At 34.1% G+C, this 110,888-nt stretch overlaps 6 protein-coding genes, 2 long non-coding RNA genes and 2 pseudogenes across 10 annotated transcripts; 3 read left to right on the top strand and 7 right to left on the bottom strand.

The window, feature by feature from the left end:
* Window positions 1–7,387: 7,387 nt before the first annotated feature.
* LOC125496426 (uncharacterized) lies at window positions 7,388–8,358 on the top strand. The gene is made up of 3 exons (XR_007273081.2): window positions 7,388–7,919; window positions 8,011–8,124; window positions 8,336–8,358. It is a non-coding gene; the product is annotated as an uncharacterized LOC125496426 (long non-coding RNA).
* Window positions 8,359–28,732: 20,374 nt separating this feature from the next.
* LOC104885033 (zinc finger CCCH domain-containing protein 46) lies at window positions 28,733–33,076 on the top strand. Of its 3 annotated transcripts, XM_010669742.4 has the most exons (9): window positions 28,749–30,136; window positions 30,272–30,442; window positions 30,566–30,745; window positions 30,835–30,926; window positions 31,054–31,302; window positions 31,394–31,532; window positions 31,714–31,932; window positions 32,022–32,100; window positions 32,608–33,076. In XM_010669742.4, the coding sequence occupies exons 1-8, from the start codon at window positions 29,079–29,081 to the stop codon at window positions 32,053–32,055; spliced, it is 2,142 nt and encodes a 713-aa protein (XP_010668044.1). In that variant the 5' UTR covers window positions 28,749–29,078; the 3' UTR covers window positions 32,056–32,100; window positions 32,608–33,076. The 3 variants fall into 3 exon arrangements, with proteins under 3 accessions (XP_010668045.1, XP_057250529.1, XP_010668044.1); XM_057394546.1 differs by lacking the exon at window positions 32,022–32,100 and having other exon boundaries at window positions 28,746–30,136; XM_010669743.4 differs by lacking the exons at window positions 31,714–31,932; window positions 32,022–32,100 and having other exon boundaries at window positions 28,733–30,136.
* Window positions 33,077–52,172: 19,096 nt separating this feature from the next.
* LOC104890033 (uncharacterized) lies at window positions 52,173–55,604 on the top strand. The gene is made up of 3 exons (XR_789631.4): window positions 52,173–52,408; window positions 55,120–55,173; window positions 55,264–55,604. It is a non-coding gene; the product is annotated as an uncharacterized LOC104890033 (long non-coding RNA).
* A 1,818-nt stretch (window positions 55,605–57,422) lies between these two features.
* LOC104890034 (glucan endo-1,3-beta-glucosidase) lies at window positions 57,423–59,332 on the bottom strand. Its single transcript, XM_010675388.3, has 2 exons — window positions 59,181–59,332; window positions 57,423–58,543 (listed from the first exon to the last, which is right to left on the bottom strand). The coding sequence occupies exons 1-2, from the start codon at window positions 59,272–59,274 to the stop codon at window positions 57,591–57,593; spliced, it is 1,047 nt and encodes a 348-aa protein (XP_010673690.1). The 5' UTR covers window positions 59,275–59,332; the 3' UTR covers window positions 57,423–57,590.
* A 4,215-nt stretch (window positions 59,333–63,547) lies between these two features.
* LOC104890035 (glucan endo-1,3-beta-glucosidase) lies at window positions 63,548–65,303 on the bottom strand. The gene is made up of 2 exons (XM_010675389.3): window positions 65,232–65,303; window positions 63,548–64,801 (listed from the first exon to the last, which is right to left on the bottom strand). The coding sequence occupies exons 1-2, from the start codon at window positions 65,290–65,292 to the stop codon at window positions 63,723–63,725; spliced, it is 1,140 nt and encodes a 379-aa protein (XP_010673691.1). The 5' UTR covers window positions 65,293–65,303; the 3' UTR covers window positions 63,548–63,722.
* Window positions 65,304–71,157: 5,854 nt separating this feature from the next.
* On the bottom strand, window positions 71,158–72,496 carry LOC104890036 (glucan endo-1,3-beta-glucosidase-like). Its single transcript, NM_001320012.1, is given in 2 exon segments — window positions 71,158–72,277; window positions 72,387–72,496. Coding segments are annotated over 2 exon segments (1,011 nt in total). The 5' UTR covers window positions 72,466–72,496; the 3' UTR covers window positions 71,158–71,345.
* A 5,124-nt stretch (window positions 72,497–77,620) lies between these two features.
* LOC104890268 (glucan endo-1,3-beta-glucosidase-like) lies at window positions 77,621–83,316 on the bottom strand. Its single transcript, XM_057394545.1, has 3 exons — window positions 82,354–83,316; window positions 81,755–81,917; window positions 77,621–78,603 (listed from the first exon to the last, which is right to left on the bottom strand). The coding sequence occupies exons 1-3, from the start codon at window positions 82,439–82,441 to the stop codon at window positions 77,811–77,813; spliced, it is 1,044 nt and encodes a 347-aa protein (XP_057250528.1). The 5' UTR covers window positions 82,442–83,316; the 3' UTR covers window positions 77,621–77,810.
* Window positions 83,317–85,252: 1,936 nt separating this feature from the next.
* On the bottom strand, window positions 85,253–87,561 carry LOC125497106 (glucan endo-1,3-beta-glucosidase-like; annotated as a pseudogene).
* Window positions 87,562–97,719: 10,158 nt separating this feature from the next.
* Window positions 97,720–99,338, bottom strand: LOC125497105 (glucan endo-1,3-beta-glucosidase-like; annotated as a pseudogene).
* Window positions 99,339–108,840: 9,502 nt separating this feature from the next.
* Window positions 108,841–110,804, bottom strand: LOC125496800 (glucan endo-1,3-beta-glucosidase-like). The gene is made up of 2 exons (XM_057394544.1): window positions 110,723–110,804; window positions 108,841–110,052 (listed from the first exon to the last, which is right to left on the bottom strand). Exons 1-2 carry the CDS (start codon window positions 110,787–110,789, stop codon window positions 108,968–108,970), a joined length of 1,152 nt encoding a protein of 383 aa, XP_057250527.1. The 5' UTR covers window positions 110,790–110,804; the 3' UTR covers window positions 108,841–108,967.
* Between the last annotated feature and the right edge of the window lie 84 nt (window positions 110,805–110,888).

Genomic DNA, 110,888 nt, shown 5'->3' with positions numbered 1-110,888 from the left:
GCGTTATAGTTTGTGGTCTTGAGGCCAATTTTTGCCTTTTAAAGTATGTATTCATATTAAATACTTATTGAAACGAGTCTAATAAGACTCCAAATGATAATACTAATACATATTGAAACAAATTTTGGTGAAAATTTTGGTCATAATATGGCTCTATTATTGAGTATTATACTCCATGTACATTCAATAATTGTTGTGTTCTATCATATACTCTTTTGATGAGTTTTGTGGAGTGTATATTTGTCATTTGTTTCTATTAGCTAGAGGAGGGAGGGATGTTTCTTTTCTTTGTCAGTTCTACAAAAATGATAACCAGTTAACCACCAATTCACTAGATCCCTACCCTACTTAAGGACTAAGGTGAGGCTTGTGATTTGTTCATGGATACATGCTAAGTAGTAACTATCCAAGCAGATGATAATGCACAACTGCACATGACTACATCAGTACAATGGCAACTATTAATTCTAAACTAGTTTTTAGGCTCGGGCTATGCACCGGGTAGTTATATCTTTTATTTATTAATATTTTACTTTGAAATAATACCATCAAGTATCACTTGGTTTAGTGGTTACCACATTAGTATATATGCTTGTGATCTCGGGATCGAATCTTACATAATGCATTTTCTGTTTTTTATTGTATGTCGATTACAGAGCATAAAATACTCCAAGCGAAGGCGCCACGTGGCATCGTTCCTTGCTTAGGAACGCCTTTTAATATATTACTCCCTCCGTCCCATAATATAAGTCCTGATTATGTTTTTACACGGGAATTAAGGTAAACTAAAATCTTGTTTTATTTAAATAAAAAGATACATTTTTATTGGGAAACACTTACATTGTTTTTTTCTTTTTAACAAAAAAATAAAAACTTAACATTAATATTGCATAGTTTAATGTGTAGAAGAGTTTAATGGGTTATGAGATTCTACTTTATCATTAATAATGGTGCATTGGAAGCTGAAATTATGAGGACTTTTTGGGAGTTAAATTATTTTCATGAGGGTATAGTATAGATGTCTCAACCTAAGTTAATGCTCCTTAGCAAACCCTCCCTACCCCAAAAGAAGAAGCTATAATCAATTTATTAATTCCCCTCAAAAAAAAAATCAATTTATTAATTGCAAATTATATGAAATCTGCAATGAAAGTCGAAATCTAACAAATACTTCTATGTAACTATCATAATCAAATAAAATCCTTCGCTAACAAAACCAAGATCATTGTAGATAAGATATGATATTTTTACGAGTCTGTATCATATTATTATTACTTCTCTATATAACCTTACATGATGGGAGGCCATCAGTCTCTTATAGTTTAATTTGATTGTTAGTAAGTTTAACAAATCGTTAATGAAGAGCACTTCGGTTGGTATTTCTATAATTCAAGTAGGACAAATCTATACAAATATATTAAAAGGCGTATGTGATAATATATACACGCTACGTGGCACATCTGTTATTCCACTAAAATTCTCCAATGTGTACACAAGTCATGTCAATTAACAAAAGTAAAATTAGCTTGCAACAAGATTTGAATCCATGACATTTTGCTATTATACATGACACAATTACTATCTAAACCAACTTTTAATCATGCTTTAAGTGCCCTCATTATTATATTTGTACCGTTTAAATGTTGAGTTTTCCTTAATATATCTTAATAGAAATGGAAAAAATGCATACCAAGTTCGGAAAACAGTAGCAATCCGGAGCAACGCCTGGGCCCAAATACTAGTTAAATATAAAATTAAGTTCATATATAACGACCGACATTTACTGTATCGAATTCTACCAATGAACTACTTCCTCCGTTTAGAAATAGTTGCATCATTTCATGTTCTCACGCTTGCCAATGTATGTTGTCAACCATTAATATCTTTGATTATCAATAAGTAAAATTATAAAAAGTTGATATTAAAAAAGTATATATTGAGACGCATTTAACAAGATTCCACGTGACCATATTTTTTCTACAATATAAATCACTAAAGACAATCAAAGTATAACATGTGAATAGTATATACTATGCAAACAATGCAACTATTTCTAAACGGATAAAGTATTTAGTATCAGACTAGCAAGAAGAGCAACTGATACAAATAATGTGATAATGTGAAGGATTGAGAGACATTGCCAAGGAAAAGAGACAGAAATGCCATGTATTATCAGTTGAAGATGTAAATGAAGCAAGTTGATATGGTTTTTGAAGCCCAGAAATGTGGGCCATGAATTGGACGTTTATGTTTTCCATTAACCCTGTTGTTTGGGCTTTTTTGTAGGCCCTTGAAATCATATTCTATCAGATTGTGGGCCCACTCGTGATAAAGGTTTACACAGAGGTAGTTCGTAATTCTGTGGTCACATTGCCTTTATTTACTGACAATTTCCTTTCTTCCCGTAATTCTGCAACATCCCTCCACCCACGTCCTACAAAAAAGTAAAGATTTAATCAAGATTGGTTTTGTTGCTTGGAGGATATTCTTCCGTTATTTTTGTGATAAGGGTTCGATTTATACTCCTTATAAAGTGCGATCCTTAATTTTCTAACTACTTATGCAAAAGACATTCATCTTACTTTTTTTTTTTTTTGAGGGGAAAAGCATGCGACTGTTACTCCACTCTAGGGTAGTGGTTCTCCCAAACTTGTTCGACCCCGAAAGGGATGAACTTTGCAAGATATTCATCTTACTTTAAATAAATAAATAAACTTCATTTCTTCCGTATCCGAAACGTTATGACGTACTCCCTTCGTTTTTTTAGTTGCTATATTTTTATTTTTATTTTTTTGAAAGAGAAATTTCATTAATTGAAGGCCAAACGGCATCTACAATAGGTATTAAAGTAAAACAAGATATAATTATACAAGACTAAATCAAATTCATCTTCGAAGAAACTACAATGAACCAAATCGAACAATACAGCTATTTTCTTTAACACACAAACCAAGAAAACGTGTAGGGATCATTGAAAAATAGAGCAATAAAGCATAAAGTAATTGTCTTTTTGTGTAATGAAAACAAAAATAAGAGTACAAAAGTAAATATTATGTGGATATCATATATTAAAAGTAAAAATATTTGACATATGTAGCAAATAAAAAGAATTGTGTTCAAATGGTAAAATGTAGCGGCTAAAAAAAGATGGAGGTAGTACATCACTAACATCAAGTTGTGAAAAAAATTTAGTTCCAAGGGGTAAAAAAATTTAATGTTTTAACAATTTTTGTGAAAGACGCCCTCCTTATCCTTTCAGATAGTATATCATCGATGTGAATACTGTATATAGTTTAATGTACTCATTTGACAGTTGACAGTATGATCACATGATTTCATATTTTCATTTCATTCTATTGCACTTTGTGATTATTCTTATATGAAGTAGTTTAAGGTGAGGAGAGTGATATAGAAAATAAAAAAAAGGATGCATTATGTGATGAGAAGAGCGATTGAGAGAGTCTATTCAAAACAAAGAGTTAAGCATATATTAAGGGACTAAAGTTTGTATTTTTTCACCTTTAAGGGACTATTTTTTTTTCTTCACCTTTTAGGACCTGAGCTAAACTTTCTGAGTAAAATATAACTAGGGTTAATATGTGGGGCCCATGTAACTATTTTCCTGCTCCCAAATACCAAAATGACGACGCTTTAATTTTTTTTTCCTTCTCCTTGATTTCATTCCCGCGTTCCAATCTACCTATTTCCTATTCCTCTGTTATACTTAGTGGTGTCAGAAACAGATCTGACCGCTGGGTCAACCTGATTCTGACTTGACTTGAACCTGGTTCGACCTGTGAGGGTCAGTCCCCAGACCTGACCGAAACCTGACCTGTGATTATCCAGACCTGACCGGCACCTGGCAAGATTATATCCTGACCTGTTCAGACAGACCTGCATCAAAACTCAAACCCGACCGTACTTAAATAGATATTACTAAAATTTAATTATTTTTTTATATCTATAAAATCATTTAAATTTATAAATTTATAAATTTTCTTATATTTAATAATTAATTAAATAAAAAAATAAATTTAATTTAATTTAAGAGTTAAACTTGAAATATCCATTTACTTGTTTATATTTTCTATAATTATATAATGTCCCCATTCTCAAATAATATTAAAAAATATCTTATTAAATCTTATACTCCAAATTTATTATCCCAATTTAATATTCTACTTAATTTTCCTCATTTTTTCTACAAAATTATCCAATTTTAATATTCTACCAAATAATACCTCAAATGCTCATAACACTATACTAAACAACAACATATGATGCTATAATAAATCTGCAATTATAATAAATTATACAAAAAAACCAAAATTTAGTGAAATTACATAAAAATCACACAAAAAGAATAAATGTGAAATTATATAAATATGAAATTATATGAAATTACACAAAAGTCAATAAATCTGGGGACAATATTGAACGATATTACACAAAAACAAAATTAATCAACACAAAAGTTAACAAATTAAACTAAAAAATGGAAAAAAAAAAATTCTTGAACAAACTAGATTTGGCCGGACCGAGCGAAGACCGACGACGACGACAGGCAACGACGACGACCGGCGACGACGAGCGAAGAAAGGCGACGACGAGCGAAGACGACGACGAGCGACGAGCGAAGACAGGCGAAGATGACGACGAGCGACGGCGACGAGCGAAGACAGGGACGCCGAGCGAAGACAGGGACGCCGAGCGAAGACAGGGACGCCGAGCGAAGACCGGCGATGACGAACGAAGACCGGCGACGAGGAGCGAAGACCGGCGACGAGGAGTGGGAGGAGGTAGTGCCGTGGGGTGGTTGAGAGGGTGGCAGGTTGAGGAGAGAGAATGACAGAAGGAATAAAGGGTGGTTGGATGAGAGAGGGATGGGGATTAGGGTTTTAGAAAGGAGAGATGAAAAAGAAAAGGGAAATCAGAGATGGGAGTTGAGTTTGAGTGTTGGAGAGATTGATGGTTAGATTTGATACTTTCCAAAATCAAGGGTTATAATTTATGATCCATGACATTAATCTTTGGCTAATAGGAAAAGAGAATGATCTAGCACATGGATTGATGACTTGTCACAATCTTATATTTTTTATATTCTTACTAATTCTTGTCTTGGTTTAGTAACTTCAAACTTTAATAATTAGTCAATTATTTTATTAATTTGAAATTTTGGTTATTTTTATTGAAATTATTATTTTTAGTGTTTAATTATTTTTATTGAAATTATTATGATTAGGGTTTAATTATTATTTAATTATAAGTTATAATCTTTCTAATTATTGTCTTGGTTTAGTAACTTATTAACTTTAATTTGAAATTTTGGTTATTTTTATTGAAATTATTATGATTAGTATTTAAGCTATAACTATCATTTATTAATTAGCATATTATTATTATTATTATTATTATTATTATTATTTAATTAGAATTGTGAATTGAGTTTCTAAATTTAACATGAAGACTAATATCTAAAATAGTATAGTACTACTAAAATGATTAAACATATTGATTCAATAGTTTGTTTATAGTCACTCAGGCCTCATATGAACCATCGTTGTAAACATATGGATGTATGATCGTCATTTGTTATAGTATTATAACATATTAAGAGTTGTTAGACTAGTTTATAATCAATAGCACAATCAGTCATCATGTAAACATACTCTACCTATGAAAATCATAATGCTTATAATAGTTATTTTCAAACTTAAATATCAATCATAATGCTTATAATAATAAATCATTTATATAAAGTTTGGAATTAATCGTCTACTCGTTATTATTGTCTTTGGTTATAATATATAATATTAAAATATATGAAGAGTCGTTCTACTCCTTCACTCATTAGAGTGGTTTTATGGAGTTGATTATTCGAAATAAGAGTTGACTAAGAGTCTAAGAGAATACACTAAACATCATGATAATCAATATAGTGTTTAGCTTTTATATGGGGTAATGATATGGGATATAATTTACTATTATTAGTCTTGTGCAACATATGAACCCGCGTTATAATCACGTAGGCGGTAGACCTCATATAGTCATATGAACCGTCGTTGTAAATCTATGAATGTATGATTATCATTTGTTATACTATTTATTGTTATTGTTATTGTTATTGTTATTATTCCTCTTCGTATTTGTATTACTATAATAATAAATCCTTTATATGAAATTTGGAACTGATCTTGTACTCGTTATTATTGTCGTTGGTTATGAATTGTGATATATAATATTAAAACATATGAATAGTCGCCTCTACTCCTTTACTCATTATGGTGGTTTTACGCAGTTGATTAGTCGAAATAAGAGTTGACTAAGAGAATACACTAACATCACGATAATCAATATAGTGTTTTTATTGGTTTTTCGTTATTATCCACATATTAATCGCACACACACATATGTATGTATATGTTGATCTTAATACCTTTATTAATACGATTCATTTACTTATATATACAAAGTTAAGAGAAGACCACAAATATTATACTAGTATTAAACTATAGTATAACATAAAAACAATTAACTTAAATAATATTATAGCTTATAAAGACAAGGGAGTGTCATTGTTGTTAATCTTATACTAGTATTAAACTATATTTTACTTGTTTATATAAAGTTTGGAATTGATCGTATACTCGTTATTATTGTCGTTGGTTATAATATATAATATTAAAACATACGAATAGTCGTTCTACTCCTTTACTCATTAGAGTCGTTTTACGCAGTTGATAAATAAGAGTTGACTAAAAGACTACATTAAACATCACGGTAATCAATATGGTGTTTTTATTGATTTTTCGTTGTCATCCTTATATTTATCGCACACACACATATGTGTATATATATATATATATATATATATATATATATATATATATATATATATATATATATATATATATATATATCGATCTTAATACTTTTATTAATATGATTCATTTACAATATACATAACAAAATCAAGATGACCCGATCAGGAGTTACCCGTAGTTGAATTGGCGTTCAACAGCGAATGGACCCGATGTTTCAAAATAATCGAACTAAGATGAGTAAGATTATTACTAATTCAACCCGAGTACATTTCACTTAACTCAACCGCACATGGACCTAAATACGATATTCGCAAACCTGGCTAAAAAAATGTCAAAGGGCAATTATACTCGAGAATGGATCGACTTGTAAACGGAACGTTCAGACCTGTCCGGCACCCGGGAATCCATATGATTCAAATGTGTTCGACCCAGTTGAACAAAACCTGACCAGTCATGACCTGGGGCACTGACAATCAGAATCCTGACCTGTCCGGGTATGACCTGGTTCGCCGTGGGTATACCCAGAACCTGTTTACTAACCTGTTTTGACACCACTAGTTATACTCTAAACTTTCAAGCGACATTGTCAGAGCAAGCTAACTGTCAAAGCTTAAAAGCTTCATCAATGCTTCGATTTTTTTTTGCATCTAATTAAGGTATGGTTTTGTTTCATCCTTAAGTTGTTATTTTTTCATGAAATTCAATTGATTTCTTCTATGGGTACAATCATCTTACCCACCAATTGAAGAACCTTCATTGAAGAAAATCCACAATAGACCCACTGTAAAGAGAAAGCCATCTCTAGGGGTGGTTGATGGTTGTAAGCTGTCAAGGAAAGGTCAAATAAACAAATGCAGCAATTGTGGGGAGGTGGGGCACAACAAAAGAAAATGTGTTGCCCCGGTAAAGCAACCAGGTTGCATAAAATTTCTCAAGAAACCTATAACAACACCCAGGAAGAAAAAGAAGCAACAGAATTGTGTCTCAACAACACTAGTGAAGCCTTCAACACAACAAACCCAATGCTCAATTGCTCCACACAACAAAGGTGTTGGAGTGTACACTTATCCAAGTGGTTTTCAGAGGCAAGCAGAGGTTATATTTCATTAAGAAAATGTTCACTTAATTGTTTAATTTCAAATCATTAGTAATACAAGCTTTTCAACGTGATTTTTCTACTGCACAGTTCATCAATACCGTTGGGAGTCAATCAACCAAAGCATCAAACTCAACACAATTGGATCAAATGGGTTAATTATACAAGAGACCAACACAATTGTTCTACCTTGACTAAGACAAGGTAAGTAAGTATAATCCTAGCATAATTAGTAATATTCTAATTACTTGAACATGAAAACAAAAATTGATATTAGAATTACTATGATAAGATAAATATGCATTTCTTCAACTTATGCTTTAATTCATGCTTCAACTCCTCCACTTCATGTTTTAATACTTGTTGGTTATCATGGTGTGCAACTTAACCACATTTTTTTATTTAAATTAAACAGGATGGAAGATAGAAGATGGAAGAAGAAGATAATTTGAAATAAGAAGAGCTTGAGTAGAAGAACTTTTTGTTGAAAGAGAGATGTTATAAACTCTGTTTATTAAAGAGCTTTTATAATGACCTTACATCAAGCTCTCTGCTTCAAACTGTTGTTTTTGACTTGCAATTTATTTATTTATTTTTTTTTTACTTTACTTCAAATGCTCAGGTGGGTTATACAGTAGTTAAGTTGCCGGAAAACTAATCACAAGTCCTAAAAGGTGAAGAAAAAAAGAATAGTCCCTTAAAGGTGAAAAAAAGCAAACTTTAGTCCCTTAATATATGCTTAACTCTCAAAACAAAGGTTTAATGTTACAATTACATTGAAAAATCACTAAAAAAAATATAAAATGTTGCAACTAAAAGATGATGGGTGAGTCGCATATTGCTGTTTTGTCCATATCTTATACTTTATTGTTGTATTTTCCTCTATTTGTATCATATACTTCCTCAGTTTTAAATTACTTGAAACATTTTTCTTGGCATGTTTGTTGATGTGTAACGTTAATCTTTTATATACCTTTAATTTCCTGTAAGTAAAAATTATAAAAGTTTGATATTTCGAAACTAGATGTCAACATAAATCTAACAAGATCTTATCTAATTATATTTTTCATGTGTAGAATTACAAAAGACGGTTGTAAATAGTATAAAAGTCAAAATGTTTCAAATAATATGAAACGGGAAAAATAGTATGTGCTTATAATTGTGTATTGAACATGGTTCGAGTTATATAAGGTACAACGTTCAATGTACTTGTCATCAACCAAGACAATGAGTCATAACTCATAGGCGTGATAAACTAACAATGCTATGTTTATCCAATGGGTAATCCGTTCAATAATATTCGACATCTTTTTATTAAATAGAAATTGCCTTTGAATTTGATCTCATTAAGGATTTGTATATTATCTATTGTGTACAGAAAGAGTGCTTTTCATTGAAAACCAGCCAAAGTCGAAATTGTGTCTGTGGTTCACGAATAATAATGAAGAGTTGCTCAAACATTATCAGATTCAAAAATTATTAAAAGAGACGGTCTAATTTTAATATAAAAGTAGACCTAGTCACTAAATGGATTAAACTAGTGACCAAAAGAAATTAACCTAGTTACTATTGGGCTTATTCTATTTTTAATATTGGGCTTACAGTTGCCTAATTTTAATTTAAAAGTAGGCGGTCTCTTACAAGACGAACTCTACACATTGCAATTCTACAATTGACGTAAATAAGCGATAAAATTGACCTCAATCTCCCAGTTAGCCATTGATTAAAAGTCAAACATTTGCTGCGGGTAGGGGTGAAAGTTCGGTGTGCGGTTTGGATTAGGGCATAATCCAATCCGATCCGAATAAAGTTTGGATTTTAATTTTTCAATCCGAATCCAAACCAATTAGGGTTTGAATCCGATCCAATCCAATCCGAAATTTCATATTTTAGATTGGATCCAATCCGAAAATCTGATTTTTTTAAAACTTTAATTTTTCGATGAAACAAATTAAGCACAACAGCAGCCTAGTAGATTTAGAAAATGAGGAATTAAGTGCAGTTAGTGTTTTAGGAGAAGGATTGAAGTGTTATGTGTATTGGACCATGGACTAGGTTTTTTTATAATAAAAAATCAATTAAGCACTTAAGCTCAACTACAACATAATCAAGGCATATTACTATTCGGTTATATTGGATTTTTGGATCCAATTACCCTCAATCCAATCCGATCCGGAAATCCAATTTTTCAAAAATTCTCAATCCGAATCTAATCCGAACACAGTTCGAATCCGATCCGAATTACTAATTTGGATTGGATTGGATTGGATTTTGGATTTGATCCGAATAACTTTCACCCCTAGCTGCGGGTGACATGAACTGCAAGCTCAATCGCAAACCTATCACAAATTGCATGTTGCAACTGAAGTTCAATTATTAGTTGATTTTTCAGTTGAAGAATGTTTGCTGTCTTTAAAGTGGTTGAAACCAATGATTGATCAAATTAGACAAATGATTCAGAGTGTATAAATATAAGTCGTGCAACTAACAACTAATAATAGGTGCTTGCACTCTATCAGTAGATAAGAGTGGCAACTTTTTTGTTTTTACAGCGGGGGAAGTTCATTAGAGTTTGATGCAGTTTATCAAACATCTAGCTAACATTATCATTATGCAACGTATACAACTCAAGGGCGAAGTCAGGCTTGGTTGTGAAGGGGGTCCAATTTAACAGAGAATTCTAAACGTGATTGTTGAAGGAGGTCAATTTACTTATAAAATAAGATATAACCATTGATTACCTTCAAAGCTATGTTGGGGCTACAGGGGCCATGGCGCTCTTAGGCCCAACATAGCTTCGCCCTTGATACAATTAACATTATCATTACGTAACATATACGATGAATAATTTTTCAGGGATAAGGAGAAACTTTGATAAGTTAAGAAATAAAGGATATTCCAACTTCTTTTCTCTTTTGACAATGAGAAAACTTGTATTAATTAAAGAACGAAGTACAGTCTAATGCTACTATAATCAAACATAAAACAAAGTAAAATCTAAAGAGCTTTATTAGCTCTTACATGTCATAAAAAACAAAAACAAGTAAAATCGATAAAGAGTCGCATGTTAAGGAGGACGTCACTGGTCAATGATGATACTGGTGGTCGGTGGAGTCAAACCTCATATGGCTGATGGAAGTGGTAAGAGAAGTGAATGTCGTTCACGATTGGACAACGAACAACAAATGGCGAGCTTTGTGTCTTGCCACATGAGCAATCCCAACGATCTTTTATCGGTTGGGATTCTTGACTCATGATCAATTGATAATGATAGAGTATAAATCTATTCCTGGAGCCTCAACCATCAGCTTAAGCTTTTTGTTGAGTTCGTCCTTTGACATGGTATCAAGAGCTAGCGTGACAAAAAGGTCACGGGTTCGAATCTCATCCACCCCTCCTTTCTCAGTGGAATATTTAGCACCAGGTAAGAGGGATGCCTGTCCTGCATCCACACTTCAAGCCCAAAGGGCTCTTGCGTGAGGGGGCGTGATAGAGTATAAATCTATTCCTGGGGCCTCAACCATCAGTTTAAACTTTTGGTTGAGTTGGTCATTTGAGAGATAAGTTAGGAAATAAAGAGTACCCAACTTACTAAGAGTGAAAAGATCCAAAAATCTTTTGAAATTGAAAAAGATGTTTTAACCACTGAGATATTTGTCACTCTCGTATATAGCAATATTAATCTAAAAATTTATTGATGTTTTTTTTAAAGTTTTCCTAAAAGCGAGTTCATACTATCACAAATATCATTCGTGTTATAATAATGCTTAAAAGAAATTGAAGAACCAAAACTCAGTGTGTAATGTCAAATGTGTATGCTAAACATTATGGATAAGTAAGCTAATTTAGTAATAATACCTCGAATATTAAAAAACAATAAAACTTCTCTTGATTAGAAGGGTACTTTGACCCACTAATTTCCTCCAAAAATTAATATTAGTGGGGGAATTTCAATGTCCCCTCTGACCCTCGTGCTTATTTGTCACTACTTCCATCTTTTTGTTTTTCAATAGTGCTTAATTATCTGCCGTTAGATTCTATATTCAAATTATTCTTACGGTATAGATTGGAGAGGTCCATGATAAATAAGGCTATGTTTAGTTGACCTGAAATTTTCTGATCTGATATGAACTTATTTTTTCTGATCTGATCTAATCTGATCTGAACTAATCTGATCTGATTACAAGATCTTATCTTTTAGATTTTTCTCAATATATAAAAAAATATAATCATGTGGGGTCTTATTTGATTCGTTATTATGTGGGATCAGATTTTTCTGATCTGATCTGATCTGAACTTATTTTTTCTGATCTGATCTAATCTGATCTGAACTAATCTAATCTGATCTGATTACAAGATCTTATCTTTTAGATTTTTCTCAATATATAAAAAAATATAATCATGTGGGGTCTTATTTGATTCGTTATTAATATTCAATTATTATAATTTTTACTAATATGTAATGAAAGATATTTAATAGTAAAATGATTTTAAAATATAAGCATGATCTGATCTGAACCGAACTTATTTTTTCCGATCTGATTTGATATGATTAGATCGGAAATAAGCAAAAATAAGGTGAACTGAACCTAGCCTAAATTGGTAGTAACAACACCAAAAATATAAGCAATTTATTATTGTTTTGTCCGTTTTACCTCGAATTTCAGTGCATTGTATAGGATTCGAATACTCACCCTAACAATATATTTTAGCATTTTACCCAACTTATGAGTTGGGGTGCCTGATACGCTAATAGTCTAATAAAGGTTGGTATTTGAACCAATTATCTTTGTTGGTAAGATATTTTTCGATGGAGGGCAAGTTTGTCAAATAATATTTGGACGATCTTGGGACGTATATTATGAGCATTGTTCTATGCAAAAATTATATTTGCAGGTTTAAAAAGTGATGTCCACACGTGACGATATATCGCGTGTTCATCAGTTCCCTAATTTAGAATTTTTTGCACCACTTGACTACTAAATTACATTAGATTTTTTAGCATAAAAATAAATATTCAATTAGATTTGAAGCCTTTTATATCAAACATAATGTTTTAATATGCAACAAGTATAAGAAAGGATTTTTTGTTCATAACTGCCTTTATTTGGGACTTTTTTGTGAAAAACTGCCTTATGAAATTTTTTTTGCACACAACTGCCACTAAAGAGACTTCCGGTTGTTGACTGCTGTCAAATAAAGTTTTCAGGCGTTGACTTATAATTTCTGGCAACTTAAAATCAAGTGCTTGGCACGTGTTTCATTTTTTACGTTTTTTGGAGGATTTTTTCAAGCTCTTCACTCTTTCTCTCTCTTCTCTCACTCTCTCTCTCTTCTCTCTCCTCCAAGTTGGGCAGCAAAATTGAAACCTCCCAACTTCTCCCAACAGTGAATTCCATTCTCTCTGTCAATTTTACAATCAATTCGTGGTCAGTAGCATCAGTAAATTGAATTAATTTACTTCTCAGCAACATTCAAAATGATGGGGTAAGATTTCACCAACAATTTACCACTTTTTTTTTTTGCTTCTACTTCCTTCTCTCTTACTTCTCTCTTGCTATGTGATAAGTCATATTTATATATAGTTTTTAGGTGCATTTAGGTTGCATTTTAGAGCATTTAGTTTCATATTTAAGTTCATTATTGCATTATATTCTTAAGTTATGAATTTCTACTCCTATTCGGTATGTTTTCTTGTTTTTGATGAATTTCAGGCATTGATAACGTATTTGGAGTATGAGTAGCTAAGCTTGAGGATTAGGAGCACTTGGAGGGAAGCTACAATGCATAAGGATCGTCATAGATATTTTATAGTACGAATTCGAGCGTAAACGAAGCGGAAAATCATTAGAAGAAATGTGAAAAAAGAGTCACGTCTACTCTTCTGATCATAACTTCTGATGTGCTTATTAGAATCGAGTAATTCCAGCATATTTGAAACTAGACTTGAAGAGCTTTCCAACGATAGGTGGCACGCCCCGAGGAGACTTTTATTCAAGGAGTTATGCCTTTCGGAAGATTGCACTGTTTCTGCTGGAATCTGCTACGCGTACGCGCGGATCACTAATCCGCCTATTAATGATTTAATTAAGACTTTCCTTATCTTGTAAATTATTTTCCTAGTCATATTAGGTTAAAAGATATTATTTAGATGAGTTTTTATTCTTTTTTCTCTCTCCTCCCCTTTCAGATTATTTTCATCTTCTAGGTTTAGTTTAGTTCTCCTCTTTTTCTCTCATTATTTGTAGTAAACCCTAGTTTTTCATCTCTTCTTAATTCATGATTTTTTTAGTTTCTTTCTTTGATTTTTTGATTATGCTTTTCCTTGTAGATTTTATTTGCATTTATTTCATGATAGAGTAGTTTTTATTTCTAGGGTTTGGAATCCATTTTATATGCTATGATTTTGATTGATATTTATTCATGGTTTGATTAATTATTGATTTCTCTAATTGATTAGTGTTTTATTGTTAATCTTGCAACCTGATCAATTGTTTGATTAAATATTGTTAATATTGAGTCATAGATCGAGAGATAGTATATTTAGAGGCTTACCTACAATTAGCAAATCTGATTATGTTGAGCGACCGTATAGCATATGTTGATTTGAGAGTGTTAATGCCTGACCAAGGATATCACGTGCTCTAGATATCTGATTGATTGAACTATTGATGATATTTTGTATATTATAGTTATAAACATGGTGAACCATTACCCTAGATCCTTTTTAGTTTGATTTTTCTTTATATAAGTTTAGAACCTTAATTCACATATTTTGATCTTGTTTAGTTTCCACATATATTAGAAGTTAGATTAAAACGACCATCTCTCTGTGGATTCGACCCTACTTACCCTACTACATTGTTAGAAGGTTTTGCAGGAATTATTTTTGACGGGTGTACGACAGCCTATCAATTTTGGCGCCGTTGCCGGGGAGACGGTATTGTTTTATTTAGTTTTTATTGTTGGTGAAACTAAATTGTATATATATATATATTTTTTTTTTTCCTTTTTGTGAATATTTTTATTTTTTTTATCTTTTTTTTGTATCATGGAGTCATGCTATTTTGATGATGGGGATAATAATTTTGCTAGGCAACATAGTAATAATTCTTGGAATTCTCATGTTTACAATTTTGATGCATCATATCAAAATCATCGCAATTTTTACAGGAGTTCCCCTGAATTGCCTCATATGTTATATGAACCCCATGTGCATGGTAGTAATTCTAGAGCAATTTTTTCTTTTCCTCAGTATGAGAATGAAGTGTTTTGGAAGTACTATCATAGGCTTGGTGATTTTATTGGTCCTAATCATGGAATTGAACTGTGGGATATGTGTCTAGTGATTTATGAGGGGTTTAATGGAGAAACTAGAATGATGGTAGAATCTATGTGTAATGGACGATTTCTATTCCAATCACCTGATTATTGTTGGGATTTAATTATGTGGTTGGCTAGGGATACTTATGAGTGGGAGATGTCTTCATTTGCTCTTCTACCCCAAACTTACATGACACCACCTTTATTAGATGGTTTTGACCCCTATTTCCAATTTGAATGTCAATCTGCTCAAAATTCTAACCCCAACCATTTATATATGATGATAAGAGGGGTGGATATTTAATGAGAGCTATTTGGATGATGATAAGATTGATAGAAGTGCTAATGTGATGGATGTTTTGCAGGAAGAAGAATCATGGTTGAAATTTCTCTTCGGAGGAAAGTCAAGTTGAGAGTGAGGTGATTTATGAGTCTTTATCGACCCGATATTGTTTTTGAGTCTCATGTCCCTTTTCACAACCACTTGACCTTATTCCTTCTTCTCCTATATTATATTCTCCATCGTTCTTTCTTTCTCCCCCTTTGAATGACTCACTTGATAACGTAAATAATGTACATTTAGTTTCTTTTTCTTCTTTTGAGTCATGTAAAAAGACTAACGATTTTTCTTTTTCTCCTCTTGTAAATATAATTTTTCCTTTGATTTTTCTTTTTGTAGTTTTAATAATTCTTTAGTATTAACTTTTTTTCATTTTTCCTTTTACTCTTATATAATCTGCTCTGAGATGTCTGCAGGAACATATGATAAGCTTCTTAGAGCATTGAACTATTATGAGTGATCTACTAGTCTTCAACGGTCATGCAATAACTTAAATTTGTGCTTCGGGAGAACCCGAGCATTTTTCACTTTTTATTATTATGATTTTTTTTTTTTTTTTTTTTTTTTTTTGTCTTTGTTTCTTCTTTTTGAGTGAGTTTACTCACTTTGGTGTATTTTTTGTGTATTTGTTGTAGGTGGACCGCAATTAAAAAAAAAAAAAAAATCTGCCCTGCCCAGCCCGCTGGCCCATCCATGGCCCTGCTCTCCTCCCACGCGAACCCCACCCCCGCCATCACCTGTTCATCTACTCTCGCCGGAATCCCGCCAAACAACAGCATTACTATCTTTGTATCCCCCGCGCCTCCTCACAACCACTCACCACCAACGCCCAGTCGCCCACCGTCATCCGCCCTCGCATCACCGCCGGACACCGGTCTCCGCCTCACCCAGCAGCGCACTGACGCAACACCACTGACCCCCGCGCACCAGCTTCTCTGACCACCATCCCCACCATCGAACACCGTCTCCATCCACCTTCCCCCGCGCCTCCTCACAACCACTGCTCCTTCGAACCCCCCATTCTGTCCACCACACCTACGCTACATCACCATCAATCAGCTTCGCCTCTTACGGCTTCTTGCCGCTGCTCCGCACCACTATCAAACCACAGTCGCACCTCTCCCTTTCTTTTCTTTCGTTTCTTTCTTCTCTCTTTTCCTGTTATTTTTTATTTTTCTGATTTTCTTTTCCTTTTCTATTTCTTTTCCTTTTTTTTGTGTTTATTTTCTTTTGTTAGTATATTTGTTTTTCCAATGGATTTCTAATTTTTTTTTATTAATGGTTTTTATAGGGTTCTCTCAAATAGGCCAAATGTCCAAGTTCGCCTTCGTGAAGCATTATGACATATTTTTGAGCATTTTGATCTTCTCCCCAATTAATTGGGTAGTAAGCATCTTTTCTCACTTAATTGTTGTTAATGTTCATCTCAGATTTTTGCTTGGATTTTGTTTTGATGCCATCTTGTTGAGAATCTTATACATTGATTGAATTATTAGTTCGTCGGATTGTCGGGATTTGTGTGTGGTTTTTGTGGTGTTGTGGCTTTTGGTGGGCGACTTTGGTGATTTGGTGATCCAGGGGTTGGTTTTCGTTCTTTTTCTAAACTAGTTTATGCAGTGAGGACACTGCAAATTCTAGCTTGGGGGAGGAATATTCTATCTTTTATTGCTTTTTGTGTAGATTTCATTGCTTTCGTAGGATGTTGCACGGTTTGTACTGCTTATTAGGAGTGGGAGTTTACGTGTAACCAAAAAAATTGTACTGCTTTCTTAGTTGCATTAGCATATTTCATCTCATATTAATTCATCTCATTTAGTTCATCTCATTTTAGTTGCATCTATGGGACTACTGCTAAACTTTTTGAGAACCTTGTTGATATTTTACTACATTTGTTAAGTGTCACTCATCTTGTTCATGATACTTCATAGCAGATTGTTTCGCAACTGATTGTTTGTGGTAAGATTGATTGATCTCTTCTGGCTCGATTTAACATTACTATGCAGACACCTTAACCTAAGTGAGCTTTTGTGCCTATAAACTGACGTATCTTGTCAGTTCTATTCTTTCATGTGTGATTAGTTCCTCGTTGTTGCATTGATCTTGACTTTGACTTGGTACTCCTTGATATTTGATAGTGCATACATTTTGATATGATTGAGGCGTTTCATTTGATGATCTTAGCTCCAGAGTTATTCTTGTTTTCATATTATCCTTCCTCTAGCCCGCTGAGCCTTTTCTGACTTTGTTTGATTAATACCTACATTACAAGCCATTGGCCTCATTTGATTCTTGTCCCAAGCCTAGCTTGGGGGAGCGAGTATTAGTTTTGGTTTGGTTTGTATTGAATTGAAGTGCTCTATTTGTGGTTAGAAGAATGAAAATATGTTTAGTGAGCTTGGAAATTGAAATGAAAGTTTGTAAAAAAAAGAAAAAAAAAGTGAAAAATGAAATGAAAAAGAAGTGAAAAAGAGTTGTGAATAAAGTGAAATAAAAAGGGTTATGATTGAATTTCTTGAGTGAAAAAGGTTGTTGATTATATTTGGAGATTGTTGGTTGTTGCATGGAGTTGTTTGACCTTTTATGGTATGTTTTCAGTTATATGATGCTCCCCCTTCTTGGTTTTTCCACCACAATTCCCAAATTATTTCCATACCTTTAACCTCAGCCCCATTACAACCCTTAAAAGTCCTCTTGATCATTATGTATTGTATTGTTGAGTATTAAGTGAGTCAAAAAGTCAAAGTTAAAGAGTATTTGCTTCATCTGAGTCGACTGATTTAGGTTGAGAGTCATTATTTATCCCTTAAACACATGAGAGATTTGAGTGCACATAACTATAGTGAGGTCTGTCAGGTTTGGTTAAATCCAGTTTGGGAGAGATGGTTTGTGGTATGATTGGAGAGTCGATTGCGATACATGAATGCTATGCGGCTTTGTTCGAGTTGTTTCGATGCTTGGTTATGTAGTGATTATATCTCTTGTGTTTTCAATTGAGTGTTTAGCCCTGTTGTAGTCCTATATTGTAGGTTGTCTAACTTTTCCGTGTCTATGTCTTATTGCTTGAGGACAAGCAATGGTTTAGCTTGGGGGAGTTTGATAAGTCATATTTATATATAGTTTTTAGGTGCATTTAGGTTGCATTTTAGAGCATTTAGTTTCATATTTAGGTTCATTATTGCATTATATTCTTAAGTTATGATTTCTACTCCTATTCGGTATGTTTTCTTGTTTTCGATGAATTTCAGGTATTGATAACGTATTTGGAGTATGATTAGCTAAGATTGAGGATTAGGAGCACTTGGAAGGAAGCTACAATGCATAAGGACGTCATGATATTTATAGTACGGATTTGAGCAAAACGAAGCGGAAAATCATTAGAAGAAATGTGAAAAAGAGTCAGTCTACTCTTCTGATCATAACTTCTGATGTGCTTATTAGAATCGAGTAATTCCAGCATATTTGGAAACTAGACTTGAAGAGCTTTCCAACGATAGGTGGCACGCCCCGAGGAGACTTTTATTCAAGGAGTTATGCCTTTCGGAAGATTGCACTGTTTCTGCTGGAATCTGCTACGCGTACGCGCGGATCACTAATCCGCCTATTAATGATTTAATTAAGACTTTCCTTATCTTGTAAATTATTTTCCTAGTCATATTAGGTTAAAAGATATTATTTAGATGAGTTTTTATTCTTTTTTCTCTCTCCTCCCCTTTCAGATTATTTTCATCTTCTAGGTTTAGTTTAGTTCTCCTCTTTTTCTCTCTAGTTTTTTGTAGTAAACCCTAGTTTTCATCTCCTTCATTAATTCATGATTTCTTTTAGTTTCTTTCTTTGATTTATTTGATTATGCTTTTCCTGTAGATTTATATTTCGCTATTTATTTCATGATAGAGTAGTTTTTATTTCTAGGGTTTGGGAATCCATGTTTATATGCTATGATTATTGATTGATATTTATTCATGGTTTGATTAATTATTGATTTCTCTAATTGATTAGTGTTTTATTGTTAATCTTGCAACCTGATCAATTGTTTGATTAAATATTGTTAATATTGAGTCATAGATCGAGAGATAGTACTCTTTAGAGGCTTACCTACAATTAGCAAATCTGATTATGTTGAGCGACCGTACTAGCATATGTTGATTTGAGAGTGTTAATGCCTGACCAAGGATTAATCCGTGCTCTAGATATCTGATTGATTGAACTATTGATGATATTTTGATATATTATAGTTATAAACATGGTGAACCATTACCCTAGATCCTTTTTAGTTTGATTTTCTTTATTTATAAGTTTAGAACCTTAATTCACATATTTCTGATCTTGTTTAGTTTCTCCATATATTAGAAGTTAGATTAAAACGACCATCTCTCTGTGGATTCGACCCTACTTACCCTACTACATTGTTAGAAGGTTTTGCAGGAATTATTTTTGACGGGTGTACGACAGCCTATCACTATGTTGCTCTGTTAATTTCGTACACAAAATCAGGGAACAATTGACCAAAACAACTAAAAAATTAACCACCAAAATAGATGGAATTATTCAAAACAACTAAAAAATAAAAATCCCACAAAATGGATGAGTAAACAAGGTACAGGCACCTAAGATCGAAAGATTATAAGAGGAATTAAAGGAGAATTCGCTGTTGGGAGGCCTCAATTCTGCTGCCCAAATCGGAGGAGAGAGAAGAGAGAGGGTCAGAGAAGAGAGAGAAGAGAGAGAAAGAGTGAAGAGCTTGAAAAAATCCTCCAAAAAACGTAAAAAATGAAACACGTGCCAAGCACGTGATTTTAAGTTGCCAGAAATCACAAGTCAACGCCTGAAAACTTTATTTGGCCGCAGTCAACAACCGAAAGTCTCTTTAGTGGCAGTTGTGTGCAAAAAAAATTCATAAGGCAGTTTTTCACAAAAAAGTCCCAAATAAAGGCAGTTATGGACAAAAAAACCTATAAGAAATTCAACTATAAAATAGATTCACATATCATGCAATCAACTAATAAAAACGTGAAAATAATAGGTTAATAATAAGAACATCTAAACAACATTTTTTTTAACGGTGTTATCCTTCTAAATGAACTTTCTTCAAAAAGGTTTGTGTTTCTATATTTTTCATCATAATCTAGACTATATGGAAATAAAAGAATGCCCAATTTTTTAAAAAAAAACTTATGCACTCTTAACCAAATGCAATATTTGATCCTTTTGAGGACAAGTTGGTGGATTAAAGGATGGGAAGAGCCCTTCCATTATAGTTTTGAAGACATTCATAAAAATCCAGTTTGTCTTAACTGGTCTTCTTCCCCTGGCTCGCGACTACAAACTCCTCACACTCAGAGTTCGATTGAATGGTCTCCACCTCCAATGGGGTTTGTAAAATGGAATGTGGATGCATCTTTGGACCCTTTACGCCCAAAATCCGCTATTGGAAGGGTATTGCGAGACCAATTTGTCGTGTTCTATCCCAATAAACATGGAGATTAATTGGGGGGAGTTTTTTGCAATCCATTATGCTGTAAAAAATCACTTGAGCAACCTCCGAACTAAGAGCTTGAAATTTTACTTGGAATTCGACGATGCAAATGCAGCTAAATGGTGTAATGAGCACACTAGAGAGCCTTGGAATCTCAATTTTAGCGGGATCAAATTGTCAATTGATCAGGATAATTTCAAAAAATCGAAATTTATAAAGAGATTTTTGCAATTTTACCAATTCAAGTGTGGTCAAGCGGCATCACTTGTTCTTAAGTGGATCCGCCACTATTAGCATGCATGTGCGTTGAAAAAAAAATGCATAAATGTGCCCGATCCCACAAGATTTTCCAAACAACGGTAGTAGCATCCAATCATCGACGAAATACACAAAAGACAATCGTGCATACTTTGGCATGAAAGTGCCGAACTTATCGTTAATTGGTCTTCAATATCTTCTCCATTTTCCCTTATCTTACAAACTTCGCACTAAATCACTACATATAACCTCTTTCAAACTTCTCCAAAACATTCTATAATCCTAATATTAGATAGTTTAGGTGAAGAATACCATGGACAAACGTTATCTTCACCTATACCTATCACCTAGTGTACCAAGCTTCCTAGTTACCAAGGGAGGAACACCGATTTCTCGCACATATATATAAGTAAATAGAGTTAAATTTAATATCGTACTAAAAGCATTCTTTATTTTCTTTTATAGATCGCAATTATTGATTATTCATTGTAGGTCCCATATTTACCCATCAAATGTAAAGGTATGGTTGGGTAAGAAGTTAAATTACATGTTTACTAAAAATAATAAAAAAAAATAAAATAGAAAAGCCTATCATAGAAATAAAAACATATAAACATAAATTAACTACAAAATATTTTTTTTTTTTTTTTTAAAGAAAGAAAAGAGATTTCATTAATATTTCGCCAAACGGCACTTACAAGTCATTTCTGAAAAACATAAAATTCTAATAGAAATACATATCATCCTAGGAATGTAAACATCGCAGATTTGACTTAATTTTGCCTTAATAAAAATCTTCATCTGAAGCAATGCAATCTGTGAGTTCGCTCTGGTTCGGCATACGATATGCAGATGCAGAAATTTTGGGATGAACGTACTCCAATAGTCTTCCATAATTTTACAGAAGTTGTGAAACCCTAATTCTTCAGGTTGAATCTCGAACTTCAACCAATGAGAATAATTTCTCATACCTAAAAACAAAAGAACTATACTCACAACTCCCATAGGGGAGAAGGAGATTTCCAAAACAGAAACTAAAAACCCCATAAAACGGTTTGAGAAAATCTCATAAAGAGATACTAATTTACTGAACAAAACAAGAAAATGAACTAAAAACTGAAAATAAAAGGGAAAAAGGGGCTTACCATGGATGAAAACATCCATGGCAGCCCCCTAATTGATGAAGAAGGGGTAAGGGAGGCTAGGGTTTTAACTACAGAATATTTAACGAAAGCTAAAGTGAATTAAAAAATGGGGAGTACGATGGATATAATTTGGAGATACCACCTAGTTGAGACATGAAGGCTTTTGCATACATATAAGTCAGGTTTATAAATTACATTCTTTTAGCAATGATAATGGAGTATAGCAGACACTACAAAAAAAAAGTCCATTTAGAGACGGACAAAATCCGTCCCTAAATAGGTCAAATCGGTCGCTATATGGGCTTAGAGACGGATTTAGAGACGGATAGTGTCCCTCTCTAAAACCCTTGTCGAAATCCGTCTCTAAATTCGCTGAAAATATAAAAAATATATAAACGAAATTAACAACACGATAGTTCCTAATATTATCATGATTATATTTAATCACCTATTATTACCTACCTAGTTCTAGTTGATCTCATTACCATTTAGGAATATCCCTTAAGTAAACCCGGTTCAGATCTACAAGGGAAAGGATAAGAAGACTCCACAGTCGCAAGAATCACTGTTCGTAGGAGTCGAACTTGTAAGTTCAAAGAAACGAGAAGAAGCTCCAACCAACTACACCAAATACAACTTGTATACTTCTCTACATAATATTGGTAATATGTAGAAGAAATATTAGAGACGGATTCAAAAATCCGTCCCTAATTTAGAGACGGATTTTCAAATCCGTCCCTAATTAGAGACGGATTTTAAAATCCGTCTCTAAATTAGAGACGGATTTTAAAAATCCGTCCCTAAATTAAAGAAGCACAATAAAATATTCATATTTCAATATAGAGACGGATTTTTAGAATCCGTCTCTAAATTTAGAGACGGATTCTAAAAATCCGTCCCTAAATTAGAGACGGATTTTGAAAATCCGTCTCTAAATTAAATACGTGTAATAAAATATTAATATGTAAATTTAGAGACGGATTTTTTGAATCCGTCTCTAACTTTAGAGACGGATTTTTAAATCCGTCTCTAACTTTAGGGACGGATTATCAATATCCGTCCCTAAGTTAGAGACAAATCCGTCTCTAAATTTATTTAGGGACGGATTTTTAAAATCCGTCGCTAAAGTTTGAGACGGATATTAAAATCCGTCTCTAATTTAGAGACGGATTTAAAAAATCCGTCTCTAAATAAATTTAGAGACGGATTATCAATATTCCGTCTCTAAATTAGAAACGGATATATATCCGTCTCCAAAAATCCGTCGCTATATAAGCTTTTTTTTGTAGTGAGAATGGGTGTCTATTTATAAAGAATGAAAAATTATGATTTTTTTTTTTTTTGTAAAGTTAATATTGTCAAAGCTAACTAGATGGCGATAAGTGGCATGTTGTCATTACACCACTTCAGATTCTTGACACGTGTCAAAGAGAGAAATAGCCCATGCTATGATGTCGAGTTGGTTCAAACTTTAATTTGCAAAACTTCGTCCTCTACCCTTGATAACACAATGCAACATTTTTCTAAAATTTGTTGAATTTTTTTAAAACTAGCGACATCTGACAACGTTTTTCTTCAACCACTAACTGTTTGTTTTTTCGTATGCTCATTCATCAATTTGCATACATATAAGTCAAGTTTATAAGTTACATTCTTTTAGCAATGAGAATGGGGTATAGCAGTATGGGTGTCTATTTATAAAGAATGAAAAATTATGAATTTTGTTACTTTTTTTGTAACATTAATATGCCAAAACTAACTAGATGGCGATAAGTGGCATGTTGTCATTGCACCACTCCAGATTATGACGCGTGTCAAAAAGAGAAATAGCCCATGCTTTTCTGATGTCGAGTTGGTTCAAACTGTAATTTGCAAAACTTCGTTCTGTACAGTTGATAACACAATGCAACATTTTTCTAAAATTTGTTGATTTTTTTAAAAACTAGCGACATGTGACAACTTTTTTCTTCAACCACTAACGGTTTGTTTTTTCGAATGCTCATTCATCAATTTGCATACATATAAGTCAGGTTTATAGGTTACATTTTTTTAGCAATGAGAATTGGGGTATAGCATAATGGGTGTCTATTTATAAAGAATGAAAAATTATGAATTTTGTTCCTTTCTTTGTAACATTAATATTGCCAAAACTAACTAGATGGCGATAAGTGGCATGTTGTTATCGCACCACTTCAGATTATGACAACCCATGCTTTTCTGATGTCGAGTTGGTTCAAACTCTAATATGCAAAACTTCGTCCTCTAAACTTGATAACACAATGCAACATTTTTCTAAAATTTGTTGAATTTTTTTAAAACTAGCGATATGTGACAACTTTTTTCTTCAACCACTAACGGTTTGTTTTTTCGAATGCTCATTCATCAATTTATGCACAAATCATTTTTGGGTTCATGATTAAAAAAAAAATGGTTGAAGGCCATAAATCATTTTTGGTTCATCATTAAGACTTTTTTGACATGCATCATTAAGACTTAAGAGTGCTCTAATAATGAATTGGTCGCTCAATACATTGCGTACAATTTGAATAATATGAATATAATAGATCTTAAAAATTATGTGCATATTGGATAAGAAGTTAAATTACATGTTTACTAAAAGAAAAAGTTTGAACAGCCTATAATACCAAAAAGAAACGTATAAATTTAAGTTAACCGCAAAATATTTAAGAAAAGCCGGAGTGAATTAAAAACTGAAAAGTAAGACGGATAAATTTGCATATACTACCTAGTTGAGGCATAAAGGCTTTTGCATACAAATTTATAAGTGTTTTTTTTCACGAGATACCCCGAGTTTTCAAAAATTTACCAGACACCCCATGTTTTTTAAATTCACTAGGTACCCTCGAGTTTTATAATAATACCTCAAAATACCCTTAATGACTAACCGCCGTTAGTATTAACCCTAATAAAATCATAACTAGTCCTAATTAACCTATTTAAATCTAACTTCTAACCTCAAATCCTAAACCCTAAGCATAATCATAACCACAACCCTAACCATAACCCTAACCTTCCCACCACCCCCAGCAGCCCCAACCCCTGCCCCACGACAACAGTGCCCCCACCCCTCCCCCCGCCCTCACTTCCCGCAGCACCCTCCTTTATCATGTTGCATGTTGTCTTACTCTTACCCAATCTCTCCTGCCGCACCACCGCAACACCCCTCCCTTACCCCGTCTCTCCTGTCACCTGCTGCCGCAAACCGCCCCTACCCCATGTCGACTTTCCTCTAGTGCGAAAAATGTCGCCGTTTCAATCGATTCAAAAAATGATTCGGTGATTTAGGGTTACAGGTTGATGTTGTGGCGAAAAAGCTTCATAAGAGAGAAACTATGGATGTGACACTGATAGAAAAATTGAAGAGAGAAATCGAAGTGGGGGAGGGGGTTGCGGGGGTAGGGGAATGGCAGTGGCGGGTAGGATTTTTAAGATGGTGTGTCACCCGTAATTAATAATCATGGGTAATGGTCAATTTTTAAAATTCTTTGTTGTAAAGTTCATTCCAAAAATGATACTAATCCAACCAATGAACTAAAACTAAACAGTAATACTAATCAATTCACAATTTCTAATAATTTCATAGACAAAAACAGGGTCTAACCAAATAATCAAGATATTTGAATTATCGTTTAAAACAAAAGAAAAAATAAGTTTGAAAGAAATTCGTCATCTCAGATCATTAATCCACAATTATTCACTACTAAAACAAACTTTAAGATCGAATCTAAAAGTCATAGTTTATAGTCCCAAGCCCAAATAACAAATTGTTGCCATAAAACCTAATTTGAATCTAGGAAGAACAACAAATTTTCAACAATCAACTGGAATTAAGATTAAACCATAACAGTTTAATATCAAATTAAAGAAACTATTGTTTTAAAATTGCAACTTAGGTTAGTTTGAAAGGCTAAAAATTGAAATAGAGACTTTGAGTAGTTTAAATTGGGCACCACAAATTCGTGAGTAGTCGAGCATCAGTTGGGACGATTCGACGCCCGTGCAGAACCTAATAAAGAGTCATTAACAAAGTATGGATGGATAAGAGAGATTATGCTCAAGGATGGGAAATGACTAGATGATGAGAGGAACGAGGATGAGAAACAAAGAGACTATGGAGGAAAAGTAAAGTCAAGGTTCAGAGATTTGGTGAGATTGACTTTTTTTTTTTTTGGAGTGGTGGTGCACGTGACCCAGGGTGTCACATACTACATCCGCCACTAGGGAATGGGGGAATTTGACGGGGTGGTGGGGAACGAGTGGGGGATGCAGGTGTTGGGTTGGTGGTGCTCTCGTCGCTGGGTAGGGCTGTAAGGGTGAGGGAAGAGGAGGTGGTAGGGGTTGGGGTGGTTAGGGCTTTAGAGTAGGATGGGGTCGGGTGGTTAGGTTAGGATGAGGGAATTAGAGTTAGGGGCTAAGGGTTAATAGGTTAATTAGAAATTTTTTTTTTAAATTAAGCTTAATGACGGTTAACGACGCTAGTCATTAAGGGCTTTTTGAGGTGTTATTATAAAACTTGGGGTAATTTTCCCCAGGCCCTATACCGAAGCCCATGATGCACATGCTTATGGTCGGGCTTAGGAATGGCAATGAGTCATGGACCCGACCCAGATCCGCAAGGACCCGACCCATTTATAAGGGTCTGGGTCCAAAAATTTCAGACCCAGTGGGTCCGGGTCGGGTCTGGGTCCCGATGAACATGGCCTGAGTTTGGGTTTGGGTCCGGGTCCACATATGCTAGACCCAAACCCGCCCCGCGGACCCATTTTCATGTTAGATTTTTTTTTATATACCTAAACTCTAACGTTTTGTGAGTTGTGATTTTGTGAATTCGTTAGTGTTTTAACTCCATTAAGAATTAATTCTTAAAATTTTGTTTAGAGAATGCTTTAACCATGGATACGAGAACCTATATACTCCCTCTGTTTTTTTTATATCATTCCTATTTTTCTGTGCGCGTCTTCCAATGCACGTTTTAAAACTTAAATATCTTTCATTATATTTCCTCCGTTTCTAAATAAGTGCAACATTTCTTGTTTTCACGTTTGCCAATGCATTATTTTAACCATTAATATATTCAATTATCAACAAGTAAAAATTATAAAAAGTTGATATTAAAAAAATTCACATTCAAACGAATCTAACAAGATCCAACATGACTATGTTTTTCCTGAAATGTAAATCACCAAAGCTAATTAAAGTTTAAACTGTGAATAGTAAACACTATGCAAATGTTGCAATTATTTAGAAACGAAGGAAGTATATTAGTAAAAATTATAACGATTGAATATTAATAAAGTACTAATTGAGACGAATCAATTAAGACCCCACATGACTATGTTTTTTCTTATAAATTGAGAACATTTGAGAAGATTCTCTCTATGCATGAATAGTGTCAAGATTCCAAGTGAGAAAGATAAAAAAAAAACAGAGGGAGTATATATTAGGGCGAAATTTTTTAATTATATATATTAAAAAATGTGATGAAAATTTAAAATTAAGAAGGATCCATTTAGGATCCAGTAAGGACCCATGGATCCACTAGACCAAACGGATATGGGTCTGGGCCTGAAAAATCTAGACCCAGCGGATCTGGGACGGGTCTGGGTCTGTGAAAAATAAACGGGTCTGGGTCCAGGTGGACCCGCCCCATTGCCATCCCTAATCGGGCTTATTATGATTGGGTATACTCGACCCAAACAAATCTTTACAATAAATTCACAATCATATTCTAAATCACTAAATCTATTTCAAACACCAAAACAAGATAACAATTTATAAAAAAAAATCTCTTCAATTGAATTAATCAAAAGATAACCATCCAAAACAAGTCCACTTATTTAACCACAAAAGTAGTATACATACATTAAAAACAACAAGATAACAATACAAAAACCAATTCTTAAATCTCAAATCTCAAATCTCATGGTGCACACGTCTAGCACAAAAATGTGTTACTATAAAGTTGTTTTAAGAGTCCGAAAAAGGATGCAAAAGAAGAGAACAACACACCACAACACAAAACAACACAAAAGAAAAAGAAAAGATCAGTACTATACTCCTATGGAGTATTATTAACATTTAACAAGAGTATATTATTTTTACTCTCCCAAGGCTGTGCAGCAGCAGGTAGCACTGCTGCCAAAAGTTGTGGTTCTAAGTTTTTAATACACCTCTCCCCTAAAAGACATCATCACCAAACCTTCCCAAATCTCACCACACCAAAAAAACTCCCTACTTCTTTTTTTTTTTTTTTTTTTTAATTTCCTCGAATTTTTTTAATTAAAAAAATCTTTTTTTTTTTTTTTTTTGAGGGGATCTTGCATTTTAGTTACATTGACTATTTCAATTTTTTTTTTTTAAAAAAACTTACCCTTATCATTATTACTACCTTTTTTATCTAACAAACTTGCTCAAATTTCCATTTCATTTTTGCTCTTCCTCCATAAATTTGAAACCATCTCTTTCATTTCATCTCCCCCTAAATTCTTCTTCTTCTTCTCTTCTCTCTACAAAACACTTCTTTTCTTTTACTTTTGTTTACTCAAAAACTATAGTATAGTATAGTATAGAACTTATAGAGTTACATAGTATAGTATCAATGGAGTCATATGAAGCAACAAGAGCAGTATTTTCTAGAGTACAAACCATAGATCCAGAAAACGCTTCAAAAATCATGGGTTACATACTTCTACACCATGGAGAGAAAGACATGATACGTTTTGCATATGGTCCTGAAACTCTTATCATTTCCATTGTTAACCGAGCCAAAACTGACTTAGGACTTTTATCGAACACTTCATCTGCACAACTTGTTACACACCCTATTACCATATCTAGACCTAACCCACTTTCACTTTCTCTCTCATCTCCAAGATTACCCAACAATGGCTTCAACCCATCTTCTCCTTCTTCTCCTTCACTATGGTCTTTAAGCCCTACTACTAATAATGCTTCTTCACACTCTTTATCTTATGCTGCGGTTGTTAATGGAACTTGCAACAACAACAACAATAGTACTACTACTAATGGGTCTTTCTCTTCTTCTACAATTGGGTCTCCCCAAATTGTTAATTCTAGAGATAATAACCTAAATTTTATGGATGATTTTCATCATTTGCAACAACAACAAGAACAACATCAAAATCTCTCTTTTTTGAATGACCCATTAAGTTTACCCTCGAAAAATGTTGATTTTTTTGATCAATCTATGGATTTAGCAATGAGTCCTGGTTGTAGGAGTGATTCTATGGTTTACCCATATTGGGAAAATTCGAGTAGTAGTGAAAATAATCATAATAATAACGCTCATTTTCATCGTAGAAGTGCTTCTTTTAATGATATGTACTATGGAACTGATGATTCTACTTCTGGGTTTGGGTTTAAACCTTGTCTTTATTATGCAAGAGGGTTTTGCAAAAATGGCACAACTTGTAAGTTTGTTCATGGTGGTGGTAGTGCTACTTTTTCTGATTCTGCTGATAATTCTTCTGCCATTGTTGGTTCACCTTGCAAATACGACGTCGCTTTTGAGCAGTGTCAAGAAGAGATTTTTAGGTCTAAATTTGCTCATCAACAAAGATTGGCTGCTCAGTTGATGTCTACTGGAATGAATTTACCTTACAATAAGTTGAATTTTCTGCAAAGTGAAGCACAAAGGTAACTTTTTTTTAGTGAATTTTGGTGTTAAATTGTGTTTTTATGATGTGGGTTTGTTTTTTTTTTCAAAATTTTTTGTGGGTGTGAATTTTTTTTTTTTGGGTTTTAATGAGTGTGTTTTTATTGACATTGTAGATCTGCAGCAGCTGCATTGATGATGGGTGAAGAGTTTCATAAACTTAACCGTGTTAGAATGGCAAGAAATGAGTTCTCTGGGATGGATTCGAACCCGGGTTCTAGGCAGATTTACTTGACATTTCCTGCTGACAGCACTTTCAAAGAAGAAGATGTCTCAAATTATTTCAAGTAACAATTTCAACTCATACATATGATTACAATATTTTGTGTCAATTTTTAGACTATAGTTTATATACTTAGTACTAAAATTTCATGTAAAAATTGTTGCTTTTTTTGTGTGTGTTTTTGAAGTCTTTATGGACCAGTTCAAGATGTGAGAATTCCATATCAACAGAAGAGAATGTTTGGTTTTGTTACATTTGTGTATTCTGAAACTGTGAAGCTGATTTTAGCCAAAGGAAATCCTCATTTTGTCTGTGATTCTCGTGTTCTTGTTAAACCTTACAAAGAGAAGAGCAAACTTCCAGACAAGTAAATAATTCTCTCTCCTAAAAAACTGCACTGTTTCTTGGATTCCATATTTGGGCATTTTAGTAATTTCATCTGTTTTGTTTATTCAGGAAGCAACATCAACAAATGGAAAGGGGAGATTTTGCTTCATGTTCTAGCCCTTCTGGGCATGATTGTAGAGATCCTTATGATTATCAGCTTGGTTAGTTGGTTATTTAAGTTGTTAATATCATTTTAATGGCAATGTAGTTAGTTTATGATAATATAGCACGTATATGCACGCGATGCGTGCGTCGACCAGATATACTAAGTTTCATTTGTATTTATAGGTGGGAGAATGTTATACAGTACTCAAGAGATTTTGCTGAGGAAAAAGTTGGAGGAACAAGCTGATTTACATCAAGCTCTTGAACTTCAAGCTCAAGGAAGAAGGCTTATGAATCTGCAACTTATGGACTTGAAGAATCACAATGCATCTGTTGGATCTTCTAGTCTTTCTCTTAATCTTCCTCAGGAGTCCTCGAATCAAACCTCGCCACCGCCCTCGTCGAATGGGATCAATCAAGATTTTTCAGAAGGTTTAATTTCTTAGAAACAAGTAACTTTGTGGTTTTAGCAATAATGTGTGTTGTTTCTATGTTTTTTAATGTGTGTTGTGAAATGATGCAGAAAATAATGCAAGTTCAACTTTTGCTGCATATGATCAGCAAGTAGCTGAGGGAGTCAATGAAGTTCTGAGTGATTGCAATGGCACTGTCCAAAGTAAGGAGGATTTACCCAAAACTGAAGAAAGTGAGCTGGTTGAAAGGTATATAATAAAATTCTAATGATAATTTATCTAAAAAGTCCATAATGTTTCCTATATTTAGCCAATAACACACTCGTGCAAATTTTATTCTTGGATTTTCATCATCATGATTCATGCATACATGGTTGTTATAATTACTATTACTAAACCTTTTAGCATATTCTCATGCAATGCAATGCAGTGGCTTAGAGCACATCCTTCCTGACAACCTCTTTGCTTCTCCGAAGAAATCGGCTGTCTCCGAGCAGCGATCATCATCGCTTTTCCTCCCGGAACTCGATAATGGTTCTGCGAATGCAATGCCTGGTTCTTCTTCCGCTCCTAACACTGACTCATCCTTGCCTGCCTCATCTCCCCTTAGCTTGGCTCCTCACAAATCTTGTTTCTTTGAAATGCCTAGGTAAATATTGATCATCTTTGATGATCACTACCAAAGTACGCTTGACCTCTTCACATTTTTGTGTTAATTTTTTGGTTAACTTTTTTCAGGCTTTCGACCGGGCAAGGGGCTTTAGGAATGTAGTTGTAGGTTCAATCATGGACAGCGACTTGGGGATTTACCTTGCTGGTATGGTTCTACAATATTTACTAGATATTGTTTGAGTTATATGGGGCCTAAATAGACATGTTTTAAGCGGAGTTGGGATCCTCTTCATTTACCCTCGTCCATTTCTTAGATCAACGGTTGAAAATGCATGAAACAAGAAAAACACGAAGGTCATTTGGAAATCTTTTTGCTTCCCTAAGTGTCATAATCCGACATAGGAAATGGAAGAAAAGGAACGGAGATGATCCTAACACGTTTAAGCGATAAATAATCAATGACTAATCCATGCAACTAAATGTTGTTAAGTGTTAAGTGATGAATTTACAAAAATACCCTCGCGACTCAATTGTTTTCTCTACTCCCAACCCCATGGATGGATTTGTAATTTCCAAATTTGTTTCCATTTGAGGGGGTAATAAACTTAGTTGGGTACATCATGTTAACATCATAGATTTCATTTTCTAGGCTGAATTTTCACATCAATTCTGTATTGTCTCTAAATTTTGGCCTTATTTCTTTTCCATGCAGAAAAGTTTGACAATCAATATGCAAGATAGAAAGGAAAGGAGAGAAATCCCCAAAGCTGTACAGCCAAAAACCCAACCCATACCCAACATCAAAGATTAAAAAGATCAAGTAGGAAGGTCATCTCAGAGATCACTATCATCTTTATCATCATCATCATCATCATTATGATCATCAAATACATAATAATAGTTTTTTTTTTATTTTTTTTATTTTTCTTATTTTGTTACAAGAATAGATAAATGCATACTTAGAGGTACAGATAGACTGATTTTATGAGAGTGGGGGTCTTTCATGACTTTTGTACCCTCTCTGTAGGTGTGTACTGGTACTGGACCACACAAAGGATAAAAAAAAAAAGAGCTAGTTATTTTACTACTAGTATATGATCTAAAAGAAAAGGGCTAAGTTTTTAGTGGTAACTTTTTTATCATAGTTTTTATATATAATAGAAATTCTACCTTTTCTTGCTTGGTCTTGTGCTTTTTAATTTTTAATTAGTCCATATAATTGTTTAATAGTTTCTAACTTTATAAGGGTGAAAATGTCGTAGTACCCTTAATACGTTCTCCGTTTTGTTTTAAACGCAACAAATGAATACTTTACATCTCACAAATAAGACTCTTTTGTTGCATTTAAAACGAAACAGAGGAAGTACATGTCTTCAATGATAATTTTTTTAAGTATATTTTGCACTCATTTGCTTGACTTAATAGAGGCTCAAGTATAGGCTCCGATCTTTCAGTAATGAGGTTGGTGGTTCAATTCTCATTATCATCGAAGTTCGGTGATTTATTGGTTTGTTATCGGTCTAAATGTTCGGGTTGAAATTCCTTTATTGCCCTCGACTTATTAGTAAAGTTGAGATTCCTTTTATCGCTCTCACCCTATGAAAGTTTGTGTCTTTTATGAGTAGTAAATTTTCAAAGCAAATATTTTTAGTAATATTGTTCTTGACTCTTTCTTATGTGAATATGTGATAGTACTATATGGTGAAAAACATCTTGTTGTAGATAGTGGAATAGTCTTATCTTGTATGCAGGAAGTATCAGAAGCTGAACCAACTCTTTTTAAGTAGAAGTATAACTACTATACTGATAGTCTGATATATATACCTTTAAAAGGTAAAGGTGTGACTCAAGTGGAGGAAAAAAGCTGTTTCTCTCAGTTACCTTTTTTTCAAAAAAAAAACTTTTGTTTTTCTTTATTTCTAATTGCTCTTTTTGTAATACATTTATTTTTTCGGTTTCATAGAGGTGCTACACTTCTTTTTTGTACAATAAACTCTCTCTATTGTTCTCATCTCACAGGAGTCCCTTTTTTTTTACTCTCTACTTCTTTCTTTTCCAAAAATTTCCTAAAAGTCCGTGAATTGAGAAGTGTAGCAAATAATATGGAACGAAAGAAATATATATAATAAATTATTATTTTTTATGTAGTGTCACCCACTTAGGTTTGGGAATGAAGATGAGTTTTTTATTTATATATATTTTTTCAAATAAAGAAAGAAAAAGTTAGATTTTAAAAATAGGAAGTAATACTAAAAAAAAATGGAAAATATTTCCCTACTTTTTTGAAATTCCTTTGGGAGAAGAGGGGATAAAGAAAAAGGTGAGTTCTTTTTATGTGATTTTTTATAAAAGGCAAAAACTTTAGGGAGAAGAAGAGGAGAAGAGAGAAGAGGGAGGAGTGGGGTCTCTTTTGTCTCATTTTGTGGTTTCTTTTAGGTGGACATGAAAGGATGTGGGTCCTACAATGTCACATGGGTGCTGACACATTATTATGAATGGTGCTCTTGCACTGCAGAGATGTGAGAGAGAAAGAAGAGAGTGCTCATATAACTCCTTTCACTTTCAAAAGTTTTTACCTCATTAGCCTAAAGAAACATACAAATTATTATTGTCTTTGTTTAACCAAGTTTTTTCTTTTAACAATTTAAATGTTCACTAAAAATGTGAGTATATATATATTTTTTCCGTTCTGTTTTAGATGAAATGTAAGGGGTTGATATGAGGATTTAGGATTAAAGAGATAGAGAAAAAGAAAAAGAGAGATTTATGTGATAAAGTAAATATTCAAGTAAAGTAATGTTCGATCTATTAAAAACGGATGAGTATAATGTTTCACTTTCAAAAGTTTTTACTATCGTTTTTTTTTGTTGCATGTCTATTTCTTCGAGTCTTTCTTTTTTTACCCTTTTTTGCGCCAAGGAAAATGTTTACCCGTGGGTAATCTACCCACTACTCATAGAAGCATTAAAATATTATTAATCATGTAAGTTGGATTTTATCGTCACTTACCATTACTCTCTATTAGTAGTGGGTATATTAATCGGTGGGTAGATTAATTATTTTTCGAGATGGGAGGATAAGAATGAAAATAGTAATAAAAAAGAGAGGGGGTAAATTGGTAAATGGGCAACTATTAAGGTGTTTTGTCCTTGTTTTTTTGTTCTATGGATAATAGTGCCCTAATCCCTTGTGTCAAGGTGTTGTGTTTTTATAGGTGTAATTTATTTAATCACTGATGAATAATGCTCTATGCAATGTCTTCTCTGTTCTTATTTTAACTGCAAACTGTAAAAAAGAGCTCTTGAACTTTGGGGAGGACTGAGTCAGAGACTTTTTATTTACCTAGGTGTGTGAATTTATTGATTTAAGTCACTCTTAAATGGTGTTTTATCTGCCCCAAAAACAAAGCTTTCTTAGTTTCTGTTTTGCTTTCGTGCTCTCCTTTCTAGGGCATTTATTAGTATAATGAGTCATTTGGGATTTTTTTGGGATATAGTTCACCCTCTCTTTAGGTAAATTTTATATGAGTAGTGGGTAATCTACTCAATATTAATAATTAAGGGTCTGTTTTTCCCAATTTATTTTCAGTTCAATTCAATTCAATTCAGTTTAGTTCAGTTTAGCTCTGGACAATACTTTTACTCTTACATATCACCATTTATTTCAGCTCAGTTCAATTTAGTTCAGTTCAATTCAATTCAGTTCAGTTCAATTCAGTTGTTTTATGCCGAAAAGAACAGGCCCTAAGGGCCTGTTCTCCCCAGCTTATTTTCAGTTCAGTTCAGTTCAGTTCAGCTCTAATAAGTTCAGTTCAGTTCAGTTCAGCTCCAATAAGTTCAGTTCAGTTCAGTTCAGCTCCAATAAGTTCAGTTCAGTTCAGTTCAGTTCAGTTCAGATCAGTTCAGTTCAGTTCAGCTCTATTCTTTTATAACCATTTTGTTAAATATTATTATTATTATGTTGGTATAATTTATTTTACTAATTACTATTATTATTATTATTATTATTTAAATATATATCATTACTATTAAGTATTATTATTATTATTATTATTATTATTATTGTTGTTGTTTCTATATATTTTTTTTATTGTAGCTTTACTAATTATTATTACTATTATTATTAGGAGGAACATGGTTTAGGTCAAAGCACAAATAAACCCACTTTTTTTAGCCCATAAACCAATCAAATCGCGTCAAGACGGTTTATTGTTAATTTTTCGCGGTCCAACCCAATCATTATTTTTATTTAAATATTTTTAAGTTATTAAATATAATTATTAAAATAGTAATATTAATTTACTTCTTAGATATTATTGTTATTATATATCATCGTCAAGTATTAATATATTAATACAAATAATATAAAATAATTATTTTTAATTATCATTACTATCATTAATTATTATTATTATTATTAATTTATGATTATTAATATTATTTATTTATAACTATCATTTAAAAATATTCAAAATACTACTATTATTATTATTCATTATTATTACTTATCATTATAATTATTATTTAATATTCATATTATTATTGTTTAAAATATTATTTATATATTTATTACATTCAATTTATTTCAATGTAATATAATTCAATTCAATTCAATTCAATTCAATTCAGTTCAGTTCAGTTCAGTTCAGTTCAGTTCAGTTCAGTTCAGTTCAGTTCAGTTCTGATAAGTTCAGTTCAGTTCAGTTCAGCTCCGATAAGTTCAGTTCAGTTCAGTTCAGCTTTGATAAGTTCAGTTCAGTTCAGTTCAGTTCAGTTCAGCTGTTTTATGCCGAAGAGAACAGGCCCTAAGTACTACTCACTCTATTCTGTTTTAAATCAAACATTCGGTGAAACAACATTATTCATTGATCAATTTTGACTCTAATTTATCACCATTATATAAAGAAAATTATACTTATGTAGGATCTTGTTAGATTCGTCTCGATGCATATTATCAAATTATAACTTTTTTTTTTTTTACATCTGCATATTTAAAGATACTAATGATTAAAAAAGTGCATTACGTTGCGTGAAAAAACAAATATTTCATTTGAAATAGAATGAATAAAATATTAGAATTTAGAAGTGGTAATTTGTTCAATGGATAAATGTAGTTATGACCCTAAGTTATATAATTTGAAGTTTCCTAGCATAGTTGAAATCATCCTTGCTGATAAATGAGAGTCTCATCTAATCTGCAAGTTAATCTTAAATAGAACATTTAGATTTGAAAAATGTTTGACAAGGGAGAGTAAAGGAGTCAAATCACAAGCTAGTTTGAAATGTGATAAATTAATGGCCAAAGAGAGTGAGGGTTGTTGAGAAGAGGGTCAATGTATCATTGTTTTGTCTTATTTATTTTCCTTGTACACTGGAGAATGGACATGGTTAATGAATTAATGATGTTTGCAATCTACTTGTACCTTCTTGGTATACTATACTATACTAAAACAAAGCTAAAATTTGAAAAACAATTACGAAAATAATCCCTTATAACCCTAGTGATATCTATTTGCTGTTGTTTTTGACATCGAGAAATTTTACAAGCGAACAAACTAACAATTATAACAAAAATAAATTAAGTGGCATTCATCTTGTTTATTCTACACTAACGTGCTAGGTTATGAATCGTTTCTACCTGATGACGATAACCTTTTGCACCCGACACGACAAAAACTCCTTGGCTAGAGTATGAATGTGGTCGAGGTCCACTTAAAGGTGCTATCTATTTGTTGTTAAGTAGAGTTATTTTGGAAAACTTTGTGACAATTAATAATTTCCTATATTTTTATATAATTTTTAAAATATTTAGAGAACAGTATATCAAAATCTAACATAACCTGTTTATCGAAATTATTAGCTTTACAAATACACAAAAATTACAAGTGATAAGTGAGGAGGCCAGTAAGTGATAATCTAGTAATACTTACATCGCCTATGATCCAAAGGATCCTAGATCAAATCTCACCTCTTTTACTAGTGATTTCAACTAAAGTATCCGAAAAAAATTAATTAGTGATAAGTTTGAAATTATTGTCATATTATAAATGAGCTATTATAGATATGGTAAACATGATAAAAGAGTTGAAGAGGGTGTTGTTATAATAGGGAGTTCCTCGGATCCCTTCTGAAAGTGATGGATCTCAAATCACTTTCAAATCTACTTTTATGATTCTATTCTAAATGTTAAATAGAAATTCTAACTTTAGGACCCAATTTTTATTTTTTTTTGGTTAACAAAAGATAATTTTTGGTTGAAAGAAAAAGGCTACTATATGACTTTGTTTTACCTCGTGTACAAGTTTCTTCCAAACACCATTTTCATTATAGGGTACGGAATATAGTCTTTCTGCAATCATAGATTCATAGTAGTAAAAAAGCTGCGTGTTATCTTAGATTCCTACCTTACGCTCTTTTTTTTTTCACTACTTAAGTGAATGCCTCGTGCGAAGTATGAAGCAATGGAGGATTGGGGGTGTTGTAAAAGGCAATTATCTTTATTTATTTTGAGTATATTAATCTATAGACTTTTTTCTCATTTTGATCAAGCACATGTAGAGATGGCTAATAGTACGGATTAATCCAGTTCATTCAGCCTAGTTCGCCTCTTAGGAAGTGTGGGTTGAGCCCGCAAAAAATCCGGTCTAACCCAGCTCGAACCGTGAAATTGGTCGTGTGTTGATCGTGGGTCAGATTTTTTGAGCGCAGTCCATGAAATCCCGCTACTAAAATCGCTCAGTCCGGTCCACGAAAGTGGTCCAGTCCAGCCCAAGTAATTATTCAACCAAATTGTGTATATTTTAATCAAATTGCATATATTATAATTGAATCAAATTCAGAAATAATAAAATTATTCATTAATATTAAAAATTGTATATATTTTAATTGATATTAAAGGTTTTATGTAACAATAATAATGATTATATAACTTTGAAAAAAAAAATTCTCATGTCAGTCGGCTAGCCCGCTAGTCCGCTAGGCCCATGGACTGCCAGAACCGTTTTTCGAACCACGAAAATAGGTAACAGATCGGTGTGAGTTAAGATTTTTCAACCCGTTGACCATCCCACCCAAACGTGAATTTCACGGTCCGATCTTGGACCGTAAAATCTCAACCCGGCCCCCTAGGGTCCACGGACCAACCCGCACCAGTTGTCATCTCTAGTCACATGCTTTATAAGAGCATCAAAATTTTATATACCTTTGATTTTAATCACCCATTAATTGACGGATTTCACAAGTGCATGTTTGCGATTTTGATTTTTAGTTAGAGATATCAGGTCAACACAATTATTCTCCGTACTTGTACATGGTATCAGAGCCTAGGTTTATCTAAAAAAAAAATCTATGATTCATTCGACTGCTTCTCTTGGTCTCTCTTACGCCATGGACGGAAATTCTTCTGCGTTCCTCCCGCCAACATCTGCTGCCTATTCTTGTACAAGGGAATAAGTAGACTGTGAAAAATTTAGAGTTTAATTGTCTAAAAGAATGTCTTCTAATCGAAAAAGTTTTTCCAACTAAAATTTCTAAATAAAGGTAGGTTGATTAACTCTTGTGTCTAGGTAATTATGTGAGTGATATTGGTGTAATTGTTGGTTCTTAATCAAAAGGTAAAACCCAATAAAACTCTCTTTAGACATATCAAATCAATATCAATTTAATTCTAAAGGAAAAATCAACATCGACTTTTAATGATTAGGTAAAGGATTAGATGAATGATCATAGCTTATTTCGACAGTACTTATTCCTTAATCATCTTTCTTAATCCATTCTATAAATTGTCGGTGATTTATTTATTTCGATTAAGTGTACAATGTTTAGAATAGACCACTCAAAACACTCTAATCCTTATTTCAAACTCAAAATTTAAAGAAGGGTAAAAACTTGAATTACTGCAGTACATACTCCACACCAAACAGTACTAATAACTGTAATAAGTACTAACCATATCCCAAAAGCCAAAGATTATGGTAAAAATCAGCAGAGAAGCAGGATTGGTTACGTTTGTAGTGCTTGGGGTAGATAAGACAAGGTGAAAAATGAAGCCAAAGTCCCTGATTTTCAGCTGGTCAATGGCGTACTAATTGCTATAAAACCATTGGTACTAGTAAATCAAAGTTTTTACTGCCATAAAAATTACAGTACTACATTGATTTGGTGTATAGAAATAATAAGTATATTCCAGTTTCAAAATCTCTGTTGTAGTAAAAAAAACGCGGTCCCCAAAGAGAGTGTGGTTCTTTGTGTGATTTATTAGGTTGCACTTTGATTGTGTTGTTGTCAGTGATTTTAAAAAGACGTATATCGACGTACCGGGAAATTTGGTGTTCCTGTAGTTATACATTTTAATTTCTTTTTGCTATTACATGTAGTTATACTTCATAGTTCATAATGGACAACTCGTTCAACCTTTTTTCTTTTCTCTCAAGTACCTTATTCTCAAACTTTTGTTATTGTAATGTAGAGGTGGCTATTAATCGGACTCGGTCCTGAACCGGCCCATAAAAAGACCGATTCAGTTTGGAGTGGCAGATGACTATGCCTGAATCGATATGAAATCGGATAACCAAACGGGTTCTCATGGTCCAAAGTGGTAATAAGTGAGGGAATCGGTTGGGTCCTAGCCTTGAACCGGATCATAAACCATACACAATTCTGAATCGGCCAATCAAACTTGTCGAGAAAATGTATAAAATAAAATACTTCACCCTTGGCCCATTTATAGAATAAACTAGTTTATATGGACTGTATTGAAAATTTGTAAATTTTAATGCATATACAATTAAAATTTAAAAATCAAAATGCATTTTCATTTACACAGTAAAGAAAACACCGAACAGGCGGACCAGTCATGAAATTGACAACCCCCCCCCCCGAGCCTTGAACCGGCCTGAATTGGGGCCAAACCGGTTTAGGATTGAGAAACCCAACCCTAAACCCAAACCGAACCGGACAGGTTAGTCGACCGGTCCAATTGAGGTTCACGCCGAGTTGAATCGGCCTAACCCGGACCGTGGTTATGTATATTCTAATGTAGGCGTAATTTTGACTATTAATATAATTGTATAGTTCTATATTACGACTAGCAGGTGTTAAGATATTGATAAATTGTTGTAAAATGATTATTTTCAATAAGTTTCAAACAATGAAAAACAGATAATATATGAATTAATATTGAAATAGTGTTTATGTATGACATCAAAATATTGACTTTTTCTAAAAATTTATAAATGAAAGCCAAACTTGTACTACATCTTAAAGATAAAAAGGTTAAAAGAGTTCAATTTATTTATATAGGAGTACATGAGATAGTATATTATTCCCTCCGTCCCATAATATAGTGCCTACTTCATTTTTGGTAGGTCAAATTTTAAAATCTTTGACCGAATATTTTCATTTGTGTGTATAAAAAACATATTCATGTGAGATCTTGTTAGATTCGTCTCAATATGTAGTTTCATAATATCAACTTTTATATTTTTTATTAATACGGAATTGAAGATATTAAAGGTCAAAGTTACGTCTTGGAGACCATATAAAAAAGGAACAAGCACTATATTATGAGACGAAGCCACGGACGGATTAGTAAATTGAAAGAGTACTACATTCTTCATTTTCAAAGGTCAAGCAGAGTATTCCTATCAAAAAAAGGTCAAGAGAGTATTAATTAAATGATAGTGCATACTTTTCACTTGAACTTAATGTATTATACTTAATTATCTCTAAAACTATTTATTTTTACACATAATTGGATCTAGCTAGTTAGCTTGATTGAAGTATTGAACGAAACATCTGTTAAACTTATTCCTTTCAAGGAAAGGACAAGCTTAGCTTACTTGGCTAATATCCAAACACAAACACTAGCTTCTTTTGCAAGTTGCTATTAATTTAGAGGTATGCTAACCCAACCTTAAAAATGTTCAAAAGTGTGTATTATTTAAAAGTTTGACTGTGAATTTCGAAATCGATCATATATATCCTTTAATTAGCAATTACGGGTTTTTTTTTTAACTTTTTCGATCCCAACAATGTTTTTTTTTGCTCAAGAGCTTTTCGAGGGCTCGAGATGCATTGAGATAATTCTCAACCCTCTATATTGCCTTAAAACTCTTACATCTTGTCTTGCATATATCAAGTTCAAACCTGAAATACTTTTAAATGCCATTATATATTACATCCAATGAGCTATGTTGCACTTGTCCTTAGTTCGATAAAAAATGTTCTTCTCAAACTATGTCAGAATGATAGACTTTCTTATCAATAGCTGCTTGATTTAACAAATACAAGGGGCTGTGCTATATTACTTGATCTGATTCATTGTAATTTCTTTGAAAACGAATTCAATTTAACCTTGTTTTTTATTATATCTTGTTTTTCTTTAATATCTATTATAAATGCTGTTTCTGCTAAGAAATTGAGGGTCATCACAAGTGTTGATGTGTCCTGAGAAACTTGATATGGGCCCCAAGAAGGTACGCCTGAGCTCCGTTATCCGTACATCGGAATCCTGCAAAAGGTACGGTTAGCCTACCCCGGGGGTGGTCTCGGGATCGCCCCTCCGACGCTCAAGTCAGTAAATGATTGAGGTAGAGAGAGAAAGGGATCAATGTACAGAGAGATGCTCTGGGTTTGGCAGCTTAGAATCGCTTACCTTTGCCTGGTGAGACAACCCCTATTTGTAGATGAGAGGAGCCCCCAATAAATGAGGGTATTTTGGTCACCTCCAGCTGGTGGGGTGATGGCTTCCCTAAATGTAGGGGCATTTTAGTAACTTTGCCATAAGTGGGCTGGTCCAAGAAATGAGCCCAAACAAATGCCATTTGATCTCCAAGTTTCTCTTTATAAAGCCATACAACTAATTAATCTTCTTTTATCAGGAGACAACTAATAATCTGTCACAAGGGGAGTACTTGACGGACCCTTTACCATTATCAACCAGAAACAAGTAAAAACAAGAAGGAGAAAAAGAAAAAGATGCTACTATAAAAATTAAAAAGCACTTGCAACTTGCAAGTATGAATACAATCCGCCGAATGCCGATATAGTGAAATACCGAAATACCGATGTTCTTTTTTTTATCGCACGAGTTACATGTTTGACATATCACTCCACGTTACAAAAAAGCTAATCTTATTTTTTTCTTTATAGGAAAGATAACTAGTATGAAGAGTAATAATCTAAAGAACACACCAGCTCATAGACAGGGTATAAGGATAAAGAGTTTAAATGTAAATATCCCAATATATTGTTGGAACGAGAATTTAAAACCTATATAATGTCATGTAATTTGAGATAGTACTACACTGAGCTACCAGCTCTCCTTCAATAAAGGTAATTATAGATGGCCATCAGTGCGGGCCAATCTAGCCATCCAGTCCAATCCACCTCTTGGGCCGTGTAGGTTGAGCCTGAGAAAAGCCTGGTCCAGCCCAGCTCAACCGTGAAATTGGTGGGTAGATCGTGAGCCATATTTTTTGAGCCCAACCCACGAAAGCCTGCTACTAAATCCGCTCATCTAGGTCCACGAAAGCAGTCCAGCCCAACCCATAAACCGAACACCCAGCTCAAGTAATTATTCAACCAATTTGTGTATTTTTTAATCAAATTGTATATATTTGAATCAAATTGCATATATTATAATTCAACCAAATTCAAAAATAATGAAATTATTCATTAGTATAAATAATTGTATATATTTTGATTAATATTAAAGGTTTTATGTAACAATAACAAATGATTATATAACTTTGAAAAAAAAATCTCATGCCGGCCCGCTAGACTCACGAATCGTCAGAACCGCAACATGAACAGCGAAAACCGGTAAAAATCCGGTGTGGGCTAAGATTTTTCAGCCCGTGGACTAGCCCATCCAAACTGTGAATTTCATGGTCCGGTCTTGGACTGTGAAATCTCAGCTCGGCCCATTAGGACCCACAAACCAGCCCACCCAACCCGCATCATTGTCCATCTCTGAAATCTTATTAATCCTATAGAATTCAAAAATAGAAAGTATATAATATAGGGTAATGTTATATGTAGCCTTAAGGGCTACATATAAGTATTAAATAGATTTCTTTAAATGGAAACAGTTTAAAAATTCAACATACATTTTCACATTAACTGAGGTAATAAATGCTTGATTCAATAGTTTATTTCCATTTTAAACACCTTATACATAGCCCTAAGGGCTATGTATATCATTTTCCTATAATATAATGCTTGAGTTCTCCCTCTTACTGTTGTAATTCTTCTATGTGATTGTATGAGTCAAAAGTTCTCGCTCCTAGCTGGCATTCATAAGTTTTACAAGCGTGGAATGAAATAATAGCAAACACCACTTGTAAAAGGACCATCTTCAGATCAAAGGGTAAAAAAAAAATACATAATGATGCTTGAGAAAAGATGATGTTAGATGATATGATACTATGATAGTATGATCAATAATAATGAACCAACCATTGCTTAGGCTTTCTTTATCATGTTATGATTTCCACCCTGGTTATATTATTATAATAGGTCCCACTTACAATAAGTTTATTTAGCTAATCAATAAGAGCACAAATGTGGTAATGAACTTTAAGATTCATGTGATTAGCATTAGTAAATGACTATTAGTAAAGAAATCATATTGGATTTAAAGGAAATAAACTCCCTTGACAAAATTTTAATTTCAAATAGTAATTTTCTACACAAATGTAACTTTCACTTAATAGAAGGCATAATAGATGCCTCAAATTTTTAAAAAAGTCATAATAGATAATAATGAAAATTTAAAGAATTTTACAAGTTAAAAATAATAAATATTATCATGAATATCGACATGAGATTTTTCATACAAATTTACATATCAACATACCGTTCTGTTTTAAATGAAACATTGGATGAAATGACATTATTCATTGATCAATTTTGACTCCAATTTATCGCCTTTATATAAAGAAAATCATAATCAAGTGAGATCTTGTTAGAGTCTTCATGCATACTATCAAATTATAACTTTTTATATTTTTTACGGGGACACAACTAAAAATATTAACGATTAAAGAAGCTCGTTGGAGTTGCGTGAAAAAACAAACGTGTCATATAAAACAAAATGGATGAAATATCTATATAAATATATTAAAAGGCGTGCGAAAATAAGAAACTGTGTCACGTGGTGCTTTCCCTAGGGAATTTGAGTTCATGTAATCAATGTACAATAAAAAAATTAAGAAATTGCATAGTATAGGATTTGATCATGAGATCTCAAGTACATATACTAAAGTTTAACCACTAGGCTAAGTTGTATTTAATGTTATTATCATAAAGTATTATATTATAATAAATGAAAATTTGTCTTACCCGATGCATAACCTAGACCTATAACTAGTATATGCTAGCCTTCATATGCACGCGATGCGTGCGTTAGTTTCAAAATTTGTTATTCTATTAGATACTTCATTCGTACTTTATTTATGATTAAACTTAAATGTGAAAAATTCAACAGTTAGATGAATTTAGATATATTAATTCGCTAATGTAAAAAAATAAAAAGGTTGTGAGTGATTGTTAACATTAATTTTTTGTGAATGAATATTGAACAGAAAGAACAAAAATAATGAGTTGGTTTAACTGGATTAAAGAGTATCAAAGGTAGTGAATGTTCAGACTTTTCATGTGCACGTTATATATGCCATCTTTTTTTATAAGGTATAAATATTTTGTCTATTTAATTTTTGATTGAAGTATTTGATGCATATACCATTTTAAACTTGTTTTAAATGACAAGTTGGAATGAGAATTTTTAAATGATTTGCTTTTGTAATTTTTTTCATTCCATTAATTAGATCATTAAGGGTATTTTAGTCAGTTCAAAAAAGGACACCACACCTCCTCCCTTGACTTATATAATAGAGATTTATTACTCGTACCAACATTATTGTTTATAATATCCTCTAACTTCAATGAGTAAGATATAGTTAGACATGTTAGATTAAAGACATTATCCATATATATTTCACTTTATTATAGCTAACCTAATTGTTAGACAATTTACAAATGACTGCATTCAATCTTTATTAGTTTACTTGTATTTTTTTTTGGGATATTCCTAATTAGTTTATCCATTTCTTTTGTTTCTATTTTTGGAATGAGCCTACTAACTTTTCATTGCACATACATTTAACTTTACCATGAAATAATAGTTTCTATTTTCTTTTATGTTCCACAATATTATTTCTCCTAAAATTTTATGCAAAAGAAACGGGTAAACTAATAAAGATCGAAGGGAGTATGTTAGAGATATTTTAGGTATCTTGACATATTCTTGTAGATAGTCCTTCCTATCTTTTAGGGAAGTTATTTATCCTCCTTGATTATCTCCTCTCTATGGGGATTCCTATGTATTATATACTGATATTGTGAATGAGAAGAGATCAGATTTGGCCGTGCTATTATCCTTTGTCATGGTATCAGAGCAGGTTAAGTTCTTGGGGTTTCTCATTTTTTTTAATTTTATTTTTTTAAATTTGACAAATCTTTAATACATAACAATATCAGTATATAATACATAGGAATCTCCATAGAGAGGAGATAATCAAGGAGGATAAATAACTTCCCTAAAAGATAGGAAGGAATGAATATCTACAAGAATATGTCAAGATACCCAAAATATCTCTAACAGAGTATTCATTTATTATTCTATTAAGAGATCAATTAGGGGGTCAAGAACAGTATTGTAACGATGGTAGGGAAATATGATGTTGTTATGATACTCTGAGTCTATGATGTATGATCTACAATGAATCAAGTATTGTTGTTTTGGCTTTGTTTCTTTATTATTCTATGATTTCCATGCTGGTTATACCATAATAGGTCCCACGCTAATAATTCTCTCACTTTTTTTTGGTGTATCATCAATTGAGTGATTATCATTGGGAGTAGGTTTTAGATTTTCCAAATTAAAGTAGCTAGCTTTCTTAATCATCTCTTTTGCGTTGGAGATTTATTTGGTGGGAAAGCCAAAAGAGTAATTTTTGACAAGTAGACAGTGCAATACAAGTTACTACTAAACAAGAAACGACAAATGAAAAATTATTAATAGTGACGGGTCTTCCTTATTCCTATAGGGAAACATCGAATATTTAGTTTACAAATTTTGAACCTATGCTTAAACAATAGCATGTTTAAGGGAAAAAACTTATCTGACTAGATAATATAAATTTTGACCACTTAATTCAAAATAATACAAACTTTTGATCGATTATTATTAAATATTTCAAATTTTACATCAAAATTTCTGTAGTAAGACGAAATCAGATGCATCTTGATAAACAGGTTGATCGACACACTTGTCACAATAGCAACCTGCTTGAGACAACACAACAAAGGAATATTATTGTAAATGACTGACCATGGACATACTACGATGATAGTTTTTAATTTGAAGAGAAAATGCAGCACATCTATTTATTTAGGGCGAGTCGCGAAAAAAATCATAGTTTTTAACCTAATGACGAGTCACAACACAATCTGGAGCGTTGAAGCTAGAGATGGCAATGGGCCCTAGACTCGATCCAGACCTGCTAGGACCCGACCTATTCAGAAGGGTCTGTGTCCAGAAATTTTAGACTCAATGGGGTCGGGTCAGGGCTGGGTCCCAGATAGCTTAAATTGCTCCCGGTCCGAGTTCATATATGATAGACTCATACCCGATCAGCATACCCATTTACATATTAGAATTTTTTTAACCTAAATTATGAGGTTTTATAAGTTGTGATTCTGTGAACTCGTTAGTGTTGTAACTCCATCTAAGACTTGTAACTTTGTAAGTTGCAACATTTTAAGATTTTTATGAATTAATTTTTAAAATTTTGTTTAAATAATGTTTTAACCATGAATGCAGAATCTGTATATATTAGGGCGAAATTTTTTAATTACATATATTAAAAATTTGATGAAAACTTAAAACTAAGAAAGACCCATTTAGAACATGTGGACCTGCTAGACCTAGCGAATTTGGGTCTTTTATTGAAAACTTTAGACCCAATGGATCTGGGACATGTCTGGTGTGTAAAAAAAATAAACGGGTCTGGATCGAGGTGAACCCGACCTATTGCCATCCCTAGTTTTAAGCTATGTCGTGCTAGTAGGGCCTTAGATTTTAGGATGACTAGCTGGCTTGGCACAACGCTCCCTGCCATGTCTAGGTCGTTTCGCAAAAGGGCCTCCCGTTGTCCAATATAATCACACCCAATAGGCCAATACTAATCACATAATGGCTTTGTATTCTTCCCGCGGGTTTGATTGTGCCAGTTTCTCTTGGCCGTGGATGGTGAGTTGCCTGACAATATATATACCGTAGGTAGGCCATAAAGTAAAGTAATCATCCTTATCCTTGTGATTATTGTGCTTCCTTTGTAACATCCTAAACGATTATTGTGAATTTGGTACAATGGTATGGTCACTATATATTAGCGCCCAAAGCAAATTCCGGTTTTAGCAACTCTCGTATTACAACTTACAAGCACTTTCGAAGCACGCTATCTTTGGGTCATGTACAACCTTCAAGGCTGACATGTTGGTAATGGAGAAAGGTGTTGAATTTGTTTCACAACTTAGATAGACAAAGCATGAATCCGATTCTCCAAAATGATACAACATATAGTATGTTTCTGAAGTGTGTTCATACAATCAAAGAAAATTAAAGTCGTGCATTATAAGTAGTTGGAAATCATAATTGTCATTTATACTTATACAAGAAGGGAATTGATTAACGGATTAATTAACAAACAAATAAGCTGATCATATAAACAAACTTTCAATCTTGCATGAGTGAACTTGAAAAGAATCTCCAGGATGAATGGATGGGCATCGTAGGAGTGGTGTTGCCACATGAGCACGATTTCATGTTTCTCTTTAATAAGATATAGTGTCTGCTTGTAAAGCTGCAAATAAGAAAGAAAAAACTAATACTATGTATGATATCTACGTACATAAAGTATATTTGACTAAAGTAAGTCCGACCCGAAAAATGCATGGGCTTGGTCAGATTTTATAGGCTAAAAAACGTTCTCAATCCAATCTTTTTTTTTTGATTGGGACGAGTTTTTGGCAGTTCAAATTTTAGCCTGAAAAAGCGGGACTTGTGCACAAATATTTGACCCGTGTCGGCCTGTTTAATGGGTATTTTTTAGGAGTGGCCTGAACTCGACATTTGATCACCTCTACATAAAGGTGTATACATATATGTTAGATGCATCTAACTCTTAAATACTACTATTTGCCATTTCTTTTACATTGTGAATTCATGGGATTGAAGGGAGTAAAATGACTTTTTTTTTTCTTGCTTAAAATTTTATTTTATGGGTAATTAGATGGCTGTAAATTTGACATAAAGTAAAAGGCTACTACTATTATTTGATGGTACAATTTGACATATGAAAGAGATTCATCATATAGAGTGCTATTGTCAGGACTCAGAAAAATGGGTGGTTAGGAGATGAAGCTAGCCTATTTGGTTAGCTCCCCACTCATATGCACCAATATGTATAATCATGAATCATCCATGAGGTAAATTTATGTATGACAAGACATAGGTGATACTAAGACAAGAATTTGTAATCAAATTTAACATTTATACTTAAGAGTTAGATAAACTAGATCAATTTTGGAATTTGTAATAGGTCATTATTGGCAAACTAATAATTAAGTGGATGCTAATTAAATGTAGAAGACCTAATTATTATGGAAAGTGGACCACTATGAGAAAGTATTTGCACATATCCGATATGGGACTACTTTTTCCATATCGGATACTTGATATGATTAAATGTAGTCCAGATATGATTTAATAGCTAGCTGATATGATATAAGATTTCAACTAACAAGCTCCCAAAAAAAATAAAAAATGAAAAACTAAAAAATTATAATTTTTTAACATTACTTTTGTCATAAAAATTACATAAATGCCATGATATTAGCCCATATCGAATATGGGCATATCATTGCTCGGACCACCTACAAGAGAAAACAACTCGAATAAAAAGTTTATCCTCTAAATTGGTTCTAGAAAGGGACAAAATGGTAACGGGCCTAAAAACTTTCATCATCTTAAGATTTTTTTTTCTAGTCCATTGTACAGTTGTACTTTTGTACAATAAATGGTGTTATATAGGCTTGAATAGACATAGAAGCCAGCTTTTGAAATTCATGACAGCTATAATTTTTTTTGGCTATTTTTGGAGAATAAGTAGATGGTGTTTTGGAATTACATCGGGTTGTAATGTCTTTATGAATAGATATTATTGATTCTTAAGGAAATTGAGACATCAAAATAAACTAGCTCCTTGGATATATTTCTTTCGTTCCTCAATCAAAAATAAAGAAGAGCTCGCGATCAATCCACCACTTGTAGATTAACTCATATTTAGTGTATTTCGAGGTTGAGGTGGTGAAATAGTGAAATTATTACTTTTCACCTTGTATCATCGAGGTTTAGAGATCAAACCTTAGAGGAATTATTTGAGGAATTTCCCTATTCTTACTTTGAGTGAGCCCGATTCATTTTAGCTTAAAAAAATATTTAGTGCATTACGAAATTTTTTATAATTATCATGTCATAATAAGTAATTTAGAGGGATAGTATTTATGTTTTCGCTCATTAAATCTTTCTGTCAAAAAATGACCAATAAGTTTCAATCAGATCTAATAAGTTTTATTCAGGTCAGTAAGTTTCAATAAAGTTCAATAATCATGTCAATACATTTAATCAGGGCCAATACATTTACGTAAGCTTAGGGAAAGGTGAAAAGAATACAACCTAAGTCTAATTCGAAGGAGTATTACATACTGTTAATTGATATCATAAACCAACGTATTTTGCTTAGAGTTAATCTTGATTTCACATAAGTAAAGTATTAGCACTGACAAAAAAACATCATACAGTGCTCGATGTATCGTGAGCATGTTACACTTAAGGACATTTTTTTTGCTCATTACTCATTTGAAATCATCCAAATGAGTAAAATGAACTAAAAAAAGACAATATTAAATTGGAAAAATTGTCAAGAATAAGTCAACCTTTGCGTTGACCGCTTTTAACAAGTCAACCTTCATTTATTCCAATAGCAAGTAAAGCTTGTACACGAATTAGCTTTTAACAAGTTTTTTTACTTATGACCTGAACAACCCCTACAATTTTGTTCAGTTTTAACAGGTGTGTATTCTAGAACTCATTAAATTGTTCTCTAGAACATATTTGCACTGCTTGAATTTAATAAAAGTTCCGTGAGAAACTTAAAACTGAACAAAATTGTAGGGGTTGTTCAGGTCATAAGTAAAAAAACTCGTCAAAAGTTAATTCATGTACAAGCTTTACTTGCTACTGGAATAAATAAAGGCTGACTTGTCAAAAACGGTCAACGCAAAGGTTGACTTATTCTTGACAATTTTTCCTATTAAATTTGCAAATGAGCAAAAAGTAGTCTTGAGTGTACCACGTGCATGTTACGACTGGGTGAATGATGAATGAACTCTTATTTATTTATGTATATCAGGTGTCATTTGAATATTTTGCCAACCAATTTACTTGGCAATTGCAATGTACTAATTATATAAAAGGGTGAAAAAGTATGTTATACTAACTAAGTATTAAATTTTTCAGAGACGGGAGTTTAGTGGCCGGGAGCTTTGAAAACTCAGATGATTGGATCAGTTAAATTGTCCCCAAAAAATAGTACTCCCTTTTGTTCCTAATTTGATTTTTTAATCTTCCTAATTTGATTTTTTTGAGTTTAACAAAGATTCTAAACTAGAAACATCATAACTTAAGAGCTTCTATATACCTCTACGAGTCTACCCAAACCCCTAAACAAAACTAATTAAGAAAATCACTATATCAACTATCAAGGGCTATATACCAAGGATATCTTGACCTAGTGGTTAAAATTGAGGTGATGTAAACGATAGGTCACAATGCAAGTTCAAATACCCTCTCTTTTTCTTTGTACTTTATACTGTGTTGTTCACATGGGTGTATATCGCCTACTAAGGTGCAACATGTGTGTCAAGAAGACAACATTATTCTGATTTTCATAGTACCAAAATACTACCGATAATCCATCATAGACAAGGAAGTAAAGATGAGTAACAACTAACAAGACAATACAAGTTAGTAAGTTACACCATTCATATCAATGTGAATAGGCCTTAGGCCCCCCTATCCCTCTCCTCATAGAAAACTAACAAAATCTGCCCTATTGATATTGTTTTCCAACAAAAGAAAGATGCTTTTTTCCTTGGTTTTTCTTTGTCTTTGTTTTGGTGCTCATAATTAATCAAGCAACTAGTAGTACTACTTTCACTCCATAGCTTATATGATCTTTTTAAGGCTTTGGTTCTTGTTATATGAGCCAAAGACTTATTAACACGGCCATCCACGGCCCATTGCCAAGTCTAGCTATTGTAACTTGATTATGAGAAAGAAAAGGCACTTATTAGTCACAACAATCAAGGCAATTTTTTCTTAATAAGGTTAGTTTCTACAAGCTAAGTTGTTTATTAGTTGATTTGTTGATTAATATACGTCGACCATATCTACGTTGTTTGAATAAGTGATAGTAAGGTTAAAGTTTTTATGTTTATAAAGTTCTTTTTCTACTAGTTTATCGCTATTAATTGTTTACTTTTAGAGAAAAAGAAACTGTAGGTATTAAGTATATTGTATTATTTGTCTATAATGATTAGTTTAAGATCTTTTATGTTGTTAGTTGTGGATATATATAAATGAATTAGAATCGCAAATTAAAGTAAGTTAATTAATTAAAGAAAATTACTTAAAAACATAATTCATTAAACATAATGACAACTATGTTTAGTCATTTCAACAATGTGAACACTATCAAATTTCTAAATTCATTGCATGTGCCAATCAATATTAGCATATTAGACATGAAAATTGTACAAGGTTGTTTCACATCTTCTCTTATGTGCCAATTAATATTAGCCTATTATTAGACATGAAAATTGTACAAGGTTATTTCACATCTTCTCTTACTTTTCTCTTAGGCCATGTCTTTATCCAGCAATCTCGCGAGTTTAACTTATTGACTTAGTTAAGTGATACTAAGTACTAACTCTCAAATGTCATGTGTCATGTCCTAGTCAAGTTCTATCTTAGATGCTAGTCTTATTGGATCCTTTATTATTTTGTGAAGAACATTTTTTATTGACCCTACCATCTATGGTAGGGTGTTCGGCTGTTCGCGGTTCGGGTTAGTGCGGTTTGTGCTGTAACCCACCCCAAACCGCAAATATACGGTTTGACATTTTTCTAATCCAAACCGCACCATACTTTTGCCCCAACCAACCCAAACCAAACCGCGGAAAACGGTTTGGTGCAGTTTGGTTTGCGATTTAACCATTTTTTCCTCCGCGACATTATTTTTGTAATTTAAGAGTAAAAAAAATTGTTAATAAATATAAAGAGTCCAAATAAATATTAAGTTGACTTCATAATTAAACATATACAAAATTATAATTTATCAAGAGTGTCCAAGCTCTTTACCTCAAACTTTTTTTTTCCAGTTGTATACTTGTATGCCACCTTGTCAAGTGTATTTTAAAAAAAATATCATATAAAGTTGCGGATTACGGTGCGGTTTCGGTTTACAAAAATTAAAACCCAACCCAAATCGCAAACCGCGATTTGCTTGAAATCATAACCCAAACCGCAATTTTAAAACCGCAACCCAATTCAAATCGCAGTTTGCAATCAATAAGTTAAACTCGCACTCTGAACAACCCTAATCTATAGTAAGGTGCAAAAAGTGATACTTCTTCTGCTTTTTTTTTTCACTCGTAACACTTTTCTAAAAGGAAATAATAATTAATTATTTGCAATGCTTTGTATTTTTGCTTTTCCTTTCTCTCTATCTCTCTCCAATCACATGGGTTTTCTCTACCTCTCTCATCCGCAAAAATTGCATTGGAGTTGATAAAAAAAAATTGTTACGACTAAAAAAAGGAGGAAATAGTATTGTCAACATAGAATATACACACTCATGTTTTCAATTAAATATTTAGCTGTTATTGTTTCTCCTATTAATTAACCTACCATTTGCTGTAATAAGTACATAATAAAATCAATTATAATAATCAAAGAATTAATATTAATGCATTTTGAATCAGTTAGGTCAAATTTTCAGAACAATAATGGCATTTTCTCAAACTTTTATGCATTGTCTCTGAAATTTAAGTTCAGAAATGTATGAAGCACATACTGTAAAAAATTGAAGATCTAGATGTTGACTTGAAAAGTCTGGCAAAATCATGAAGATTTTTTGCATGCAAAACATTTAATTATCGATGACCAAAACCATTTGAACTTGTCAGAGATGTTACATAATTATACTGTACTATCATAGTACTCTTATATACTTACCAAAATAAATCCTACATAAGCAAATCTCCTACCATACATAACACAAGGAAGAAAATAATCCAAACCCCACATAATAAAGTGCAACAATAATATCACTAGTGTTCAATTAAACTTGTTGGTTTCTCTGTTCAAGTATCCATGAAGCAATCTGGATTTTAATCTACAACGCACTAGAACGCCCTTGTTGACGATCCTTTACTCCGACATAATAACATAGAAGTATCAATCAAGGAAGATAGTTAATTAAGGTAATGCCTTTTGCATGTTATTATTATTATTCTTTTTTTTTGAGGGGTGTTATTATTATTATTCTTATTACTCCCTACTTAGCTTCTATTACTTTTTCCTACTTTGACTTTTTTTCTGTCTTAAAAAATTATAAATCGGAAGAACAAATAGAAACGGATGGAGTATTTTCTTTCCGTCTCCATTTATTTACTAAATAACATGCAAATACTATAAGTTTATATTAAGTATTTATATAAGCATATTAACGTACTACTGATATTGTTTTTGCGCTAGGGTTGCATTTAGGGTAAAAATAGTGGATCCCTCAATTAATATTTTAGGGTGGGTAAAATTTTGAATGTATGCATGTTCATTTGGATTTATCTATAGTTCATTGTCTGCATGTTAATTAAGTATTTAGCTAAGAATAGTAAGCATTTAAGTAAACCAAGGCAATAATAAATGAAATTCCAAGCTGATTTGGTTACAATAAATTATGAATTAATGACATACTATATCATATTATTATTTCTAATTTGTCATATTTTTCTTGGTGTTTTATAATTTTTTGTAGAGATTGAGGAAACAAGAATTATGGAGTTTGAGAGTTTTTCTCACCAACCAAGAGGTAAGAAAACATATATATTTTTCTTGGTTTTATTTACGTGCAATTTTATTATATTTTATTTTGTTAAAATAAGATGTATATATATTGTAGAGTTAGAAATGTTGCAGAAAGAACATGAAGAAAAAACTCAAAGAATTGAAGAGTTGAAGAGCAAAATTAAAGACGCAAAACATGAGTTAGAGAAGAAGAAGAAGGAAGATGATGGTGAGAAAAGGGAAAGTTTTATGGGTCTTACTCAGAATTACAACCAGCTGAGGCAAGAATTTGATAACATGTGACATTAATTAGTTACTATATTTAGATTAAGTTGTGAAGTTGCTGCTAATTTAAGATTATGGGAACTTAAATTGTTTAAGCTTACTAGTAGTGTCACATAATGTCAATTCGAAAATCTACTTGATTATGCATTCATTAATGGTATCTTTGTTTAATTAGGCATAATTTTTCTTTCTTGCCGTTTTAGAAGAAGAATACTTTTACTCCCTCCGTTTCAAAATTTGAGGCACGCACGATGTTTGAGGTCGAATTTTGATCGTTAATTAATCTCAATTTATGTTGATAGAAAATTTTAAAAAATAATCTTATTATAGTATTTTTCAAGACGTCCAATGATATAATTTTTATTTATTGTATTTGAGAGATATTTGTGGTCAAAACAAATTTTCGTAAAACGTGATTACCTTATATTTTGAAACAGAAAGAGTCTCTGACTTATGGACTATGGTTATAGAATTATACTGCTAACTAGCTAGCTAAATACTTAGTTGCATGTGGATCTTCTTTGAGAGTGTAGACTACCTTAATTTTAATTAAAGTCATATGAAAAAGGAATGAGATGGCTCACACTTTTTTATTCATTAATGTCAGTGTATATTGAACTTATTTTGACTTATTTCTAAAAATATAAGTTTATACCATAAATTTATTATTATTTTTTGTGAAAATTTATTTCATTTATGTTGACTTTTTGATATAGTACATCTTGATTACCAAATATCGTAGAGGATAGTGTGATACCTGGACTTGTTAATTGGATGGACTTTTGCGATCTGAAATCCACTAGGTATTGCCATATTAGTGGATTGTGGGCATTAAATGGCCCATGGGCCATGAGTCATAATTGCTTATATTTTATCAAGAAAGATTGGTGCAAAATAAATTAAATTTAGGCGTAATGCGGAAAAAATAGCATCTAAGATTATTTTTAATTCACAATTTTTAAATTAAAGCTGTTCAAGCCCTTTTATTTTTGGAGTTATTTTTCAGTTTTTCAATTTAGTTTAGACAATCTTCAATTCAATAAAAGTTTGAATCCTTATCTTAACGTGTCACCTTTTACAATAACTTATACCTCCCCCGTTCCATAATAAGTGAAACATAGGGATTGGGCACAAGATTTAATAAACATCATTTTCAAAAGCCAAAAAGTCATAAAATACCCTTTTCATTATCAAAAGGAGGACAGAGAAAAGCAAACCACACAAGTTTGTGATGGGTATTCTTGTCATTTTATAACTTTCGTTTTTCCATTTAAGATATATTTCACTTATTTTCAAACGTTCTAAAATAGTAAGTGTTTCACTTATTATGAAACGGAGGAAGTATAATACAACATAAAAAAGCTAAATACAACATCTAATATTTATAGAATTTAATTGCGGTTAATTTTACCTTTTTTTATAGTTAAAAGAAACATGAGATGCTTTTATAACTTCTTATTTATTTATTGTATAACTAACTATTATAATATAACAATAGTATATGAGATTACCAACCGATCATATCGTATTACAATATTAGTCGTTCATTTTTTTTCGGATTACAATAAAAATAATAACAACACTTCAGTGAGTATTTCTCAATTGTTTGATTTCAAATTTATCGTCTACTCAAAGTATAGTAGGAGATCAAATCTTTTTTTTCCCAAATTAGGGGGTCAATTGTCCTACATAATTCCCCCTACGAGAGGGTCCTTTATCATAGATGACCTCCCTGTAGGGTGGTCATTTGTCGTAATGACCCCTTACGAGGGGGTCATTTATCATAGATGACCCCCCTATAGGAGGGTTATTTGTTATAGATGACCTCTTATCATATTTAGTATGATCATGACCCTCCTATGACTCTATGAGGGATAGGTTAATTTTTTTTTGCTGTATTTAGCTTTTATTTTTTTATTTTTCGGTATATAACACTTAATTAATTTTTTCTTAAACTTCCATACGCCATACATTCCATTTTTCCACAAGTTACATAAAGATGCTAATCTTATTTAGTACAATACATAGTCATCTTTTTTTTGTGTGTGTTGAGGTGGCCCAATTAACTGGACCTCAACCGTCACAAGTTCTCTTTTTTGTTTGGGTAGTGTAAACCCATCACAAGATTTTACATAAATTATTACCTACGATGAGCACTTAGAACTTGATTTGGCCATACTTGGATTGTTGATTTGGTAAGAAAAGCCCAAAATTACGTTCAGTTTCAGCCCCATCTTTTTGATTCTCATCAAACATTGCAAACAAGTATGATTCAATAGGTTGCCCTAGTGTCAAAGGAGTCCCTTGCTTCACATGATTAGCCAAGTTTCTATAATAAATCTTTGCATTATCCATCGTGGCAGCAAATCCACCGTGCGACGGCCATCCACTCTCGGACGATATAACACGTGGATGTCGCGCACCGGCCCTTCGTAGAGCCGCATAGACTGAGTCCACCATTGCATCAAATAAATTACGGTAGCCTAACCCATTATTAGGATCAGTAAATACATTTCCAGTGGACTGAAATAATGCATAGTCTAGTGAAATATGTTGTGGATCATTTACATAAGCAAAGTAAGGGTATATATTAACTAATAAAGGTGAGTTATTATTGTCTAAGAAGTTTATTATTGGAGACATATATGATGTATCCTTAAATTGACCATTAGATGGTGGGTAGGAATTTGTTATTAAATTTGCGTTGATAGCTGTTGAGACCTTAATATCGTTATTCATTTGGTTTATACGTAACGCATTTAGTGCGTATAGAATATTTTGCATGGCACGTTCCACGGATGAGGCTATTTCATTCGAAGGATCAACTTCGTTTCCGACTACGATGTATTGGATCGATGATCTATATGGGAGTACATTGGTTCGAACCCATCGATAGGCAGCACATCGACACGATGCAATCGATCGAATGTTCTCGTTCGCGACGCCTAACATGAGTTTGATGTCTGTTCCTTGTAAGGCTTGAAGGGTGGCTTGATCAGGGAAGTAGAGTCTCATTGATTTTATGTTGTTGGACTTGTAAAGGTTCACCACATCTTGTGGGGATGGTAAATTGTTTGCAATTTTTCCATAACTTACTCCAGTTTGTGCCTCTACATTGAATCATTATAAGAGATTTATAGATTAGTCAAAGCTTATATGTGATGTTATTGATTGCAAAAACTGATCCGGGTAGCTTTTGTGAAACAATAAGATTATCACAAAATTATATGTTTTGTGTTCATCTATTACTGCTACTTTGCCAAACACTATATTTTCGAGAACACCCCTAATAAAAATTATAATTTACACAATCTAGACTGGACAAAAGTAATAAAGAGAAATCAAACTTGATATATGGCACAAACACGAATCAACTAGAAGTTGATCAAGTTTGATCAATTTGTGATGATGTTCTGCAATATATCACTTTATATATATAAAACATTTTACATTACTAATGTAAAATTAAATGCAAGTTAATACTATGAAGATAAGATTGTAGGTTATTTTCTATTACCAATACAATATATTTAATATGAATTTTTATTACCTATGCAAATCTAACTAAAACTAACTAAATTCTTAATATGCGTAAAAGTGGTTTACATGACTTATAATCTAAAATGGAGACAGTATATGCTTCATTGAAAATTTATGAATTAATTAGATCCTTAATTAAAAGCAACTATATATAAGAAGTAAAAAGAACAGAAGTGAGTACACATTTAGAGGGGGAGAGGCATAAACCTGTAAGGTGTAGGCTAATATGCAATATGAATGCGGCGATGAACAGCCAAGCAGTGGTGGTAATCATAGGAGAAGCTCTAAGGGTGGTTGCCATGACATTAATTTACTAATACTATGTGTGTCTTAGTTTGCATGATAGTTTTAAGTCTTTCAACATGCCACTTTATATAGAGTACTGAGGGTACAAAAACTTGAATTACGAAGTCAACTAGTGGAAGACTGAAATATTTGTTTTTGAAGGAGCATAATAGACTGAGAATAGTGTATATATAATACATATTCTCATATAAGATGATTTTATTATAAAATTATGGTAAGATCGATGGGAGTCCCCTATTATCATAAACGGAACACTTCTTTTGAAAATGACCCCTTTAAAGTAAAATGTGACCCTTATATCAAAGTGATTCCCTTAACATATAAAATTACCATTTTCGAGCAGAAAGTGAGGTGGTCTTATACTAATATCGTTGTAATACGAACTTTTACAACACTTACTATATAGATAAAAGGTAGTGGATTGAGAAAAGTCTAAAGTTCGAAATTCAATTTCATTTGGTTTGAAATATTGCTCGGATTGAACTAGAGAATGTATTTTTTGGATTTAAAAATCCAAGTTCACAATTATAGACTAGGATTGGACTCAATTATTTTAGGTCCGAAGTCCTATTAGAAATTAAAGAAAGTATATAATTTTTATGTTTCCATATAGTTTATGTAATGGTATGCTATCAATCTTATTGTCTGTATCATTTGTTAAAAATTGTGGTGATAAATTACAAAGGCTTAATCTGACTAAATGAAAACTAATGTCATCTTAAAATTTAAATTGGATTGAATTAGATTTATATAATTATATTCTAGCAAAATTGTTTGAACTAGACTATGCTAGATCAGTGAAAAGTTTGGTTCGAATTTAGAATTGAGTCCATCTAATTTATATCCTCAGGTCCAAAGTGTATTCATTTCAATTTTTTTTGGCATTTGGAACTCTTTAAAACTTTCGAGTTTTTGTTATATATAAAGCACTTCATTTTTTAAGGCTGTGTTGTGTTTAACTTATTATAAATGCCTTAAAAAATAATTCCAATAAGATTCTTTAAATTTTTGGATTAGTTAAAATAAGTTATATTAAGTTAAAGTTAGATAATATAAGTGAAGAATAAGTTGAATATAACACAATAAACATGTTACTTTGTTATATATACTTGTTTGGCAAAGTTTATGAATTTTGGCTATATCGTCCTTTTATCTAATAACTATAGCAGCATCACGTCATCTTTCCAACATGAGTTAGGTCGAAAACAATCATTAGTGTTTCATTGCACAACTATTAAATTGATAAGTTATACAAGTCCAATTTCCCCCAACAAGATATCAAGGGGATTCAAATTCATTTGGTGCGGGTAACATATTTTCTATTAAAAAAAGTTACAGCAGTTCTGTTGTCTCGGTTGACGTGTATATTTCAACACAATCCTTGCTACAAAAAATTGTCCTTTTTGATTCTTCAGCAGTCTTTTTTAAAGAGAAGGATGTCCTAACTTTTTTCATGTAAAAAAAAAAAAAATTCAATTGGTGAAGGTATAGGGATGGCTGCCACTTTGCCAATATTATAATTATATCTATGACAATAATTTTGGATGCATGTAACAGATTTCCCAGTTCATGGCATTGAAGGGGCAAATCTTAGCTTGTATTATGTATAGACTATGGTAGTGTAATCTTGGCAAGTGCCTAATGGAGTTAGCTAGCACTTAGCAAGTAGAGAACATTCTTGGACAAGTTTAAAGAAGTGGAAATGTAAGTGGAACACCCACTTCACAACTATGTGAATATTGGCTTAAGTGCAAGCACGCAATATGTCTTCAAGTTGCTTAGAATCTCCAATTTGAGAAATGGTAAGTGGCTTAATCTTGTATCTAGCATGTTATACAATCATATCTATTTACTAGTAAATGGTTGTAATATTTATAATCCTTTGTGTTTCATGATAATAATATATATCTTTATGTAATTATAATATCTTGCATGCTTAAGCACAAGTTAGCATTATAAATTTGAAAGTATTTTATTGGTGTTTGCTAATTCAAATAGGTGGAGTACAATATATCTTGTGTGCTATCAAGTTCACATTCCTCAATCAAAACAAGGCTTTCCAACATGAGTTTTGTTTTTTTAGAGAAGGTGGAGTGGAAAAAGGTAGAAAACTTTTCTCCCAACTCCTACTAGCTAGCTAGTGGTTCACAACAACTTATCTAAAAGAACAAAAAACTTGTTATCTACAAAAAGAATTTCAAAGTCCAATTAATTTTTGTTTCTAACACTTTATTTTTTGATCCATAAAGCATAATTTTGATTTTTTATTATTATTTTAACATCTTATAAACTAAAACTATTTATATATTAAAAAATAAGTATGGACAAAATAAGTATATGATTATTCAAGTTAAAGTGTTGCAAATAAAAAGAAATGTTGAAAATTCATCACAAGTTTCTTGATATAATAAATTTAGCCTAATTTAAAAAGTGTGTATTTGTACTAACTCCATGTCAAACCTAACTTAGAAATATTCTTGAATGGCCTTTCTATAGATTGTGAAGGGATATATATAAACTACTTCAATGTCAAATAACAACTACAATGTGTTTCTCAAGTAATTGTATCTTCCACATGCAACATTGATAGAATATTTATTGGGACTAGAACTTCTTGTTGTTATAGTAGTATTCATAACCCTGAATCCTAATAGATGTGAAAGAGTATTGGATTTTTATTACCTTTGCTTTGATGTTAATAAAGCCAAATTTTCTGAACCTTCATAAGAGTTGAGAGTACGTAGTTGTCACTTAAACAAGATGAGGGGTAATGCGGAATGCCTAAGAGAGACCTATTTTAGTGGCTTATTCCACATGTGATTCCCCTCATGATTGTTTCAAAGGGATTTAGCAGGCTACTCATTCCAATAAGATACATATATCTTTTAGGTAGTCCATTTTCTAAGTTATTCCAAAGTTAAGCATGCTTGGCTAGGAGTAGTCCAGGGATATTAGGTGACCTCTTGGGAGTTTTTTTAGGGTACACATGAGTAAGGACAAAATGTGTCGAAGGAACTTGTGTTGATTATCAAGTACAATTGTTAGACCTGGATACACATTGGTGATGATGATAAATATGACTCCCGCATGGGTCGAGTGTTACACCACCTATGTTTTCAAATTGATTCTAGGATGCTGTTAGGTATATATATGGTTAGATTATTTATCCACTATATACTTATGCAGGCATCACTAGGTGGCAAATCTAGAGTAATACATTCGTGGCTGCAAAATATTTGTTTAAGTGCAAATGGTCAAATTTTACAGAAAAATCTATAAATGTACTAATTTTATCAAAGAAATTAGCAAAAATGTAAATATAAGAGCAATCAAATAACCCTGAACTCTAAAGGATAGCTCCGCCCCTTTATGCAGGCCATTGATGGTATCAGAGCAAAAAATGGTTTTAAGATAGAATCCTACATTACTAGATTTATATATGTGGTTTGATTCTTCTTCGACAAAGGCTGATTTGGAGGTCCATCTAAAAATTTATATAACTTCTTTAGCCCATGGATTTTCCATAGAAAGATCAATTTTTGGTGTTGAACAACCGGATCAGAGGACGCCTATATTTGTCACTCATGAAACATATTTTGTTATATTATGTACAATAATGGAGAATCATGATAATTGATTAAGTTCAATTGAAAGCAAAGATTGTGTGCTGTAAATAATCTATGGAGAAGCGAATGGAGCATTTTCATATAAGGTTTCCATACAACAAAGCACAAACTTCAATTTTAGCTAGTAAGATAACCAAAGGCTTCTCTATTAGGTACAACAGCAGGGCCGTCTCATAAAATTAGGGGCCCTGTGCTAAAATAAAATTGTAAAGATTTTTTTTGGTGAATAGAAGAGCCGGAAGAGTTATAAATGGGGCGTTTTGGAGAATAGGAGAAGAAGAAGCTAAGAAAAACACCAAATAGAAATTAATCTCTTTAAATTTGTAATTAGATTTAGTTTTTTTTTTCTTTAGACGGACAACTAATAGAATTGGGCCCTTATATTTCGAGGGTCCTGTGCCGTTGCTCACTCTGCACATGGCCTTAGCCGCCTCTGTACAACAATACAAGTATGAAGGTATTTTTTGCATGATCTGCATGCATGGTTTATACGTTCTTTTTCCTACTAATACCAACTCATGAAGACTTCATTAACTCACACTTGAAGGAAATAATAATTGGGTACAATAAGTATAATATGTTGTTGTACATCAAAGCTGGAAAAAATATTTCAATCTAAACAAGGAGGACAAATTTGTGCATAATTTATTTTGTCATAATTTATATCATTATGCATGATTTATTTTGTACAAGAAGGACAAAATGAAACCATAATAAGATTAATTATTAGAGAATTATGAAACTCTCCTTTGAAGGGTTAACCCTAATATTTTATCTCGATACACAATTTGGTTACCCTTCTCTTAAAAGATTAGTTCTAACAGTAACAAAAGTCAAGTTGGCCATACTTTGGTTGTTCATCCGGAGTAAAAACTCCAAAATGGCGCTCACTTTCATCCCCTGGTTTATCAACCTCATCAAACATTGCAAACAAGTATGTCTCAATCTCTTCTCCTGGTGTCAATGGAGTACCATTCTTCACATGAGCGATCAAATTTGTGTAATAAGTCTTTGCATTTTCCGTCGTCGCCGCCTCTTCAGCATTAGATGACCTCATTTGATCATGATGTCTACTTCTTATAGCATTGTTTTTCTTACTATGGCCTGAAAATCCACCTTTCGACGGCCACCCGCTTTCCGACACCACCACCTTAACCTTCTTCTTCTTGTTACTCCGGGTTTTCTTTCCATTATAAAGTAGTTTATCTTGGGATGTAACAACTTTGTCTATAGAAGCAAGGATTGCATCATATATTGCATCGAATAAATTTTGGTATTTCAACCCATTTTTATCATCAATAAAAACAGTCCCTTGTGCGTTAAATAATGCGTAGTCAAGTTTAATATTTTTTGGATCATTTATATAAGATGTGTAGGGTTGAATATTCACCAACAAAGGTGAATCATTAGTTGCCAAAAAGTTTATTATTGGGGTAATGTAAGTTAAGTTTATAAATTGTGCATGTGATGGTGGATAAGAGTTTGTGATTAAACTTGTGTCAATTACTGTAGAAACCTTAATTTGGTTTCCTAAATTGTTCGAATTTAATGCATTAAGAAGATTTTGCATCGCTGGTTTAACCGATGAGGCTTGTTGGTCAGATGGATGGATTTCATTTCCAACGGCAATGTATTTGATCGATGATGCATAAGGGACCACGTTGGTCCGAACCCACTTATCAGCGGTCGATTGATCGGAGGCTATACTCGAAATTTCCTCGTTACGTACACCTAACATGAGGGTGATCCATGTACCTTGTAGTGCCTCTAGTGTGGTTTGATCGGGTTCATATAGTCTCATCGCTTGTATGCCGTGGAAGTCATAGAGGTTTACCACATCTTCCGCGCATGGCAAGTCTTTTGCATTCCTTCCATAACATACTCCAATTTGTGCGTCTATATTAAGACATCATCAATACAATTAGGCTTAAGGTATATAAACTTGTACACACATATTGGATGTCGTAGTTTGGCTTTTGCTTCAAATATTTTACGTGTTATTAAACAAGCTTCTTTAATTGAATATAATAAATTCTCTTGTATTGTTTTTAGGTGTTAAACACCACATGTGAGGTTGCCACACATTGAAAAACGAGAGAGAGATGACGACTAACATATAAGTTTGATGGACTAATCTTTCTATTACCAATTGGTTTTAGGATTTAAACCTCATCCGAACATATGAGTGATCATACTATCCGGTAACATATCTATCATATTAGCAACCTTCCTACTATAAGTCTATAACTATACATCTGTAATTTAATCATGTTCAATTAAAAATGGCAAAGATTAAATTGTGAGTGATAGAGTGAGAGAGAACTACCTGTAGGGTGCAGGCTAAGCAATAATAATACTGCGATGTACAGCGAGGAAGTGGTAGCCATATTATTGGAGGTGTGTTTATTCCTTGATAGGTTGAAATCCTTTCCTTTGCCACTTTATATAGAGTTGGCGAAAAGCTCTGTTTGGCATTACTAGCTGAAAATAAACTGAAACTGATAAGTTAACTGAAACTGATAAGGTGCTAGAACTGATAAGGTAACTGATTGATTAGTTTAACTGTTTGGCAAAATTAGTTATTGTCAAAATTTTGAAAAGATTTTTCAAAATTTCAGTGACCTGATTTTGAAAAGGTAAATTTTTTAACTCATCATTTAAGTCATTTTAACCACCTGAAATTGTATTTTAAGTGCTCTCCGAACACTACTAATCATTTTAGCACCTAAAATATGTTAGCACCTTATCATTTAAAGTAGTTAAAATGCTTTTCCAAACAGAGTTGTGGGTGTATAAAAACTTAAACTTCCTCGTCTATAGAGTATTCGACAACAGATTTTTGAACTTTTGGTAGCTACTATTGTTTGGCGACCAACGATTTCACGTCGAAGGTGTTCCGTCTCTGATTTGGACTCTTAACTATACTACAGACGGTTTTTGTTAATTAAGTTGGGTACGGATTTTTTTGTTTGCTAATAAATTCTACTTTTTTTTTATTTGTACTGGAACTAAATTATTTTTGACTAGTCTATGGGCAAGTACATGGTGGTATTACTGGTATAAGCTAGCACTAGTAAGTAGTAAGTAGTAAGTAGTAAGTAGACATGCATTTCTCGAACAATTTGAGAGCAGTGGAACTGTGCGTCGAATATCCACTTCACAGTGTCATGGGAGGCCGCAATTACTCCACTCTTCACCCTTCGTTTTTTAAGCTTATAGTAGTATTAAACCCTTATCAACCAACCGTATCCTGTGTGCTACTTCAAATTTTTGTATCTATATAAAATATTGCGCACGCTTATTTTTACGATTAAGCTAGCATAATATTTTTTTTTTATGAGGAGTAAGCTAGCATTATAAATATAAAAAATATATTATATTGATGTTTTGTTTTCCAACCAGTTCTTGTCCCGGACGATATGCCCTGTATTGATTATCAATTTACATTTGGCATCCACATATTTATTCCAAGCCATATGACTCCTTTCCAATGACCTACCATGTCCCTAGGAAAAATCCCGTGGCGCTCGGAACTTGGGCCCCGAGAAAGTCCGAAAGCGTGTATTATAACTTTCAATTTTGGCTGTTTTCAGGAAATTTTTGGACTTTTCCGGGCCTGGCCATATTTTCTCTCGAAACGTTCCAAGGAAGGCCGAAGTGACTTTTTACATCGCGCGGGTGCTTGGCACCATTTGTGTTGCCTCGAAAAGCATCTAAACACCATATTTGTTCATTTCTCATGAAACCTAAAATTGACTCGAAATGAGCGTAAAGACATCCATATATTCGTTCCAAGCCACATGACTCCTTTCTAATGACCTCGATGACCCTAGGAGGCATCACATGGCGTGCGGAGTTTGGGCCACGAGAAACTCCGAAAGCGTGTATTATAACCTTCAATTTTGGTTGTTCTTGTGACGTTTTTGAACTTCTCCAAGCCTGGTCATATTTTCTCCCGAAACATTCCTATGAGTGCCGACGTTACGTGTAAGGTTGCGAGGGTGCTTGGCACCATTTGTATTGCCTCGAAAAGACTTTGAAGGCCCCATTTATTCATTTCTCGTCAAACCCAAAATTGCCTCGAAATGAACGTAAATGCATCCACATATTCGTTCCAAGCCACATGACTTTTTTTCCAATGACCCACCATGTCCCTAGGAGAAATCCGAAATCCCGTGGCGTTCAGAACTTGGGCCTCGAGAAAGTCCGAAAGCGTGTATTATAACTTTCAATTTTGGCTGTTTTCAGGATATTTTTGGACTTTTCCGGGCCTGACTATATTTTCTCTCGAAACGTTCCAAAGAAGGCCGAAGTGACTTTTTACATCGGGTGGGTGCTTGGCACCATTTGTGTTGCATCGAAAAGCATCTAAACACCATATTTGTTCAATTCTCGTGAAACCTAAAATTGACTCAAAAAGAGTGTAAAGACATCCATATATTCGTTCCAAGCCACATGACTCCTAATGACCTCCCTGACCCTAGGAGGCATCCCATGGCATTCGGAGCTCGGGCCACGAGAAGTCGAAACGTGTATTAATTCATTTTGACTGTTTTTGGACTTCTCCAAGCCTGATCATATTTTCTCCCGAAACCTTCCTATGAGTGCCAACGTGACTTTTTATGTTGCGTGGGTGCTTGGCACCATTTGTGTTGCCTCAGAAAACCTCTAAACACCCTATTTGTTCATTTCTCGTGGAACCTAAAATTGACTCATCGAAATGAGCGTAAAGACATCCATATATACGTTTCAAGCCACATGACTCCTTTCTAATGACCTCCCAGCATGACCCTAGCAGGCATCCCATGGCGTTCGAAGCTCGGACCCCGAGAAAGTCCGAAAGCGTGTATTATAACTTTCAATTTTGGCTGTTTTCAGGACATTTTTGGACTTCTCCGGACTTGGTCATATTTTTTCCCGAAATATTCCTAGGAGTGCCGACATAATGTGTAACGTTGCACGGGTCTTTGGCAATTTCCATTGCATCGATAAACTTCTAAAACCCCATTTGTTCATTTCTCGTGAAATCCAAATTTCCTCGAAATGAACGTAAATGCATCCAAATATTCGTTCCAATCCACATGACTCATTTCCAGTGACCTCCCATGGCCTTAGGAGGCATCCCGTGGCGGTTGGAGTTCGAACTCCGAAAAAGTCCAAAAGCGTGTATTATAACCTTCAATTTTGATTTTTTTGCGACATTTTTGGACTTCTTCGGGTCTGGTCATATTTTCTCCCAAAACATTTCTAAGATTGCCAACGTGAGTTGTAACGTTGCGCTGGTGCTTGACACTATTTGCATTGCCTCGAAAAGACTTTGAACACCCAATTTATTCATTTTTCGTCAAACCCAAAATTGCCTTGAAACGAACGTAAGTGCATCCACACATTCGTTCCAAGCCACATGACTTCTTTCCAATGACCCACCATGTCCCTTGAAGGCATCCCGTGGCGTTCGGAGTTCGGACCCCGGGAAAGTCCGAAGCTTTTATTATGACATATAATTTTAGCTTTTTTGGGACATTTTTCGACTTCTCCAGGCCTGGTAATTTTTTCTCCCAAAACGTTCCTAGGAAGGCCGACGTGACTGGTAAAAACCCTTTTTGTTCATTTCTCGTGAAACATTTATTGACTCGAAATGAACGTAAAGACATCCACATATTTGTTCCAAGCCACATGACTCTTTTCCAATGACCTATCATATCCCTAGGAGGAATCCCATGGCGTTCGGAACTCGGGCCCGATAAAGTCCGAAAGCGTGTGTTATAACCTTCAATTTTGGCTGTTTTTAGAGCATTTTTGGACTTTTTCCGGGGCTCATCATGTTTTCTCACGAAACGTTCCTAGGAAGGGTCGACGTGAATTGTTACGTTGCGCGGGTACTTGACACTATTTGTGTTGCCTCAAAAATCCTCTAAACACCATATTTTTTCATTTCTCGTGAAACCTAAAATTGACTCCAATTGAGCGTAAAGGCATCCAATTATTCGTTCCAAGCAACATGACTCCTTTCTAATGAGCTCCCATGACTCTAGGAGACATCCCGTGGCATTCGGAGCTCGGGCCCTGATAAAGTCCGAAAGCGTGTATTATAATCTTCAATTTTGGTTGTTTTTGGGACATTTTTTGACTTATCCGCGCCTGGTCATATTTTCTCCCGAAACATTCTTAGGAGTGACGTGTAATGTTGCACGGGTCCTTGGCACAATTTGTATTGCCTCGAATAGCCTCTAACACCCCATTTGTTCATTTCTCGTGAAACCCAGATTTCCTCGAAATGAACGTAAATGCATCCACATATTCGTTCCAAGCCACATGATTTCTTTCCAATGACCCACCATGTCCCTAGGAGGCATCCTGTGGCACTCGGAGCTCAAACCCTGGGAAAGTCCTAAGTGTGTATTATAACCTACAATTTTGGCTTTTTTTGGGACATTTTTGGACTTCTCCGGGCGTGGTCATATTTTCTCTTGAAATGTTCCTAGGAAGGCTGACGTGACTTATAACATTACGCGGGTGCTTGGCTCTATTTGTGTTGTCTCGAAAAGCCTCTAAAAACCCTATTTGTTCATTTCTTGTGAAACCTAAAATTGACTCGAAATGAACGTAAACGCATCCACATATTTGTTCCAAACCACATGGCTGCAAGGGATGAATCCTAAGGTCTTGGGAGACCATTTAAGAGTATACTAATGCCTTAGAACAAACATATATATTGTGTCCTTCATAGCTATCTTAGGGTGAAAACTGAACATATACAATATAAGTTGTAGAAGATATTTTAAGAAAATAAAGTGGGTCTTAACCACCTGAGATCCCTCTCAAGGCATTATGAGATTCTTGGGAAGGTCTCAAAGAAAATATTACCGCGCCTAAATAAGTCCATAAATAGCTCTAAAATAACATTTTGAAGCGTGTATCATATGTTTTTGGACATTCTCAGAACCTGGAAAATGTAATTCATGAAATGCATCTTGATTTTATGGGAGACCATTTGAAAGAAGATTTTCTTTCACCCTTGAAGGGCCAAAGTTTGTGATATAAGTGATAATATAAACCGAATTTGACACAAATTCATTTTGAGTTTGAGAATTAGAAATCAAATTTGGTAAGAAAAAATCCCCAATATTGAAATTTATTATATATATGAAATGTGGAAAATGATAAATTTTGACCCATTGACATGGTTGTTTATTAGTGTTGTCAAACGTTACCAAGTGTTTGGTACGAGTTAGCGCACGTTATTGAATAAGATTCAAGTCTACTCGCAAGTAAACATTTCCATGGGATAAGACCCATTCAGCATGTGGCCCATGATTAATTAATACTTAATAGTTAGACAATAATAGACATTATCTAGACTCTTGCCTTACCGACATAAGTCTCTCCGATATTTTTTGGTTGATATAATAACAAAAAAAATAAAATAATTCAAAATCATCTGAATACAATTTTTTTATGAAGATCATCTTGTCGAACTATCACGCATATATTTTCTTGTTATTTTTCTAGGATTGCCATATACATTAGAATGATATTATTCTAGGTCCGAGGACTATCATTAAATCGAATCAATATTACGGGTTGTCGTTGAAATTTTCTACATGCTATATTTACTTCTTACGTGAAGTATTGTATTTGTATACAAACTACTTAGTAAATATGTATTGTCATGATTTATAGGGCGCCACCTTCGGAGGAAGTGATTTCTCAAATTTGTTCAACACCAAGGGAAACTAACTTTGAGCAATATAGTTTTCATCACGCTTGTTTTGTCAACAAATTAAACTAGCTTGCTTTTCCATTAAAAAAGAAAATTGTATAGTCATGATTTTTTTTGGCATATTGAGCATTGCAAGTCTCAAATAGCCGGACGAATTCACAATGAGTTCCCCCTTTGTGGCTTTGTGTCTTCAATTTAATGATTATACTTTCGTGGCAACGTTATTAGAGTCAAATATTTCAATATATACGTTACCATTTGAAAACACAAGTAACTCAATAAAAAGAGTAATTTAGGCAAAAGTGATCAATATAGATTTACAAATTAAATTACAATCACCTTATTATAGATCAAATCCGAACCATAAAAGATTCATATTGATCATTACCTTGACATAAAATCGACCTCAACTAGCATTCTAGATCTTATAGTAGTATATATTAGTAATAATCATGTGAAATTTTAAGACAATATTCCTCAGCATTTGAAGACAAAGTTAAACAAGAACAACTTTTGACAAACTAACACATTTTTTCACAAGATCTCTATATAAGAGTAAATATTATTGCAGCTAGGATAATATTACAACAGGAGGATCTTTTATTACAATTTTAGTCTATGATCGGGTGTTTGATTTCACTTATTATATATGTAGATGACATAACTACATACAACATATTAGCATATATATATATATACTAGGCAATTAAACTACTTTCAATTATTGAAATTGAGTTGGTATTTTGGCTGTTTATTGGGAGTAAACAGTCCAAAATTGTTCTCAATACCTCCACCCTTTTGGTTCTCATCAAACATAGCAAACAAATATGCCTCAATTGCTTGTCCTTTCTTCAGGGGAGTTCCTTGCTTTACATGACCAATTAAGCCCTTGTAATAAGTCCCCGCGTTAGAAAAACTAGCAGCATTACCACCAGCCGAAGGCCACCCACTCTCGGACACAACAATCGGCACATTGGGGGCACCGGCCTTCGCTAAGGCCGCATACACAGTGTCTACTAAAGCATCAAAGACATTTTGGTATTGTAAACCATTATCATTAACTTGGGCATTAGGTGAAGTAAAGAGTGCATAATCTAGACGCATACTTGGGGTGCCAATGAAAGAAAAGTAAGGGTAAATGTTGGCTAACAAAGGTGAATTGTTATTTTTAAGGAAGTTAACAATTGGATTCATGTATGATGAAGAAGTAAAAACACCTTTAGAGGGTGGGAAGTTAGCAACGAGGTCACTTTTTATCGCGGTAGAGACTTTAATTCTACCAGCTAAATTAGCTGATCGAAGGGCATTTTGGACATTTTGCATGGCCGGGACAATTGACCCTGCCTCGGCATCATTAGGCATTATTTCATTACCAACTGCTATGTATCGAATATTAGACGCGTAAGGGACTACATTGTTTTGGACCCAACGAGACGCAGCCCCAGCATCGGAGCCGAGTGACCTTAGGTCACGCTTAGGGACATCGACGATTAGCCCTATATTCGATCCTCTAACCGCTTGGAGGGTCCGTTGGTTAGGGTCATAGATTCTCATCCTCGTTATTCCCCTCGACTTGTACAAGCTTACAACATCTTCCTCGGAAGGTAAGTTGTTGCCTAGTCTCCCGTTACATACGCCAATTTGTGCCTCTGCATCACATCAAACAAAGTAATAAGTACTACGTAAACATATAAAATGAAAATTACACTTTAATTTTTCTAATTACACACAATATTGTTTCACTTATTAAATACGTACCTGTCAGTTGAATACTAGGTAGAATTACTACAAGAAACAGCAAAGTAGCAACTGCAGAAGTTGTGCTAATTAGCCTCATTGTGAAGAAATAACTCTAAGAACAGAGAAAAATATCAAATTTTGTTTATTGAATCATCATACATATTACCAGTTTTTATAGGATAATTGAGTTGAAAAGTCTACACTATAGTTCAAAATTTTGATACAAGAATAATAAAGAAAATACGAATATGACCAACACTAGGGTCGTTTTGTGATAAAATTTCAAACAAAAAACGTCGTTTATGGACATAATTCAATGCTAATTATGACTGAAGATTTTCTTCGTATAGCAGCCACTTAACTTGTGTTTTGGGCTAATTTTTTCTTTACTTGTGAGTGAGTACGTTAAATGTGGAAAGTTGGAAGATTGAGATCATTACAAAGACTAGATAATTGATGAATGCCTAATTTAATCTAGTATTGTAGTCAGGAAGGACTAACACGTCAAAATGAATTATATTAATTCCTTGCTATATGGTGTAATAGTCTTTTACTTCGTATTGCATCATATGATTTTAAGAGAATGATGCATATCATGGTACTAACGCGTATCGTTTGTAGGATCTCATTTACTTGTCAAACTCTCTTCATCTCTAGATATTCCTTTTAGCTTTTGAGGTTTAATTTTGCCCATACATCATTCTTAAACCATATACATACAGGTCCTCTTGAAAATTTTGGGGTTCCGATTCTAATATGAAAATTGGCTCCCTAAATTTATAGAAAATAAAAATGGAAGGTTAGAGTTCTAAAGAAGGAAAGTTGAAAATCTAAAGATAGATTATTGACAAATTTATTAAGGGTGGGAAACCAGGGTGATTTCTTCGGTAAAATTTTCAAAATAATATATTTTGGGGGTCATGTGCTGTTTGGCTCCTTGCACACTATTATCTACGCCTCTGACTATATAAGTAAATGTTATAATGTTATTTTGCAATATATTAATAAAAAAGGAGTAAATTGAGTGGTTAGAGTTATCACGCAAAAAAAAAAAAAAGGATTGTAAAACAATGTTCACTGTGTTATGTACTATGTTTCAACTATATTAGATATTTTGAGATTATGTTGAAACATGATTCATACATACAAAAAATAAAACAATGAAATAAAGTTAAACAAGAAACAAAGATTTTTAACGTGGTTCAATCTACTCGAGATCTATATCTACCAAATTCACTAATAGTGGACTCCCCTAATGGTGTTGCCAAGTTGAATCAAAGTACAAATTCTTGTACCTAATAAATACTCTCTATAATAGTAAAATTACATAAATATCTCCTTAATATACGCTTCTCAATCAATTACTCCCTCCGTCTTTTTTTATTTGCTACATTTTACCATTTAGGGGTGTTTCAATTTATTTGCTACATTTGCAAATATTTCCATATATAGTACATATGTCCCACACTTTATTTACAAATTTGCCATCACTCCCTTCTTGATTTTGTAAATGTTTCCATATATAATACATAGGTCCCACAATTTACCTATTTGCTTTTTTGTTAATTCCATTTATGTCAATGGTCCCCACTCCCTCCTTGGTCTTTGTGAAAAAGTGCTTGTAGCAAATAAAAAAAGACGGAGGGAGTAGAACATTATCAAACCTTTTATAAAGTAAATTATCTTTGCACAAACTAGATAATAACTTCTACAAAAAAAAGGTACTCCCTCTATTTTAAAATATAAGGCATTTATATTTTACGAGAATTTGCTTTGACTACAAATATCTCTCAAATGTGATAAATAAAAATCATAAATATTATACCGTTGGATTCGTCTTGAAAAATACTATAATAATATTATTTTTCATAATTTTCTATCAACATAAATTAAGAGTAATTAACGGTCAAAGTTCGACCTCGAACATCGTGCGTGCCTTATATTGTGAAACGGAGGGAGTATTATTTTAGATTCAAATATTTAACAAAGATACTATTTTGTTTAATTAAGATTATTTTCCATAGAACAACATATTTTTGAAAATCTTTTTCATTATGTGAAATTACTACCATTAGTCTATTTATACTAACTTCAATACGTCTTGGGGCCGGCCATAACTATAGTTATTATTCATACTACTAACACTACTAGATATAAATAGCTTAATTAATTATGTTATTGATAATAATTTTACCAATAACACTTAGGTCTTAGGGCAATAGTAACCAAGTTAGTTACTTCTACAATTTACTAAAAGAAAAATCTAACTACTCTTCAATCTTCAATCTTTCAAACTTGAGCTCCAATAAAACTTTTTAAAGTAATCAATAATAATCTGCATCATATATACGAACATACATATATGATATATAGATGCAAGGATAGTTTATGCTATCATCAAAAAATTCAAAACTCTTAAGGTCATAACATATATAACAATTTTATATTATTGTTCCGGTTGCAAAACAGTGGACGACCTTCAATAAGGCCGCCAAGGATTGAGTGCGCGTCCGCTAGTGAATAACTGCAAGGAAACAAACGTAAACTATCCTAGGGAGATGCAAGGAAACCCCCTCCAACGCTCAAGTTAGTATTATGTCCGGAAAGGTTTAGAGAGAGAAAGTAGAGAGAGAAGAAAATTAGTGTACGAGCAGAATAGTAATACTGGGCTTTTCATAAAAGTATTATTCATTTGACAGACTGCGTAATCCTCATACACGTATGGTTGTGATTTGCCTCAATAAGAAACGACTCATTTTTTTGTCTTATTAGATGACTGCCAAATTGTCAGACAACTTCACTAAATTAATCTCAGGCGTTGCTATGGATATGCTTCATAATCGCGTCCTCGTACAATCCTCGCGGACATATTGATGTGTCCGCTAGCATACTTGGGTTATACCTATACAATTATTATAATTAGAAATTTGCAGTCATAAAATCGATCTCAAAAGTGAAAAATGACAAAAAAAAAAAAATTAGAACAATATTATGTGGCGTGCCGCCTGTGAATAATTCTTGAATCCTCCAATTTAGAAAAGTCTACAAAATTGTCTTATTTAGTACTATTGTACTCGCGACGCAACTAACTATTAGTCAGGAACGAAAGTATTTAATTTCACAAGTCGTTTTAATATGTTCTCCTCTTGACTTCTTGTTATACTAGCCTTCATATGCACGCGATGCGTGCGTTAATTTCAAAATTTGTTATTCTATTAGATACTCCATTCGTACTTTATTTATGATTAAACTTAAATGTGAAAAATTCAACAGTTAGATGAATTTAGATATATTAATTCACTAATGTAAAAAAATAAAAAGTTTGTGAATGATTGTTAACATTAATTTTTTGTGAATGAATTTTGAACAAAAAGAACAAAAATAATGAGTTTGTTTAACTGAATTAAAGAGTATCAAAGGTAGTGAATGTTCAGACTTTTCATGTGCACGTTATGTATGCCATCTTTTTTTTATAAGGTATAAATATTTTGTCCATTTAATTTTTGATTGAAGTATTTGATGCATATACATTTTAATACTTGTTTTAAATGGCAAGTTGGAATGAGAATTTTTAAATGATTTGCTTTTGTAATTTTTTTCATTCTATTAATTAGATCATTAAGGGTATTTTAGGCACTTCAAAAGAGGACACCACACCTCCTCCCTTGGCTTATATAATAGAGATGAGTGACGACGACTATAACTTATGGAGTCCTCCCTCGGTTGAGTGGTTGTTACTTGTTAGGTCTTACAGCATTTTGATCACTTCTTATCTATTACTAGAAATTAGAATAAAGAATTCCTCCGTTGTCTCTTAGTTATTATCACATACTTCCACTTGCACCGTTGTAATTGTTAGGTGTAAAATATTGACTTTTGGTCATTTAAATATTTTTTGTAATATTTGACATAAAAAATTCTAATTTCTAGATCATTTTAGTTTTTGATTATTTTGCAATAGTTCTTAGGTGGGGAAGGGCCTTACTCAAAAACAAATTGAAGTGTGTTAAATCGGCTATATACCATGAACCCACATTAGATTAATATATATGGACATAAATTCAAAGTTATATATACTTTCACATAAAAGAGAAAAATATTTCACTTAAAAGAAATGGAGGAAGTATATTACTATTTGAGTAGGTTCGTGCAAAAGTTAGGAATTTTATTTTATTATCTAAAATTGGAATTATTTTGGAAAAATGGTTGAAAGTGGAGATTTTTTTTTTTTGACAGTAAGATTATTAATTTTTATATTATATTTTTGAAAAATTTACTTTAGCTCCCTCCCCCAACCAAAAAAAATACAAAGTCAATTAGAGAAAGTACATCCTATTTATGTTTAAGACTAGAGCTGATTAGAGTGAGACTGGCTCCATTTGAAAAATGCCTGGGCTTAAACAAATTTTTTGGTCCCGGTCCGACCCGATATTTTTTTTGAGTTTTGGGCAACCTAAAACACGTTTTTTTGTTCAAATTTTGACTTGATCGGATTTTGACCTGAGAAGCTCGACATTTTTGCCCTAAGAAAGCGGGGTTTGGGCACAAAAAGCGTGTTGAAATTTGGCCCAGCCCGACTAATGGTCAATTTTTTTGGGAAGCCCGGCATGAACCCGGTTGGCTCACCTTTTGATCACTAAGACAATGACATCTTGTTACGAGCATGTGAGCCTATGAGAGAGCCATACCCGATACATGCGTTGATATATAGAAAATATAATTGGTAGAAAAAATAACTTTAAAATTTTATTTCATCATTAAGAAGACAATGACATTTTGTTTTAATAATTTGCAAATTGATTACATACGGGTCTTTTAGGCATCGTAATAGAGATATGATTGAGCCATTGAGGGAAGGTTTGCACATATGTGATATGTGCAATATAATTACTACTCCCTTCGTCCCAATTTAGTTGCTACATTTTGATCGTAGGCACTATTCACGTTATAACTTTGACTATATTTTACTTCATATATATATATATATAAGAAAAAACATAGTCATGCATGTTGGATCTTCTTTGAATCGTCCCAATTTGTATTTTCCAAATATATAATTTTTATTATATATGTAACTCAAAATATTGGTGTTGCATCTCGTAAACTGTGATAAAACAAATGTAGCAACTAAATTGGGACAGAGGGAGTAATTAGTAACCTTGTACCCCTGGAAAAAGAAAATAGCATCCTTTTAGCCTGTAGCTCCCTTGTCGCCACTATTAATTGACGTTCAATTAGCTAGGGTCTGATGATACACATACTAATCCTTCATTTCTAAATTCCAAGCATACTTCATTCTCAATAAGTTAACAAAATGCGCATTCTCTTATTAATTAGGTAGTACAAAGTACAAATACACGTTTGATATGAAAAGTTACGATTTGCATATTGCAAACAATATCTAGAAATTCCATACTTTTGGCTAGCTAATTGTAAGCCTAATCAGTTAAAGTTTAATGAACCATACTTAGGCTGCTGATCAGGAGTAAAAATCCCAAAATTATGCTCATCTTCATTCCCTGGTTTCTTATCTTCATCAAACATGGCAAACAAGAAAGTCTCAATTGCTCTCCCTGGTTTCAATGGAGTCCCATTCTTCACATGGTTGATCAAATTGGTGATATACTTCTTTGCATTATCGTGATTAGCCCCGAAACCACCGCCTGACGCCCACCCGGTCTCGGACGTAAGCAATGAAACGTCGGGCGCACCAACCTTATCTAAAGCCGCATATGTTGCATCGGCAAGTGCATCAAATAAATTTTGGTAATTTTTGCCATTATTAGCGTCCGTAACAACAGTTCCAGGAGAAGTAAATAAGGCGTAATCAAGAGAAATTTGTTTTGAATTACGTTGGTAAGCAAAGTAAGGGTATATATTAACCATGAAAGGTGAACCATTTTGTTTTATAAAGTTGATTATTGGTGTAATATATTGAACGTTACCAAATTGTCCATTAGATGGTGGGAAGGCGTTTTCGACTAGGCTTGTACCAACGGATGTAGAAACCTTAATTTGATCACCTAAATTGTTAGAATTAAGTGCATTGAGAATATTTTGCATGGCTGGTAGAACTGATGAAGCTTGTGAACTAGATGGATCAATTTCATTTCCTACCACAATGTACTTAATTGATGATTCAAAAGGAACTACATTGTTTTTAACCCATTGGTCCGCAAATGATGGATTGGTAGCTACCGATTGAATGTCGTCGTTGGGGACGCCTAAGGTAAGTCTTGTAAGTTCTATTGACTATCAATCTAGAAATAATAGCAAACAATAATAGAATATCAAATAATAAAGCAGGAAAGAACACACCAGAACTTTTACGTGGAAACCCAAGAACTGGGAGAAAAACCACGAATCTGCATAGGAATCGATGAATATTCAAGAAAGATTACAAAAAAGCACTCAAGATCTCTCTCTATAGCCTTTTCTCTCTCTAATATGTGTTTAAAGATGATGAATAATGAATAAACATAATTAGGGTTTATATTTATACCCTCATTAATACCAAAAACCGGAAAAAATTAGGCTTTGCGGTTCGACACCCCGCGGCCGCGCTCGACAACCCGCGGGCGGACAGAACCCGTCAGTTTTGTCAGTTCTTCGTAAAACCGTCATAACTTTCTCGTTTCTCACCGAAATTGGACGTATGACCTATCATTGGAAAGCTCTTGGAACAAGCTATCACCTCCACTTTGAATCACCTCAAAATCATTTATAGATTGAAAGATATGTCCATTCAAAGTTGGCCTTATGTCCCAAATGACGTTTTCCTTCTACGCAACCTCATCTCCACACCCATACACCTCCATGAGCTTCATATATCTATATACCCAACAATCTCCCACTTGGAGATAGGTGTAAGTGAAGAAAACTTCATACCTTCATCATCCTCTCATTCATCAATCCTACACACAACTCCCACTGCAAAAGCAATCTCTAGTCGTGTCCAAACCATGACATACTCAAGCATCCCATGACAACACATCTCCTCTACACCAAGGAAATAACATTGAAGTTTGCACCAACTCCAATACAAAAACATTCAAAGTCTACACCGACTTTGATTCTTAATCACTAAACTCCAAATCATTGCACCATCACTCCATGAACCTACACACCCTCCTACCCCGGAGGTCGGATCACCTTAGAGACAAGCACAACCAAATGAAGATCCCTTCCTCTCAAACTAAGAAAGATAGCCACTTCCTCTCCAACCAAAGAAGCACATTGAAGTCTCATCAAACTTCAATAAAACCAATTACCACCTAAGCCAAAGAAGCTTCTCATTGTTCTAAAACAAACTCACATTGCTCCCACTCGAACAATACACCCTTTGTTCCACTTAGGATTTCCGGCAACATGCTTGTGTGCCGTCCTTCACCTTGTGCGCTTACCGGTCAATTTGCCACCGGGATACCGCTTCACCACGGTTCTCATCCCTTGCCCACTATCGATAGTTTTCCGACCAAACGACACCTTACATGAAGTTCTCATCCCAATCCCGGACCCCTTCACTGTGCTCCCCATGGTGTAAAGTGTTCCATCCTTGTCCCACGAGCTATGATCATTGCTCCCTTGACAATCTTCCAAGAACCACCATCAAACACAACCTTGTAACCCGATGTAGCAAGTTGGGCTACGATATCAAGTTTTCTTCAACCTTGGGATAAACTTGACATTCTTCAACTCCAACGAGCCACCATGAGTGAGTTTCACACTCACATCACCTTTCCCCATGACTTCCACTGCCTTGCCATCCGCAAGGTAGACCTTTTCAAGTTTTCCGGATTTGAAATTCCGAAACAACTCCTGCATGGTGAGGAATGATGAGAAGAACCCGAATCCAAGACCCATGATCCCGAGCACCCAACCAACTCTTCCTGATCATCCATGCTTACCATCAAAGCATCGGAATCGTACTCGAAATCAAGTTAGTTGATGCATCTTCTTCATCATCACTTTCTTGAACCTTCTTCTTCCCTTTCCCATTCTCTTTCCTAGGACAATCTCTCTTTAATATGTCCTTCATTACCACACCCCAGCAAGTAACACTAGCTCTGCCTTTTGACTTACTCCGGTCCCCCTTTGACTCCGATTTTCCCTGAAAGTTCCTCCCTTTTCCCCTCCCTCTACCTTCTGCACTGTATGCTCCAGATGATTCTCCACTCTCCTTCCTTCGAATGCTCTCACTCAAAATCAGATCACGGACAACATCATAAACCAATTTCTCTTTACCAGAGGAATTACTAACAGCAGTTACAACAGTTTCCCAAGCAGTAGGTAAAGAGGACAACAAAATTAGGGCTTTCACTTCATCCTCAAAGGCAATATTAACCGAAGATAACTGACTTATTAATGAATTAAATTCATTAATATGTTCAGCAGCAGAACTACCATTATTCATCTCTAAACCAAAAAACGGCGCATCAGATATACCTTATTCATTGCAGAGGGCTTTTCATACATATCTGACAGTGCTTTGATCAATCCAGCCGTTGTTTTGATATCCTTGACATTGAACGCCACAGTCCGAGCCAATGTCAAACGCACCACCGCTAGTGCCTGTCTGTCCAGTACTTTCCACTTAGCCTCCTCCATCTCAGCAGGCTTTTCAGACAAAGGTTGATACAGATTTTTCTGATATAAGATGTCTCTATTTGCATCTTCCAATATCCAAAATCTGTCCCATCAAACTTCTCAATTCTAATCTTTGAATCCTCCATTGTTAATTATTCTAGATCTAGACAATAATCAAACCTAGCTCTTGATACCACTTGTAAGTTCTATTGACTATCAATCTAGAAATAATAGCAAACAATAATAGAATATCAAATAATAAAGCAGGAAAGAACACACCAGAATTTTACGTGGAAACCCAAGAACTGGGAGAAAAACCACGAATCTGCACTAGGAATCGATGAATATTCAAGAAAGATTACAAAAAAGCACTCAAGATCTCTCTCTATAGCCTTTTCTCTCTCTAATATGTGTTTAAAGATGATGAATAATGAATAAACATAATTAGGGTTTATATTTATACCCTCATTAATACCAAAAACCGGAAAAATTAGGCTTTGCGGTTCGACACCCCGCGGCCGCGCTCGACAACCCGCGGGCGGACAGAACCCGTCAGTTTTGTCAGTTCTTCGTAAAACCGTCATAACTTTCTCGTTTCTCACCGGAATTGGACGTATGACCTATCATTGGAAAGCTCTGGAACAAGCTATCACCTCCACTTTGAATCACCTCAAAATCATTTATAGATTGAAAGATATGTCCATTCAAAGTTGGCCTTATGTCCCAAATGACGTTTTCCTTTTACGCAACCTCATCTCCACACCCATACACCTCCATGAGCTTCATATCATGCCATATACCCAACAAGTCTAATGCCTGATCCTTGTAAGGCCTGAAGTGTGGCTTGATCAGGATAGTATAGTCTCATTGAACCTATGCCATTGGATTTGTAGAGGTTCACTACATCATGTGGAGATGGTAAGTTGGTTCCATCCTTTCCATAGGCCACTCCAACTTGTGCTTCTGCATGGATGAATCATTGATCGTTAGATAGTACTTCATCTGTCGACTTCTTAGTAATTGCAACATTTAATTTAATACTGGAAAATTAACTTATAAAATACATTTTCTGCAAGAAACTACTTAATTTTAAAAAATGAGGCAGAGGCACAAAAACATACTTTATTTATCTTTTTTATGTGGCAAAACGTAACTAGTGGTCGGATTTTAATTGGATGACTTTGTTCCAATGCTGACTCACACGATACATAAAAAACAAATTTATTTTGTTTCATTTAATTCATAATAATAACCATCTCATCATATAGTTTCTAGATCTCCCTACTTAATTAAATAAGTGTTATCATCAACATCTTTTCAAAAAAATCTATGTTGTTTAAGTTTCAATATCAAAGAATCAAGATTAGATTTTAAAGAGACAGAGACAAGAGAAAGAAACCTGTTAGGTGTAGGCAGCTAAGCAATAAGATTGCCACGACGAACAACGAGGTGGTGACATGCATGGGAGGGTTGCCAAGGTTAGCCATGACTAAGTAAAAGTGTATAGTAATAATATATGGATCAGGATGTATGTATGTTCAACGCACAAGTATATGCCCCTAAGTTATATAGGTCGATTACTACAAAAAAGTTGCTTAGTACTTTCCGAGTCAATGTATGGGTTGGCAAGTGATTTGCCAATCTTTTTTTTTTTTTTTTTGGTTAAAATGGCAACCATGACATATCATAATTAAAGTCAGTTAGGGTTTAAAGAACCCATTACAATCCGAGATAAATAATTCATTACAGACATTAGGGGGAAGGGTGAAGGGGGATTGGGATGGTGTCACGTCTACGTGATTTGCCAATCTTAAACGGCAACTTTTAGTGTTAGCTCTTAGCTTGACAGCCTTGAACAAGTCCAAGCTGAAAAAAATAGCTAGTGGAAGTGTGGAGCCTTAGTTAAGCACTAACCCAAGTACGTCCAAGTTGCCTTAGTCTTTAGGGTACTGTACTTAATTGTCGAGACTTGGAAGGCACTATATGTTGCCTATTCAATGTATCTACCTACGATACAATTATCATGCAATTCAATGGCAATATGGCATTGACTAGCAAGTCTTTCTGTCAAAAAAAGAAAAAAGACTTAGCAAGTCACGGATGCAAATATTTTATATTATCATTGGTTCCAACTTTCCATTTTGGATGGGGCAGAGGCAATTACGTATTATAGGGCAATAACTACACATTATACAGTACTGTAGGTCCTTAGCGTGACTTACTTTATTTTAAATACAAGGGGGACATACCCTATTTAGAACGCACACATACAATGCTTTTCGTTTAGTGTTTCTGATTCAGGCATTTGAGAGTAGAGGAAAAGATAAGTGGAATTCCTACCCCAAATACGATCTAAGTGGTGGAGCATATTAGATCAATATGACCCCACTTGAAAATAAGAATATAAAATTCTTTCTTATAAAATTTGTGATTTTTCAATTTATTTTCGTAAAAAATTTGACCACTTGATCCCAAATAAAATTTTATTAAATGTTTTTGACCCCACTTAGTATTTTTTCTTGATCCGCCACTATGAACTAGGAAGACTTCGACCTTGTGATTTTAAGATTGTAAGGTGAATCAGTAACCAGCTACACCAAACAAGTTTGGGCTTAGTGTTTCGTATTTGCACTTGTAGAAATTTGAGTAAGAGAGGTATACAATTAAAATTAAAAGCTGAAAAGGGTGATCAGTGTGAGGACAACTTAACGGACCATTTAACCCATTTGGCGCTTGGAGTTTCAGACAACCTAAACTAGGGCCATAAGTCCCATTATTAGCTTGAAATATGATTTTGTTTTGAAGATAGGGAGTCACAAGGGACCGTCAGAGTTCTATTATAAATTATAAGTACCATGTATTTCCACGTATTGCCAACTATTCTAGTTGGCATCCTAATTGACTTGATATAAAGTTATGCTTGAAGTCATGTGTCAAGTTGGCAAAATCCAGCTTGTAAGAAACCTATGAAGCTTGGAAAAAAAATCTAAGACATGAGAAATCTTCATTTCGAATCATCATTTTCCATTTTCATAACTTAAGGTTAGAAACATTGATATTTTATTAAAGATAAAGGATAAATGAGTCATATATATAATGTAAACTTGATGTTTTGATTAAAGTTATAAGTAGTGGCGGAGCCAGGATTCTCAAAGTGGGGGGACAAAATCCGACCGTCGAGCATTCAGAAGTTTTTTCAAGAAAAAAAAAAGTACAACAAAATTGTATCGGGTTGTATTCCCTTAGCTTTGGACTTGTTAGAATTAGGTGAATGTGAATCACTCGACATTTTATATTAAATTGATAAACATTAATCAATTACATATCAAAGTAATCAAACCAAACTATTCAATATTTCAATTATAAATCAACTCATATAGTCATATTTACAATTTCCTCATTAGAAATTCAAAATTGCAAACTAATTAATTATAACATTTTCCTAAATCATGAGTTCATGACCAATTCCAAACCAACAACAAATCAATCAACAACCATAAATCCACAATCATAAATTCACATTTCACAAGTATCACAATTCACATTTTCACAACCAAATAATATATATATATATATATATATATATATAATATATAATATATATAATAATATTATATATATATATATATATATATATATAATATATATATATATATATATATATATATATATATAATATATATATATATATATATATATATATATATATATATATATATTACCTTAAAAAAACTAAAACTTAGCCACTTAGGGTTTAGAAATTAGAAAAAGCAACTTACTGAACGACTGATGACTTACTGGGCGTCACCACGTCGGGGTCGGGACTCGGGAGGTCGGTGATTGGCCATGGGCGGTGGGCGTAGCGGCGTCGCTTCGTGGCTTCGTCTATGACTCCTTCGTTCGTTCGAACTTCGAAGGCAGACGAAGATTGAGGACTTGAGGTTCGTCCGGAGTTCGAACTTTGAAGTTCGTGACTCCGTTCCTCTTCCTCACCGCTCGTCGTCGTCGGCTCCAACGAATGTGCGGTCGTCGGCTGCAGCGAATTTGCGGTCGTCGCTTCGTGGCTTCGTCTATGACTCCGTTCTCTCTTCCTCAGTTTCTCTTCCTTTTTTTTTGTTTCAAGCGTGCTTTTTACAAACGCTTCACGCGTCTCTTAGAGTCCCCAAACCCCAGCGTTTTCTTTTTCGTTTTTTTGTTTTTTTTTTCTAAAAAAAACATAAAATGATTTTTGTAAAGTGGGGGACATCTGTCCCCATGTCCCCCTGCTGGATCCGCCACCGGGTGGAAGACATATGACATATAATTAAAATTTTAAACTAAATTAATATCGAGATGAAAATTCATCATCTTATTTATTATATATTCCCACAAATTAACTAGACAAGGATATATAACACATATCATTAAAAACTTATACTCATATATACTAGAAATACAATGATACATACATTGATTTGTTCGTTAAACCATACTTTATGCAATTAATTACTATCCACAAAAGTTGAGTTGGCCATACTTTGGTTTTTCATCAGGAGTAAAAAGCCCATAATTCTGCTCACTTACGCCGTTTGTTTTCTCATTCTCATCAAACATTGCAAACAAGTATGTCTCAATCTCTTCTCCTGGTGTCATTGGAGTTCCCTTCTTCACATGATTGATCAAATTGGTGTAGTAAGTCCTTGCATTTTCTATCGTGGCATATTGTTCTCCAGAACTAGAAGGCTCCTTTTCATCATTGCTACTAGTGATTGTTTTCTTAGCATAATTGTGTGGCTTCTTGCCGGTAAATCCGCTTTTCGACGGCCACCCGCTTTCGGACACCGTCACTTTGACATTGTTGCCACCTTTCTTTTTATCATCATTCAATGATTCAGTCTGAAGTGTAACAACAACTTTCTCTATAGCCACATAGGTTGCATCATATATTGCGTCGAACAAGTTTTGGTAACTTTTCTTAGTGATAGGATCAATAAATTCAGGCTCACTATTCTTAAATAATGCATAGTCAATTTTAATATTCGTAGGATCTCCTACTAAAGAAATGTAAGGTTGGATATTGACCAACATAGGTGAATCATTTGTGGTTAGAAAGTTTATTATTGGTGTAATGTACGATAAATTTTTAAATGTGGAATTGGATGGTGGAAACGTGTTATCGAGTAATCCTGTATCAATAGCCGTAGAAACCTTAATTAGGCTTTCTAAGCTATATGAACTTAGTGAATTCATAATATTTTGCATAGCTGGTTCGACCGATGAGGCTAGTGGATTATTAGACGGATTGATTTCGTTTCCGACGGCGATGTACTTGATAAATGATGCATAGGGGACGACGTTGGTTTGGACCCATTCGTCGGCGGTAGGTTGATCGGATGCTATACATGGAATGTCTTCATTAGGGACACCTAACATGAGTTTGATCTCGTGTTCCTTCTAAGAGGGCTTGGAGTGTTGCTTGATCAGGACCATAGAGTCTCATGGCTCCTATTCCATTGGATTCATAGAGGTTTAGCACATCTTGTGCGCAAGGTAAGTTGTTTCCAAGCATTCCATAACATACTCCAACACTTGCATCTAGTATATGAATATAATCATTAGTACAATATAAGATGTTGTATGTCTATTGGGGATACAAATGAGTATAACTTGATAACCAAATATCAACTTAGCTAAATTAATTCAACTCTCGATAGCTAGTTGAATATAATAATAAAAAAGACCGACATGCTTTGAAATTTATTTAATTGACATGACATGACACGGTAGAGACCCTAGACGATACAAGACCAAAATAAAAATTGAACCAGCTCATATATGTATCAGTTACGAATTAACCTTTATTAATCACAAATTGAGATAAAGATTTAATCGTACCCCATCCGAACTAGTTTGCCAAGTGAGACTTGATCATCCGTTCACATTACATAGCATGTACAATTCAAAGTTAAAGAATGTATAATGCATAATAAAAGAACATATTTCGACTTCATCTTTAAAAAAACATGTAATTCATAAAGTAAATTAACATACACTAGTTAACTATATAATTTGATAAAGGAACATGGAGGAATAATGAAAAGAACATAATTAGTCGTAACCGTATTCCATATCATGCTCTTTATCAATACGTGTATAAAAGCTAAGCTTCCTAATAATATGGGTGTTTATTAATAGTTTGTGAAAAATGCTCGCAATCAGAAACCATTCAATTCATGAAATGCATGTCTTCTGAAGCTAATAGAATATAGTTAAGGAGTAAAATGTGTAGGACAATGGAGAGTGATAGTATTGTAATTAGGATTTTTCCCACCCCTAGTTATTGTTCGAAACAACTACTTTCGGATTGTAATATGTTTAACATTATTAGGTAATGAATGAAATGCCATGTTTACCAAAAAAAAAAAAAAAAGAGTAAAATTTATTTTAATAGCCAAAGAGTTAGAACCAAAAATAGTTATAGAGAGATACCTGTTTGGTGTAGGCTTTTTAATAGAACAATTGCTGTGATGAATCGCGAGGTGGCAAAGGCCATGGCAGTTTCCTACTTGAGGCCTTACAGAAAAATTTGAAAAGAAAAAGCAGCAAAATTAAATGCAGGTCATTCAATATATGTCCCTTTATATAGTCAAATCATATTGAAAAAACTAACAATTATCACTGCGTGCGTCACAACATAGAAGTTGGTCTTATAATACCATAAAAATAAAACATATCCTTGTTGTCTTATTTTCTTTTTGCTTAATCTTAATGCACACACCGGAGCAATAATATTTTTAAATTTTAATTGTACATAAGTATGAAAATTTAATATTGTAAAATTATAAGTCGACACAAATCAAATAAATCCAAGTGACTGTTTTGTTCCATATATTTCGGTCGACTAAAATTTATGGTCAAAGTTTCACTCTTTAAATGAAATATTTCAAGCACGAACACCAAATAAAAACGAAGAGACTACTTGCTTCATTATTTTATAATAGCAACGTTTTGATTTTAAACTTTACTAATTTGTTACTTTGACCATTTATATTTTTAATATTTAATTAGTAAATTTTTTAGAATATATATTCATGTTATGAAAATAAATATTGAAACTAATCCAATAACATGTTAAATTAGCATGGTTGGGTGCATTTACAAGATTATAGCAAAATTGATGGCTAGGAGGATTCAAAAGGTGATGAGTTCTTTGATTGGTCCCCTCCAATCTTCATACATTGAGGGTCGTCAAATTCTAGATGGCGCGCTAATTGCTAGCGAACTAATTGACTCATGTAAAAAAAAGAACATTGAAGCTACACTCCTCAAGCTAGATTTTCATAAAGCGTACGATAGTGTATCGTGGAGCTTTCTTGAATGGGTAATGGCCCAAATGAAGTTCCCTATGGTATGGTGCAAATGGATTATGGAGTGCGTAACCACGGCTTCCGCCTCGATCCTAGTCAATGGCTCGCCTACCAAGCCTTTTAGGCTCCAAAGAGGGTTGAGGCAAGGTGACCCTCTCTCACCCTTCTTGTTTGTTCTAGTTGCGGAGGCTCTTAATCAAATCATAAAGAAGGCCACATCTTTGAATATGTGGAAGGGAGTGAGCATTCCTCAAAGTGATTTGACAATCACTCACTTACAATATGCCGACGACACATTAATATTCTGTGAAGCAAATCTTGAATCACTTATGAACATCAAGAAAATGCTCATCTTATTCCATCTAGCCTCGGGGATACAAGTGAACTTTTACAAGAGTTCACTAATCGGAATCAATGCATCAAGCCTATGGATTAAATCGGCTGCATCATCACTTCATTGCAAAGTTGGCAATATTCCTTTCACCTATCTAGGCTTGCCTATAGGTGGGAATGCAACAAGGAAGCAACCTTGGGAGCCAATAATAGCGAAAATATCAAAGCGGCTAGCATCATGGAAAGGTAGAATGCTTTCAATTGGAGGAAGAATCACTTTAATAAAATCATCTCTCTCGAGCCTCCCCCTATATTACATGTCACTTTATCCCATTCCGAAAGGAGTGGAGGGGCAAATAAATAAGATCTTGAGATCCTTTTTGTGGGGAGGCAGCATGGAAAAAAAGGCACTCGCATTAGTATCATGGAAGAAGGTGCAGCTACCAAAAGCTCTTGGTGGTCTTGGAATTGGAAATGTGAAACACAAAAACTTGGCTCTTTTGTTCAAATGGATTTGGCGTTTTTTTGATGACCCTTCACAACTATGGTGTCAATTAATACGGGCAAAGCACAACTACTCATCATCATTCTGCATCAACGACATTACAATCCCCTCAACTGGGGGCCCATGGAAGCAAATATGTACGTCCATCCTACAGCACCCTCATGCGAAAAATCTGGCCATAAAAGGTGTAAGGAAAAATGTATACAGTGGTCTAAAGTGCCTGTTCTGGCATGACTCATGGCTATCACCAACAGCCTTAAAAAATTCCTTTCCAAGGTTGTTTCGAATCTCTCTCATGCAAAACGAAGCAGTAGGCTCCTTTGGATTTTGGGAAGGCTTTAATTGGGTATGGACCTTTTCATGGAAGCGGGCTCTAAGGCCTCAGGATCTGGCAGAAAAGGCTCGCCTCGACGGTCTTCTCAAACACGCATATCTAGCTCTTGATGGCGACGATAAACTTGTGTGGTCCTTCCAATCCTCAGGTATATTCACTACCAAATCTTTCACATTTGAACTGGACAAACTTTGCCCCATACAACACCAAGACGCTGTAAAAGGAGTATGGCGCGGCCTTGTTCCGCATAGAATTGAAGTGTTTGTGTGGTTGGCGCTGCTTGAGAAAATAAACACGAGGCAGAAGCTCGCTCACATTGGAATCATACCTTTTGATAATGACATATGTGTTCTATGTTCCCAATCATCTGAGACATCCAACCATCTTCTGCTTCACTGTCCAAGTGCGTTGCATATATGGCATTGGTGGCTTGATTTGTGGGGTATTAAATGGGTCTTTGCTAACAACTTGAGAAATTCTTTTGAGCAATGGCACACAAAGGAAAAGAACCCATTCTTCAAGAAAGTTTGGCATTCTATCTTCTTTATAATAGTGTGGACACTTTGGAAAGAACGTAATTCACGAATTTTTGAAAAAAAGTCATGCTCATTAAAATCTCTTCAAGATATGATTCTCTTGAGGCTTGGGTGGTGGATCAAAGGGTGGTGTGACGAATTTCCGTATTCTCCCAGTGATATTCAAAGGAATCCACATTGTCTACTATGGCATGGCAGAACCTTGCTCTTGAAGGCCATTCAATCTGTTCCAAGTGTGCGTGAATGGTGTCCACCGGATTCAAATATGATTAAATGGAATGTAGACGCATCCGTTAATCCGAGTTCATCGCTCTCTGCAATAGGTGGCGTCTTGCGTGATGCTAATGGAAACTTTATGTGTCTATTTTCATGTCCGATTCCATATATGGAAATCAACTGTGCAGAAATCTTAGCTATACATCATGCAATCAAAATCTCGCTTGCAAGTGACTCCATCAAAAGCTGCATGATTCTTCTAGAATCAGATTCACTCAATGCTGTATCATGGAGCAACATCAACAGTGGAGGGCCATGGAACATGAATCATCATTTAAACTTCATTCGAAACGCTCGAAAAAAGTCATTAAACATCAAAATTGTTCATGAAGGTCGAAGTGCAAATTATGTTGCGGATTCCCTTGCCAAGCAGGGACTTTCAAGGATGGAGGAATTTATAGCGTGGCTGTAGCTCCAGATGGTTTGGAATAATGGAGTAATCATTGACCAGGAATTAGTCATTATATGGGAGCAACAAAATGTCATGAGGTAGTGTGGATGCTAGCTGATGAAGCAATATGGAAAATGGTGGGCAGTTTGCAAAAATGGTCTAAGATATTTCAAGTGCTCGCAGAGGGAGAATCCAAGCTTGTGGCTGTATAGTTTGATTGGTAGAATGGTGTTTCAGTAGCTCGTCTCAGTAGTCACCTAGTCTGTAGCCTCTCAGGTTTCTAGACTTTGGTCCAGATATCTAGTTCTCATGTTTTGTTTCAATGTGTAAGATGTACTTCATAGCATAGGTGAAGATGTATCTGTATGTGACTTCGAATGTAACTCAATATGGACGGGGACTCCTCTCTATAGGGTGTGCGTATGCACTATAAAAATGTCGCCCACCTAGTGGGGGAATACCTTATTTTGAGTAGAGGCCTCATCCATTTTATCTTGATTATGATAATAAAATGGAAATGAAATTATCAAAAAAAAAATAACATCATTTACCTTGTATCTATTAGAAATAAATATGGCCAATCGTAATAATAAATAGCTAGTATAAAAGTAACAATGTTGAAAAGTTGCCATTATAAAAGAATGGAGGAATTACAACACTAATTAACAATATCATTGCGAAAAATCTAACAAACGAAAAGTTCGCCGTCGTCTTACTCTTGTCGAGCTCCCGCTTAAGAAGCTAGATGTTACTTCTAGTATGCATTGAGGAGCATCATGTGCTCTTGATAACTTTGATTGATGTATGCATTGTCCTATTATTAACAAAAGAAAAGTCTTAATGGTCCAATTTTTGACAGTAAAAAAAGAAAAAAATCTAGCAGTGTCCTATCCTAATCAGGACACTACCGACTTCTATAAATACCCCATGATTTGGTCATAAGATATGTTCACATATATTAATATACTCCACCTGAGATATACGGGTTATTATCCTTTACTAAATTAGGCATCGGAGGGACGTTCCTCTCCCCCGAGGTAAGTTTATGTGTTCTATTTTGCAGGACATCAAACCGGCTCACGTAGTTGAAGGATACTGGTCCACTCCAACAACATTTATTCCATACCGGAACAACATATATAAGGGATTGCTACAATAATATAAATAAATGTACAAAAGGTGAAAATGGTTAAGGCTATCTTGTTGATTAACAACAATATTAAAAGTTTTAATTCTACAAAGATTATTTTGCGCGACAAGGATTATATAATTAGCGAATGTATTTCGTAGTTATGTCTATAAGTGCGACACCAACTAATTAAACAGTTTGCCCCCCGTTGGTTGGGTACCCAGACCCATTTCCTACCCGCTCTACCACAAGGGTGGGTATCCACACCCGCTTCATATTTCTTTTATTAGTCTTGAGCTTTCAACTATGGGTCAATAGCTCAAAGCCCATATTATAGTATGCAAATTAAATAAGAATATTAATAATGCAACATGGATTCTTATAATTAATTTTAAAATATCTAATAGATAGGATGATAAGTTTATAGTGGATAAAAGCTGGGGCGGGCGCGATGGTTCGAGTGTAACATAAAAATTCACACCCGCTCCACCATCCATTATGGGTAAGATTGTCATCTGCGTCGGCCACTAATGTCCGTAATGACATGGCTCCATCCACCTAATAAAGTTGCGTTGCCAGCTGAGTATCGTACGATCACATGGGATAGAAAGAGAATATAGAGATGCTTATAGATACTGCTCCTATGTGCCACATATTCACTCCTTGTTCAGGTCTGCATTTGTTTTTCTCCTATTCTCATGGAGTCACTGTTGGGCATATGGTAGTATATGAAGCTCATGGAGGTGTATGGGTGTGGAGATGAGGTTGCGTAGAAGAAAAACGTCATTTGGGACATAAGGCCAACTTTGAATGGACATATCTTTCAATCTATAAATTATTTTGAGGTGATTCAAAGTGGAGGTGATAGCTTGTTCCGAGAGCTTTCCAATGATAGGTCATACGTCCAATTCCGGTGAGAAACGAGAAAGTTATGACGATTTTACGAAGAACTGACAAAACTGACGGGTTCTGTCCGCCGTGGGTTGTCGAGCGCGGCCGCGGGGTGTCGAACCGCAAAGCCTAGTTTTTTCCGGTTTTTGGTATTAATGAGGGTATAAATATAAACCCTAATTATGTTTAATCATTATTCTTCATCTTTAAACACATAGTTTGAGAGAGAGAAAGCTTTAGAGAGAGCTCTTGAGTGCTTTTGTAATCTCTATCAAACATTCATCGATTCCTAGTGCAGATTCGTGGTTTTTCTCCCAGTTCTTGGGTTTCCACGTAAAATTTCTGGTGTGTTCTTTCCTGCTTTATTATTTGATATTCTATTATTGTTTTATTATTCTTAGATTGATAGTCAATAGAACTTACAAGTGGTATCAAGAGCTAGGTTTGATTATTGTCTAGATCTAGAATAATTAACAATGGAGGATTCAAAGATTAGAATTGAGAAGTTTGATGGGACAGATTTTGGATATTGGAAGATGCAAATAGAAGACATCTTATATCAGAAAAATCTGTATCAACCTTTGTCTGAAAAGCCTGCTGAGATGGAGGAGGCTAAGTGGAAAGTACTGGACAGACAGGCACTAGCGGTGGTGCGTTTGACATTGGCTCGGACTGTGGCGTTCAATGTCAAGGATATCAAAACAACGGCTGGATTGATCAAAGCACTGTCAGATATGTATGAAAAGCCCTCTGCAATGAATAAGGTATATCTGATGCGCCGTTTGTTTGGTTTAGAGATGAATAATGGTAGTTCTGCTGCTGAACATATTAATGAATTTAATTCATTAATAAGTCAGTTATCTTCGGTTAATATTGCCTTTGAGGATGAAGTGAAAGCCCTAATTTTGTTGTCCTCTTTACCTACTGCTTGGGAAACTGTTGTAACTGCTGTTAGTAATTCCTCTGGTAAAGAGAAATTGGTTTATGATGTTGTCCGTGATCTGATTTTGAGTGAGAGCATTCGAAGGAAGGAGAGTGGAGAATCATCTGGAGCATACAGTGCAGAAGGTAGAGGGAGGGGAAAAGGGAGGAACTTTCAGGGAAAATCGGAGTCAAAGGGGGATCGGAGTAAGTCAAAAGGCAGGGCTAGTGTTACTTGCTGGGGTGTGGTAATGAAGGACATTATAAAGAGAGATTGTCCTAGGAAAGAGAATGGGAAAGGGAAGAAGAAGGTTCAAGAAAGTGATGATGAAGAAGATGCATCAACTAACTTGATTTCGAGTACGATTCCGATGCTTTGATGGTAAGCATGGATGATCAGGAAGAGTTGGTTGGGTGCTCGGGATCATGGGTCTTGGATTCGGGTTCTTCTCATCATTCCTCACCATGCAAGGAGTTGTTTCGGAATTTCAAATCCGGAAAACTTGAAAAGGTCTACCTTGCGGATGGCAAGGCAGTGGAAGTCATGGGGAAAGGTGATGTGAGTGTGAAACTCACTGGTGGCTCGTTGGAGTTGAAGAATGTCAAGTTTATCCCAAGGTTGAAGAAAAGCTTGATATCGTAGCCCAACTTGCTACATCGGGTTACAAGGTTGTGTTTGATGGTGGTTCTTGGAAATTGTCAAGGGAGCAATGATCATAGCTCGTGGGACAAGGATGGAACACTTTACACCATGGGGAGCACAGTGAAGGGTCCGGATTGGGATGAGAACTTCATGTAAGGTGTCGTTTGGTCGGAAAACTATCGATAGTGGGCCAAGGGATGAGAACCGTGGTGAAGCGGTATCCCGGTGGCAAATTGACCGGTAAGCGAACAAGGTGAAGACGGCACACAAGCATGTAGTGCCGGAAATCCTAAGTGGAACAAAGGGTGTATTGTTCGAGTGGGAGCAATGTGAGTTTGCTTTTTAGAACAATGAGAAGCTTCTTTGGCTTAGGTGGTAATTGGTTTTATTGAAGTTTGATGAGACTTCAATGTGCTTCTTTGGTTGGAGAGGAAGTGGTTATCTTCTTAGTTGTAGAGGAAGGGATTCATTTGGTTGTGCTTGTCTCTAAGGTGATCCGACCTCCGGGGTAGGAGGGTGTGTAGGTTCATGGAGTGATGGTGCAATGATTTGGGGTTAGTGATTAAGAATCAAAGTCGGTGTAGATTTGATGTCTTTGAATTGGAGTTGGTGCAAACTTCAATGTATTTCCTTGGTGTAGAGGAGATGTTGTCATGGGATGCTTGATGTATGTCATGGTTTGGACACGACTAGAGATTGCTTTTGCAGTGGGATGTGTGTAGGAGTTGAGATGAATGAGAGGATGATGAAGGTATGAAGTTTTCTTCACTTACACCTATCTCCAAGTGGGAGATTGTTGGGAATATGGTAGTATATGAAGCTCATGGAGGTGTATGGGTGTGGAGATGAGGTTGCGTAAAGAAAAACGTCATTTGGGACATAAGGCCAACTTTGAATGGACATATCTTTCAATCTATAAATATTTTGAGGTGATTCAAAGTGGAGGTGATAGCTTGTTCCGAGAGCTTTCCAATGATAGGTCATACGTCCAATTCCGGTGAGAAACGAGAAAGTTATGACGATTTTACGAAGAACTGACAAAACTGACGGGTTCTGTCCGCCCGCGGGTTGTCGAGCGCGGCCGCGGGGTGTCGAACCGCAAAGCCTAGTTTTTTCCGGTTTTTGGTATTAATGAGGGTATAAATATAAACCCTAATTATGTTTATCATTATTCTTCATCTTTAAACACATAGTTTGGAGAGAGAGAAAGCTTTAGAGAGAGCTCTTGAGTGCTTTTGTAATCTCTATCAAACATTCATCGATTTCCTAGTGCAGATTCGTGGTTTTTCTCCCAGTTCTTGGGTTTCCACGTAAAATTTCTGGTGTGTTCTTTCCTGCTTTATTATTTGATATTCTATTATTATTTGCTATTATTCTTAGATTGATAGTCAATAGAACTTACAGTCACCCCTACGAGGTATGGATAATAGGCCATCAAAAAAAAAGTATGATAGATTTGTGATAGTTTGATAGAATGAAGAACAGTCTATAGGAACATGAGTGAAACAATATGTATCATACAGTCATACAACCTTCCTAAAAAGTGAGATTTTTACAAAATAAGTTAAAAATACGTGTTGACAAACGTGCTGGAAAAAGTGTTGAGTATTTTGAAACAGAGCAAATACAAATTATGTAAATTTAATGGTTGACGTCTAATTAATTAATTAGTGAAATCAATTAGTATAACTTAACTTTTGTACTCTTTTGTTGAAATATTTTTGTGCATGCAAATAAACTTTATAACTAATTGTATTCAGCTAATCAAGAATTAGACAACAAAACTAATTCTAGAGGGGTTGATCGCTATAATACTACTATATACAGTATACTACATTTGCATACAACAAAATATTATTGTTCGTACCACTAGTTTCATGCACAACGACCGACGACTTGAAAAGAAAAAAAAGTCTTCTTCCGTATTCAGTGGACGATATATAGTTGAGAGTCTTGAGACGTATCCATTTGTTGAAAATTAACTTTTCTGACATACAATTAGAAAAAGACAGCCATGTGATTACTTTTAAAAGTAATACTCCAAACATTTTGGTTGTATCGTTACAAGAATAGATTATTGTAATATAGAGGTAGGCCAATAACTTGGTTGTGGGGATATGAATAAGAAATTCCGAACACAAATTCTTGGTACCCGAATAGATTATTAATGTGTTCTACTATGTAGTCTTCAGATTGTAATCTCTCATATTAAATTTGCCATGTATTTTCTTCTCCCCACACAACTATATGAAACATATTAAACAATAAAAATAACGTATATTTTCAGACTCGAAATGTAACCTCTGATTTGAAATATAAATGCATTAATTAAGTACTCTATAATATCATTTTGGTCTATTTAAAAATAAAATTATTCGAAGATAAGATAATTTTTTTTGGAAACAATCAAATAAAAATGTATGTATTAATACTCATTAAGCTAATGCTATTAATAGTGTGTCCTACATTTTATTATTCTTATGTTTTAAAAAAACTCTCCAAATTTTATAACCTCAATAATTAATATTACTGCACCATGTAATAAATAAATAAATATATATATATAAATATATATATATATATATATATAATTACTTATAAAGTATATAATATAATTTTATTTTTGAATTTAGTTTAATGTGTAAGAATATATATACATAATTTCTTAAAGCCGATGGTTATACTATTGACTAATTCATATTATAATGTATTGTAGAAAATTTAAAAGTAATTGGAAGACATATGCGTAACTAAATGTGACACATTCACTAAAAAATCCTTTTGTAGCGGATCATTTATTAGAAAAATTAGGAAGCTTAACAAAAAGGCGGAAAAAAAAAAGTAACTTAGTTACGGAAATCTACCATGCATTATACCCACTATATGATTGGCCACAAAATTGGCCGAAATTTCCTAAGCACAATTTAATGCCTATAACTCTTTTTTTCCACTTTTCTCAAGTGTTTAATTTAAAACTTCAAAGTTACATTGGTAAATGATCCGTGGCATCGCTCGGGATAACAACTAGTTGAAATTCAAAATTCCCCATTTGTGGCACTAAAAATTCCCAATTAATATTTTTATTTATATCAGTAAATTCTGCCTCTGTTGCACAATACTTGCATCACTATTTCCCTCTTCTATATGTTTCATAATACAATACACCATTACCTCTTTTGGATGTTCAAAATACATCCACCTTTAAATCATGATCACATGGGTTCGAAATGCAATCATAACCCTCTTTCTGCTCACCCTTGGTTTGCCGTTTTTGTGCTATATAGAAATGGTGCTTGTATTGTCAAATGAAGATAGTACACGTTGACAAAGATTATTACAATTCTAATTTGAACTTGAAAAATCAAATGATCAAACAACTAAAAAAGGATGAAATTATTATTGCAGAGGAAAATCTATTAGCTGAAGTTGAGTTTCCCATAGTTAGGATGCTTATCAAGAGTAAAAAGCCAAAAGTGATATTTTTATTTATATTAGTGAACATATGTTGACAAAGATTACAATCTTGATTTCAACTTGAAAAATCAAATGGAACAACCAAAAAAGGATGAAATCATTGCATAGGAAAAACTATTAGCTGAAATTGAGTTTCCCATATTTAGCACGCTGATCAGGAGTAAACAGCCCAAAATGACGCTCTGTGTTAGCTCCCGTTTTATTGTTCTCATCAAACATTGCAAACAAGTATGTTTCAATTGCTTGCCCTGGTTTTAATGGAGTCCCCTTCTTTACTTGATTCATCAAATTCTTGTAATAAGTCCCCGCATTCGCTCCGTGGCAGCATCTTCACCTCCCGACGGCCACCCAGTTTCGGACACCGTAATCACCATGTTAGGTGCACCAACCTTCCCAAGAGCCGCGTAAACTGAATCCACCATTGCATCAAATAAATTTTGGTAATTCTTTCCGTTATTAGGTCAGTAACCACAGTTCCATTGGACGTAAATAGTGCATAGTCAATACTAATACTTTGCTTATTACTAACGTAAGCAAAGTAAGTGTAAATATTAACTAACAAAGGTGACTCATTAGTACTTAAAATCTGATTATTGGAGTAATATATGATGTGTTATTAAATTCGCCTTTTGAAGGTGGATACGAATTTATGATTAGGGTTGTATCAATGGATGTAGAAACCTTAATTTTACTTGTTAAGGTATTTGAATTTAGGGCCTTGCGGACATTTTTTAAGGCCGATAGAATTGATGGTGCTTGTTGATCGGATGGAGGATTTCGTTTCCGACAACGATATATTTGATCGACGATGCAAAGGGAACGACGTAGGTCTTAACCCATTGCATTGCGGCCGATCATGCGACGCGAGAGACTTAATTTTTTCATTAGGAACACCCAACATGAGTTTAATGCCTGATCCTTGAAGGGCTTTAAGAGCTGCGAGATCCGGATCATATAGTCTCATTGCGCCTATGCCGTAGGATTTATAGAGGTTCACCACATCTTTCTCCACTGGTAAGTTGTCGGCAATTCTTCCATAACATACTCCAATTTGTGCTTCTACATTGAATCATCATTAAAAATATTAGTGCAAGCTTTAAGGCACGTAATGGTCGATTAGTAGTATCTAATAAATTATTCATCCCTGGCCCACTTCATGAAATATGATAAACCAATGTGATCATCCTTGGACTCTTTTAACTTTTTACATTCTCTTATATATTTGGCATTATTACTAGCTGAAAATAAACTGAAACTGATAAGTTAACTGAAAATGATAAGATAAAGTTAAAACTAATAAAGTGCTAGAATTGATAAGGTAACTGATTAGTTTAACTGTTTGGCAAAATTAGTTGATTAAGTTGATAAATTATTTTAGCAAAATTAGTTGATAAATTGAAATAGACGGGATATATATATATATATATATATATATATATATATATATATATATATATATATATATATATATAAAGGTACCTGTAAAGCGTAAGCTAAGTGATAAGAGCACCATGATAATGAGCAGCGAGGTGGGGACAGCCATGGGAGGATTGCTTGGGATAGCTACGGAAAATAAAAATGAAATGTATTAGTTTAATTTTTCTTGATTGCATTAAGTTCTTGTATATGTTTCTATATATAGAAGAAATAGCAGTGTGAGAAGTGAGAACAGAAACTTCAGTTACTGGGTCAACGGCCAAGTCAATTACTACCCGTGAATCAATGAACTTCAATTAATTATTTTCCACGTTAAAGTTAAATTATTATTGGAGAGGAGAGGGAGATAGGATGTAAAGAAGGAAAGAGCAAGGAAGCTTGCAAAAAGGAGTGAAGGACCCTTCGATCTTAAAATTTTTCTTCAATTGTCTTGTCAAACTGGTGACTAAAGTTTTGGCCACTCTTAAGTAGGATGACAATCCAATCCGGATCCAAAGGAAAAATTTTGAGTCAACTCCGACAAAAAAAAAAATCCGAATTCGACTCCGTTTGAAAAATCTGACTATGAGTCGGAAGAGTGTCGGAGTTGGATCCCATAAAAAAATCCGACATCCGAATCCGAATCCGACTTTAAGGCAATTAATTCTTTTATTATTTGTATTAATGTATTATGTATGTATAATCCGATTCCGACTTTAAGACAATTGTAATATTTAATATTTTTCCACTGAAGAAACGATTGTTAAATATAATAGTAATGTTTAAATTATTTTTATTATACTTCATCCGTTTCAAAATAGATGATACATTGTCTATTTATGGGTGTTTCAAAATAGATGATACATTGTTTTTTTTTCCTTATTTAGTAACTTTTGTCTTACACTTTTACCATTTTACTTAATTAATACATGTGGTCCCCAACTTTTTCTTTCTCCATCCTTTTCACATGGGACCACTAGAATTAATCTACATCCCTTTATACTACTTAAACATACTTATGAAATTTTGTCTAGGAGTCCGTTTTAATCACAATGTACCATCTATTTTGAAACTGAGGAAGTATATGATTTCCGTACGATTATTGAAAATAAAAATAATTAGATTATACTTCAAAAAAATAACTGAGGAAGTATGTATTATAGAAGATTTTTCTATCAAAAAATGGGGCGAAGAAAAGTCGGATCAGATCGGAGAGTCGGGTGTTAGGATTTTAAGTCGGGGTCGGATGTTAGGATTTTAAGCCGGATCAGACTCGAATTTTCGGAGCCGGATGTCGGGTCGGAGTCGGACTCAAAATTAACATTCAACTTCTTGTAGGGTCAAAGTCGAATTATGCATAATTCGGTCCAAGTCCGACCAATTTCCATCCCTATTCTTAAGACGTTCTTTTGGAATGAAATTTACCTAACTGAACCTAGACAGTGAGATAAAACTTAATTGAACTAAATTAAAATTAAGTCAAAATAACATAGCGAGCTCGCAATAAATAAATGATATAAAAGTATATCTATGGCTCTATATATAATTAATTAGTGGTAATCATCGGACTAGTATGGTAGAGCAAGACTTGGGTAGGGTCGTAGGGAGTAACATAGACTAGTTCGCATGAAGTAATCGAGTTGTGTCGATCTCAGATCCATCTAGGCACCGGCGTGCAAGAGACTCAATTAAGAGGGACCACTTTGTTGATTATTAGAAAAATACTTGACCTACTATGCCAACTTGCTAAGTGGGTTTGTACCGATTCAAAACAGGATTTCGATTGGTTTGGAAGCTTGGAGCTGTCTCACTACTTGTGCCATTATCTATATTGCTTTAAGTCATGCACAATATAGTGTACACGTACTTATAGATGACAATTAAGTTTTATAATTGAAATTTAATTATGCCATTATATTGCTCTTTTGATCAGCATATTGTTTTTTAATACTTGATAATATAAATTTTGCATACATAAGAATTAAAAATATAATAATTATGTTGATTAATTTTTCCTTTATATTGGCATTAATCGTTCAAAGCATATAGAACAGCAAAAAAAAAAAAATTACTTGCATTTCACTGGGTAGGAGATTATGGTTATCAATATATATCATTTCCAAGGATAGGAGTTAGCTCAAGTGGGTAGAGCGCTCCCCCTTGGTCCCGGAGGTCAGGGGTTCGATCCTTACCCCTAGCATTATGCTGGAGTATTTTCTTAGCATGCTATGCATGCCTTACCAGCCAACGAGTTGGTGTTTCCTACAGGCTAGTAGCCTTGTAGGGGTTAGCCCTTCGGCTGACTTAATTTCCTAATAAAAAAAATAAAAAAATATATATATCATGTATCTATATATATCTATACAAATATATTAAAAGGCATGTGTGACAATGTATACACGCCACGTGTTTACTCCACTAGAATTGTCCAATGTGTATATAAGTCCTGTCGATTAACAAAAGTAAAATTAGCTTACAACAAGATTTGAACCCATGACCTCTTGCTATTATAACATAACATAATTACCATCTCAACCAACTATGAATCATGCTTTAAGTGTTTGTAATAAAAATTTAATTTATATTACCATCTAAGAAAAAACATAATACAATAAGAAGCCACCAGATAATCAACCCTCTTGGTAAAAATAAACACCGACGCCATCGCTTTGCATTATGAAAAAAGAAAATCTCACTTATAGAACTACAGAAATTGAAGTAAGTATGTGTAAATCAATTAACATTAAAAAAAAAATCTAAAAATCTATTTAGCACGGAAACTCTCATGAAGATCATGTTTCCCATTTCCAAAACTCGAGAGGACAAAATTTCTTTGAAAGACCCGCGAGTTTCCTGCCTTAATGATCTTCAGTCACAAAATGATATTTTCCAACTAAAAATCTCTTAGCTAACTCTATAGTCTATGCCCTATTTTATACATCTTTTGTCGGTAATACAAAAAAACTACAAAAGATTTCTATAAAACAATAGTTATTTAATCCTAAATTTTGGGTTTCACGAGAAATGAACAAAAGGGGAGTTTAGAGGCTTTTCGAGGCAACACAAATGGTACCAAGCATCCGCGCAACGTTACAAGTCATCACATCGGCTTAACAATGAACGTTTCAGGAGAAAATATGACCAAGCCCGGAGAAGTCCAAAAATGTCCCAAAAACGACCAATGAAGTTTATAATACACGCTTTCGTACTTTCCCGTGGCTCGAGATCTGGACGGCACGGGGTGCCTTCTAGGGACATGGGATGTCATTGGAAATGAGTCAAGTGGCTTGGAACGATTATATGGATGCATTTACGTTCATTTTGAGGCAATTTTGGATGTCACTAGAAATGAACAAATGCGGTGTTCGAAGGCTCTTCGAGGCGATGCAAATAGTGCGAAATACCTGCACAACATTACAAGTCACTTCAGCTTTCCTAGGAACGTTTCAAGAAAATATGACCATGCCCGGAGAAGTCCAAAAATGTTCCAAAAAAATCCAAAATTAAAGGTAATAATACACGCTTTCGGACATTCCCCGTACCCAACTGATGTAGGGATGTAAGTTCGGTTTTTGGTTTGATTTTAGGTCAAAACCAAACCAAACCGAAATAAATTCGGTTTTGAAATTTTCAAACCAAATCCAAATCGAAATTCGACTCAATCCAAACCAAATCAAACCAAACCAAACCAAAATATGAAACCAAAAACCAAACCAAACCAAACCGAATTTTTTTTACCTTTCAAAATCCAAACCAAATTTTTTTCATATTCCAAAATCCAATCCAAACCGAAATGAAATTAAATCAAACAAAGATAAAAACCAAACCAAATTTAAACCAAACTTTTTTCGCAACTAATATTAAAAAAAATAAACACAAAAAAAGGAGATTAATGATATATTTTCATATTTTCTATTTTTCGCAACTAATATTAAAAAAAAAACCAAATTTCGGTTTTTTTTTGGTTTTTTCGGTTTTCCAAAACCAAAACTGATTCACACCGAGAAACCGATTTTTTTTTTTTTGAATCCAAACCAAACTGAATTTCAAAAAAAAACCAAACCAAAATACTAATTCGGTTTGGTTTGGTTTTCGGTTTTTAACCAAATAACTTACACCCCTAAACCTATGGACGCTACGGGATTCCTCCTAGGGGCATGGGAGCTCATTTGTAAGGAGTCATGTGATTTTTAACGAATATGTGGATGACTTTATATTCATTTCGAGATAATTTTGGGTTTGACGAGAAATGAGCAAATGGGGTGTTCACATGCTTTTTGAGGCAACACAAATGGTGTCAAGAGCCCACACAACGTTACATGTCACATTGTTTTACCTAGGAATGTTTCGGGAGAAGATATGACCAATCCCGAAAAAGTCCGAGTTTTTTTCAAAAACAACTAAAATTGAAGGTTATAATACACACTTTCGGATTTTCCCGGGGTCCGAGCTCCGACGCCACGGGATACCTCCTAGGGGAATGGGAGGTCATTGGAAAAAAGTCATGTGGCTTGGAACGAATATGTGGATGTCTTTACGTTCATTTCGAGAAAGTTTTAGGTTTCACGAGAAATGAACAAATAGGGTGTTCAGAAACTTTTCGAGGCAAAACAAATGGTGCCAAGCACCCGCACCACGTTAAAAGTCACGTCAGCTTTCCTAGGAACGTTTTCGTGAGAAAATATGATGTAGAAGTCCAAAAATGTCCAAAAACCAGCGAAAATGGAAGGTTATAATACACGGTTTCGAACTTTCCCGGATTTCGAGCTCCGAACGCCACATGATGCCTCTTAGAAACATGGGAGGTCATTTGAAAGGAGTCATGTGGCTTGGAACGAAAATATGGATGCCTTTTACGTTCATTGCGAGGTAATTTTCGGTTACACGAGAAATGAACAAATGGGATGTTCAGAGGCTTTTCGAGGCAATGCAAATGGTGCCAAGCACACACACAACATTACAAGTCATGTCGGCAATCCTAGGAATGTTTTGGGAGAAAATATGATCAGGCCCGCAGAAATCCAAAAATGTCGCAAAACGTGCCAAAATTGAAGATTATAATACATGCTTTCGGACATTCCCGGGGCCCGAGCTCCGAACGCCACTAAATGCCTCCTTGGGACATGAGAAGTCATTGGAAAGGAGTCATATCCCTTGGAACGAATATATGGATACCTTTAGGTTCATTGCGATGTAATTTTGGGTTTCACGTGAAATGAACAAATGGGGTGTTCAGAGGCTTTTCGAGGCAACACAAATGGTTTCAAGCACCCGCGCAACGTTACAAGTCACGTCGACTTTCCTAGGAATGTTTTGGGAGAAAATATGACCAAGCATGAAGAAGTCTAAAAATGTCCCAAAAAACAGCCAAAATTGAAGGTTATAAGTAGTAAAAACTAAAGGGGCCCAATTAGATTAAAATTTAGCCGAACTAATACTACCTCCGTTCTTTTTCTATTACAACAGTGTGTTTGGACACAATTTTTAAGAATTTGGAACAAATGAGTAGTTTAGCATAAAAGTAACTCTTTAATTAATTAGAGTAGGAGATAAATCATCCATAGAAAATAAAGCAATTATATAAGGCAAAGTGAGTAATTAATAATGGTTTTAATAAGATAAAATAAGCGCAATATTGTCAATTAAAGTTGCTTTTTATACCTAAATTGGAATTGTTGCAATAGATGTGAAACTACTCAAAATTGTAATTATTGTATATAAAAAGAACGGAAGAAATATATTGTAACCTCGTCTCATGTATGAATCTATAATATGTAAACTTTTTTGTATTATAGGATTGGAGCTTTATTGCTTTACCAGTTAATACTACCATACATCTATTCTAAAATAAGTAAGATGTTGATGGAGACTGTGGAAATAAAGAAAGTAAAGAGATAGAAACAAAAAAAAATTGTGACCTCGTACAAGATGATAGGAAGGAGAAAATGCTCTGGGTTCCAGAGGAAAGTCTACACTGCTTCACTAAATGTGATGGGTTTTAAAATATACCGCAAGTGCACGGTGTCTGTTTAGCAGAAACTGGCAAATACGGGTCGATCCACAGGGAGAGGAGTTCTACAGATTTATATCAATTATCTAACTACTTCCAGAGAGGAAAATAATTGAGGAATTAATAACTAGGCTAGAATGAACTAGAACGCAGAAAAATGGGATTTTATCAAATAATTAAAAACCTAGGGCAATCGATCGGTCCACCATGCTTATACCAGTTTAATCAATATAATATAATTCAACAACACTTGGATTGAGATTCAAATAAATGAAGTAATTCGTTAATCCTTGGTCAGGCATTAACACAACTCCTAGATTAACATATGCCAGTACGGTCGCTCAACATAATCAAATCTACCTATTGTAATAAGCCTCTAATGAATATGATCTTTCGATTCTAATTCTTATTAGCTAAACATAACTCATGATATTGCGCAATTACATGAATTAAGCAAGTATAACAAATCAATAGGAATTATTCTAATTCAATCCAATTATTGAAGAACATCAAACCACAATAAAAAAGGTATATAAACATGGTTCCCTCTCTAAACCCTAGAAATAGACTACTCACTCATGATGATATTAAACGCAATAAACATAATCAAAGTAAAAGAATTCATGAAATTAAACTAAGTAGAGAAGAATACCAAGTGATTGAAGAACGATGAAAAAGGAAATCGACGATCTATATAATCTTCAAATGTAAAGGTTCAACAAAACTAGAGAGAATAAACTAAGTGTTTTCCTCTAAAAAACGTAGAAAATAAGATAGGTTTAACGAAAATACTAAAAACCTATTTATACTAAATACAAAACCGGCTAAAAAACCCGAAAAATCGCGTCCTGAGAGTCCGCCCGGTCGACCGGGCGAAATCCGCCTGGTCGGGCGACGGTGATTCACAACTTACGACAAAAAAGCAAATCTGCCCGGTCGACCGGGCGAGCCCGCCCGGTCGGGCGCGCAAGCGATTTTGGATCTTTTCTCGCCCGGTTGACCGGGCTAACATTCCTTGCATATTGGAGAAACAGTGATTTTGCGTCAACTTGTGAAGGCTGTATCTCTCGAACCAGATGTCGGATTGAAGCGTGTGACCTATCATTGGAAAGCCCTTGAAATCTAGTTTCCAACCCAACTGGAATTTCTTGATTATAAATTTTATATCAAAAGTTATGTCCAAAATAGTGAACAGGTGTCAGTTTTGACACTTCTTTCACCAACTCTTTGCTTCATTCTAACTCGAAATTGCCCCGAAATGATGCATTGTGATCCTTGTGCAAGATAACTTCATCTTCAATGATTAATAGTCTTGATCTTAGGTAGTCATAATCAATTTGCATCAAAGTAACCTGAAAATGATCAAAACACGCAAACGGGGAGTAGTAGAGCACAACTTACGTAATTCATTCCATTATGCACTTAAATGCTCTAAAGAGAGTTCCAAATGCAATCAAATGCATCTAAAAACTATATATAATTGTGACATATCAAAATGCTACTGTGTATGCAATCTGGTATACTCGAAATGATGCTGTTTGGAATGCTAAAGTTAACAATCCAAGAAATATTTTTGAAAAAATTAGAAGAGATGTTATCTGTAGAATTAAAGCTCATAGTCCTGATAAGATAAATATTAATGATACTGTGTGGTGGGAAAGCCTATGTAGTAGTGTGTAATGGATGTATCTAGATGTGTTAGCCTCCTTGTGAAGAAGAGTCCATCCTAGTTGGTTTGTTCTGAACTTGGAGGTTGTAGTGTGTATTTGCATTGTTGAGCTTATATATTTCTCTTCTTACTGGTTCAACAAAAAATAAATTGTGACCTATGTGTAGAAAGAGTCGTTCTTATAAGAGATCATCTAATTATAACTTAAAATTTTAGGCATTTTTTTCGGTAAGATGAAGGGGAGTCACTTGAGGGGGGATATGGGAAATTACTCAAATGAGTCCTATGAGGTTTGATCCCTGTACCTCAGGGATAACATATGGGAAGCGATACTACTACTCCACCACCTCAACCTCAATTAGGCAACTATTCAAGTTCAATATTAAGAAGAGAACATACCACTTTTTGAATACAGTGAATAGTTTAAGCTATGTCGATTAACAAAAGTAAATTTAGCTTGCAACAAGATTTAAACCCGCGACCTCTTGCTATTATAACATGACACAATTACCATCTCAACCAATTTTTAATCATGCTTTAAGTGTCCACATTATTATATTTATATCTTTTAATTATTATATTTATATCTTTTAAATGTTGAGTTCTCCTTAATTAATATATTTTAGTGGGAATGGAAAAAAATACATATCAAGTTCGAAAACACAATACCAACCTAAGGCAACGCCCGAACACAAATACTAGTAAATATATGAAAAAAGGCGTGCATAAACAAGAAACTGTACCACGTGGCGCTCTCCTTAGGGAGTTTTAGTTCATGTAATTCATGTACAATAATTTTTTTTAGAAATTGCATAGTATAGGGTTTGATCCCGAGACCTCAAGTACATATAATAAAGTCTTAACAACTAGACTAAGTTGTATTTGGCGTTATTATCATAAAGTATTATATTAATAAATGAAATTTTTTCTTATCCGGGACATAGCTAAGGCCTAATAACTAGTTAGCTAATTACATACTCAAATCTATTAAATTTATAAAAAAAATTGAAATAACATAGTCAGGGAGGACCTACATATATATATAGGTGTGGGATCAACCGATTGACTTTTTTATATGTATATTTGGTAATAAAATACTTCTTCAGCTTCATAAAGAATACTTCCTCCGTTTCCTAAAGATCTTCCCACTTACTGTTCCTACAGATACCAAGGAAAATCAAGTTGTGTGGGGCATGGTGTGAGTAAAGTAGGAGAGAGAAAGGGGTTAAGATAAATAAACAAATAAAAAGGGGTTAAAGTATGAGAGACAAAGGGAGTAAAATTGAATTAATAATGTAATGGTGGACCATATGATAGTGACATGAGAGGGTAAATAGGGAAATTTGTTTTGCCAAATAAGGAATAAAGCAAAAGAGGGAAGATCTTTTGGAAACACCCTTAAACGGAAAGAGGGAAGATCTTTAGGAAACGGAGAGAGTACAACATTCGAGTTTACATTTGAGTTTTCATGGTCTTCAGTATAATGGAATACTTTACAAATATCTTTAATACATATTAATAAAAATATCAAAATATTATCTTTTGGAACAACACATTGACATGAATTTAAAAAGATCTTACATGACTATATTATTAGTTTATATAGTGGCCGGAATTCGTGCGTGGGTAAAGTTTGTAAATTTTGACTCCAGAAATACAAGTGTTGCATTCTTATGAAGCGGAGGAAGTATGAAATTTTGCAGTATTTTCTTCATTAACCAAATGTTTAAGTTTCATTTTTAAATATTATTTTGGACTTGTCACTGATCATCATACTGGCATTGCTATGGCCTAATATATGTCTAATTGCTTAGAAATAAATAGCAATTATCAAAATTTACTAATTAAGACAATATATTACGACATTTTGCTGTAATCAAAATATAAAACAGAACTAGTTGCAATCGTTTTTTTTTTGGTGAACTAGCGGTAACATTAGATTAAATAGTCATGTCAAATAGCCTATTACAATCCAACTCTAAAAGCTCCATACAATAATCGGGGGTACGAAAATATGGTGAATTACATTAAGTAATACACTTCCTTTATTCCTTTCACCAAATATATCACTGATACATAACATTGGTAATAGCAATACATGCATTAACTTGTACCTTAAACCATACTCTAATGATTTCCCTACTCTCCACAAAAGTTGAGTTGGCCATACTTAGGTTGTCCATCAGGACTAAAAAGCCCAAGATGGCGCTCACTTTCATCTCCTGTTTTCTGGTTCTCATCAAACATTGCAAACAAATATACCTCAATTTCTTCCCCCGGTGTCAAAGGAGTTCCCTTCTTAACATGTTTGATCATATTGGTATAGAACGTCTTTGCATTTTCTACTGTGGCAGCTTCTCCACTCTTTGGCTCCCCACACTCCAATTCCTTAGTAGGATAGCGAGTACTACTTCGCCAAACATTACTTTTTGCCATGCTAGAAAATCCGTTCTCTGAGACCCACGTTGTTTCTCCATGCACCACGGTCTTTCTCTTCGGCTTGTTATTACCTCTATTTTGGAATAAATTGATTTGATCCGATGTCGCGACTTTTTCTACAGCTACGTACATTGCATCAGCTAGTGCATCAAATAAATTTTGGTATCCTTTACCAGTTTGGTTATCAGTAAATACATCCTCACATGAAGTGAACAAAGCAAAGTCGAGTGAAATATGTGTGGGATCATTCATATAGGTAGCATAAGGTTGAAGATTCACTATCAAAGGCCAATCGTTAGTTGTTAGAAAGTTAATTATTGGTGTAATATATGATAAGTTTTGAAATTCGGAATGGGGTGGTGGATAAGTGTTTTTTAATAAGCTCATATCAACTGCCGTGGACACCATGATTTGGCCCCCTAAGTTGTTCATGTTCAGCGCATTTAGAATATTTCGCATAGCTGGTTCCATCGATGAGGCTTGTTCATCGATAGGATGGATTTCATTTCCAACAGTGATGTACTTGATTGATGTTGCATAGGGGACGACATTGGTTTCAACCCAATCGTCGGCGGCCGATTGATTGGATGCTATACATACAATGTCTTCGTTGCGGACACCCAACATGAGTGTAATGTTTGTTCCTTGTAGGGCTTCGAGTGTCGGGTGATCGGGATCATAGAGTCTCATGGCTCCTATCTGGTTGGATTTGTAGAGGTCTACCACATCTTGAGCACAAGGTAAGTGATCTCCTAATCTTCCATAACATACTCCAATTGTTGCCTCTGATATAGAAAATATATAATCATTAGTACAACTTTAGATGTAAGGCGTAGCGTGTGCTGTGCAAATGTTACGATTATCTCTTTTCTTTTATCATTGTGGAACCTCACATGTTGTGCGCTATGTATTATAGCTTCAACACTCCCCTCATATGTGAAGTATTTTCAATTGGCCCAAAGTAAATTAACGGTTCCAATTGTGGGCCTGACTCTGCTACCATGTTAAATATGGGCATGGGCCGCACCTAAAGGCGGGTATGGGACGGGCCAGCACGCGGCCCGACCCGGCCCGAGCCTGCTCGAGGCCCGACATGACCCGTTGTCTGCTACGTGGGCATGTTATGGTCAATAAATTTTATTTCAGTCCCAACCCGGCATGAGCCCGCCTATATGGCCTATGGGCCGATGTTCCTTTTCTTTGTTTGTTAGTCTAAAACTGTGAAAAATCCACAAAAATATTATAAAACACAGGTCCGTGGGCATTTCTATAAGCTCCCCCTAATTTTCTTGTGTGTTTTTAAGTTTGTAAGAAACTTAGGTTTTTCGCAATAATATAAAAATCCACATCCAATTTATCTTCTGCTGTGCTAATTTAAGGAGCAAAATGAGTAATAATTGCCAAAGAGAAAAAAATCTAAAATAGTTTACGATAGCGAGAGCAGAAGAGATATACCTGAGGGATGTAGGCTTAGCAATAGAAATGCTATGGTGGAAATATAAACCGAAATGGGGAAGGCCATGGAAGAATTCCTGTGCATGGGATGATTTTAAGTAACTTTTCTGATGATTTCAAGTCCTTCATTATATGCTCCTTTATATAGAGCCAACCAATAAGAATA

This window comes from Beta vulgaris, chromosome 4, assembly GCF_026745355.1.
Source record: "Beta vulgaris subsp. vulgaris cultivar EL10 chromosome 4, EL10.2, whole genome shotgun sequence".
Classification (NCBI taxonomy): Eukaryota; Viridiplantae; Streptophyta; class Magnoliopsida; order Caryophyllales; family Amaranthaceae; genus Beta; species Beta vulgaris.
This window is presented reverse-complemented; position numbering and strand designations above follow the sequence as displayed.

What these genes read in the sequence shown, in the direction of transcription:
- LOC104890034 (XM_010675388.3), bottom strand. Translation starts at nt 59,274, where the DNA reads ATGGCAACCACCCTTAGAGCTTCTCCTATGATTACCACCACTGCTTGG. An exon ending in TATTAGCCTACACCTTACAG is followed by an intron (nt 58,544 to 59,180) that starts GTTTATGCCTCT and finishes GATTCAATGTAG; the next exon opens with AGGCACAAACTGGAGTAAGT.
- LOC125496800 (XM_057394544.1), bottom strand. Translation starts at nt 110,789, where the DNA reads ATGGCCTTCCCCATTTCGGTTTATATTTCCACCATAGCATTTCTATTG. An exon ending in GCTAAGCCTACATCCCTCAG is followed by an intron (nt 110,053 to 110,722) that starts GTATATCTCTTC and finishes TTTCTATATCAG; the next exon opens with AGGCAACAATTGGAGTATGT.
- LOC104890268 (XM_057394545.1), bottom strand. Translation starts at nt 82,441, where the DNA reads ATGGCTAACCTTGGCAACCCTCCCATGCATGTCACCACCTCGTTGTTC. An exon ending in TAGCTGCCTACACCTAACAG is followed by an intron (nt 81,918 to 82,353) that starts GTTTCTTTCTCT and finishes TCATCCATGCAG; the next exon opens with AAGCACAAGTTGGAGTGGCC. An exon ending in TCAGGCATTAGACTTGTTGG is followed by an intron (nt 78,604 to 81,754) that starts GTATATGGCATG and finishes AGAACTTACAAG; the next exon opens with ACTTACCTTAGGCGTCCCCA.
- LOC104890035 (XM_010675389.3), bottom strand. Translation starts at nt 65,292, where the DNA reads ATGGCTACCACTTCCTCGCTGTACATCGCAGTATTATTATTGCTTAGC. An exon ending in GCTTAGCCTGCACCCTACAG is followed by an intron (nt 64,802 to 65,231) that starts GTAGTTCTCTCT and finishes GTCTTAATATAG; the next exon opens with ACGCACAAATTGGAGTATGT.
- LOC104885033 (XM_010669742.4), top strand. Translation starts at nt 29,079, where the DNA reads ATGGAGTCATATGAAGCAACAAGAGCAGTATTTTCTAGAGTACAAACC. An exon ending in AAGAGCAAACTTCCAGACAA is followed by an intron (nt 30,746 to 30,834) that starts GTAAATAATTCT and finishes TTGTTTATTCAG; the next exon opens with GAAGCAACATCAACAAATGG. An exon ending in TGTTTCTTTGAAATGCCTAG is followed by an intron (nt 31,933 to 32,021) that starts GTAAATATTGAT and finishes AACTTTTTTCAG; the next exon opens with GCTTTCGACCGGGCAAGGGG.